The sequence below is a fragment of the Lissotriton helveticus genome, chromosome 3_1, assembly GCF_964261635.1.
Source record: "Lissotriton helveticus chromosome 3_1, aLisHel1.1, whole genome shotgun sequence".
Lineage (NCBI taxonomy): Eukaryota > Metazoa > Chordata > Amphibia > Caudata > Salamandridae > Lissotriton > Lissotriton helveticus.
The window spans coordinates 496,807,956-496,952,134 of record NC_136061.1 but is presented as its reverse complement, the minus strand read 5'-3'; positions in this window follow the sequence as shown (position 1 = coordinate 496,952,134).

Below are 144,179 nucleotides of genomic sequence, written 5' to 3'. Positions count from 1 at the left end.
TAGTTTTAAACTAAACAGGGCATTCTCCACCACCCAAGGCCTATACACTGTTGTTTCCATAGGGGCATCCTAAATTAACAGGGGATAAAAAGCGAAAAATTTCTGGGGAAAGGGCCAAGTCTCACACATCTCCCCCCCAGCCAAAAGCCAGGGTAGACCGATCATTCCCTTGACGGGCTTCCCTGCTTGGGGCGGAAAAAGGTGGACGCAGGCCCAATACCACCATAACATCCTCGCTAATCCAACCACCCCACTGGTGTTCCTAGTGGGATGCGGCCAGGACAGACCTCCAATCCGGATGTCTCTGGCCCTTACTCTCTCCCAGAGTGGGGGGCAGTCGCCCCAGGCCCGTGGTACCTTTTTCCACTCTCCTCCTCAACCTAGGGTCTAAACCCTTAAGTTGAATTGGTGACAGGGGTGAGACTTCCCTCTCCCTGCACCCCCTCCCAGGGTTCCGCACCCTCCCTCGTCGATGACACATCGGGACAGCCTAGTCTCCCAACCTGGTGTCCTCTTAAAGCACACGCCAGGCCCAGTGACCACGGCTGGGGCACCTCGGGACACCCCTGGGAGTCACAACCAGAGGAACTCTGAATACAGAGATTCCTCCCGCCAGGTCAGGCAACCCCTGAACCTGGCCACCCAACCCAGGATCTTAACCCCATGGCTGGACCGGTGCCAGAGGAGAGTCTTTCCTCCCTCTGCACCCCCCTTCCAGGGTTCCGCACCCTCCTCCCCGGATAGGTACCCCTAGAAGTCACAACCGGAGGAACTCTGAATACAGAGATTCCTCCCGCCAGGTCAGGCAACCCCTGAACCTGGCCACCCAACCCAGGATCTTAACCCCATGGCTGGACCGGTGCCAGAGGAGAGTCTTTCCTCCCTCTGCACCCCCTCCCAGGGTTCCGCACACCCTCCCACCTGGAGAGGTACCCCTGGGAGTCACACCGGTAGGGTCCATAGTTACTGGTACCCCACCCTCCAGGTCAGGCAATTCCTGATCCTGAAACCCCAGTCCAGGTCCTTCCCCCTGTGACTGGTCCAAACCCCGAACCTCGGGTACGCTGCCACCATGGAAGCACCTGGTACACATGATCTCAAGGTCTTCAGCTCTGTCTCTGTTAGCTGAAGCCTGTGCACCAGCTTCCTCTCATCCATTGCAAGGCTCTCACTCTCCCTCTCATGCTCTAACCTCTCTGACGACACACACCCCCTTCCAAGGTTCTCTGGTGTGCCCGCCTCCCTGGGTGTGACCTGCCCCTCCTGTCCCCATCCCCTCTCCCCTCTGGGTGGGCTCCTACCCGTGCCCTCAAAGCGGTACGGAGTTCCTTCCTCCCGGTTCTCCGCCCAACAGGCACCCCCATCCCCTGACAACACTCCAGTACGCCAGGTGGGGACTCAGATAATTCAGGAAAAAGGTTCTAGGATGTGGCGACAGAATGAGGTCCAACAGGCCCTGATACACTCTACAGGCTAGACAGTGGAGGGGTCAATTCCTAAGGCTTGCACACACAATAATTGTGCAGCCCAATTGCTGTGCACCCTGTCCCAATGGAGGGTGCTGCATGGTCACAGGTCCTGGATCCCACCGCTCGACACCAATATGTTGGAACTGGGGTCACCAGTCCCCTAGGGTAGCATGGCACGAGCGGGTAGGCATCAGAAAGCATTTGTGTTAAGCGACCATGCAGCACACGCAACCACAGAGTCAGAAACCTGGGCACGCAATTATTGACACCACTCCAGTGAGCTTGTATAAAAACTCAAGTCAACTTTATTAAGATAGAGCAGGATCAGGGTATTTAAGAATTCATCATAAACTTAGCTTCCTAACTCTCTTTTCAGGTACCTGTGTGTTAACACTTGGCATTACTTCAGTTGAATAAATATTAGATAATCCATAAATAATAAATATTGGATAAATAAATTTTCAGTAAAACACAGGCCTGACCTATGCCTTGCTCCTGGTCAGCACCTGCATCAAATACCTTAAGGAGTTATAACAGAAAGCATTTCAATAAATAACAGTAGGTTTCTACTTTTTACTCCCCAACCAAAGCTGAGCGTTTCAGAACAGCAACATGTGAATAAATCACTGTAGGTTTCTAATAAATATAGCACTATGTGGAAGTAAACGTTTCATAAGGAATAAACAACCTCGTGGGTAGGTAAACCATTTCCTTAATCACTCCTAGTAGGAATAAGCATTGAGCATGTTAACAGTTGAAGGAAAACTTCTCATTAGTTATGCATCAACCTTTCAATTAATATGCATTTCACCATATTATGCATCAGCACATTTCATTAGAGGCCAATCATTTCCTTAGCAGTAACCTCTTTATCCTACAGACTAAATTATCATCTAAGCGGGCATCAGCAGACCCCTAACTAGGGTAGAATAACCATCCTACTAGGTACGAACTAACATCTCACCACCCCCCCTGACTAAGCAGGCCATTAACACTGAGGCAGGAAGAACCCTCCCCTAAGCGTAGGTAAACATTTCCTTAGTCAGGATTAAACATTTCAGGGAATAGGAGTAACCCTTCCTCTGGAACAAAAATTGAGCTTTCGTTGACATTCAACAACTTCCCTATTTCACTAGATATACTCTTGTTTACAGGTGAGAATCAACATTCCATAGAGCCCACCTTTGCAAGAAATTCATGAGACTCATTTAGGCATGTTTCATGTAGAACTACACCTAACCACCTATAGGCATTCAGGGGGTGTAACATTGAACAGGAGCCACCCTATTTCACTAAAGGTAGAATATTCAATTTCCTGTTGTGAACATTTTCATAAGTGTATTATGCACATTTCCTTTAAATACAAAGCATTTCATTAAGCTATAAATACACTATGCGAAAGACCTATATTTCAATAATCCCAAACAAGCCATGCATAAGGCTACAGTAATTGGCATTTAACAGTACCCCAGACAGGGGTTAATTCTCACCCAATAATGCCCTTACAGTGTTTAGGGGTCCTGGCCCAGGTCAGGGGACTCTCCTGAGCTAACTAGGGCCAACAAGGACCAGTCACCAGTTTCCCCAGGGAGGGGCGAACTCAGGGCCTCCCTGGGAGTTTTCTGTCTCTTTGCCGTTAATCTGGGCCAACGGGGCCCAACAACATTCTTCCCCAGGGGAGGGGCGAACTCGAGGTCTCCTGCGACCTTCCGCTCTCCTCCCCGGGGGTTTACCTGCCTTCTTCGGCCCTTCCCGGGCCCTTGCGTAGGCTTCTGGTGGGTTTGAGGGCTCTCATTCCTCCATGAGCCCCTCCGATATGCCCCGCGCTTCAGTGGGACCGGTCCCGGCTCCTCAGGCCTCGGGACCGGTCAGGAACACCACAAGCAACAGGGGAAGCAGGATGGGCCCGGCCTCTTTCTCAGCAAGTAAGTGCCGGCCGCCAACCACATCGCGGCCGGCAAAGGGGCTTGACACTTGCAGCCAATAGCTGCGCGGCAATGGGCGGGGGTGCGGCCGATGACGCGGCGCACCTCCGTCACGTGAGGTGAGGTCGCGGCTTCACGGCCTGTAAGGCCCAACGCGACCTGACAGGAATTCCGGCGGCCCTCTCCTGACACCGGGGGCCGCCGTGGAGACTCCTTTTGCCCGGCCTGGGCTGCGGCGGTGATCGCAACACTCAGCAATGCTGCGGCGGCCCTCTCCAGGCACCGGGGGCTGCCGAGGACGACGACAGGCGAAGCCGGAACCCCAGGGCAACGCCGGCGATCTCCTCAAAGAGCGCCACGAAGTCACAGCAGCGCTCCGGCCACACAGCACCTCAGCAGGCGACAGGGGTGACAGCGCTGAACAGCGACAGGGGGCACAGCGCACCACACAGATTCTTCGTCCCCAGCGCGTCACAAGACCCAACAGGTGAGCGCTTCAGGAAACCTTCTAGCGCTTCTCAGGGGGCACAACACGCAGAGGCTTCAGTGCTTGGCAATTACGGCGCTATGAAGGCCACAGCAATTCTTGGCACCCGAGGGATGTAGCACTCTTCAGGGCTCAGCCATTCTGGTAGTTCACAGCGCTGGGCAGTTTCAGCAATAGCGCTTAGGGCAGTGAGCTAGATACAGCGCTTCACAGCAAGTTCCACAGCAGGCACTCGCCACAGCGCTGAGCAGGCACGAAAGTCTCCAGGACCACAGCGCTTCGCAAGGAGGCTCAACACAGCAGTCCAGACACAGGTCACAGTGCTTTATAGGCACAGGCGGTCTATAGCGCTTACACCAATAAACTATAGCGCTTTCAGGGGCACAGCAGATGACAGCCTTATCGCTGGGGCCAAATTCAGGCAGTTCTGGAGGCTAGCGCTTAAGCAGTAGCTGGTTTTAAATAAAGGCAGTTCACAGGTCAAGCCACACAGCAGTGGCAGGTTAGCGCCGGAACCCCAGGTGGCGTCAGGGGGGCACAGGGAGCGACACAGCGCCAATACCTGGGTAGTTCCTCAAAAGTCCTGTGGTAATTTAGTTTTCTTCTTGGCGTGATGTTTCTTGCGCCCTTAGTTTAGTTGCTTGGTTTCCTGTTACTTGATTTAGTTGCTTGGTTTCTTGTTCCTTGAAGGGGGAATAAATTGGTGGCTGGTGTTCCAAGCTCTTCTCAGCCAATCCCTTCAAGTGGTCCCTGGGGGTTCCCTTCCGCGGGGCTAGGTCAGTGGGGGGGGAACAGGATACCTCAACACTTGTAAAGCAGCACACTAGGCCCTGTCATTCCAGCATCATAAGACCCTGCCCTGACCCCCACTGCCTATCCTCCTGCGTAGGTACTTCCCCAGGTCTTCTCCTCAGGAAAGTTCCCTCCCTTTCCTTTTATAGAGCCAGTTGACAGTTGGTAGTGTCAGTTGGTGTCAGTTGGTGTCACCTCACCTCTCCCAGAAGGTTCCAGAGGCTTCCAGGAGGTTCCACCATTCTACCTGTGGACAGGCTGGCAGGCTAAGATGGATACATTGCCTGAGGGTTCCAGACTGCCCCTGGCTACTAGAATGCGCCCTCTAAACCACGCTGCTGCAGCAGTGGTCTGTGGCGGCCATGTTAGGTGTAGAAGGTACCTGCATTTTAACACTAGTTTTAAACTAAACAGGGCATTCTCCACCACCCAAGGCCTATACACTGTTGTTTCCATAGGGGCATCCTAAATTAACAGGGGATAAAAAGCGAAAAATTTCTGGGGAAAGGGCCAAGTCTCACAACAAGCTATCTGGAGATGCTTGTTTTGAAGTTTCAAGAATCTTGAGGAAAATGAAACTTCTTATCATTGACGAAGTAAGCATGGTTTCCAATGTCATGCTTGCCTTTGTGCATTTGAGAATGCAAGAAGTTCTCAAAACAGAGTATGATGTGTTATTTGGTGGCAAACACATCATTGTTTTCGGAGATCTTCTGCAGCTGACACCAGTGAAAGGGCAACCTGTGTTCAAAATGCTCACGCATGAAGATACCAGGAAGTGCCTAGGCAGCATTGGCAACGTCAATATATGGTTAAACTTCAATTATGCTGAACTGCATGAAAATATGCGTCAGGCGAAGGATTAAGTTTACAAGACTATTCTACAAGATGTTAGAATTGGAAAAGTGACCGAGCATGGGAAAGAAGCTTTACATGCACGATTACTGTCAAATTTATATCCAGAACAAGATGTTGTGCCTGAGAATATTTTTCAGAAAATTACTGAGAAGAAATCTGGAATATGTTTGATGCCAACTCTTGCAGAATGTGCCAAATTCAACAACAAAATGTTGCATTTAGAAAAGCAAGAGATTGTGAAACTGGAAGCTATTGACAGAGTAGAGCATATGGGATCAACAATTATTTTGTCTGAGAATCTGAAAACAAAATTGGATTCATTAGAGAAGAGTATATCTAAAACTGCAGGTTTTGAAAAGACTCTGAATGTGTGCTTGAACTGCCGTTTAATTTTAAGAAGGAATTTACATGTTGAAAGAGGTCTGGTAAATGGATCAATGGGTAATGTTGTTGATTTTGTAAAATACAGAAATAGAGATGGAATTGAATTTTTAAAAATTAAATTTGATGGCATTGAGGAAGTACAGCTAATTGGTCGTTGCTCTGCTAGATTTTTGCTTGTAAAAGACTTATATGTTCGCCGTAAGCAGTTTCCTGTTTGCTTGGCATATGCGGTGACAATCCATAAATCGCAAGGTTTAAGTGTAGACAGTGCATTGGTGAATATTGGCAGTTCTGTGTTCAAGGAGGGTATGGCATATGTGGCATTGTCACGAGTTAGAACTTTATCGGGATTGTACTTGATTGAGTGTGATGTCACAAGCATTTGTGCGGATCTAGATTGTGTTAAGGAATACAATAGGTTAAGAAGAGAGTATGCGCCACATTTGCCTCAATATCCTTTGTTTGAGAAACGTGTGGTAGGCCGGAAACGAAGAAATGTAACCAATACTGGGGAGGTTGTAGCAAAAAGACGAAAAGTCGATGAACCTGAAATTATAAGCAGAAACAAAAAGAATTCTGTTGAAGATGTTGTTGGTTTTCAATTTGAAAACAGTTCTGGTGTCAACTGCTATGCTAATGTAGTGGTTAATGTTTTGTTTTCTCTAGAAAATGTAAAAGAAGAGATTGTGGTCAATTCTGATCAAAGATTTTGCAGTTTGTTAAATTCTGTGTTAGAGAAATGTAGCACTGATAGAACAAACATAGAAAGTGTGTCTGAAATTCGAAATCTGTTAGACAGATGTTCAGGCCAAACACAATTCTCTCAAAATATTCAGCAAGATTGTCAGGAGTTTTTAATGTATATTCTTGATGTATTGCATGCTGAAGGTGTAGATGTAGATCAGCTGTTTGGGCTTTCTTATCAATGGCAGCATGACTGCGAGAACTGTATGGTATCAAGTACTACTAGTGTAGACTCAGAAAGATTTATATATTTAACTTTGCCAGACAGTAAATCAGTCTCCTTTAATAAGCTAGTAAAAGCAGCTGATCACAACATGGAGTGTAGCCAATGTAAATCTGAAATGATGTCCACATTATTTATACGAACATATGGCCAGTATGTCATTTTAATGTTCCAACGATGTAGGCCTGATGGAACAAAATTGACAACTTTAATTAAAAATGTTGTGGCTTCGCAGTTGTCAATATCAGGAAGGACTTTTGTAACTGCAGCAATTATATATCATGACGGTCCTTCAATAACATCAGGACATTACACAGCTTATTTAAAGTCTAGAAATGGCTGGTCATTTTGCAATGATTCTGTTTTAATTTTCAAAAAAAATTGCCGTATGACCTTAAAAACTCTTACCTGGTGTTTTTAAAACCAAAATTTTAGGGAAAGAATCTCGGGATGTGCTCTGTGGAATTTCAAGAAGTTCTAATGGCTCCTACACGATTTGGCCTTGAGGATAAGTGTAGTTCAGAGACATAACTTCTAACCATAAGACTGGACGTCATGGAGAAATAAGTGCACTTTGAATGAGTTCAGAAAAACTATTTCTTTTTATAAGCTAATTGAAGCAGCCAATCAAAACATAGAGTAGAGGGAATGTAAGTCTGCAATGCTGTCTACTGTTTTACATTGCTTTGTGATTAAAAGTGATGTAGAGAATTAAATAATTGTAGTAGTCATAGAGGTAGTGTAAGTCTGCTTCATAGTAAGCAGTATCAGTGTCATAGGAAATGTAGAACATGACTGAGCAAGAAGGGGAAGATATTACTATTCCAGGATTGTGAAAATGATCTTCAACATTTTAATTCTGAAAGTTGCAGAAATGCCAAATGACGGGATTGGCTTACAAGAAATCCAAGAGTTATAAATGGCTCTGACAAGATTTGGCTTTGTGGAAACTTGTGGTAGAGAGCAAGAAGTCATTTATTGCATGTAACATGTTTTTAAAAACGATGGAGGTTTTCTTTCAGAAAGTGGCGGGCTGAAAGTAATAACAGCACAACAGAGTGTAAGCTGTTCATAGGACATCCTTTGACGTCATGGAAAGTAAGTTAACTTTAAGGAGTTCTGAATTCTGATTTGCTATGTTGTATGGGTTTTTTAAACACAATCATTTTGATTGTGTTTTTTTTTCCCCGCTGTTATATGATGAATACCTTCAAGTCACTGTTTTTAGTGAATTTTGATACATTCTGAGAACAGCAAAAATAAACCATTTAACATGTATAATTAATTCTGTACTGTTTGCATTTATGATGTATATGTAGAACTGTGTAGGAGGCATGGAGAAGGTGAGGCTTCTGTAAGTGTCAAAGTTGTTGCATGCAGTGCTGCACTTCTGCGTACTCTTTCATATGCTGGACTACATCTGCACAATGAGATACCTAAGCAAAGGAAACACAAGTGATGTGATTGTGAAATGAGCAAAAGAAATTGCACGTATTTCAATTACATCACCTGTGTTTCCTATCATTACGAATCACATTGTGCAGATCAAGTTTAGGTCTGTCCAGGGAAACAGAGGAGGTTTGGCCTTTGTTCAAGAGTGCAGTGGACATGACTCACTTCATTGGTAGACCTTCACATGTATTATGTCCTCTATTCTCTTCAACAACTCGAAATTTCATCTGCAACCCTGAGTAGGCCTCACCTCAAACAAACCTCTGGATAGGACACATCTTATTGGCATCCTGAAGCAATCATTTAAAATTTTAGTGTCTTGCGACACTTTTCTGAGACAACAGCAATGCAAAAGATGCACCATGTTTTAAGATAGGCCTCACTTCATCTGCATCAAGATACTGTTAGTTTAAAATGTATATCTTTAGGACTGTGTAGGGGGCCTGGAGAAGCAGAAGCTTCTGTAAGTGTCAAAGTTGTTGAAAAACTGTTTGTCCTTCAATCTTTTCCCTTGTCTTTTGTAATTTTTAAATACATGTTTTAATATTTTTCAAATGTTTGTTCTCTCTTTCACAGATTGAAAGTATAAAAACAAAAAGTGAGTAATTTAACGACAATTATAAGGTAAATGTTTTGTACTCTTTTCGTTACATTTCTATCACATTTAACTTCTATTAGTTCCACTGCTTCATTTCTTTAACCCTCAGTTTCCTGCCTTTGCTACTTCCCTCATTCCTTTCTCTATTACCTACTTACTCAACTCCTTCCACTCTTTTTCTCAGTCCCTCTCTTCTCATAGTTCCTCACTCTTGTTCACTCACTCCGTCTCTATTACTCTTAGTGTCTTTGACTGATCACTCTATCACTATTTGTTCATAATGCTTTCTCTGTGTAGTTGAAGCACACTAAGGGGCATATTATGAACACAGCCAATAAAATTATTGCTGTTTTTATTGGCAGAAAACTGGTGCAAAAGTGGTTTTAGCGGCAGTTTTCTGCCGCTAAAGCGGCTTTAGCGACACATTTATGCCAATAAAAGCTGCAAAACTTTGATTGCCTATGTTGATGATATGGCTCTATGTTACTTACATTTCTTTGCTGTTTCAATTAATCTTTTTCTGTTATTTTTTGTTTTCTGTTTTCTATTTTTTCTCTCTGTTATTCCCCATGTTTTAATCTTATTTTGAACATTCACTCACATTCTCCAAGAAACTCTTCTTTGTTAATGTTATACTCTCTTTTTTTTTCTTTCACTTCCTTATCTATTTTGTTTTTCACAATTATACCCTCTTCCGTCTTTTCTTCGGTAAATAGATCTATTAAACAGTATCTCTTCTTTACTCCCTATAGCTGTCTTTCTTTTAACATCACTCTCTGTTTACTTTCCTTATACTTACTCTTTTTTTTTTTTTTTTTTTTTTTTGGTTAGCTCCCGGTCCGCGTACCGGGAAGCTAACCGGGAAGCGAACCAAAAGAAATAGAGCTTGCCAAAGTGCTAAACATTCTAGCAATTTTTTTTGAAAGGGGAGGTAGTTCTGAAAAGAACTCTTTTTTTTTTATATTTTTGTTGTTTTATATTTTTTTTTTTTTTTTGAACATTTTTTTTTTTTGTAGTTTTTGAACCATTTTATATTTTTTTGGGTTTTTTGGGGGGGGAAACAACAAAAAACAGGCATTGAAAAGGGCTCAACAGGAGCAAAAAAAAATTACTGGGGGCGGTTAGGGCAATTATGATGTTCATAAGCCAGGTTGATAGCATTTATACTCATATTACCACATGCTATCAACGCACCACAGTGCATACAAGTATGTTTCATGTGGCCAAAATTCTCTTGTATGTTTGGCACAGTTTCCCGTGCCTCTGCTGGTGTCAATGATATTGACGATCTTGATCTGGCCACAGGAGTTGATGTTGGATTTTCTTCCAAATCCCGTATTTCCGCCCGGCTGTAATTAAGTGGATGCTTCCTGGTCATGTGCCTATGCATCGTATAGTTCCCATAACTATACTTCTTATCAGTCCCTCTTGATAATTTATCTTTGCAGATGAGGCAGGTGACATACCTCGCATTCACTTTTTTTTGGCCTGGAGGGATTGAATAAAACTGCCAGATGAAACTGGCTTTCCTATGGGAAACCCGGGGCACCTCTTCCAAGAACTGTGGTTCTTCTCTCTCCTCTTCCTCCATTTCTTCCTCTTCCTCCTCTGTGTTGGTCATGACCTGGGGAGGTGGTCCTCTCTTCCCATGAGGAGGTGGAGGTGGTGGTGGGGGTGCACCAGCTGAAGCAACTACTGAAGCCATTTCTGAAGTATTAATAAAGGTCTTCCTCTCACAATGATGAAAGTCAGAGTGAGGAAAGAAGGAGGGGTTTTCATCATTTGGGAAAAACAATAGTTCTCAACCAATGAAAAGTGTTATTTTTAGGTCACCTGACCTAGCCTTACATGATTATGAAACCAAAAGTGAAATGAACCAATGAAAAGTGTTATTAACAAGTCACATGACCTGTTATGCTTACGTTACGCGCTCCGGTCCGCGCCCCGGATAGCTTCCGGGTCGCTGCGCTTCGCGCCTCGGTCCGCGCCCCGGGGCACTTCCGGGTGCGCTAACGCGGTACGTCATAAGACGCATTACGCGGCAACGCGATACGTCGCGCTTTCGCGACGCGCCGCGGATCGCTTCCGGGGAGCTGCGTTTCACGCCTCGGTCCGCGCCCCGGGGCACTTCCGGGTGCGCTAACGCGGTACGTCATAAGACGCATTACGCGGCAACGCGATACGTCGCGCTTTCGCTACGCGTCACGATGTTGATTTCTAAAGCGGCAGTTGCGCAAACGGAACGTTTACCGGTTCGCGGACTGGGTCGCGGCATCAAGATGAGCTAACGGGAAGCTTCCCGGTTCGCGGACCGGGAGCGAAACAAAAAAAATATTAAATATTTTTTTATTAATAAACATATAAAATATATTTTTGGATTTAAAGAAGAATACATTTTACAGCTATAGATATTAGCTTTTAAAAAACCAATGAAATTCACTGAAAAAACCATAGGTTATAAACCATATATAGTTAGGAATTAGCATTTACAAAACCTTGAAAATTCACTGAAAAAACCATAGGTTATAGACCATATATAGTTAGGAATTAGCATTTAAAAAACCTTATTTTACTCACACAAAACCATTGAAATTCCATATATAGTTAGTTGTACTAACTATATATCGCGCACCCGCAATCCACTGCTGATCATGTCACATATTACATCATTCATGACATGGTCAGTGACATCACTGATGACATCACTGATGACATCTCAAATGACATCACTGATGACATCACTGATGACAACATCCAGTGACTGTATGTTTCTGTAAAGTTAAAATATGTCTTACATATTGAAGAATGAGTGGATTTATAAGTGTCTGGATGAAGGATTTATTAGGTGCATGACTGACTGTATGAGTGACTGATTAAATGTGTCTCACTGAGTGCATGGGTTAGTGACTAAACTGTCTTAATTTGTGCATCATTATGTCTGTTGTTCTGTAAACTGCTGCATGTGTTGATCAGTAGCTGTATGAGTAACTATAAGGGTTATTGGTTGATTACCTAAGTATTTGTATGGGAGACTGAGTGTGTGTGTGGGTGGCTGGGAGGTGCATAACTCTGTGCACAGATGTGTGAGCAGTTGATTCACTAGATGTATGGGTTCAAAAGTGCATGTGGAAACAGCTGTATGGGCGGTTGACTGTGTGCATGAGTGTATTGGTGAGTGAATGGATATCTAAGTGCTACATGTCAAAGTAAGTACATATGTAAAACACAGTACATGTGAGAGTTGACATATATAAATAACTATGCATAAGAGCCAGTGAATGTGTGAGTGGTTGTATGGATCATTGTGAACTTGTATCAGGGATTGTATAAGAGAGTAAATATGTGTTAGTATATGTTTGAATAAGTAAGGTGTGTATAACTGTATAGTTGAGGAAATGGATGTGAGATTGATTCTTTGCATGACTGACTAGGTGTGTGAGTAACTCCATGGATGAGTGACAGTCTGTGAGTGTCTGTTTACACTGAGTGTATCTAAGTTTTTATTAGAGTCTGAAGAGATTCATCATATTATCACATGAATAATGTCATCAGTGATGTCATCAGTGATGTCTTTTGAGATGTGATCAGTGATGTCATCAGTGATGTCATCGGTGATGTCATTTGAGATGTCATCAATGATGTCATCAGTGATGTCATCAGTGATATCATCAATGATGTCATTTGAGATGTCATCAGTGATGTCATCAGTGATGTCATTTGAGATGTCATCAGTGATGTCATCAGTGATGTCATTTGAGATGTCATCAGTGATGTCATCAGTGATGTCACTGACCATGTCATGAATGATGTAATATGTGACATGATCAGCAGTGGATTGCGGGTGCGCGATATATAGTTAGTACAACTAACTATATATGGAATTTCAATGGTTTTGTGTGAGTAAAATAAGGTTTTTTAAATGCTAATTCCTAACTATATATGGTCTATAACCTATGGTTTTTTCAGTGAATATATATATATATATATATATATATATATATATATATATATATATATATAAAACTACAAAGATAACACCCAACATAAGACATTATACTTGGAAGGAGGGACCCTCCAAAAAAGATCATGGCAAAAACTACCAAACATTGAAAGACATATTACGAAACATATTAACAACAACAGGGAAAAGTGAGCATCGGAAGAGGGTTGCCCGCAGTATGTGGGTTGTGGCATGGCATATTAACAGCAGATCACTATTATTGATCCCCAGACCATATTCTGTAATACCGTCAATATTAGAAACAATACATTCATACATAATACTTCAGTTCCACGATTTAGAGCACATAATCTGCATTGTTAGTGCATATTCCATCAACATATCTCCTCATCAGATCAAATAAATAGGTATAGAGATAAACGAGAGTAAAAGCAGAGATGAGGAAACTGGGATGGTGATCAGTGGACATACAAGCAATATGTAATGTTTCACGTCATTTCAATATATGTAGAGGTCAGCATACATTATCATCTAAATATATGTCATTTTCATCACTCCACCACTTAATTAATAATATCATGCAATTCTACAGTAAAATAATAACATGCAATTCTCAAAAATATATACACCATACGATTTCCCCCACATCCAATCATGTACACTATTATATATCAATTACATACCAACAAGAGTTCAATATCCATAGACTGTTCATATCGTGTCTTGATTTCACCCGCCACCATAGAGAAGCGGGTCCTTCATACATGTGTGAGTTTCGTATCAACAATTGAACCCATTCCCAGAATAGCTTAGGAACAACATGTATAATTAAATAACACATGTGTATTGTATAGTAAAATAAAAATGAGATATAGACCAACAAATAAATACATAAAATACATCGCCCAAGGGCACCATGTGCCACAAGATTACAGTAGATTGAATTGAAGCAAGGGTCATAAACCGTTCACACGGTGTTCGCATTAACGGTATACCATACCTCACAGAAAAACAGGCAATCCTTGTTCTAATTATTGATGGCAATTCCCATCCCGGATCAAATATCCCAAGCCTGCATAGTTCTAATAATCATTAGGCCCCCCTTTACTTGTGCCTACATGAAGACAAACTGGGAAGATAATCAATTCGGGATCATACGTCATGTGCCCCTGATAATAGAGCACTCCCACACACCTACAATACTGATGGGGAAATGATTTCTATGAGGGTTTTAGTATGAACTTGGCCGCACGGTGTTAGATTAAGCAGCTTGTAACAATACGTCAAAGCAGATGTTAAGGACACATGTGATAAGCATAGGTGGCTTGCATCACTGTATCACTACACCAATGTAACCCCAACACCAACATCGATGGAAAATCCGAAAGAAAGCCTCAATTCAAACAAGGCCACATGTAAAAAGCAGTGGGCGGCCTGTAACAATGTATCTATGAAACAGTATGGCGGTAACTATCTCAAATGCATCATACCTCTAATTCTGTATGAATTTCTCCAGGTTCCTATTTGGATGTTCACTGGTACCCAGATCATATTTACGAAGCCTCACTATGAGGTGTATATTCAAAACCACCACTTGCCACCGATATTGAAGAAGTTACTCACCATACCTTGATAAGTGTCCCAGACCACACAATCACCGTGGCTCACAGCCTCAAATCCATGAAACGGCAATAGTCAAAGAAACCACCCGCACACATGGATACACTTAAATAATCATTTGTGATCGCATAGTCTTTTCTGGACGAGTCCATCATGTTAAAGGAATACCAGTTGGCACTCATACATACACGTGTCTGTCGTGTTGGTAAGTGTGTGTCGGCTCATTACCAAATATCACACACGTAAAAGAAACTGCCCACACACATGGACCCACTTCAATATTTATTAATGATCGCATAGCCCTTGTGGGTGGGTCCACTGTGCTTGTGTTGTTTCAAAAGTGTGAGTCGGCACATATCACAGCATTATTTGTAAATTATGTACATCCTTTTAGGCTTGGTCCATTGAATTTTTAACCTCGTCCATGGCCACCATGGTTTCAGTACCATTAATTGGTTGTTCTATTGGGTCAGCAGTCCTGGAAGTAGAAGTATTGTTCATAGATGGAGTATTCAATTGAATTTCTGCATTTTGTATTGGTTTTTTTTCATCTATTTCTAGATTGAACATTTGTAAGCATGTCTGAAATTCAGCTAATGGAATATAATTTTTATAAACATGAAATGCTTCTTCATTGCATTCATATTCATTTTCAAAATGCCTTTGCTTGTGTGATTAAAATGTGCAAGGTATTCAATTTCGGGTAGGCCTTTCAGAATTCTTTGATGACAGGTCTAAACTAAGCAACTTGATTGCCTTTGATTTACCATATAAGCTTGAGGAACTTAATTGGTCACATGCTTCATAGCTACAGACCTCACTCTGAGATAACATTTTTAGGTTAAATCTGTATAATCCTTTATTTAAGGATTGCCTAGCAGACTTTTCTCACCATCCTTCCTTCATATGTGTTATTTCTGCCTTTGTAATATTATATGCAACCCTTGTTGAGTTATGTGCAACAAATTGTATATCCATGTTAGCATCCCACATACATAGAGTTAAAGTGTTGCAGTCATTTATCCGTTGTGATACTTGTGGTTTTCTAATATTGTATGTGGTTTTGTCAGAGATTTGCCAGTAACCATGTGTCTTGCAGATGACATTATATTGTTGACTCTTCCTTTCTGTATAATTGATCTTGGGAATTCAAAGCAACATATTGAGTAATATTTACCTTTTTTTCTTATATTTTCTTAAGCAGTATTTTCTGTACTGGCGTAATTGAAAAAAGAAAACGTACCCAGATTATTTCTTGTTGGCCTCTTTTTTGAGATGTCACATGCCCTTCAATAAGGTCTAGTACTGAGTCATCAGAGTTGTATCCATAGTTAGTAGCATTTTTGAGCCAGAAAAGCATATGAATGTGTGGTGCACATCTTGTTTGATACTATGTAACCAAAAGTAATGAATTACTTCTCCAACAAGAATTTTCTTTTTGTTGTTTAAGTAATGAGGCATAGTTTGAAATTTGTGATTGAAATATATGCAACTGTTGGTAATATCCAAAGAACATATTTCAGCAGGTATTTTGCAGTTAATGTATGCATATTAGTATTAGCTTTGAGAAGAAATTGATTCAAACGGACCCATCCATATTCAGCACAGCTTAAAGTAATAAACTATGTAGGTTGTCCTAAATTTCTGAGCGTACATTTCAATTCTCTCTCTTTGAAACCAATATTCATTTGTCCCTCATTGGCATGCCATAATGTTGATTAAGTTATATTCTTGATTTTCATATTGTCATGGGACCTTTTCAACAACATCCTGTACTGTAATATTATTGAAGTCAGTTCCCGTGCACATAAAATGTGTAACAGTTTAAGAAGTGACGGAAAGTCCACTTTCATCTAGTGGTATGGAAATATAAGGAATATCTTGTCAAAAGCATGAATCCTCCTTCTAGTATTTTTCCCAGCCACTAATAGGTTCTCCTTTAGCTTACTTAATCTGAAACAGTTCTAAAGCATCACTCATTATGTCTTTTGGGTACAGTATAATGTTCCTGTTTGATTAACTTTTTATGAACTTTTTCCATGCTAAATAATTCTTGCTATTTTTTTGTCTTTTGCAGGTGCTCCATTGACTGAAACCACTAAACAATCCTCTATTTTGCTTTCAATTCTAGGAGTGGTTTGCGATTTTGTTGAAATTTAATGGTGGAAAAAAACCTTTCCTTTCAGTGCTCAATTTCGGATGTATTCTGACTATGGTTTAAAAAGAATGAAATGTTTGAATAAAAATTCTTTCATATGAATTCAGTTGCTGTATTTCTAAAGTGACTAGATATATTTCAAAATTGTTATGAGTTGCACGTTAAGGCTTGAAGTTATGATCTAGATAGGCAAGGCAATAGTTGAAGATTAAATGGTAATTGTTGTCTTGTGGTTTATTAGTAGGTGCAAGTAGGTACCTACGGCTACAAATAACACCACAATCACAAATAAGGTCCAGTCAAGTCATAATAAAATAATCCTTGCCCAACACTTGATAGCTTTAGAATAATTGCTGAAAATCACTGTAATCTCCTTCCTTTTCACGGCGAGGGCACCCATCCTCAACTAATTCTTGTATGTGATTATGAGCGGTGTGAATGTACAATTTATTTGCTAAAAGCCTATCTGCTTTATCCCCTTTTTCATAATATGCTTGATTAATATAAAGGACGCCAACTTAATCACAAGGTGTTCCAGCTCACCCCATAGTTGGGGCAAGTCTCGTAAGGTCCTGCGAGAGCCTCCCTCCCTGTGGCGTGCTTCCGTCTATCGTATCTGAGTCTCCAATCTTGATGATAGAACGTATTCGCCTGTTTGAAGGTCGCAGTGTGAGAGATGAGCTCTGCCGGAAATACCGCTTTTTGCCACATCCCAATTGGTCACAGGTGCCACGTCCTGGGTGTCATTTTCGGAGAAGTAGTGTTAAATGGTATCCCTAATATGATCATGAAGAAAGCGCAATTTCATTGAGGATCCATAATGGAGGAAACATGTGCTATGGGTGGGCAAAACTAAAGATCAACCATATTGGGGTGTGAAAGGTATAATAGTTTTAAACAGGTGGACAATCAGAAGAAACATTAAGGGTAAACTGTTTTCGTGTGGTATACAAGGTGATCTTGAAAATGATAGAAACGGTACTGCCTTGAATTTCAAATGTAGAGTTTATGGAGTTAGGACATTTTGCAAAATGCTGTAGAGCTCAAGGGAAGATGAGAAAAGTAAAAGAAATTGATGTTGACGATGAGTATGATGATGATGAATTGTGCTGTGGAGAGATTGTATTCCATGTAGGTGATTGGAACTAGCGAGGGCCTATTGATGATGTCAGTCTCAGTGTCTGTCTGATTGAGATTGAGATTGATTTGATTGGGGAACAATAATATCTTTAATTCCCAGGAACCTCTATCTGGAAAAACTGGTAGACAAGGTGAAACTGTTCAAACCTGATATGCGTCCACTGGCCTATAGTAGATAAGCATTTATACTAGATGGATATTTTTTGTGGTGAAATTGAGTATAAAGGTAGGATTACTGCAGGAAAGATTTATATTTCAACTAAAGGGGACAGCATCATTAGCTGGTACCACCAGAAAAATTGGGAGTGATGTTAGATCCAAATAGTGATCAGTCCAATTTTTTTGAAAGGGTTTGTTTCTCACACTAGTGATTTCAATCCTTATATTGTTAAGAAACTTGAATACGAGAGGGGTGTGTGTGATGATGAACCTAAAAGAGTTGTACGATTTGAATTTCCTGAATTATTAACAAACAAACTTGGGTGTTTAACTGCATACTCTCATAAAATAAGTTAAAAGGATATTAAAATTACAGAGTGGGTGGCTCCAGTTGTGTAGGCACGCACGGCTTTGTGAGATGTTAGACTTTGTGTGGATCTTAGAGGTTTAAACAAGGCTGTTGTAGTTGATAGACACCTACTTCCCAATATAACAGAAATGTTAACACAATTGCAACTTTGTTTTCCCACTCTTGATTTGTGCTCTGCCTACCATCAAATCAGATTTGAATCAAAGAACATAACATCATTTATCATGCCTCTAGGTTTGTTTAGTTATACCAGAATGCCGTTTGGTCTCATTTCAGCTACGGCTATTTTTCAAAAGGCCATGAAGAACATTCTGGATTGTGTTGATCATGTTAAAATTTATCAAAATGACGTGTTCATCTTTAAACATACACAAGAAGAACATGGCCAAGTGTTGAGGACCGTTTTGACAAGATTCAGTAAGAGAGGTTTCACGCTAACAGAAGAAAAGTGTAGAATTGGGTGCACAGAGATTACTTATCTAGGCCATATGTTATCTGGAAATGGAGTACAGCCTAATGAAGGTTTGTTTGGTATAGACCATTCATCATAATCAAATATACGATGTTACATCGCTGCATTCACACTGCGATACCTTTACAATGCAGGCATTACAACGCAGGTCGTTTCAACAACTTGCATTGGAGGACGCTGGACTTAGGAATAGTATGATTCACTATTCTAACTCCAGCCTACATTACAGTAGGGAATGTGTTGGAATAGTAAATCATACTATTCCTTAGCTTAGAGCAATGTGAACACCGCGATGTAACAGATGTTTCCCATCACTTACCCATTACTGAGAACAAAGATCAGTTAACAAGAGTTTCAGGAATGCCGCAATGCTATAATAAATTAACTCCTAGATTTGCCAACCGTACAAATAAATCCAGGTTGCCTTTAAAGAAAGGTGCACAGTTTGTGTGGAAGTCTGAATTAGCAGATGAATTTGAAGATATCAAGAGTGTGCTGTCAAACGCCCCGACTTTAGAAAACTTTGACTCCTCAAGAGAGATCTGTTCTGGTAATAGATGTCAGCTCAAAACGGTTGGGGGCAGTCTTAAAACAGGGGTCTGGTAAGAATGAAAGAACCATTATGTTTATCTCGAGGATGCTTACTGGTCCTGAGTATAGTAACTCAGTCAGAGGAAAAAGAAACCTTGTGCATTTTTTGGGCCATTTGAAAACTAAAAAATTCTTTTGGGGTACTCAGTTTGTTGTGAGCACAGATCCTTGAAAGATCTTTTTGAGAAAAAAGGATTGGATGCAATTTTGAGCAGAATTTGTCAGAATTGGTCATAGCATTGTAGGAGTATGACTTCAAAGTAGAGGATATTCCTGAGATTTTCTTGGGATTGAAAACTGTGCGGCTGATTGTTTATCTCGCTTGGTTACTGATTCTCAAGAAAAGATTGTGTAGGATGATGTGTGGGATTTACATGATTAGAATGTTTGTGAGGTTGCAAAGGAACAATAAGTGAGGAAGGTTGGAGAAAGTTAGTCAATGCTGATGAGTGCTCGATTGAAGTGATGAGTTTAATTGAGAATGATTAGTTGTCAAAAGAATGAGTTGGTGACTAGTGTTTGAAGTATTGGAATATCAGGGAAGAGTTACCAGTGAGTCACAGTTTGTTATGGAGAGGAACAAGACTCGTTCCATCCTGTGTCACATAGTTGCTGAGGGAATTGTCGACATCCTTAAGTAAGCATGATCCCGGTAGCCATGATGCTGCTTTTGCGCACATTACTACATGTCCTTATTTAAGCAAGACTCTGTTTACACCTTTCACATGAGAACTCTCTGCTGTGCTCGTTTTCTGGCTATTCTTGGAGTTTAGTCTAAACATTGTGAGCAAGGTCGATAAACACTGCCCCTTGTTATTCTGTTCTGGTCAGGCCCTAGCACCAGACAAAACATACCAATGCAGCTGTTTTTGCTGGAGACTCATACTTTGATATTATGGGGATGCTTGCTTAGGTAAAATACACTTGGAGAGGGACCTTTCCAGGGAGAAGAGCAACACGCACCCATAATGTAGAAATACGATCTATGTCCAAAGGTATGGAGTCTGCTGACAAAGCCCAAAGAGCTTCTTCTAATATATAATAATACTTCTTCTTGCCCGCGGGAGGGAGCATAGGCGCTAAAGACCTTTCTCCATAGTCTTTGTATAATGACGTCTCCCTTGACCATGTCCCCATTGGCCTTACCTCAATGCTAACGATATTGGTGTTATGCATCTTTATGCTTGTTGTGGCACGTATACTGCATCCCAGTCACAGGGTAGCTTCCAAAAGTCGGAGATCTGGTCCGGGAGAAGATAGGAAACAAAATAGAATTTGGTCCCTCCTACCGTGCACCAGTCCCGTTTTTTTAATTAAAAGGCACTCGAACTGTGATTTTGCCTCAACTGCCTGGACATAAGGAGAACCGATATATTTCAATATAACATGTCAAGTTGCACAATTTGTCCAATACTGAATAGTATGCCTAAAACCGTCCCACAGAGAGATGTCTCCCTTCATGCACTGTCATCTACGGTGGCTCCTGTGCTACAGGAGCGTGAAGTGGAAACCTCAATTGAAGTGCTGCCTGTTTTGTCTACAACTTCTAGGGATACACCTCAGGAACATGTGTCACCGCCTATGACGCTTACTGTGGACATTTCTGCACGGGCGCTCCAGTCATCTTTTTATGCTGACCGTCCACAGCTATATTGACTAGGAACTGTTGGTCATTACATCAACAGAGACAACTGTTCTTTGACTTCTTCGTCTTCTTCATCAAATCCTACTGTGGAGGAACACTCCAGTCATATTTTCAATTTCTTTACCTGGTTTCGCAGAACTTATCTGGTTTCTCCTTTGACCTACATTTGGATGGTGCTTACAATGGTATTTCTCTTCATGTAGTTTGGATTTGTGACTGTCTTTTAATTAATGGTCATTATTTGCCTGATTGCTCTGATGTACATTTGGATGATGGTGTTTTGACCCCACGCACTTCCTCACATATTATGAAAAGAGATCATGTGAACGTTAACATTTCAGCAGTTCCAGTAGTGGATGACATTGTTTGGAATAAAGTTCCATACGAAATATACAGCCCGACGGAAGTGGTTCGAATGCCATTTATCTTTTATGTCTTCTTAGGTGACGTCATCACACCAGTGATGCATTCGGACAACTGGGATGTTAATGCCGTAAATTCATTATTTTCAGATTTGAAATATTACACTGCTTTTGAAACTGAAGATTTGTATTTGAATTCTACCGGTAAGTAGACAAAATATTGAGTTTTAAATATCGTTCTGCAATAATACAGAGTTTTAAATGTCGAAAGTCAAAAATATCGTTGTATATAATATCGATATCAAGAATATCGATTTGTTGTGTTGTATAAAATATAATTGTTAGAAATATCCATTTTTAAACAATCTATTTTGTAAATGTAGTGATTTTTTAAATTTAGTATATGATTATAAATGTATTAATAATATTTATTAAAATGTATATGTTTTATATAAAAAATGTCTTAGGAGCGGGATGTTGGGTTTATAGGGGATAAGTGTGGGGAGATTTTTTTTATTTTTAAATATTAAAAATAAAAAAGAATATTAATGAAATTCTAAATTGTGTTTTAGGAGTGGGATGTTGGGTTTATAGGGGATAAGGGTGGGGAGTGTTTTAAAAAAGTTGAAATATTAAAAAAAAGATGAATTAAACTGTAAATCGTGTTTTAGGAGCGGGTTGGTGGGTTTATAGCGGATAAGGGTGGAGAGTGTATTAAAAGTATTTTTTTTATTGATTTTGTTTTCTAAATGAATGAATGTAGTTTGGACTGGGAATAGGAAATTATATGTGTTTAGTTTTCAACACCTTCCCTGAATTTTTCTAGTTTTGAGTGTTAATAGTAAATTATATATGTTTACTACCCAACGTCTTCCCTGGCTTTTTTCAGTTTGGAGTGGGAATAGTAAATTATATATGTATAGTGTCCAGTGCCTTTCCTGACTTAATGTGCAGGAGTCAAAAAGAGCACCCTCCTAAAACTGCAGAGCGTACTTCACACAGCCGCCCGTCTCGTCCTGGGCTTACCCCGCAGATCCTCCATCTCTGCAGCGCTTCATTCACTTCACTGGCTCCCCCTTCACAAAAGGATTCTCTTCAAAATCCTGATTATAGCCTTCCGTGCCTACAACAAGACAGGCCCTAAATACCTCACCAGGCGTTTTCCCCACTACGTGCCCAGCCGTCACCTTCGTTCAACCGATGACAACCTCATTCTTCTCCCGAAATACAAACTGAAAACGAAGGGTGAGAAGACCCTTAGCTTCCTTGCATCTTAAGCGTGGAACAAACTGCCCAAAACCCTCAGACAACAAAGGAAGGAAAAACCCTTTAGAAAGCTGCTAAAGACATGGATTTTTAATCTCCCGGACGATTACTCCAAAGCTTCCATCTAACCCCCTGGACTGGTTTCATTTAGGTTCCCAAGCGCCAAGATGCTCCCTCCGGAGAGAACGTCGCGCTCTAGAAATACCCCACAAATATCACAAATAAATGTAGTTTTCAGTGGGAATAGTCATTTATATATGTTTAGTGTCCAACACCTTCCCTGACTTAATGTAGTTTGGAGTGGGAATAGTAAATTATATATGTTTAGTGTCCAGCACCTTCCCTGACTTAATATAGTTTGGAGAGGGAATAGTAAATTATATATGTTTAGTGTCCAACACCCACCCTGAGTAGGTACTCTTTAGAGGGGGAATAGTAAATCATATGTGTTCAGTGTCCAGCATCTTACCTGAATGTTTCTAGTTTGGAATGTTAATAGTAAATTATATATGTTTACTATCCAAGGCCTTCTCTGACTTATTTTAAGTTTGGAGTAGGAATAGTATATTATATATGTTTAGTGTCCAGCGCCTTCCCTGATTTAATGTAGTTTGGAGTGGGAAAAGAAAATTATATATGTTCAGTATAGAGCCAATTCCCTGACTTAATGTAGTTTGGAGTGGGAATAGTAAATTATATATGTTTAGTGTCCATCACCTTCTCTGTCTTTTTCTAGTTTGGAGTGGGAATAGTAAATTATATATGTTTAGCATCCAGCACCTTCCCTGACTTAGGGGTCGATTACGATGGCGGACGGAAGGACGACCGCCGGCCTGGAGTAGGCGGAAAATGCCTTTTTACAGTCCGCCAGCCGCGGCCAGTCCGTCCGCCATATTAGGATGGGAAGCACTGTCAAATGTCCGTACGCCACGGAAGAACATGCACCGCCGCGTAAATACACCCGACCCCGCGGCGAACGTAACCAATCCAGAGACACCGCCGTACGGAATGACGTCTTCGACCGTCCTCCAAATCATGATGGCAGAAAAGACACAGCAAATCGCAGCGGAAAAACCACCAGCCTGAATACGGCGGATTCACCACAGCGGAGAGGCAAAACATTGCAGAGATACCCACCATAGGCAGATCGCCGTCATGGACCCAGCTCTACACGCATTTCCGATACTCTTCGTGCTCCACCACCAGCAAGTCATGGACCGACGACGACACAGGTACGAAAACACACCAATTGATGTCGGAAGGGGAGTACCTGCCGGGGCCGTGACGTGAGGAGGGGGAGGGGCATGTTGGGGAAACAGCATTTACGATAGCACCAATATATCAACAATGCAAGGAGACAACCAGGAATGACACAGAGAAACCACTACACACAAATAACTTGCTTTATTGCAGATAATAGGGGTTGACTCCTAGAGTAGCCAGGAGCATGGGCACTGGATAGAGCAGAACAGGTACATCAGAGGCAGCACATGAGAGGGCACAATGCAGTATCATAGCAGCAACAGGGAAGTGTTCATAACAGAACAGGGACATCTGAGGCAGCACATGAGAGGGCACAATGCAGTATCATAACAACAACAGGGAAGTGTTCATAACAGAACAGGGACATCTGAGGCAGTACAAGAGAGGGGCAGAGAGCATCAACAGTCCATGGCACAGAGCAGGTACATCTGAGGCAGCACATGAGAGGGGCTAAGTGCATCAACAGTCCATGGCACAGAGCCGGTACATCTGAGGCAGCACATGAGAGGGGATAAGTGCATCAACAGTCCATGGCACAGAGCAGGTACATCTGAGGCAGCACATGAGAGGGGCTAAGTGCATCAACAGTCCATGGCACAGAGCAGGTACATCTGATACAGCACATGAGAAGGGCTAAGTGCATCAACAGTCCATGGCACAGAGCAGGTACATCTGAGGCAGCACATGAGAAGGCACAATGCCGTATCATAACAGCAACAGGGAAGTGTTCATAACAGAACAGGGACATCTGAGGCAGCACATGAGAGGGGCACAGAGCATCAACAGTCCATGGCACAGAGCAGGTACATCTGAAGCAGAACATGAGAGGGCACAAAGCAGTATCATAACAGCAACAGGGAAGTGTTCAGAACAGAACAGGTACATCAGAGGCAGCACGTGAGAGGGGATAAGTGCATCAACAGTCCATGGCACAGAGCAGGTACATCTGAGGCAGCACATGAGAGGGGCTAAGTGCATCAAAAGTCCATGGCAAAGACCAGAGCAGGTACATCTGAGGCAGCACATGAGAGGGGCAACGAGCATCAACAGTCCATGGCACAGAGCAGGTACATCTGAGGCAGCACATGAGAGGGGCTAAGTGCATCAACAGTCCATGGCACAAAGCAGGTACATCTGAGGCAGCACATGAGAGGGCACAATGCAGTATCATAACAGCAACAGGGAAGTGTTCAGAACAGAACAGGTACATCAGGGGCAGCACATGAGAGGGGCTAAGTGCATCAACAGTCCATGGCACAGAGCAGGTACATCTGAGGCAGCACATGAGAGGGGCTAAGTGCATCAACAGTCCATGGCACAGAGCAGGTACATCTGAGGTAGCACATGAGAGGGGCTAAGTGCATCAACAGTTCATGGCACAGAGCAGGTACATCTGAGGCAGCACATGAGAGGGGCTAGGTACATCAACAGTCCATGGCACCGAGCAGGTACATATGAGGCAGCACATGAGAGGGCACAATGCAGTATCATAACAGCAACTGGGAAGTGTTCATAACAGAACAGGGACATCTGAGGCAGCATATGAGAGGGGCACAGAGCATCAACAGTCCATGGCACAGAGCAGGTACATCTGAGGCAGCACATGAGAGGGGCTAAGTGCATCAACAGTCCATGGCACAGAGCAGGTACATCTGAGGCAGCACATGAGAGGGGCTAAGTGCATCAACAGTCCATGGCACAGAGCAGGTACATCTGAGGCAGCACATGAGAGGGCACATGGGAGATCATCCCTTCTCAAGACCTCTGTCTCTCTCTTAATGACTTCTTCCTGGAGAAAATTGCCAACATCAAATCCAATATTCCCTCTGTCTCTTTGTCCCCTTCTTTCTCTGCCCTTCGTCTGTCCTCTATTTCCCTTAATCAGTTTCCCCCTATTTCTTTGGATGTGTTCTTGGCCCTACTCCAGAAAGTTAAGTCCGGTTCACCAGCTGACGGCGTGCCAGCCCGATTTCTGAAAGTACTCTTTACCCACTGCCCTGATCCTCCCCTCTCACTTCTTAATTTTTCCATTTCCTCTGGCTCTGTCCTCAAGTACTTTAAATCCGCCATAGTTCGTCCTATTTTAAAAAAACCTGGCCTAGATCCTTCCCTCCCTTCTAATTATAGGCTTATCTCCCTTCTTCCCTATCTCGGAAAGATCTTAGAGAGCTATATTACTTCTTGTCTCTCTTCCCACATTGAGGACAACCACCTTCTGACCTCCCACCAAGCGGGCTTTCGACCGGCTCACTCCACCGAGTCTGTTGTCCTGTCCGTCTTGGACGAGCTAAAGAGTAAGGCAGATTCTAACCTGGCCCAAGCTTTGGTGCTCCTCGATCTGTCCGCTGCGTTTGACACGGTCGACCATGCCATCCTTCTCGACCGTGTCAGCGCAGCGGGCGTTCGGGGTACTGCCCTCTCTTGGCTCGCCTCTTTTCTTAAAGATCGATCTCAGGCGGTCCATCTTTCTGGCTTTTCCGCCCCTTCACGCTTGGTCCCCTGTGGAGTTCCCCAAGGCTCCTCTTTGTCCCCTCTTCTCTTTAACCTTTATATCCGTCCCCTCATTCTTTCCCTCCTTGAGATGGGGGTCTCCGTGTATAATTACGCGGATGACCTCCAGCTTGTTTTTGATCTTTCCTCTCCCTTGCACTCCCCACCCAAATTCCACTCCACATTGGTTTTTATTTCAGACTGGATGAATCGGAATCAACTGAAGCTTAATCTGGACAAGACGGAGTTGGTACTGACTGGCTCTTCTCCTTCCCCTTGGTCGACTGCCTTTTGGCCCTCCATCTCTGGCCCTCCACCTCTACCAGTGGCCTCGGCAAAGACCTTGGGCATTAGAGTCAGTCGGGACCTCTCTATGCATGCCCAGATCAGCTCGGTTGTCTCCTCCTGTTTTCTTTCCCTCCGAATCATCCGTAAGGTATCCCGTTTCTTTTCTTCTGATGCTCTTAATCTTATTATTTTGGCCATGATTCTCTCCCGTCTCGATTACGGGAACAGCCTGTATGTGGGCATTCCAGCGTACGAACTTCGCCGCCTACAGGTTGTTCAGAACCAGGCCGCCCGCCTTATCCTCCACCTCCCCAAGTCCTCTCACATCACCCCCGTTTAAAAACATTGCATTGGCTCCCCATCTCTCAGAGATCTCTCTTTAAGATGGGCTGTCTGGTCTTCATGGCTCGAGCCCGCATCGGCCCAGTGTTTATTAACTCTCTCATCACTCCCTATACCCCTAACCGTTCCCTCCGTTCTTCTAATCAGTTCCTCTCCAATGTACCTCGGTTCCGTAGATCCAAAACTGGAGGCACCAGATTCTCTGTTTTGGGTCCCTCCTTTTGGAATACTCTCCCTCTATCAATCAGATCCATCCCCATCTATTCCCAATTTCGTAAGGCCTTAAAAACCCACCTGTTTTCCATTGCTTATTCCTGCTAAAACGGTTCTGGCTTCTCCCCATCTCCCTCAGCTTTACACCTCTAGCGCCAGGAAGCCGCTTGGTCACAGTGCGCTTTATTAAGTACCTTTTTCATTTCATTTTTCATTTTCATTTCATTTCATTTCATTTCACAATGCAGTATCATAACAGCAACAGAGAAATGTTCATAAAAGAACAGGGACATCTGAGGCAGCACATGAGAGGGGCACAGAGCATCAACAGTCCATGGCACAGAGCAGGTACATCTGAGGCAGCACATGAGAGGGGCTAAGTGCATCAACAGCCCATGGCACAGAGCAGGTACATCTGAGGCAGCACATGAGAGGGGATAAGTGCATCAACAGTCCATGGCACAGAGCAGGTACATCTGAGGCAGCACATGAGAGGAGATAAGTGCATCAACAGTCCATGGCACAGAGCAGGTACATCTGAGGCAGCACATGAGAGGGCACAATGCAGTATCATAACAGCAACAGGGAAGTGTTCATAACAGAACAGGGACATCTGAGGCAGCACATGAGAGGGGCACAGATCATCAACAGTCCATGGCACATAGCAGTTACATCTGAGGCAGCACATGAGAGGGCACAATGCAGTATCATAACAGCAACAGGGAAGTGTTCAGAACAGAACAGGTACATCATAGGCAGAACGTGAGAGGGGCTCAGTGCATCAACAGTCCATGGCAAAGAACAGGTACATCTGAAGCAGCACAGGACGTGTGTCATGCGCCCCGTCCCATTGACATTAATAATTCAAGGGTGGTTACAATGGACAATCCAGACACCAAGTACAATGACATGTGAGTGATGGGAACTGCACCTCACAGCACATAATCAGCTGGACTGATTGACCCAGCAGCTTCGGACACAGTGGCAGGATCTGATACTGGATTGGGAGATACAGCCACAGTGCCAGTGACTGACACATGAGCCATAGACCCAGACACACTGCCAGCACCAGATACAGGAATGTGAGACACAGCCATAGCTCTAGTGACTGACACATGAGCCATAGACCCAGACACACTGCCAGCACCAGATACAGGAGTGTGAGACATAGCCACAGATCTAGTGACTGACACATGAGCAATAGACCCAGACACACTGCCAGGACATGTACCTGTACAGTGACCAACAAATACCATGCCAGCATCTGAGACATGAGAGTGGTGGACACAACAGTGGCAGTACCTGAAACAGGAGAGGGCACAACAGACACAGTGCCACTATCTGACACATGAGAGTGAACTGCAGCTGACCCACTAGGACCACTGAAATGATGAGCCACAGGGCTGTATGGGCCAGGAGGCAGGGTTGCTCTGGGAGCTGGGGACAGCTGTACTGGAGCGACATTGGGGTGGTCAGGTGACACTGGTGTGTGTCTCCGTTTCTTTGGGATATGTAAGGGCACCCTGGACATGACTGGACTGGTAAGTGGTGCGGGCTCATCTGGAACATCACACATCAAAGGTGGATCATGTGCTGGTGGTGGTCTGCTCTCTGGGGACGTGCTGGACCCTGCTTGACGCTTGCTCTGGCCCTGCCTTCTGCCCTCTGTATAATGTGTAATGGGGGATGCTACAACAGTGTACTCCTTCCTCTGCTTCACCGGGGTGTGGATGGGAGTAGAGGTATGGGGGACTCCACCTCTGACACATGTGGTGTACGTTCCTTCACCAACACCAGCTTCAGGGGGTGCAGGGGTGATGTATGCCTGTCCTTGGTAGATGTCCTTTGAATGGGAGAAGCCTTGGCCCTGGGAGGTTCCTTGGCCGTGGGAGACGCCTTGGCCCTAGGAGGTGTCCTGTCTTTGGAATGTGCCTTATCCGTGGGCGGTGCTCTGTCCCTGGGAGTTGCCCTGTCCTTTGTAGTGTCCCTGTCCTTGGGAGTGTCCGTGGCCTTGGGAGGTACCCTGTCCTTGGGAGTGTCCGTGGCCTTGGGAGGGGCCCTGTCCTTGGGAGTGTCCCTGTCCTTGGGAGGTGCCCTGTCCTTTGTAGTGTCCTTGTCCTTGGGAGTGTCTCTGGCCTTGGGAGGTGCCCTGTCCTTGGGAGTGTCCCTGTCCTTGGGAGGTGCCCTGCACTTTGCAGTGTCCCTGTCCTTGGGAGTGTCCCTGGCCTTGGGAGGTGCCCTGTCCTTGGGAGTGTCCCTGTCCTTGGGAGGTGCCCTGTCCTTTGTAGTGTCCTTGTCCTTGGGAGTGTCCCTGGCCTTGGGAGGTGCCCTGTCCTTGGGAGTGTCCCTGTCCTTGGGAGGTGCCCTGTCCTTTGTAGTGTCCTTGTCCTTGGGAGTGTCCCTGGCCTTGGGAGGTACCCTGTCCTTGGGAGTATCCCTGGCCTTGGGAGGTGCCCTGTCCTTTGCAGTGTCCCTGTCCTTGGGAGGTGCCCTGTCCTTTGCAGTGTCCCTGTCCTTGGGAGGTGCCCTGTCCTTTGTAGTGTCCCTGTCCTTGGGAGGTATCCTGTCCTTTGTAGTGTCCCTGTCCTTGGGAGGTGACCTTGCCTTAGGAGTACCTTTTGAGGGGGATGCCTGTGTTCCATGTGACTCCCTGTCCCCCAACACCCCTTGAGGATCCTGTGTGTCAACTCTAGGGTAGCTGATGTCGTGTTCTGTGAAAGATTTCCCTGTCCTAGGGGATGGTGTCTGTTGCCTCCGTGCCCTGCCTTGCTGCCTGTGCCTGCATCTGGTGCAATACCCAGAAAATGAGGCCTGGTCAGAAATGTCACTCTCCCCAGAGACATCAAGTGGTGTGGATGGGGGAACTGAAGTAGAACCTTGTCCATGCGACTGTTGAATGGCTGCAGACACTGTGTTGGGTAATGACTGAACTGTTCTGTGGAGACCAGCAACATCGCCATGCATCCCCTCCATGAATGCTACCACCTACCCCAACTTCCTATCGTGGTCTAGGAATGCATTGATCATGTTGGTCTGCCCTACACACAGCTGTCACAGCAGATCAACCGCCTCAGCACAAAGGGCACTTTGTGTCACAGGGGCAGGGGCAGCGGTGCCTGCACCGAAGGCCACTCTGCTCCCCCTACTCTGGCAGCACGAGCAGTACTTGTTGCAGTTGGTGGCAGTGTGGGCCCTGTGTGCTGTGTACCGACTAAAGGTGTAGATTGCCCACTCCCTGTGTCTACCAACAGTGCTGACTCACCACCACTGTCTGAAGATGAGGACGATGGTGTCTCCACATGTGAGTCCTCAGGGACAGTTCTGTCCCCCTCTCCGGAGCTGCTCTCTTCATTCTCAGTCTGCGTGTGTATGATCTCTGATCCGGATGCATTGCCACCACTGAGCTCCGTCGTTTTTGGGTCAGTGCCCTCGGCCAAAGCAGAAAGAGAGAGAAAAGAGGTATACCTAAGTGCCACACTCACGTACTGCAAATTACAAATTCAAAACTTCCTTGACTGCTGACCAACATGTAGCACCCATCCTGCACACGAACCACCCCTACTAGACATCCTCATGTCAAAGAACCGGGGTTGCCTGTGAAACATGTACATCAAATAAACAGGGCAAGTGCATGCAGACCACCACACATGTGATGCCATGGGCCCACAGACCTCAACGGCATGTCCTGGGACCCTACACTACAATGCAACTGGTATGTCCACCTGGCTGACATGGATGCTACCGCTCACTCCGCTAATGGCACCAACATGCAACTGCAGCACAACATACACACCACGGATGTCACTACTGTGTCTGAGCAGCAATACATGCATACACTCACAAGTCACAAACACATTCAGTCTGCTTACCGCTAGTTTGCTGCTGCTCCCCTCTCAACCGGGCGGACAGGTCAGGATGCATCACACCTATGATACTGAGCATTAGAGGGGTCATGGTACATCGTGCAAGCCGGGATGATCTTGGAATCAGCCCCAGTGTCATCTCCGCCACATTCTTGCTGAGCCTGGAGATGTCGTCCCAGCGCTTGTGGCAGTGTGTGTGTCGCCTATTGCACACCCCCACTGCCCGTACATCACATGCTATGGTCCTCCACAAGGCCTTGCAAAGGTGCAGCTTGACCTACCATGATGGGAGACAAGAGGGGGCAAGTCAGTGGACAGTTGGCCATTCACACAGATAGGAGCAACACATATCTTTCAGCAGCCATGCACAGTACAACACATGTGAAGGTCCCACAGCACACCGCCAAGATTGCAGAAGACAGAAGTCAGCGACCACCTCATGCACACCAACATGTCCCCCACTGCACTTACCACCTGTCCGGGGGCACCGTAGAGCCGTTCATAGTGGCGGAGCACATTGTCCACAAGGACCTCCAGCTCCGCTGCGGTGAAGGGACGAGACCGGATCTCTCAAACTCTCGGCATGGCAAGGTCCAGGACTGTGGCACAACAGCAGCAGTTGTTGGAGGGCTCAGCAGCAACAGGTAGAGGTGATGGGTGCAGGCAGCAGTTGGTGGATTGCTCAGCAGCAGCAGGAAGAGGTGATGGGTGCAGGCGGCAGTTGGTGGATTGCTCAGCAGCAGCAGGTAGAGGTGATGGGTGCAGGCAGCAGTTGCTGGAAGCAGTGGATGTGTGCTGCTGAAATTCACACATTTATAGGGCCCTGAGCTGATAACAGTGGCACACGTCTGCAGCAATTGGTTTTCCAAATGAGCCAATGACTGGCCCTGCTGTGGCGGTGCACGGCTTCCGCTATTTTTTAAATTGCTTACGCGCCCCGCGTTACCTGTTTCCATTGGCTACATGTGCAAGGACCATCACGGTCACACCCCGCCAACCGCATGTGCGCGCTACCGCGATGGTGCATCTTTTGAAACTCATCACCCACTGGCATTGCAATGGCGGAGCCCGCATTCCGCGGGGGTGGGGCAGGCTAACACATACATTTGAATGGAAATGGCAGTTGGTATCCCCCTTTCAGTCACATAGCAGCACCCACCGCAGACCGCAGGGTGCGGGAGGTCACCCACCGCCGGGTGCGGTCGGTGGGAGACCGCCCTGTGTATTGATATTACCCTGGCATGGATGGCCATGGCCGGTCACCCACCGCCGGCCATGGGCTGTCACCCACTGCCGGGTGCAGGCGGTGGGTGACCGCCCTGTGTATTGATGTTACCCTGGCATGGATGCCCATGGCTGGCATTGTGGGGCAAGATAGTTCGCAGAGTGAATGCCAGGCTCAAGGAAGGGTGAAGTCAGTGGCGGCCCCTCTTCGAGCGGGTGGATGGTGCATTGCCACTGCTCTCTGCTGGATCCAGCCTCGGACGGCCCCTCCGTCTTGGAGCCGGAGTGGAGCCAGCTGTAGGGGCAGGTTGTTCAGGGACCACCTCCCTGTCAGTGGCCTCGGGTGATGGTGGCGGTGGTGTTGGTGCCCTGTCCCGCTGGCCACTTGGGGGAGGGGGAGGTGGTATGGCGCGGGATAACCATTCCCTCCAAAGAGCTGTTTGCTGCCCCATGAGGTCAACAATGTGTCCCATACGGGTGTCCATGGACCGCAACAGCTGGCAGGTCTGTAGCGAGTCTTGGTGTGCCCGATCCGCCTGTGCCTGCGACCGCTCATAGGAGGCTTGCACTCTGGCAATGGCATCCAGGGTCTCGGTCCCAGGATGAGCTGGGTCTTGTTCCCGACCTCGCCTTGCACCTGCACTCCTGTTTGTGAGCTGTTGCCTCACCTGTGTCCTCTCCCGTCCACTCTCCCTGCTAGCCTGAGATGTTGATGGCCCATCATCAGATGATGGGTCAGGCAGGGTGGCACTGGCAGGAGTGGTGGTGGTGGTGGTGGTGATGGTAGCTGCACAGCTCACAATGGCAAGTGTTGGTGTTGTTACACTGGCCATGGTGGTGGAGGCAGGGATGTCCCGGGAGCCTGATGGCCCTGAGAGTGTGCTTGGCCCAGCATTGTCCTCTGCACCCGAGGTGTCCATGGAATCTTCACCGGAGAGTCCTGGCTGTGAGGGGGGCGACTGGTGCTGGCGGTTCCTGGTTTCGCCTGTCAAGTTGCGATCACCTGAGGGAAAAGAATTTAAGCATCAATGCTGTGGACATGACAGGTTTGTTGTTGTTACATTACAAATTTCTAGGGAATCAGGACATGGTTGTTGGTGTCATCATGTTGGTGTGGTAGACAGTACTGGGCATTATGGTGGTGTGGAGGTGGGGAGACAATACTTGTATATGTGTGGTCCGGTCCTGCTATTTGATGGTGCCCCTGTGACGATGGCTACCTACCTGTAGGTTTGAAGGAGGAGATGCACTGGTCAGCAAATGGTGGGCGGACTCCATCTTGCTCTGGGATGGGACATGGGGGCCAGTTGGGAGTTGTAGTGCTGGACCCACCCCAACCCTCCCTGTAGACATGGGGGCCTGTTGGGATTTGTAGTGCTGGACCCACCCTCATCCTCCCTGTGGACATGGGGGCCTGTTGGGATTTGTAGTGCTGGACCCACCCCCACCCTCCCTGTAGAAATGGGGCCTGTTGGGATTTGTAGTGCTGGACCCACCCCCACCCTCCCTGTAGACATGGGGGCCTGTTAGGAGTTGTAGTGCTGGACTCTCACCCACCCACCCCCACCCTCCCTGTAGACATGGGGGGCTGTTGGTAGTTGTAGTGCTGGACCGACCCCCACCCTCCCTGTATACATGGGGGCCTGTTGGGATTTGTAGTGCTGGACCCACCCCCACCCTCCCTGTGGACATAATAATAATAATAATAATAATAAAGACATTTGTAGAGCGCATGGTTACGCCTTCTCGGCGTGTCCCCGCGCTGTGGAGAAAGTACTTTCAGATATGAGCCACCGCCAGAGGACGCCATCAAAACTAGTTGTTAAATAGATGGGTTTTAAGCAGTCGTCTGAACTTGGGTTCCGACCTCTCCAGCCTGAGGCCGACCGGGAGTTTATTCCAGTTTTGAGCGACTAAGAAGCGGAATGACCGACCGCCCATTCTAGCTTTCCTAATCTTGGGTACTGACAGCTGCCCGGTTCCCCCAGATCCCAGGGCCCTACCTGGTTGATATCTGGTAACCAGATTCCTCAGATATGCAGATGCCTTATCCCAGAGAATACGATGTGGACATGGGGGCCTGTTGGGAGTTGTAGTGCTGGGCCCACCCTCCCTGTAGACATGGGGGCCTGTTGGAGTTGTAGTGCTGGACCCACCCCCACCCTTCCTGTAGACATGGGCCTGTTGGGAGCTGTAGTCGGTGTGTGATAACAGAAATATCTTAATCGCAACCGCGAATTATCCGCGGTGCGGTCGGGAGTATTTTTGCCGCGACCATGGCGGACAGAACCCGTTTCCGTCCGCCATCCTAATAGGCCTCTTAATGTGGTTTGGAGTGGGAATAGTAAATTATATATGTTTATGTCTACCATCTTCACTGACTTAATGTAGTTTGGAGTGCATATGGTAAATTATATATGTTTCGTGTCCAGCACCTTCCCTGACTTAATGTAGTTTGGATTGGGAATAGTAAATTATATATGTTTAGTGTCCAGCACCTTCTCTGACTTTTTCTAGTTTGGTGTGGAAATAGTAAATTATATATGTTTAGCATCCAGCACCTTCCCTGACTTAATGTAGCTTGGAGTGCATATAGTAAATGATATATGTTTCGTGCCCAGCACCCAACCTAAGGGGCCGATTAGGATGGCGGACGGACCTGCATCCGTCCGCCACGCCCGAGGTGGAGGGACCGTCCGCAGGGGCAGCGGCGATCCCTCCGGTGCAATTAGGATGTGACCGTCACCCTGGCGGTCACATCCCGTATCTTTAACCTTGCGGCGCGTGCTGCTTGAAGCAGCACCCGCCGCAAGGTTAAAAATGCATGTTTTGCAGTTACATGCGCAAAGCGGCAGGCACCGCGCGGTGCCTGCCGCTTTGTGCTTGCAACTGCAGAAGGGTACCATAGGTACCCCCCATGTGCAACCTCACCCCCCTTTTCACTCTGGGGGCCCCTGCGGGCCCCCAGATGCAAAGGACCACATGCTTTTCCACGGCGGATAAGCATGTCTGAACACGCATCCTAATATGGCTGGCGGTGTCTGATAGACACCGCCACCATATTAGAGCTTTTCCACCACGGTCGGAAGGTGACCGTGTTGGAAAAGCGGCGGACGGTCTTCCTGTCTACCGATGACCCCCCAGCCATCCTAATCTGGCGGGGGTCTTTGAAGGCACCGCAGCGGTGAATTCGCATCCTCTGGGCCGGCGGTGGCTTCCGCCGACCCGGAGGATGCGGATTCACCGCAATCCTAATCGGCCCCTTAGTTGGTACAGTTTGGAATGGGAATAATACATTATATATGTTTAGTGTCTAGCCTCTTCCCTGACCTAATATAGGGCTCGACTACGATGGCGGACGGAAGGATGACCACCGTCCTGGAGTAGGCGGAAAATACCTTTTTTCTGTCCGCCTGCCTCGGGCACTCCGTCCGCCATATTAGGATGGGAAACACAGTCAAATGTCCGTACGCGGCGGCAGAGCACGCACCGCCGCGAAAGTACACCCGACCCCGCGGCGGACGGAACCAATCCAGACACATCGCCATACGGAATGACGTCTCCGACCGTCCTCTAAATCATGATGGTGGAAAACACACATAAAATCGCTGCGGAAAAACAACCTGCCTGAACACAGCGGAATCACCACAGCGGAGATACAACACATTGCAGATATACACACCACAAGCAGATCGCCGTCATGGACCCAGCGCTACACGCATTTCTGATACTCTTCGTGCTCCACCACCAGCAAGTCATGGCCCATCACCGACGACGACGCAGGTAGGCCAACACACCAATTGATGTCGGAAGGGGAATACCTGCCAGGGCTGTGACGTAGGGAGGGGGAGTGTCATGTTTGTGAAACTGCCTTTACGATCGCACCAATATATCAACAATTCAAGTACACAACCAGGAATGACAACGACAAACCACGACACATGATTGACTTGCTTTATTAAACATAATAGTGGTATAATCGTACACTACCCAAGAGTATGGGCACTGGGTACAACAGAGCAGGTACATCAGAGGCAGCACATGAGAGGGCACAATGCAGTATCAGAACAGCAACAGGGCAGTGTTTACAACAGAGCAGGTACATCAGAGTCAGCACATGAGAGGGCACAATGCAGTATCAGAACAGCAACAGGGCAGTGTTTACAACAGAGCAGGTACATCAGAGCCAGCACATGAGGGCACAATGCAGTATCAGAACAGCAACAGGGCAGTATCTACAACAGAGCAGGTACATCAGAGGCAGCACATGAGGGCACAATGCAGTATCAGAACAGCAACAGGGCAGTGTTTACAACAGAGCAGGTACATCAGAGCCAGCACAGGCAAAGTGCATCAAACAGTCCATGGCACAGAACAGGTACACATGAAGCAGCACATGAGAGGGGCAAAGTAAATCAACAGTCCATGGCACAGAACAGGTACATCTGAAGCAGCACATGAGAGGGCACAATACAGTATCAGAACAGCAACGGGGCAGTGTTTACAACAGAGCAGGTACATCAGAGCCAGCACATGAGGGCACAATGCAGTATCAGAACATCAAGAGGGCAGTGTTTACAACAGAGCAGGTACATCAGAGCCAGCACATGAGGGCACAATGCAGTATCAGAACAGCAACAGGGCAGTGTCTACAAAAGAGCAGGTACATCAGAGGCAGCACATGAGGGCACAATGCGATAATCAGTTGTTATGACACTGTATGTACGCTTACTGGCTTATCTGTGAATTTTAATAAAGTTTGGGACCATTGGTCTTAAAAAAACAAAATAAAAAAAAAATAAATGAGGGCACAATGCAGTATCAGAACATCAACTGGGCAGTGTTTACAACAGAGCAGGTACATCAGAGGCAGCACGTGAGAGGGGCAATGTGCATCAACAGTCCATGGCACAGAGCAGGTACATCAGAGGCAGCACGTGAGAGGGGCAATGTGCATCAACAGTCCATGGCACAGAACAGGTACATCAGAGGCAGCACGTGAGAGGGGCAATGTGCATCAACAGTCCATGCCACAGAACAGGTACATCAGAGGCAGCACGTGAGAAGGGCAAAGTGCATCAACAGTCCATGGCAGAGAACAGGTGCATCTGAAGCAGCACATGAGAGGGGCTAAGTGCATCAACAGTCCATGGCACAGAACAAGTACATCTGAAGCAGCACATGAGAGGGGCTAAGTTCATCAACAGTCCATGGCACAGAGCAGGTACATCAGAGGTAGCACGTGAGAGGGGCTAAGTGTATCAACAGTCTATGGCACAGTACAGGTATATCTAAAGCAGCCCGTGAGAGGGGCAAAGTGCATCAACAGTCCATGGCACAGAACAGGTACATCTGAAGCAGCACATGAGAGGGGCTAAGTGCATCAACAGTCCACGGCACAGAACAGGTATATCAGAGGCAGCACGTGACAGGGGCAAAGTGTAACAAACAGTCCATGGCACAGAACAGGTACACATGAAGCAGCACATGAGAGGGGCAAAGTAAATCAACAGTCCATGGCACAGAACAGGTACATCTGAAGCAGCACATGAGAGGGCACAATACAGTATCAGAACAGCAACGGGGCAGTGTTTACAACAGAGCAGGTACATCAGAGCCAGCACATGAGGGCACAATGCAGTATCAGAACATCAAGAGGGCAGTGTTTACAACAGAGCAGGTACATCAGAGACAGCACATGAGGGTACAATGCAGTATCAGAACATCAACAGGGCAGTGTTTACAACAGAGCAGGTACATCAGAGGCAGCATGTGAGAGGGGCAATGTGCATCAACAGTCCATGGGACAGAGCAGGTACATCAGAGGCAGCACGTGAGAGGGGCAATGTGCATCAACAGTCCATGGCACAGAACAGGTATATCTGAAGCAGCACATGAGAGCGGCAATGTGCATCAACAGTCCATGGCACAGAACAGGTACATCAGAGGCAGCACGTGAGAGGGGCAAAGTGCATCAACAGTCCATGGCACAGAACAGGTACATCTGAAGCAGCACATGAGAGGGGCTAAGTGCATCAACAGTCCATGGCACAGAACAGGTATATCTGAAGCAGCACATGAGAGCGGCAATGTGCATCAACAGTCCATGGCACAGAACAGGTTCATCTGAAGCAGCACATGAGAGGGGCTAAGTGCATCAACAGTCCATGGCACAGAGCAGGTACATCAGAGGCAGCACGTGAGAGGGGCAATGTGCATCAACAGTCCATGGCACAGAACAGGTACATCGGAGGTAGCACGTGAGAGGGGCAAAGTGCATCAACAGTCCATGGCAGAGAACAGGTACATCTGAAGCAGCACATGAGAGGGGCTAAGTGCATCAACAGTCCATGGCACAGAACAGGTATATCAGAGGCAGCACGTGAGAGGGGCAAAGTGCATCAACAGTCCATGGCACAGAACAGGTACATCTGAAGCAGCACATGAGAGGGGCTAAGTGCATCAACAGTCCATGGCACAGAGCAGGTACATCAGAGGCAGCATGTGAGAGGGGCAAAGTGCATCAACAGTCCGTGGCACAGAACAGGTACATCTGAAGCCGCACATGAGAGGGGCTAAGTGCATCAACAGTCCATGGCACAGAAGAGGCATATCTGAAGCAGCACATGAGAGGGGCTAAGTGCATCAACAGTCCATGGCACAGAACATGTACATCTGAAGCAGCACATGAGAGGGGCAATGTGCATCAACAGTCCATAGCAGAGAACAGGTACAACTGAGGCAGCACATGAGAGGGGCTAAGTGCATCAACAGTCCATGGCACAGAGCAGGTACATCAGAGGCAGCACGTGAGAGGGGTAAAGTGCATCAACAGTCCATGGCACAGAACAGGTACATCTGAAGCAGCACATGAGAGGGGCTAAGTGCATCAACAGTCCATGGCACAGAACAGGTACATCTGAAGCAGCACATGAGAGGGCACAATGCAGTATCAGAACAGCAACAGGGCAGTGTTTACAACAGAGCAGGTACATCAGAGCCAGCACAAGTACGTGGGTCAACCGCCCAGTCCCAAGGACAGGAACAATGCAAGGGTGGTTACAATGGGCAATCGAGACACAAAGTCCAATTACATGTGAGTGATGGGAGCTACACCTCACAGCACAGAATCTGGTGGACTGCTTGAACTAGTCGCCTCGGACACACTGCCAGCACCAGATACAGGAGTGTGAGACACAGCCACAGCTCTCGTGACTGACACATGAGCCATAGACCCAGACACACCGCTAGCACCAGACACAGGAGTGTGAGACACAGCCACAGCTCTAGTGACTGACACATGCGCAATAGACCCAGGCACACTGCCAGCACCAGGAACAGGAGTGTGAGACACAGCCACAGATGTAGTGACTGACACATGAGCCATAGACCCAGACACACTGCCAGCACCAGAAACAGGAGTGTGAGACACAGCCAAAGCTCTAGTGACTGACACATGAGCCATTGACCCAGGCACACTGCCAGCACCAGACACAGGAGTGTGAGACACAGCCACAGCTCTAGTGACTGACACATGAGCCATAGACCCAGGCACACTGCCAGCACCACAAACAGGAGTGTGAGACACAGCCACAGCTCTAGTGACTGACACATGAGCCATAGACCCAAACACACTGCCAGGACATGTCCCTGTACAGTCACCAACAAATAACATGCCAGCACCTGACACATGAGAGTGGCTGACGCACACAGTGCCAGTACCTGAAACAGGAGAGGGCACAACTGGCACAGTGCTACTACATGATGCATGACAGCGAACAACAGACACAGTGCCACTATCTGACACATGAGAGTGAACGGCAGCTGAGCCACTAGGTCTACTGAAATGATGAGCCACAGGGCTGTATGGGCCAGGAGGCAGGGTGGCTCTGGGAGCTGGGGACCGCTGGACTGGAGCGACATTGGGGTGCTCAGGTCTCACTGGTGTGTGTCTCCGTTTCTTTGTGAAATGTAGGGGCACCCTGGACATGACTGGACTGGTAAGTGTTGTGGCCTCATCAGACATCAAAGAAGGATCATGTGCTTGTGGTGGTCTGCTCTCTGGGGACGTGCTGGACACTGCTTGACCTTTGCTGTGGCCTTGCCGTCTGCCCTCTGCATCATGTGTAATGGGGGATGCAACAACAGTGTACTCCTTATTCTGCTTCTGCGGGGTGTGGATGGGAGTTGAGGTATGTGGGGACTCCACCGCTGACACATGTGTTGTACGTTCCTTCAACAACATCAGCCTCAGGGCAGCCAGGGGTGATGTATGCCTGTCCTTGATGGAGCTCGTGTCCATGGGAGAAGCCTTAGCCCTGGGATGTGCCTTGAACGTAGGAGGTGTCCTGTCTCTGGAATGTCCCTGATCCCTGGGCGGTGCCCTGTCCCTGGGAGCAGACTTGTCCATTGTAGTGTACCTGTCCTTTGAAGTGTCCTTGTCCTTGGCAGTGTCCCTGCTCTTGGGAGGTGCCCTTTCCTTTGTAGTGTCCTTGTCCTTGGGAGTGTCCCTGCTCTTGGGAGGGGCCCTTTCCTTTGAAGCAGCCTTGTCCTTGGGAGTGTCCCTGCTCTTGGGAGCTGCCCTTTCCTTTGAAGCGTCCTTGTCCTTGGGAGTGTCCCTGCTCTTGGGAGCTGCCCTTTCCTTTGTAGTGTCCTTGTCCTTGGGAGTGTCCTTGCTCTTGGGAGCTGCCCTTTCCTTTGTAGTGTCCTTGTCCTTGGGAGTGTCCCTGCTCTTGGGAGCTGCCCTTTCATTTGTAGTGTCCTTGTCCTTGGGAGTGCCCCTGCTCTTGGGAGGTGCCCTTTCCTTTGTAGTGTTCTTGTCCTTGGGAGTGTCCCTGCTCTTGGGAGGTGCCCTTTCCTTTGTAGTGTCCCTGTCCTTGGGACTGTCCCTGCTCTTTTGAGGTGCCCTTTCCTGTGTAGTGTCCCTGTCCTTGGGAGTGTCTCTGCTCTTTGGAGGTGCCCTTTCCTGTGTAGAGTCCTTGTCCTTGGGAGTGTCCCTGGACTTGGGAGGTGCCCTTGCCTTGGGAGTACCTTTTGAGGGGGATGCGTCTGTTACATGTGAATCTTTTTCCCCCAACACCCCTTGAGGATACTGTGTGTCAACTCCAGTGTAGCTCATGGCGTGATTGGTGAAAGATTTCCCTGTCCTAGGGGATGGTGTTTGTGCCCTCCGTGCCCTGCCTTGCTGTCTGTGGCTGCTTCTAGTGCAATACCCCGAAAATGACGCCTGGTCTGAAAATTCACTCTCCCCTGAGACATCTAATGGTGTGGATGGGGGAACAGAAGCAGCACCCTGTCCATGCGACTGAAGAATGGCTGACGACACAGTGTTTGCTAATGACTGAACTGTTCTGTGGAGACCAGCAACATCGCCATGCATCCCCTCCATGAATGCTACCACCTGCCCCAACTTCCTATCGTGGTCTTGGAATGCATTGATCATGTTGGTCTGCCCTACACACAGCTGTGGCAGCAGATCAACAGCCTCAGCACAAAGTGCACTTTGTGGCACAGGGGCAGGGGCAGCGGTGCCTGCGCCAAAGGCAACTCTGCTCCCCCTACTCTGGCGAGCACGAGCTGTACTTGTTGCAGTTGGTGGCAGTGTGGGCCCTGTGTGCTGTGTACTGACTGAAGGTGTTGATTGCCCACTCCCTGTCTGTGACAACAGTGCTGACTCACCACCACTGTCTGAGGTTGAGGACGATGGTGTCTCCACATGTGAGTCCTCAGGGACGGTTCTGTCCCCCTCTCCGTGGCTGCCCTCTTCAGTGTCAGTCTGCGTGTGTGTCATCTCGGATCCAGATGCATTGCCACCACTCATCTCCGTCGTCTGTGTGCCAGTGCCCTCGGCCAAAGCTGGAAGAGAGGGAAGAGATGTTAACCTAAGTGCCACACTCACGTACTGAAGGTTACAAAGTCACAATTTTCCTTACAGTCGATTGACATGTAGCACCCATCCTGCACACGAACCACCCCTACCAGACATCCTCACATCATAGAACCGTGGGTGTCTGTGAAACATGTACATCATACAAACAGGGCAAGTGCATGCAGACCACCACACATGTCATGCCATGGGACCACAGACCTCAACGGCATGTCCTGGAACCCTCAACTACAAATCAACTGGTATGTCCACCTGGCGGACATGGGTGCTAACGCTCACTCCGCTAATGGCACCAACATGCAATTAATGCAAAACATATGCACCACGGATGTCACTACTGTGTCTGAGCACGAATACACGCATGCACTCACAAGTTACAGACACATACAGTCTGCTTACCGCTAGTTTGCTGTTGATCCCCTCTCAGCCGGGCGGACAGGTCAGGATGCGTCACAGCAATTATACGGTGCATTAGAGGGGTCATGGTGCGTCGGGCAAGGCGGCTTGATCTTGTAATAATCCCCAGTGTCATCTCTGCAACATTCTTGCTGAGCCTGGATATGTCGTCCCAGCGCTTGTGGCAGTGTGTGTGTCGTCTATTGCACACCCCCAATGCCCGTATATCACATGCTATGGTCCTCCACACGGCCTTGCGAAGGTGCAGCCTGACCTACCAGGATGGGAGACAAGAGGGGAACGTTAGTGGACAGTTTGACATACATAAACATCGTAGAAACACGTATCTTCATGCAGCCCATGCTCAGTACAACACATGTGAAGGTCCCACAGCACACCTCCAAGCTTGCAGAAGCCAGGAGTCAGTGACCACCTCATGCCCACCAACATGTTACCCACTGCACTTACCACCTGTCCGGGGGCACCGTAGAGCCGTTCATAGTGGCTGAGCACACCGTCCACAAGGACATCCAGCTCCGCTGCAGTGAAGGGACGAGACCGGATCTCTGGCACTCTCTGCATGGCAAGGTCCAGGACTGTGGCACAACAGAAGCAGTTGTTGGATAGCTCCGTAGCAGCAGGTCGAGGTGACGGTCGCAGGCAGCAGTTGTTGGATAGCTCTGTAGCAGCAGGTCGAGGTGACGGTCGCAGGCAGCAGTTGTTGGATAGCTCTGGAGCAGCAAGTCGAGGTGAAGGTCGCAGGCAGCAGTGGCTGGAAGCAGTGAATGTGTGCAGAAAATCTTCATACATATATAGGGCCCTGAGATCATATCAGTGGCACACGTCTGCAGCAATTGGTTTTCCCTGGATGCATCAATCAAAAAGAGCCAATGACTTGCCCTGGTGTGGTGGTGCACGGCTTCCGCTATTTTTGAATGCGCTTACGCGCCCGCGTAACCTGTTCCCATTGGCTACATGTGCACGGACCGTCACATTCATACACCGGCAACCACATGTGCGCGCTACCGCGACTGTGCATCATTTGAAAATAATCTCTCACTGGCACCGCTATGGCGGTGCACGCATTCCGCGGGGGCGGTGCAGGCTAACACATACATTTGAGTATGCAATTTGAAATGGAAGTTGATAACCCCCCTTACAGTCACATTGCGTCACCCACCGCCAGTCCTGACGGGTCACCCACCACCAGTCCTGGCGGGTCACCCACCGCCAGGTGCAGGCCGGTCACCCACTGCCAGGTGCAGGTCGGTCACCCACCGCCAGTCCTGGTGGGTCACCCACTGCCGGGTGCAGGCCGGTCACCCACCGCCAGTCCTGGTGGGTCACCCACCGCCAGTCCTGGCCAGTCACCCACCGCCAGTCCTGGCCGGTTACCCACAGCCAGTCCTGGCCGGTCATCCACCGCCAGTCCTGGCCGGTCACCCACCGCCGGGTGCAGGCCGGTCACCCACTGCCAGTCCTGGCCGGTCACCCACCGCCGGGTGCAGGCCGGTCGCGGTGGTTGACCAGCCAGGACTGGCGGTGGGTGACAGACCAGGACTGGCGGTGGGTGACCGGCCTGCACCCGGAGGTGGATGACCGGCCAGGACTGGCGGTGGGTGACCGGCCTGCACCCGGTGGTGGGTGACCGGCCAAGACCGACGGGCAGCGGTGGGTGCAGCAATGTGACTGTAAGGGGGGTATCAACTGTCATTTCGAATTGCATTTCAAATGTATGTGTTAACCTGCAGCGCCCCCGCGGAATGCGTGCACCGCCATAGCGACGCCAGTGTGTGCTTGGTTTCAAATGATGCACCGTCGCGGTAGTGCGCACATGCGTTTTGCGGGGTGTGACCGGGATGATCCTTGACCATACAGCATATGTCATGCTTTATTGCTGTGTAAACTATCATCTTCTGTGTTGGTGGAAGGCGTCCCCAGATGGCGTATGTACACACACTGCATGTCTCCACACACATGTAATGTTCATAGTTGTACATGTGTGTCAGGACATGTCCTGAATACTGCAAGAATAATGATGTCAAGTCAATGGACCGTGTCCACGTGTGACATTCATGTCCATTTGTTGCATGTGTGCTCATACTGTTGACCTTGCCAGTGGTTAACAAAGGCTAGTGATGTGCACCCAAGTTGCGTCAGATGAGCCTGGTGACTTCTTGACGTCTTGGTTTTGCGGACACACGTTTCCATTTGTACACATCTACACAGTACATCAAGGGTGTGTACCCACATTCATAAGCTGTTGTGAGTGTGTGGTTTGTGTGTGCAAGTAACAATGATGTGGGTGTACATGCATTCTGTGTATGCGTGTCTGTTGTTGTGTGCCCGTGCATGTCATGTGAGGAGGCCCAGCATTGTAGGTGTGGTCATGGGTGCATGAAGACAAGGAGGGTGTGTTCCATGTTCATGTTGTGTGTGCACGTACATGTGTGTCTGGGGGGACGCTTGTCCACATATGGGCCCTCAGTCATGTGTTGTTGCAAGATATTTCAACATGTGTGCACGTTACATTGGACATGTTTGCACACAGGATGTTGTTTGTGGTTGAACATTGTGTGTGTAGTTAGCTGTATTGCCTTATATATTGGTCACGTCACAAATATTATCACTGTCTGCAACATGTATTATTTGCATTGTGTTGGTCAAGATGTGATAGTGTGGCACAGCTATTCGTTGTTGGTCAATTGACATCTGCTACCATCTACTCCCACACAGAAGGGCTCCAAATGTGCATCAACCATACACTGTGCTGGAGGACATGGTTAACGAGGAGGTGATCCGCAAATTCCGGCTTGATCGACGTAGATTGCAGGAGCTTGTAACACAATTGTCACCTCATCTGCAGCCACGCAGGACATATCCAGGAGCTATCACACCCACAGCAAAGGTGATGGCGGCACTTCACTTCTTTGCAACTGGCACTTTCCAGTACACAGTTGGTCATGCCGGGGGGATGTCGCAATCCATGTTCAGCATGGTACTGCGGGATGTTCTGAATGCCATGATGCTATACAAGGATGATTACATCCATGTTCCACGTCCGGCAGAGTTGGCAGCAGTCAAAGGGGACTTCTATGCCCTGGCCCAGATACCACACGTAGTGGGTTCCATTGATGGAACACATATTGGTCTCATACCACCCCAGGCACGTGAACCTTTATATAGGAATCTGAAGCACTACCATTCGATCAACATGCAAGTGGTGTGCCTGGCTGACAACATCATCTCCCATGTGTGTGCCAGATTTCCCGGTTCCGCACATGACTCCCACATCCTGCGGAGCAGTATTGTCCCCCAACTGATGGCTAATCTGCGTCCAGAACGTGCGTGGCTTGTAGGTGAGTGTGCTGAGAGGACAATTGTGTTGTCAGTGTGTTATGAGGACAATTGTGTTGTATGTGTGGCATGGTGTTCCCACCAATCCTCGTAATGATATTTGTGTCTGTCATCCCCCACCTAGGCGACTCTGCGTACCCAAACCGGCCGTGGCTGCTGAGCCCCATACGGAATCCTACTACCCCTGGTGAAATGCATTATAATGATGCCCATGGGAGGACACGTCGAGTGATAGAACGTACTTTTGGACTGCTGAAGTCTAGATTTCGCTGCCTTTATAAAACCGGAGGGGCCCTGCCATACTCACCAGGCAAAGTCTGCAAAATCGTGAAGACCAACAGGTTGCTCCGCATCCCATACCACCCATGTCCACTGATGAGGATAGTGGGGAGGAAGAAGGTGTGGGCCAGAGGCGTCAGCTCATTGATCGATATTTTCCTTGAATGTAAGTAGCTACCTCTTGTGCAGCTAGACAATGCTTGATGGATGTTTGCTGGTGATGTGTGGGTGTGGTGTGTCTATGCTGCCTGTTCTGGTATGTTCTGTTAGCAGATGTGTGTGTGAGATGTTGTACATGCAATGCTCCCTGATGTGTGTCCTGTGATCCACTTAGTTGGTGATGAGTGTGGTTTGTGGGATGTTGCAGTACATTGTGTTGTGATGGGTGTGAATCACTTCCCTGACCTGTGCTTGTTGTTCTGTCATTTTCCCTAGGTCACTCCCACAGTGGCATGATTCTCATGATCGGCATGATCCCTGCACCTGGTAATGACAATGTATTAGACAAACATGTGATTAAAACATGGAGGTCACACAGCATAGAGTGTTAACGTGGTGTTTATTTACAGGTTGTGGATTGATGTTGGTGCATATTTACAAGTAGGTGTTGGGGGGAAGTGAGAGTTGAAGGTCATGGCAGATGACAACACCGTGGGGACACCACATTGTGTGATGTCCACCTAGTCCAACAGACGTGTGCCAAAGCTTGGCATTGTGGGGCAGGATAGTTGACAGGGTGAATGGCAGGCTCAAGGAAGGGTGAAGTCACTGGCAGCCCCTCTTCGAGCGAGTAGATGGTGCACTTCCACTGCTCTCAGCTGTATCCAGCCTCGGACGGCCCCTCCGTCTTGGAACCGGAGTGGAGACAGCTGTGGGGGCAGGTTGGTCAGGGTCCACCTACCTGTCCGTGGCCTTAGATGATGGTGGCGGTGGTGTTGGTGACCTGTCCCGCTGAGCACTTGGGTGCGGGGGTGGTGGTGTGGCGCCGCGCGGGATAACCAATCCCTCCACAGAGCAGTTTTCTGACCCATGAGGTCCACAATTTGGCCAATCCGTGTGTCAATGGACCGCAACAGCTGGCTGTTCTCTTGCGAGTCTTGGTGGGCCCGATCGGACTGGGCCTGCGACCGCTCATAGGAGGCATTGACTCTGGTGATGGCTTCCAGGGTCTCGGCCCCAGGATGGGGTGGGTGTCCTTCCCGACCTCGCCGAGCAACTACACTCCTGGTTGTGAGCTGTGGCCTCACCTGTGTCCTCTCCCGCCCACTCTCCCTGCTAGCCTGGGATGTCGATGGACCATCATCGGGCAATGGGTCAGGCAAGGTGGCACAGGCAGGAGTGGTGGTGGTGGTGGTGGTGGTGGTAGCTGCACAGCTCACAATGGCAGGTGTTGGTGTAGTGACACAGGCCAAGGTGGTGGAGGCCGGGATGTCCTGGGAGCCTGATGGCCCTGGGAGTTTGCTTGCGCCAGCTTCGTCCTCTGTACCCGAGCTGTCAATGGGTTCATCCCCGGAGAGTCCTCACTGTGAGGGGGCGACTGGTGCTGGCGGTTGCTGCTTTCGCCGGTTAAGTTGCGATCACCTGAGGGACAAGAGTTACAAAATTAATGCTGTGGACATGACATGTTTTTTGTAGCAACATTACAAATCACTATGGAATCAGGACATGGTTGTTGTTGTCATCATGTTGTTGTGGTTGACAGTACAGGTCAATATGGTGGCGTGGAGTTGGGACGGCAATACTTGGATATGTGTGGTCCTGTCCTGCTATTGGATGTTCCCCCTGAGAAGATGTCTATCTACCTGTCAGTTTGCAGGATGAGATGCAATGGTCACCTAATGGTGGGCGGACTCAATCTTGATCTGAGGTCAGACATGGGTGCTAGTCTCTAACACACCCCACCCACCTCTCTCACACACCCCACCCACCACCACCCTCCCTGTAGACATGGGGGCCTGTTGGGAGTTGTATTGCTGGTCTCTAACACACCCCACCCACCTCTCTCACACACCCCACCCACCACCACCCTCCCTGGAGACATGGGGGCCTGTTGGTAGTTGTAGTGCTGGTCTCTCATGCCCCCCACCCACCACCACCCTCCCTGTAGACATGGGGGCCTGTTGGGAGTTGTAGTGCTGGTCTCTCACACCCCCACCCACCATCACCCTCCCTGTAGACATGGGGGCCTGTTGGGAGGTGTAGTGCTGGTCTCTAACACACCCCACCCACCTCTCTCACATACCCCACCCACCTCTCTCACACACCCCACCCACCACCACCCTCACTGTAGACATGGGGGCCTGTTGGGAGTTGTAGTGCTGGTCTCTCACACCCCCCACCCACCACCACCCTCCCTGTAGACATGGGGGCCTGTTGGGAGTTGTAGTGCTGATCTCTCACACCCCCCACCCACCACAACCCTCCCTGTAGACATGGAGGCCCGTTGGGAGTTGTAGTGCTGGTCTCTAACACACCCCACCCACCTCTCTCACACACCCCACCCACCACCACCCTCCCTGTAGACATGGTGGCCTGTTGGGAGTTGTTGTGCTGGTCTCTAACACCCCCTACCCACCACCACCCTCCCTGTACACATGGGGGCCTGTTGGGAGTTGTAGTGCTGGTCTCTTACACACCCCACCCACCTCTCTCACACACTCCACCCACCTCTCTCACACACCCCACCCACCACCACCCTCCCTGTAGCCATGGGGGCCTGTTGGGAGTTGTGGTGCTGGCTGCTTTGACAACATGCAGGGCTGGGAACGTAGGGGGCAACATTTGTGTTTGGTCATGGTGGGTGCATTTTGGGCCGGGGCTTCACATTTGGGTGACTATGTGGCACACATGCATTGTTTTGAGCCAGGGAGATGTGTGTTGGTAGTTGTGCAAGGCAGACCATGGCAGTGTGATAGTGGTAATTGGTTTGTCTGGATCTCGTGTTTGGTGCGTGACATGGCCCCTGACGCATTCCCTCTGGTCACTATCCTGTCCCACATGTTGTTTTTGGTTGCCAAGGTGGTCTGCTGGACTAGGGTGCCGAAAAGATGTGGTTCGACACGGATGATTTCATCCACCATGACCTTCAACTCACTGTCTGTGAACTTGGGATTTTTCTTAGGTGCCATGGTGTGTGATGTGCAAGGTGTTGGTGGGGTGGGTTGGGGTGTGCAGGTGTGTGGTGTGTAGGGATGGTGTTGTGGGTGTTTGTGTGGTGGGTGTGTTTGTGTGCAGGTTGTATGTGTGTTTGTGTGTGACCGCTGTTAGTGGTTTTGTGGCTCTTGCTTGCAGCTATGCTGTGATGCAAAGGACTGTGGTAGTGGGAGGGATTCATTTTATACTCTGTGTGGTGGTGGTGTCCCAATGGTTGTTGGCAATCAGGTGTTCTGTGGGTGTGGTGATTTTGGTGCATTTTTCAGTGCTTGGGGGGTGTCATTGGGGCGTGTAGTTGCTGGGGTTGGGTGTTTTAGGTGGTTGGGTGTCCTGTTTAGTGTGTTTTCTATTTACTTCCGTCTGCCATTTTGTAATCGGTTTGACGGCAGGGATGGTGTTTGTGGGGTCCTTCCGCAGTCATGGTCCGTTTGGCGATGCATTGTTTCCGCGGCGGTCGAGGACGGTGGTGAGTTCCGTTGGAATGGCGGCGTTATCCTAATCGCGAGGCCGGACCCTCCGCAGGTATGGCGGCGGTTGAGCCTGTTCCCGCGGTCATGAGGGTGTTTCTTTGGAACAGTCCGCTTACGGTGGTCTTTGGTGTGCTCCGTCCGCCACGGACGGTGTTTGTTAGGATTCGTCCGCCGCGGTCGGAGTTTCTTGACATAAATATCCTAATCGCAACCGTGGATTCTCCGCGGTGCGGTCGGGAGTGATTTTGCCGCGACCATGGCGGACGGAACACATTTCCGTCCGCCATCCTAATAGGCCCCATAGTTAGGAGTGGGAATTGTAAATTATATATTTTTAGTGTCCAGCACCTTCTCTGACTGTTTCTAATTTGGAGTGGGAATAGTAAATTATATATGTTTAGTGTCCAGCACCTTCCCTGCCTTAATGTAGTTTGGAGTGGGAATAGTAAATTATATATTTTAGTGTCCAGCCCCTTCTCTGACTTAATGTAGTTTGGAGTGGGAATAGTAAAGTATATATGTGTAGTGTCCAGGACATTTTCTGACTTTTTCTAGTTTGGTGTGGGAATAGTAAATTATACATGTTTAGTGTCCAGCACCTTATCGGACATAATGTAGTTTGGAGTGAGAATAGTAAATTATATATGTTTAGTGTCCAGCACCTTCCCTGACTAAGGGGTCTATTCTGAACTCGGTCGGTAGTGTCAGGGATTGACTCTCTACAGCGCCTACATCGCGCAGTACAAGCCCCGAACTACGTATCCCAGAAGGCCTTCTGGTAGGAAGTACGAACACATAAACCAGCGTGTGGCGCTATTTACGAGTAGTGTGTGTGCAGTAGCAGTCTGTTCGTTTTTACTCTCCCGTTTTTGTATTTGAGTTTATTTTAATTTTGGGCACTTATTCCTTGATTTTAAAATTGCCTGGCCCACATACCCTCATCTCTGTCATCTCTACTTGCACCCTAATTGGTACAACTCACCGCTCTTTGCGGGTCCTTCGCCCTGTCTCGAGGCGGCCATCTTTGGTGAGTGGGAGCAGCGTGCATCAGTCCTTTCTCTACCTTGCTGGTTGAGTATATAGGTAGGCAACCTCGGTCAGCGCGGTCCTTGACCAGCGTGTGGCGCTATTTACGAGTAGTGTGTGTGCAGTAGCAGTCTGTTCGTTTTTACTCTCCCGTTTTTGTATTTGAGTTTATTTTAATTTTGGGCACTTATTCCTTGATTTTAAAATTGCCTGGCCCACATACCCTCATCTCTGTCATCTCTACTTGCACCCTAATTGGTACAACTCACCGCTCTTTGCGGGTCCTTCGCCCTGTCTCGAGGCGGCCATCTTTGGTGAGTGGGAGCAGCGTGCATCAGTCCTTTCTCTACCTTGCTGGTTCAGTATATAGGTAGCCATGTCAACGCGCAGCGGTCACGCGCAGCGGGGACGCCGAATTGACGCCGGAGTTACGCCAGAGTTCAGCCCGTCTGTGCCCGTCCGGGCCCAGACGGGCCTAGGGCCTGTCATCATGCCCGTTCCTCTGGCGCCTCCTACCAACAGGTTACGATATGGGAGGGATGTTCTTATCTCCTATCGTTCGCCCCACCCTACCAGTTGTTGTTTTGCACAGGAGGGAACCTTTCCTTTCCTACCGTGTAGAGCCTGTCTGTCCGGCCAGAATTTAGTGGCGGGGAAATCCGCCCTTTCCATGGCTCTATTAAACTGCCGGTCCTTGCCGAGTCATGCCATTGAAATTAATTCACTCATCTTGGATCACGAGCTCGATGTGTTGTTTCTTACCGAGACTTGGCTCTCATCCAGCTCCGGCCCTGATATGGTCAGAGCACTCCCTCCAGGTTTTCTTATATCCCACCTTGATAGACCTATAGGGAGGGGAGGAGGCATTGCTATCCTTTTCAGAGACACGCTGGCTTGTAAGATTCAGATCGGAGGGGTGACTGATTGTGAGAGCTGTCAGTTTTCCCTTCGTCTTTCACCTACAGTGTCCTTGGTAGGCTTGCTGATTTATCGCCCTCCTGGACCCTTGGGAAATTTCCCTAACTCTCTCCTAGAAACTACCGCACTTCTTGCTTCCTCATCTGCCAATTTTGTCCTTCTCGGGGACCTCAATATCCATCTTGATGACCCCACCAATGTCGTGGGTGTAGATCTTCTCGAGGACCTCAAATCTTTTGGAATCAATTTGGCCAACTCGGGCGCGACCCATGAGAAGGGCCACTTGCTAGATCCCATACTTTCAAATCTGGACTATCTCAATTCATCTCCGGCTCTTGCCCTGCCTTGGACAGACCATTTTTTGGTGTCCGCAAAGTGGCAATTTGATAGTCCAGTAGCGGTGGCCCCAAGGGTTCAAATCTTGGAAAGAGCCTGGTCGAGGCTCATAGTTGATTCCTGGGCGGCACACCTGGAGGCTACGCTACCCCCTCGGGGAGTCAACCCGATCAGTGCTGATGCCAATTTTTACATCTGGCTCTCGGACTCGTTGGACACCCTCCTTCCAAAAAAGAAACAACTTACGAGGGGGAAGAGAGTGGGTTCGGCGCCTTGGTATTCGTCTGAATTGAGGACCCTGAGGAAGGGATGCAAAAGGCTAGAGCGGTCCTGGAGAAGAGACTGGAGTGAAACGAGCCGGAAACAATATCGTGCGGCTCTGAGCAGTTATAAATCTGCTATTCGGGTGGCAAAATCGGGATTCTTTGAAGAGAGAATAGGCTCTGCGGCCAACTCTTCCAAAGAGTCGTTCAGGGTCATAAAGGAACTACTGAATATCCCCGAACCTCAGGTCATCCACGAGGACCCACGCAAAAAATGCATAGAATTGACCTCCTTTTTTAAATCCAAAATCGACAACATACTGGCTTCCCTTCCCCGCCAGGGGGAGGCTTCTTCCTTGGATGATAACTTCAGTTCCCAACTTAGGATGCGATCAGTGGAGCTGGCCTCTCTCGGTCCGGTCACTACGGAGGAAGCTCTCTCGGTTTTGAGGACCATGAAGAGTGGTTCCCCGAAAGACCCAGCACCTATTAAATATCTTAAACAGGTGGCTTCTACCATCGGCGGCCCAGTGACGGACCCTATAAACTTGTCCCTCACTCAAGGGATAGTCCCCCCCAGTTGGAAAGGGGCGGTGGTTAAGGCTCTTTTGAAAAAGCCTAATCTGGATCCCGCCGACCTCGCCAACTTTAGGCCGATCTCCTTGCTGCCGGGTATTAGTAAGGTGGCTGAGAAGTTGGTAAACAGTCGCCTGTCGGACTTCCTGGAAGCTAACTCCCTCCTGGGCGATTCCCAAACGGGTTTTCGTCCCGGTCAGGGGACTGACACCGCCCTGTTGGCGGTCGTGGAGAATGCAAGGAGCATTTTGGATTCGGGGGGATCAGTGGCAGTGATCCTCCTGGACCTCAGTGCTGCTTTTGACACCGTGGACCATCAGGTGCTTCTCCAACGGCTGTCGGGGGTGGGGGTCACCGGTGTGGCTCTCAAATGGTTTGCTTCCTTCTTGGAAGGTCGGACATTTGAGGTGTGGGAAGGCCATGAAAAATCATCTACAATCCCTCTCCAGTGTGGGGTGCCACAGGGCTCTTCATTGAGCCCTACCTTATTCAACATTTACATGACCCCCCTGGAGAGTGTGGTACTGCCGCTGGGTATTAAAATCATCAGCTACGCTGATGATACTCAGCTGGTGGTTGGCCTTTCCCAGTCGGCGCATCATCCCGACCGGCTGCACTCGTGTCTGGAGAAGATCTACACGTGGATGTGCAGCTCAGCGCTAAAGTTGAACGGCTCCAAGACGGAACTCATGCTGCTGGGGAACTCCTCTCCATCTTTGTCCCCCAGCAGCTGGCCTGACTGTCTGGGACCGGTACCCACCCCCAAGCAGGAGTTCAAGAGCTTGGGGGTGTGGCTGGAGCGGGGCCTTTCGTTTAAAACGCATGCTAAAAAGACTGCTGGCGTGTGTTTTGGCCTGCTCCGCTCAGCCCGGAAGATCTTACCTTTGCTCCCAGCGTCCACTAGGAGGCTTCTCATCCAGGGATTGATCATCTCGCGGCTGGATTTCAGCAACGCGTTATTCCTGGGTGCACCTGAATCTACCCTGAACAAACTGCAGCAAGTGCAGAATGCTGCCGCCAGGCTCTTGACGGGTCTCCCCAGGCGTCAGTCTGCTCGCCCGGCGCTGAGGGCTCTGCATTGGCTCCCTGTTAGGGACAGGGTGAAATTCAAATCACTCTGTATAGCCCATAAAGTTCTGCATGGGGTAGGCCCACCTATTCTGGGGGAGATGGTCCAGCCTTACAAGGCTCCTCGCTCTCTTCGCTCCGACCATCAACATCTTCTTCAGGTCGGGAGGGTGAAGAGGGATAGAACTGGTGGCAGAAGGTTTTCGATAAATGTGGCCACTTTGTGGAATTCACTGCCCCTACAACTTCGTTCGGAAGCTAGTCTTCTCCGGTTCCGCAAACTTTTAAAGACGTTTCTGTTTTCTGCTTAAACCCTGCATTATTCTTTGGTAGTGTTATTATCTAGCGAGCGCTGGGATGCCTATTTGGTAACCAGGCGCTATACAAAACTCAGAATAATAATAATAATAATAATAAATCATGTACCAACGCGGTGAGCGGTGTACTTGATTCTGCATGTTACCGGCACAGAGCGGCTGCTCTGATTATCCTTGGTGTACTTCAGCGGAGCCCCGCGATCCGGTCTCTTATTAGAGACGAACTCTGTGAGGATTTGGAGGCTAGGCTGAGACCTACATTATTGACGCATCTCACCTTCGGTGAGGACGCAATCCGAAATCTGTAAACTCGCCCGCTTGTGGCTGCGGTGGGCGTCCCTGTTTGTTCCGCTCGGCTGAGCGAGAACGTTCCCTGCCTTGCCTGCTCGCGGCTGCGGCGGGATCCACCTTCTCTATCTGTTGAAATTCGGCAGCGGTGGCATAGAAAAACCGCCGAGACTTTGAATTGCGGTGAATCTTACATAAGGCAGCAACTGAAGGCTGTTTTCCCTCGGAGGAATCCCTGAACTGATACAGTCTCTTGAAAAGTACTTTGTTGTTTATATCCTCACTTGAAGAATCATATTCTTTGAATTCCTAACTTTGTTCTGGCCAGGAGGAGCTTGTGGTTGTTTTAGGCATTATTTTTGGTTGCTGGCTCACTGGGAAAACCCGGAGTGGAGTTCTTTCACATTCCTGATGGATATTGTTTACGGCCTTCTGGAATCTATGATTTTTTGGCTACTTTGCATTTTTGCTTTCTTCTGGGATACTAGGGGGTGTGGAGGAGTGAGTATAAATGTGTAAACAAATGCTTATATCCAAATCTATGTATGGCCGCCACTGACGCTGCGTTCCCGTGTCTTGCAAATACAGCCATTGTGCCTATACCATGTCGAACTGAGCGATCGCGCTAACATTTTGACTGAACGGAGAGATTCTTCTCAGCCAGACACACTCCTTTATGAAACACTAATGAAGCCATGAAATTTGTACGCAGTAATTAGACCGCGAGGAAACCACGCACTAATGTGACAAAAGGCATAGTGTAAATAATTCATGCTTAAGACAACAATGATGTTATTCCTTGTCCTGATGATGATGCCCCACATGTAAAACAGCATCGAAACGTCATTGACCAAAAAAACCCCATATGCAATATATGAATGAAATATTGAAAAATGCAGTGGTGTGTTGTAAACAATTTAAGTCTGTAAAACTGACTGAAAGTACACAGACGTATTTTTGCTTTGCCCTTTTGGCCACCAGCTCCGTTGTTTTGTCTTGAATGTTAAGGGTCACGGCTGTGCCCGCTTGGCATCTAATGGTTCTTACATTTCTTAATACTCCTTTGAACAAAAAATAAATTTCTTGTCCGGCTGGACAAAAGACATATCACTTATTAAGTGTGTGATTATTGTTTTTTCATATTATTGTGTCCGTTAATAGGGACCACTGTTCTGTGTAACATGATACTGTCCAAGGTCCCTATGGCATACCTTTTGGGTTCCCTTGTTTTTTTGTAAAAATATATCCAAATGTATGGCATCATGGTTGAAAACTAATGTGTGTATTTTGGTTTCTAGGTGGCATTATTATCCTATCAGCAAGAGAGGTATCTTACAGGAGCACTCAGGAAGACATATCAGGGAGGAACTTAACAAGGTATTGTGTGGGCTCTAGTGAGATAATAATGAGTGTAGATAGGATATTTGTACAGTATTAATGGTATGCTTTTTTGTTACAGGTAATCCCTTTCCACTGCTGCTCCTACCCTATCCCTATCCCTCGCTTGATCGCCTCTATACTCTGAGTACTGTTACTAGTCAGAGTGTGGTGAAGTCAGGAGGTGGACCCTGTCGAGCATCACCCTGATCCTCAGGAGCAAGGTGGACGTTACAGGTAGGGCATCGAATCGGGTTCGGCATTAGCGGATCCGATTTGGAGGCTGAATTTCCATCTGAGTCGTACATGGGTTCGGACGTCGAAGTACGATGCGAACAAGTGCAAAATCTCCGTCCGAAACGTTTCCGGGTCCGAACCGCTCCGTACGACTCGGTCACAAGCAAACCGTGATGCGCAATGGAGACGTTTCACGACCGAGCTTGTACAATGCTCGATTCGGACAGCCGGATTGAGTCGAGCATCCGGCTCGCAATAGCTCCTGTATTTGGACTTCGGGGGTCTGAGTTGGACCCCCTGTTAACCGCAGCCTTACGTCTCGACACATGGGGAAACCCACGGGTCTCCCCAACACAGGCATGTACAGTGCGGATGGCACCGATGAGTACCCACTGTAGAGGGCACACTTGTCCACGACGTACCCATTCAGTCAATGGGAGCCCATGTATGCGTCGTACGACCGGCTCCCATTGACTTCTATGGGAGTCCGACCGAACCGAGTCCGACAGCATACGGCCGCATCGTTCTGGCTTGGTCTGACTGCAGGATCCCAGATTGGTAAGAAAACACCCCGGATCCAACTCGGTCGGAGTGCTCTCCGACCCAGATCGGGATCAGCCCTTTAATGTAGTTTGGTGTGGGAATAGTAAATTATATATTTTTAGTGTCCTGCTTTTTCCCTGAGTTGATATAGTGTAGAGTGGGAATAGCAAAAAAATAGTTCTTTAAATTGGGGTAATGTTAATGATACAAATCTATCTTTATATGGTGATAGTATTTTATCTATGTGTTTAAAAAAATACATATTTGTATGATATATAATATAAGATAATTATATGATTGTTAATACAGAAAACAATAATTAATATAAAACATAAATACAACATAATATTTATATTTCATTAAAATGTTTATTTTCATTCAAAGAGTCAAGCAAATAAATAATATCCATTTTGTTTTAATAAATGTTTTAAACATATATAAAGAAGTAATAATACATTTGTTATTTTTGGATACATTACATATTTAAACATAAACATATCATGTTTATGTATAGTCAGTATGAAACATAAGGGTCTGTCTCTAAAAATCTAATCAACCAAGATCAAAAGGGCTTCATGAGAGGGAAACAGTTACACAAGTTAACGCACCAACTCATAGGAGCCATTGATATTGCAACTCAGGAAAAAGTCCCCCTTGCAGTGATCTAGGGAGAAATTTCTTAAGGGTCATTGCAAATATATCAAAAGGTTTTCAAATTAGACGAGGCACTAGGCAGGGTTGCCCACTCTCCCCACCTCTTTTCAACCTATACATAGAACCCTTAGCCAACATGATAAGGTCTTCCGAAGATAATATTCCTTTTAGTTTTAATGGTTGGGTCTTGAAAGTGGCATTATACGCCGATGATTTAATGATTTATACGAGTAGCCTGAATGAATCTCTTGATAGCATAAACAGTTTATTATCAGAATTTGGGAGGATTTCCGGCTACCAGATTAGCCATAAAAAAACTGAAGTTATGCACTGGAATATAACGACCCCTCTGATAGAAACTAAAAATAAAATAAAATACTTGGGGTCAGAAATCCTAAGAAACATTGAAAATAATTGCTCAAGTAAATCTCGACCTTAAATCTAAAGAAATGAGGAAATTGTTAGAATCATGGAGCTGCCAACATCTCACTTTCATGGGGAGAGCAAATGTCATCCTAAAGTCCATTCTACCAAAATTCACATTCATATTAAAAGCTATTCCCCTAGAGTTAAATGTAATGGGTATAAGGAAGATACAGATTGAAATCAATACCTTTATTTGGGCATCTAAAGGGGTAAGAATAGCTTGGAGTCCCGTAACTTTTTTTCTATATAAGGTATTAACCCACATTTGTGTCCTTTTCTTCTAACATCTTGAGGTTTCTAAAAGGAACCAGGGTGTGTGGATTCGCATGGAGGGGACCGAGAATTTAGCCAAAATAAATCTAAATTTGGAGATTTGGGTAAAAAATAGCCAAAAAAGGCTTAGCACAGGGGGGGCCTAGCAGTGAAGGGTTTAACTATATCTTGCCTTGCTCCCATGCACAGTATTCTCATAAATGATGTAATTTGAGATGACATGAGTGTTGATATGAATGCAATGATTTAACCTAGTATAAGAGATGCAATATGCAAGGGTAGAAGCTGTTAACAGGGAAGGCACGAGATATAGTTCATGTAGTCTTGCTAGCTTGTTCACAATACAGTGTAAAGAGGTGCTTGAGCTGTGGTAAGTTTTGGGTGGGGCGGAAATTAAAACTTTAAGTTTGTGTAGTTTAGGTTGGTTTTTAGTATGGAAATAATAAAGTAGGTTTTCCTACCTGTAACTAATCTTAAACCTTTGTTTTTTCATTGAATTTGTATAGGTTTTTTTTCCAAAAATTATTTTTGTAATCTATGTTGTTGTTTATTATGCTAATAATTCTTTTTTATTGTTCTTTTGGTACCGCAGTACGTTTGAGGTAGGTGAAAGTTCATTTTAAAGGTCAGTGTCATATGCATGATTGTTTTGCTTACAGTAGCGATTCCTCTGTAGACTGCGGTACATCTTTAAAATTGATACTAACATTTACACAATAGAAGTATTTCATATTGAAAATATGGATCCAAGGTTTGATTGCTAGTTTTGTTTTTTAATGGTATATTGTAACTGTAGGTTGTGTTTTTAAACTACTGCAATAGTATTGAGATACTAAATTGGTACTTTTGCTTTTGTAAAACAACATATCTTTGGATTTAAACTATGTCAACCATAGGAAATAGGAAGTGTATACCCCTTATCTCCCTAAAATTGATTCCTTTACAGGAGAAGGTTTTGCAGCTTGGAAGAGTGAATATATTTTCTTTAGAAGCCAACGTGTAAATGTTCAACATCTGCAATGGCTGAAGAAGATCATCCTGTGGACTTCCAGCAGGTGGAAGAAGAGGTGCAGTTGCAACAGGAGGAAGTAACTAAAAGAGTCAATCTTGTGGAATATTCTCTCAGTGTCACATGGAGGGCAAAAGGTGAACTCCAAGCTGGTAACCTGCAACCTTCGCAACAAAGTAATTTCACCAGGGAACGAGAAGCAGTACTCATTTGGTACCACTGTAAGGATTACACAGCTGCAGGCAAACCATTCCACCAGGTTGGCGTGTGCTTAAAAAGGCATCAGAAGGCGATCACAGAGGATTAAGCTGTAACAGCAGCTGCAGCCCCTCCTTCAGCTACTGTGGCATCTTCAATTTCTTCTGCTTCATTAGCCCCTCTAACACCATCACCCGGTGCATCTGTCCCTCCAGTAGCACCTTTGACTTCTTCTGCTACATCTACCCCATCCACCACCAGCCAGTGCATCTGTCCCTGCATCTGCCTCTGCATCTGTCCCTGCATCAGTCCCTACTCCTGGTAACACCATGTCAATCCATCTGTTGAGGCAGAGCAGAGAAATTATCGAGCAGTATCACAGTATTGCGATAAACTGTCTCCTTTGCCATACTGTCATTTTTGTGGGAGAAAGGGATATGAGCATTCATCGGGAGCTGGCCATGGTTCCCCAGTGTCTTCCCCAATGGGCTTAGCTTTTTTTCTTTTGTTGCTCGCCTATTAGTTATTGAAACTATTGTTTTGTTTGGTTATGTTAAACTTCTGAAAAAAAACTTCCAGAAAAAAATCAGAAAGCAAAGATTTTTTTCAGAACTAGCCAAATATCTCCAAAGATTCAGGGCCTGATTACGATCTAGACGGACAGGTTACTCCATCACAAACGTGACGGATATCTCATTCGCGAAATTACAATTCTATTATATCCTATGGAACTTGTAATATGGTGGACGAGATATCCATCACGTTTGTAAGCCCTAAGACCTTGTACCAGTATTAACCATATTTTTTTAGATATGAGAAACAGAACATTGTCATTAACATAAAGATTAAAGGTAAGTGTATGGTAAGTAAAACGGGCTGTATGGTGGCTTCATAGTGGAAGGTAAATATATAATTAACTACTACAGTGATATCTCATTGTAATTAATACTTATAACACAATGGAAAGCCATCATTGTTTTCAGGCAGAATTACCATTACTATTACACCAGTATGCCATCATTGAGATATTTTACAGTTTAAGATGATCATATGGTAGTCATCATAACACACTGGGGAAAACAAACTAATTGGATTGTGCGTAAACCCAATGGATGCTGTGCATATCCAACTGTTTATATATCTAAGTAATTTTATATATGTGAAAACATAGAAGACAGCAATACTTACAGCATATTTTTACAAATGTTACCGCATAATGACATATTTCCTGAATTATGTAACTAGAACTCATAAGTAGCATTTCAGCTTGTTAACAATCATAACTTAGAACTTTTGATGCAAAATAGGAAGGTAACTTTCTTGAAAATGCTTAAAAGTAAGAGTAGTATCATTACATTCTGACCAATGTGTGTTGTTCTTTAGGATTATTATGTAGTGTTCTGATGCTGCAGTCTCTCCTTGATGAAAATTATGGCTTTAGTTTTATAAGTATGCCCTGAAATAGAAATGTGTACAGCAGTAAAGCTAGAAATAGAAGTATTTCTTTTTCTGTTTTTGAGAGCACATCTTTGAATCATGAAAATGACATATTTGGTTACCATTTTGCAATTAAGTTTTCAGACTAGTTCTGATGTACAGTTTGGATATACACGTTTTTCTGCACAGCTTTACATATTAAATTCTTAAATGGAATTGATTTCAAATCAGGTATTGGAAGATAGACAAATCTTTCAAAGTTTATAACAGTGGAGATAGAATGTAGACAATTGAAGTAATTATGCTCCTGAGAGTAGCTTATAACAAACAATTAATAACTCAGGTGTGTTTCGGTAGCTAGTATTTTTAGGACAGCAATACAGAAGTCTTGAGCATCTTGTTAATTTATAGAAAGTTGAATACCACCTCTACACATATCTACTGTATCTCTTATAGAACTTATAGAGTGGCATATGTGGTTGTGTAATCAAATCTTTTCATGAAGATCCATCAATGTTTTGCAGAAGTGTTAATGTACATGTTGGTGGATCAATTACATTGCTGTAGCAATTAATACCATTCCGATTTTGAAACTGATGTACTATTGTTTCCATGCGTTTGGTTTCTGTTTTTTTTTGGTACTTCTAATTCGTCTTTGTCATTGTAATTTCTTTAAATTTTATGTTTAAAAAGACATTGAAGGTTTAACCACAATAGGATATTTACCAAGATGAGGAGCGCATCTATTTTGTAAATTATTATATTATTTTACATAGCTACTGTTTGTAATAATTATTGTCTTGTCAAAATCAGTAATATACAATCCTGTCCGTTATTTTGTCAAGATAGAGTAACGCATTCCATCTCCCAGTTTGAATACTGTTGACCCAATGTCAATGAGTGCATAATCTAAGATTAGTCCTTGCGATTTGTGTCTTGTTAACACATAAGCCAAATCAAGCAGGAGCTGTCCTCTACGAACATATAAATGTTTCAGAAGTAAGAACCTTGCTGCACATCAGGAGGTATGTTTTTGCTGTTTAATGTAGTACATTTTGACCACACTGTCTATGTATTGATTTTTTCAAGATGTAATGATTTTTACGTAGTGGTAAATCCTTCTCCAATCCTGCTGTACATGAAACTAATTTATCCATAGTTTGTAATGTAGTAGCTTAGTTTTGCTTACAGGTATGTTTAGTCTGTGAATCTCACTTTATCTTTAGAATTGTTTCTTGTTCCAAATGTAGCATTTAATTGTTTAAATGTGCACATTGTGCACATTCTTTTACCGTTGGCATAAAACAAACAACAGGTTGTGATTTTGTAAGAAGGTAATGCACAACCTCAGCGGGTGAATGGAGGTTAGGAAAGACTTTTTGTGTATTTCCTATTCTCAGCATAATCTTTGCATCATTTGCTAGAATGCCAAGGTGAATATTTCTCATTGTCTGACATACTGTTTCCCATTAGCTTCGCTCATATTTTGTATTAATTCTGTATATGTGAAATGCAGCCAAATGTTGACAATGCTATACTTCCCAAAGAATTCTGAGTTTGGTCTTGCAAAAGATGTTTTGATTACCCCCTGCATACTAAGATGAACAAACGCCATTATTAAGTTAGAAATTAAACTAACTTTTTCTATATTCAAAACTTTCACATTTTTAAATACACTAACAAGTTCTTCGTATGTATCATCATGTAATTTGAAGTATTCAAGATTGTTATCATGCTCCAGAGGTAGTAAGATTAGACAATGTAAAGTAACTACACAAGATAAATTAGAGCAAGTAACTTTAGTGACATAAGCAGCAATACCTTAAATAAGAAAACATTTTCTCTGCCTGTCTGTCACAGCCCTGTACACAGGGCAAACAGGGGTTACTGGGCCCAACTAAGGTGGTTGTGGCCTTTTACACCTGATGTCCCAGGGCACACCCTACTATGAATCCCGCTCAACTGGGTCAAGCACCCTCTTCTGCACCTGACTCTCAGTTCGGTAGCATCATACAAGCATTCAAAGCTCCCTCTGAGGGAAGTGTAGATTCAGATCAGTGAACATGACTTTATAACTCAACGTGCAAGCAGAGCACACAATAAATCTATGGCCATTCAAATACTTCTTTTGTATAAAATTAATTCTAATTCTATACACACAGAGGTAAACAACATAAAAGAATCAATAACACAGTCCCCCTTGAGGTACTCACCCTAGTAGTTGTCAGGCCACCCCACCCCCTAGGCTACTAAGTTCCCATGTAACCGGTGTGCTGTTATTCCCCATTCACATGCAGCAATATCCAGGGAATGTAAACTACTAGACCCTGTATCACAGGGTTTCCCCCTGTTGGACTCACTCAATAAGATGCAGTCGTTTAGAGTCAAGTAGGGTTGCCAAAACCAAAGGCGGTACATCCTCCGGGGCCTTCTCATCACCCTCTTCTGCACCTGACTCTCAGTTAGGTAGTGTTGCATAAGCAGTCAATGCTCCCTTAGAGGGAAGTGTAGATTCAGATCAGTTAGAATGACTTATAACTCTACGTGCAGGCAGTGCACACAATAAATCCATGTCCTGTCACATACTTATTTTATATAAAAGAAGTCATGTAATTCTAATTCAACAAATGCAAAGGTAAGCGACATTCAAAAATTAATGACACTGTCCCCCTAGAGGGAGGCATTCTAGTAGTTGTCAGACCACACCCACCCCCGGGCTACTAAGTTCCAATGTAACGGGTGTGCTGTTATTCCCCATTCACATGCAGCAATATCCAGGGAATGTAAACTACTAGGCCTTGTATCATGGGATTTCCCTCTCTTGGACTCAGTCAATATGGTATAGTCTTTAAGAGTCAAGTAGGGTTTCAAAAACCAAAGGCGGTATATCCTCTGGGGCCTTCTCAGCTTACCAGATCCAGCGGTACAAAATCTGGTGGCGGACCAGATCAGCAGAGTCAGGCTGTACACGTCCACACATGCAGCTACTCAGTAGATGCCAGCTCTCCATCACGAGCCACGTTTACCAGCATCCTGATGATCGGAGTTGCTCCGGCTCCAACCACACTCAGTAAGTTTTTTGTTTATCCTTGCTCTGGGATGGGGCATTCTCCTTGCGCCGGCAGGGGCTCTGTCGGTGTCTCCTCTGTCTCGGGCCTAATCAGAGGCAAAGCATCTCTCGTCTTGGTTGTTCCAGCAGTTTCAGGCCGCTGGCAATGAACCAAACCTCTGGCCTCAGCGTTTTGGGCAGCCCCTCCTGGCATGTAGAGACACTCTGTCACACTTCACTATTGGCTCACGCTGGCCTCAGGTTGCCTTTTCTGCAGCCCCTCTGGCATAGTAGGTTACACCAACTTCCCGCACATGAGCGACAGCCGGATTGATGCAACACAGTTTCTTGGCACAGAGCAGCCCCTCCTGCCACACGGTGTCACCAAATTCACAATGCTGCGCATGGGCAATGGCCCGATCAATACAGCACTTGTCTTCGGTGCACGGTGATCCCACTCACCATATGGGATCCCCAAACTCACAATGCTGCACACGGGCAATGTCCTGATCAATGCAGCACTGCTCCTCAAACCTTCCTCAGAGGCCCCAAACTTCTGGGCTCCCCTCTGGATTGCGCTCCCTCCAACACGCTCCTCTCCATCACAGGCATACCAGCCTTGGAGAGCAGGAAGGCAATGGTGCTTCAGACTCGACAGCAGGTGGTCTTGGTTTCCCCGGGTGATGTCCCCTCACCCAGCCTGGGAACTAGCAGGCTAGACCCCTAATCCTGGTCACAGGCAGATGTCTTGCAGAGCTTCCCCTCCTCATGTATCCCAGCTGGCTACTCAGCAGATGACAAAGTATGGGGTCTCAGACTCCCCTACTTATAGTTCTTTTCCAGACACATTTGATTTAGGGTCTGGACCTTTGAAGTTTTCTGTTAGGGTTCTGCTTCTTTGATATGGACATCCCGTGCCCTTCATCATTCCTTCAGTAGGATGTCTGTCACAGCAGGTAGGAATCGGTAACTGATCAACTGAGAACAAAATTCATGGGAGTGACCAGTGTTCACACTTGGATGTCAGCCACATTGATATGTGCAACAAAGGTTAATCCTGAGCCCTCAGCCCTACCCTTTATGATTCTCTTTTCAGCCCAATCTCCCTCTTTCTGAGATGTGTCCAGGCCCCTTCCTTGTGATCTGTCACTAAATCAAAGAGCACTTTGAAATGCGCAGGGGGAGTCTGGACCCCCCTCACCCGGCACTTGTCCCACTCAGCTTACATGAAACTCAGCAATATACTATTTTGTGTAGGGGTGATTCCTATACTCCTCATGTTTTCATCATGGAGGCCTGGAATTCCCAAAATGGAATCCAAGGTCATCCATGTAATGTACCAGTGCAGGCACTTCTGCACTCAGTTTACACTGTCAGCACACTCCACTCTCTAGTACTGTTGTGCTCATGTACCATGCTACCACCAGCTTTTCCACGTGCAGCATACTCAATCAGTCTGCATATACTGTTCAATGCTACACTCTCTCTGTACTGCCCCAGAATGTGTCACTTTAAACACCCTCTGCCAGCGCACACATATTTACCATGTGCACACTGTTCCACACTGCACGCTCTGTGTAATGTATGCATTGCATGCTCACATGCATCAGAACATGTTTTCATCAAGCACACACTTGCACATCAATCCGATGCAGGCCAAGGGTAAGGGAAACTCAAAGCAGGGGAGCTTCTAAAAAAAGTGAGTGAGCCTGTAGGCCTCACTTAAATGACGCAGGGTAAAACAGGATCTGTTCAGTGCTACTGATCATTACATAGTATGCTGCCACCACCGCGCTTGTGCTGATCACTAAGAGGGTAGCGCATTGGGTATCCCTGATGGTTCAAAAAGACTACAATCCGTGAGACAGGTCAATGTCATGGCACACGTGCATGATTCATGTTCATCTATGAGAAAAAAAATCAGCTTTAGCAATCCAGGCAATAAAACAGTTGGGCACTCAGGGCAGCGGTACATGTCTTTACCATGCAGAGGATTTTTCCGGCCCACACTGCTTGTCCAATTACATACTGTTATGTAGTTCATAAGTCCTACATTCACATAATCCACTTTCATGCTGAAGTTCCTGATCTACTGATTCTTTTATATTTTTGTAAATTTCAACTTATTCGCAATTTAATTAAGGTAGTTAGTTATCCAAGTTTATTTAAAGTCCAATTACAAATTGGAAGTAATGCTTTTCCTTCACTGCATATGAACATCCTGAAGGCTGTAAAAAGATATATAATACCTACCTGAACTTGGGGGCCGCAGCGGACCGAGGGGATCCAAGGAGGGGTGGATGGACATTGACATTCCCCTGCGCACAGCCTCATCTCCCACCTGCACCACCCGGACTTTGCTCCAGCCTATTTTCCAGCTTCCCCCACACCGCCAGCCGAGAAGCACATACACCGTGCATTCTGGGAGTTGGAGTCTGACACTCGTTTGCGGAAGCCATCAGGTGAGCTTCATCTGCTTGGGGGAGGAGCCTTCGGACCTACAACTGAAGGGGTGCAGTAGCGGGACTATTCAGAGAAGCTGGCCACGCAATGCAGGGAGCTGAGGAAGGCTACTCGCCGAAATGCATACGCCTGAATGCTGCGTTGCTTTGTTTGCCAATTAAAGCTGCTTTTCTCCTTGAAAACCCCTCTGGCCTCTGTCCGTCCTTTTGTGGAGGGGAGTTATTTCATATATATATATATATATATATATATATATATATATATGTTTTCTGGGATTGGTAGTCTGTGACAATGGACTACGCAGCGGAAACTCTGTGTTGCCAATTGGGGCCAGCTGTACTCCAACACTTTGGGAGGAGCCATGAAGGTATAAACTTAGGTGCTGCCTTGTTTCCAACTGCGAAGGCATCTGATGAAGACTCACGTCGAAATGCATTATGCCGCATTTAATCAGCAAATAAAGCGATTTTCCCTGTACTCCCCGTTGTGTCCTTCTGGGTTTCTTGAAGAGGAGTTACCTATTGGAAATAATTTTAACGCGTCAGCCAGTCACGCGTGGAAGGACCCGCTCGCAAAAGTCTGAGGTATGCCTGGCAACTTGTGCTTCCCAATGAACTTGGTTTTTAACCTCGGACTGCCTCTCAGAATATTCCAGCAAAAGGTTATTTGCAAAGGAGCAACCCGAATTTGACGGGGGAGCACGGGCACTGATCTGCTGTTCCGCGACCCTGCTGGTGTAAACACTTTGAGGCTGAGTGTTAGGGGACACAGGGGAGACCGACTTTTTAAAAATGAACATTATTTGGCAAGACACCTTACCTCGAAAAGGGCACGAACAGCGCGAACACGCTACAGAGCTCCACAGAATAACAGTTACCATCTGATGTTTTCTGGGATTGGTAGTCTGTGACAATGGACTACGCAGCGGAAACTCTGTGTTGCCAATTGGGGCCAGCTGTACTCCAACACTTTGGGAGGAGCCATGAAGGTATAAACTTAGGTGCTGCCTTGTTTCCAACTGCGAAGGCATCTGATGAAGACTCACGTCGAAATGCATTATGCCGCATTTAATCAGCAAATAAAGCGATTTTCCCTGTACTCCCAGTTGTGTCCTTCTGGGTTTCTTGAAGAGGAGTTACCTATTGGAAATAATTTTTATGCGTCAGCCAGTCACGCGTGGAAGGACCCGCTCGCAAAAGTCTGAGGTATGCCTGGCATCTTGTGCTTCCCAATGAACTTGGTTTTTAACCTCGGACTGCCTCTCAGAATATTCCAGCAAAAGGTTATTTGCAAAGGAGCAACCCGAATTTGACGGGGGAGCACGGGCACTGATCTGCTGTTCCGCGACCCTGCTGGTGTAAACACTTTGAGGCTGAGTGTTAGGGGACACAGGGGAGACCGACTTTTTAATAATGAACATTATTTGGCAAGACACCTTACCTCGAAAAGGGCACGAACAGCGCGAACACGCTACAGAGCTCCACAGAATAACAGTTACCATCTGATGTTTTCTGGGATTGGTAGTCTGTGACAATGGACTACGCAGCGGAAACTCTGTGTTGCCAATTGGGGCCAGCTGTACTCCAACACTTTGGGAGGAGCCATGAAGGTATAAACTTAGGTGCTGCCTTGTTTCCAACTGCGAAGGCATCTGATGAAGACTCACGTCGAAATGCATTATGCCGCATTTAATCAGCAAATAAAGCGATTTTCCCTGTACTCCCCGTTGTGTCCTTCTGGGTTTCTTGAAGAGGAGTTACCTATTGGAAATATATATATATATATATATATATATATATATATATATATATATATATATATATATATATTACCTACTGGCGGTCGCCAGTAGGTATATATAGTTAGGATTTTTTCTCTATGGGTTTTTTGAAAATTCTATGTCTAATAACTTTGGCGTTTGTGGACGGAATCGGCTGAAATTTTCAGGAAAATGGCACATTTTGTTTCTGAGCAGCCCTTGAAAATTTGGGGGGGGTTCGTCCAGTGGGGGCCGAGAAAAAAGGGGGGTCCCAAAACGTGTTTTTAACATTGAGTTTTCCATAGGGCGGTTGGCCTCACTTTTAGCCCGAACGGCTGAATGGATTTGCACGAAACTTGGCAAAATTGTAGGGACTGGTAGCCCGATGTGCCTTTTGTAGGTCTCAATATATGTGCTCCAGTGGATTTTGAGAAATTAACGTTTAAAAAAAGATATATATCTGTAACAGCGGACCGGTTAGCGCTCTGGTTCGCGGACTTTTCGCGCAACGGAGCTTTGTGAAGCGAAGCTGATTGGTTCTCCGGCGTCTGTCAACATTCCAAACAGTCCGTAGCGGCCGCCATCTTGTCTCTCGGTAGGATCGAGAGACAAGAGGAGGTCAAAACAAAGGGGGAAATAACTATAAGGGGGCATAGTAGATCCTCGCTGACCCCCTAGGTTTGATGTGGAGGTTTTAAAAGGGCCCCGCGGGGCAAAAAAAAATAATAATAATAATAATCGAACGGCTGAATGGATTTGCACGAAACTTGGCAAAATTGTAGGGACTGGTAGCCCGATGTGCCTTTGCTAGGTCTCAATATATGTGCTTCAGTGGATTTTGAGAAATTAACGTTCAAAAAAAGATATATATCTGTAACAGCGCACCGCTTCGCGTACTTTTCGCGTTACGGAGCTTTGCGAAGCGAAGCTGATTGGCTCTCCGGTGTCTGTAAACATTCCAAACAGTACGTAGCGGCCGCCATCTTGTCTCTCGGTAGGATCGAGAGACAAGAGGAGGCCAAAGCGAAGGGGCAAATGACCATAAGGGGGCATAGTAGATCCTCGCTGACCCCCTAGGTTTGATGTGGAGGTTTTAAAAGGGCCCCGCGGGGCAAAAAAAAAAATAATAATAATAATCGAACGGCTGATGACCATAAGGGGGCATAGTAGATCCTCGCTGACCCCCTAGGTTTGATGTGGAGGTTTTAAAAGGGCCCCGCGGGGCAAAAAAAAATAATAATAATAATAATCGAACGGCTGAATGGATTTGCACGAAACTTGGTAAAATATTAGGGACTGGTAGCCCGATGTGCCTTTGCTATGTCTCAATATATGTGCTTCAGTGCATTTTGAGAAATTAACGTTCAAAAACAAGATATATATCTGTAACAGCGCTCCGCTTCGCGGAGATAAAATTATATGTGTATTACCTAGCTGTTGCTAACACCAGTTAGCGACGGCTAGTAGGAGATAGCGACCATCTTGGGTCCCACTTTGCATGTGAGTGATATTTATCACTAATGACATGCAAAGTGGGCATGCCAAGATGTTAGCGACTGGAAACAGTCGCTAACATCGCTATCTCCTATTATCAACTTTTGGAAATATTCGAGATAAGCGCGAATATCTCCAAAAAGTAACAGCTGCCCTGAGCAGTTCTTAGCCATGTTATCCAATGGGAGGTGGATAACATGGCTAAGAGCATTAGCTCGGTAATGCATGAATATCGCGGAGTTTTCAGCGACATTAATGCATTGCGCTCGTTTTTTATCGTATTTGCGATAAACCTTGATAATAGCAAGGTTTATCTGCGATAATTTCTGACGGTAAAAAAATCTTTGCAATGCATCGTTAGGGATAAATATCGCTTAACTTTGGTAATATGCCCCAACGTCTGTTAACGTTCGATTCGAAGGAAATCAGGAATTGTTGAAAAACATTGTGTGCGCCATCTTGTCTTTTTTCAAATGCCACACTTTTGTCGTGCACGGCAGCCATTTTAGATGCCTTGACCAGATCCACTCTGTGAACGCTGTCGATCCTTAGCATGGCTCCCCACCCTCGCAAGCATCTCCCCCAGGCAGTGGTCACCCCCGCTCTCTGTTTTATGCATGGGTAATAAACCTCCCCCCATCTGCGCTGTTCTTCCCTGAGAATCACACCCTGTGCCCGCCCGACACCTCCCTTTCGCCCTATTCACTACCGCACCCTCTGACACTCCTTTTCCTCTGTGTCCGATTGTCCAGGCCGGTCCTAGGCTATCAGCTAGCCCTGCAGATGTAGTTTATGGCCACAGCTGTAAAGAATCACCCGTCTTCAAAGGAGTTATAGTAGATCAAGGCCCACACTCGATGAGATCCGTCACAGCAGAAGCGTTGCTATTATCTGAAAACCATTCTGTATTGTGATTGGGGAGGGGACCGAGCGTGAAGCGGAAGATTCCAGGGATGACTCTTTGTACATCAAAGTTTTTACAATTATGTGTCACATTAAAAATATATAGCACTCCGACAAAGTAGTAAGATTATAAAACTTTAATAATTTATAAATATATACAAGAAAACAAAAATAGTAATAACATATAAACATTTTTAGAGAAAAACAACGAAGTAGCGGTCGGCTGTGCGAATAGTCCCAACGCAGCACAACGTCCAGATTTCCGGCGTGGGGCGTCGCGGGGGGTGGGTGATCAGTAGCAAACTGTTGTGCGAATAGTTCCAAGGCAGCAGAACGCGCCGAAATCTAGATGACACAAAAGTGATGTCTAGTAAGTTGCCACCCAGCAAATAACGGCGTGGGGCGTCGCGGGGGGTGGGTCATCAGTAGCAAACTGTTGTGCGAATAGTTCCAAGGCAGCAGAACGATGGCACCAAGGTGATGTCCAGTAAGTTGCCGCACTGGTTTTGGTATCCTACAATGCTGCTCCGAATAACGGCGTGGAGCGCCCCGGGGGAGGCGGCGTGAACGGGCCTCTCCAGGTGGAGTCTCGTCTGTTGTAGTGGGGCGCCCCTTTACCGTTTCAGTTGCCATTCCGTCCGCTTTTGGTCCACTGTGTCAAAATCCGCCATTCAGCTGAGTTGCGCCCACTCTTGCGGTGCAGCGATAGGCGGCTGTCACAGGACTCTCAAAATGGCGGCAGGCTGTTTCCTTTTTGGGCCTGGTCCACTGAAATGGCCCTGGGACACCTTGGAAATCGGACGCTTGTCTGCTAGGTCTTGGACCCCATTCTCGAAAGCGTCCCCTCCGCCTTGAGAATTCATCAAAAGTTTTGGGGGCCCCGACTCCTGCAGGCTTCTGGTGGGGAGCGGCTGCCATGATTGCTCGCGGAATGACCACGACGGAGCTACGAGATGGTGGTGCTCTCATGGTGACGCCAGCTTCAGTCTGAAACATCCAGAAACAAGGTGGGGCTTTCATCGTTTGGGGGAAAAAAAAAGTTTTCATCCAATGAAAAGTGTTATTTTTAGGTCATATGATCAAGCCTTCCATCATTAGGAAACCAAAAGTAAAATGAACCAATGAAAAGTTTTATAAACAAGTCACATGACCTGTTATGCTGCATAGGGTATAAAATGCGGAGAAAATACGTTGGCACGTGAGGCGGCGTCAGTAGCGGACCGATGTGCGAATAGGCCGAAGGCAATACAACGCGCCAAGATCCGGATGGCATCGAGGTGGTGTCATAGTTGAGAGTTCTGAGCAGCGGTTGTAACACTGTCTGAAGCTTATTTGCAGCTGCTGCAGCTTCACTACGCGCCAAGATCCGGATGGCACCGAGGTGGTGTGTAGGAAGTTGCCGCACTGGTGTGGCCATCCTACAATGCTGAAAGTCGGCGTGGGGCGCCCCGTTGGCCTGTGAGTTTGCGTCAGTAGCGGACCGATGTGCGAATAGGCCGAAGGCAGCACAACGCGCCAAGATCCGGATGGCACCGAGGTGGTGTCTAGTAAGTTGTCGCACTTCTGTGGCCATCCTACAATGTTGAAAGTCGGCGTGGGGCGCCCCGTTGGCCTGTGAGATGGTGTCAGTAGCGGACTGATGTGTGAATGGGGCCAAAGGCAGCGCAACAATATTTTCTACTATATTTCCGGTGTAGAAGAGACCACAAGGCGCTGAGATGCCAAGATCCGGATGGCACCGAGGTGGTGTGTAGCAAGTTGCCGCACTGGTGTGGCCATCCTACAATGCTGAAAGTCGGCGTGGGGCGCCCCGTTGGCCTGTGAGATGGCGTCAGTAGCGGACCGATGTGCGAATAGGCCGAAGGCAGCACAACAATATTTTCTGACTGACACCACAAGGCGCTGAGATGCCAAGATCCGGATGGCACCGAGGTGATGTCTAAGTTGCGGACTGATGTGCGAATGGGGCCAAAGGCAGCGTAACAATATTTTTTGTATGGAAGATACCACTAGGCGTTGAGATGCCAAGATTCGGATGGCACTGAGGTGATGTCTAGCAAGTTGGTGTGGTCATCCTACAATGCTGAAACTCGGCGTGGGTCACCCCATTAGCCTGTGAGATGGCGTCAGTAGCGGACCGATGTGCGAATAGGCCGAAGGCAGCACAACGCGCCAAGATCCGGATGTCACCGTGGTGGTTTCATAGTTGAGAGGCACTTCATCTGCAGTGGGGCGCCGAGATCCGGATGGCACCGAGGTGATGTCTAGCAAGTTGCTGTACTGGTGTGGTCATCCTACAATGCTGAAACTCGGCGTGGGTCGCCCCATTAGCCTGTGAGATGGCGTCAGTAGCGGACCGATGTGCGAATAGGCCGAAGGCAGCACAACGCGCCAAGATCCGGATGTCACCGTGGTGGTTTCATAGTTGAGAGGCACTTCATCTGCAGTGGGGCGCCGAGATCCGGATGGCACCGAGGTGATGTCTAGCAAGTTGCTGTACTGGTGTGGTCATCCTACAATGCTGAAACTCGGCGTGGGTCGCCCCATTAGCCTGTGAGATGGCGTCAGTAGCGGACCGATGTGCGAATAGGCCGAAGGCAGCACAACGCGCCAAGATCCGGATGTCACCGTGGTGGTTTCATAGTTGAGAGGCACTTCATCTGCAGTGGGGCGCCGAGATCCGGATGGCACCGAGGTGATGTCTAGCAAGTTGCTGTACTTGTGTGGTCATCCTACAATGCTGAAACTCGGCGTGGGTCGCCCCATTAGCCTGTGAGATAGCAGTTCTTTGGATTTGGGCCTGGCTCGTCTGCTGTAGTGGGGCGCCCCTTTACCGTTTCAGTTGCCATTCAGCTGAGTTTCGGCTGCTCTTGATGCTACAGCGACAGGCGGCTGCAACAGGACTCTCAAAATGGCGGCCTGTTCTTTGGATTTGGGCCTGGTCCACTAAAATGGCCCTGGGACACCTTAGAACTCGGACGCTCGATTTTTTTTTCCTTTCCTGTACATGCAAAAAAAGGTAAATGCCCGGTACGTTACACGCTTCATCTGCCACGATGAACTCTCTAGAGGAACCGAAAAAAAATATAGTTGTGGTAACTATACCATGCATCGTCATATGGAGAGGTGGCACCAATTAATTATAGTGCTGCATAAAAGAGAGATTTGGAGGAGAACCCCTGACCTGCTAGTACATTCATCAAAGAAGTGGCACTGAGAGCTTCAGAGGCAAGGGAAACGGTCCCAAATATTTAGAAGAACTTTGGAAAGATTAAAATGACATGTTTAGATTGTGGCAAATTTATTTCATGTGGACATCTGAGTGTTACTCTAATAAATACAGCATATGAACATCATCATAGTCGATGGTTGGTAGAGACATTTTGACTATATCCTGGACCTGCCCGTCCTCGCCCAAAATGGCGCCAGAATAAATGGGACTCGTAACTCCTTGTTGTGTACTGGTTGCAGAACCTTGAAATCACGAGATACGTATGCAGTTTTGAAGCACATGGCGGGCGGGGACGAGAATTGATTGAATATTTCGACATCCCTATTGATATTAAGTTCTGATGTGTTATTGATTACTGTACTGTTGAAAGTTCGAATTAACGTCACCCATGGTACTTGCCCGCAAATGTATATCTAGATAATTTTATTGTAACTGGCCCTGTCGTATTTTAATTATAAAATGTACGTCCACCGATTCCGTAACTGTTAGACACCTTAGTTCTTGCAACCTAATGGCCCGCCCGTTACGTTCCTCTACAGTGTAAATGTCTATTCATCATATACGATTACAGTTTGCTCCGTGGCCGGCCCACGTGGTTATAGGCTCGTATTTGTATAATGAAATTTTCACAATAAAGGTTTTTAAAAGAAAACATGGTAGTAGTATATACATTGGTAAAGTTTTTAATAATAGTCACTGTTTTAGAATCATTAAAAGGCAAGTGAAATAAAGCAGACCAATTACATGAAGGGTAAAAGGTATAATACGAAGGAACGCAGTAAAGATAAATGGTCAAGGGCTGTTGTGTTTTCTATTCCTGCAACATAAAGTGATCGATAAGAATCTCATATTCAGGCGTATCGGCGACTAAGACAGCAGGTCGACCCTCTTTTGCTCAACGGCTCCGTCATGGGACGAAGAAACGCTCTTTTTCTCGAAAAAAGAATATATTTTACTTGCAGGACAGTTGTAAAATTTCCGGGAAAGTACATTAGCCTGGAACATTATAACATATATTTAAGAAAAAATAATGTTCGGAAGTAATGAAAAGCGTAATTTTTAGGTCATATGACCAAGCCTTTCATCATTACAATAAGAAAAGTAAAATGAACCAATGAAAAGTTTTATTAACAAGTCACATGACTTGTTATGCTTACGTTACGCGCTGCGCGCCCCGGATGACTTCCGGATGCGCTAACGCGGCGCGTCATATGACGCATTACGCGACAACGCAGGTACAGAATATAGTCAAAATGTCTCCACCAACCAGCGGTCGGAACACAACCCCTTTCAGCAGGCTAAATAGTTCTGTTAAATGACAACAGAAGGGACAGGCAACAAGAACCATCAGTCAAAGAGGGGAGGGCTAGTTCTTCTCTACCGGGTTACATTGGGGCGCTACCGGAACTGATCGAATTGGTAGTCTACAGTGTTTCTGGATGTTTCAGACTGAAGCTGGGGTTAGCATGAGAGCAGCACCATTTCGTAGCTCCGTCGTGGTCATTCCGCAACCAATCATGGCAGCCGTTCTTTATCGTTATTTTGGGCGGGGTGGGTGGCGGAGCAGAGCTGTTTTGCAGCCATCATTGTGTGGAGTTCAGTTCATCTCACTAGTTTTGTATTTGTCATGAGGGGTTGTTCCTAATGTTTCTATTTTAGCGAGGTCAAAAAGAGATCCCATTAGTGGCCTACTGATTTTGCTCGATTCCTTTTCTTTTTTTTTACACGATTTTTCGTTATCTGCAAAGACTAAACAGAGTATTGCGACTCTGTGTTTGTTTGTAAATAGAGAATGAACCAAAGAGAACTAATTCTAAAACAGTAAATACTTGGATAACAAAGAATCAAATGGAGAGAGAAGCAGGCACGACGGATTACAATGGGGGCAAAGACCTGCGTTAACTACCTTTCACTATCTGCAAAGAGAGAGTACTCCTAATAGAAATGAGGGGGGGGGGCACCATTCAAAGCAGATCAGTGTGCATAAACACGAAAATGTTTTCACTTACCACGTACTTGACATTCGACAGCTTATGATATTTGCTATTAAAAAACCATTGAAATTCACTGAAAAAACCATAGGTTATAGACCATATATAGTTAGGAATTAGCATTTACAAAACCTTGAAAATTCACTGAAAAAACCATAGGTTATAGACCATATATAGTTAGGAATTAGCATTTAAAAAACCTTATTTTACTCACACAAAACCATTGAAATTCCATATATAGTTAGTTGCACTAACTATATATCGCGCACCTGCAATCCACTGCTGATGATGTCACATATTACATCATTCATGACATGGTCAGTGACATCACTGATGACATCACTGATGACATCTCAAATGACATCACTGATGACATCACTGATGACAACATCCAGTGACTGTATGTTTCTGTAAAGTTAAAATGTGTCTTACATATTGAAGAATGAGTGGAAGTATAAGTGTCTGGACAAAGGATTTAGTAGGTGCATGACTGAATGCATGAGTGAGTGATTAAATGTGTCTCACTGAGTGCATGGGTTAGTGACTAAAGTGTCTTAATTTGTGCATCATTATGTCTGTTGTTCTGTAAACTGCTGCATGTTTTGATCAGTAGCTATATGATTAACTATATGGGTTACTGATTGATTGTCCAAGTATTTGTATGGGAGACTGAGTGTGTGTGTGGCTGGCTGGGAGGTGTGTGACTCTGTGCAGATCAATGTGTACTTGTATCAATGATTGTATAACAAGGTAAGTATGTGTTAGTATATGTTTGAAAATGTAAGGTGCTCTATGTTTAACTGTATAGACAAGAAAATGGAAGTGTCATTGATTCTTTACAGGACTGACTAGGTGTGTGAGTAACTCCATGGATGAGTGGCAGACTGTGAGTGTCTGTATAGGTGTATGAGTGCATATGATAGTGTTGTAAAGATGAGTGATTGTATGTATGAATGATAGTATGGGTGAATGAGTGAAGGTGTGTGTAGACGTAGGAATCAGTGAGTGCGTATGTAGTAACTAGTATTGGTGTGTCAATGGTTTCAAAAATTATATTCTGTATTTAACACTGGGTGAAACAGAGGTTATATTAAAATGTGAGGAGATGCATTGTATTGTCACATGAATGATATCATCAGTGATGTGGTCATTGATGTCAAATGAGATGTCATCAGTGATGTCATCAGTGATGTCATTTGAGATGTCATCAGTGATGTCATCAGTGATGTCACTGACCATGTCATGAATGATGTAATATGTGACATCATCAGCAGTGGATTGCAGGTGCGCGATATATAGTTAGTGCAACTAACTATATATGGAATTTCAATGGTTTTGTGTGAGTAAAATAAGGTTTTTTAAATGCTAATTCCTAACTATATATGGTCTATAACCTATGGTTTTTTCAGTGAATTTTCAAGGTTTTGTAAATGCTAATTCCTAACTATATATGGTCTATAACCTATGGTTTTTTCAGTGAATATATATATATATATATATTCACTGAAAAAACCATAGGTTATAGACCATATATAGTTAGGAATTAGCATTTACAAAACCTTGAAAATTCACAGAAAAAACCATAGGTTAGAGACCATATATAGTTAGGAATTAGCATTTAAGAAACCTTTTTTTACTCACACAAAACCATTGAAATTCCATATATAGTTAGTTGTACTAACTATATATCGCGCACCCGCAATCCACTGCTGATCATGTCACATATTACATCATTCATGACATGGTCAGTGACATCACTGATGACATCACTGATGACATCTCAAATGACATCACTGATGACATCACTGATGACATCTCAAATGACATCACTGATGACATCACTGATGACATCTCAAATTACATCACTGATGACATCACTGATGACATCTCATTTGACATTACTGATCACATCACTGATGATATCATTCATGTGATAATACGATGAACCTCTTCAGACTCTAATATAACCTTAGATACACTCAGTGTAAACAGACACTCACAGACTGTCACTCATCCATAGAGTTACTCACACACCTAGTCACTCATGCAAAGAATCAATCACACCTCCATTTCCTCAACTATACAGTTATACACACCTTACTTATTCAAACATATACTTACATATATTTACTCTCTTATACAATCCGTGATACAAGTTCACAATGATCCATACAGCCACTCACACATTCACTGGCTGTTATGCACAGTTATTTATATATGTCAACTCTCACATGTACTGTGTTTTACATATGTACTTACTTTGACATGTAGCACTGAGATATCCATTCACTCACCAATACACTCATGCACACAGTCAACCGCCCATACAGCTGTTTCCATATGCACTTTTGAACCCATACATCTAGTGAATCAACTGCTCACACATCTATGCACAGAGTCATACACCTCCCAGCCACCCACACACACACTCAGTCTCCCTTACAAATACTTGGGCAAACAATCAATAATCCATATAGTTACTCATATAGCTAATGATCAACACATGCAGCAGATTACAGAACAACAGACACAATGATGCACAAATTAAGACAGTTTAGTCACTAACCCATGCACTCAGTAAGACACATTTAATCACTCACTCATACAGTCAGTCATGCACCTACTAAATCCTTCATCCAGACACTTATAAATCCACTCATTATTCAATTTGTAAGACATATTTTAACTTTACAGAAAAATACAGTCACTGGATGTTGTCATCAGTGATGTCATCAGTGATGTCATTTGAGATGTCATCAGTGATGTCATCAGTGATGTCATTTGAGATGTCATCAGTGATGTCATCAGTGATGTCACTGACCATGTCATGAATGATGTAATATGTGACATGATCAGCAGTGGATTGCGGGTGCGCGATATATAGTTAGTACAACTAACTATATATGGAATTTCAATGGTTTTGTGTGAGTAAAATAAGGTTTTGTAAATGCTAATTCCTAACTATATATGGTCTATAACCTATGGTTTTTTCAGTGAATTTTCAAGGTTTTGTAAATGCTAATTCCTAACTATATATGGTCTATAACCTATGGTTTTTTCAGTGAATTTCAATGGTTTTTTAATAGCAAATATCAAAAGGTTTAAAATGTATTCTTCTTTAAATCAAAAAATATATTTTATATGTTTTTAATACAATTTTTTTATGTATATATATTTTTTAGAAATTTTTTTTTTGTTTCGCTCCCGGTCCGCGAACCGGTTAGCTTGCTGTTAGCTCAATGTATTGCCGCGATCCGGTCCGCGAACCAGTAAACGTTCCGTTTGCGCAACTGTCGCATTAGAAAACAACATCGTGACCACCTCCAAGGAAGAGAGGACCACCTGCTGAAGTTATCATTCAGCAAGAGGAGGAAGAAGAGGAAGAAGAGGAAGAGCAGGAGAGGAGGCAGTTTTTGCCTGAGGAGCTCAGGAGGTCTTATGTGAAAGAAAATTATATTTGGCAATTTTTTTAATTTCCCCGGGGCCAAAAGAAAGTGAATGCCCGGTATGTAACTTGCCTTATTTGTAAGAAAGTCTTGTCCAGAGGGACAGATAAAAAATATAGTTATGGCAATTATACAATGCATCGCTTTGGAGAGGTGGCACCCTATCAACTACAGTGCTGTGCCGTTACGTGACCAGCAAGATAATCCCCCTTCTGTGGCCAGAAGATCAGTTGTAGAGGAAGTGACGGGACCAGAGGCGAGGGAGACGGTCCCAAATATACAGATGAGGTTCAGGGAAGTCAAACAAGTGTGCGTGCGTTGCGGCCAGTTGACTCTGTGCATAGATGTGTGAGCAGTTGATTCACTAGATGTATGGGTTCAAAAGTGCATATGGAAACAGCTGTATGGGCGGTTGACTGTGTGCATGAGTGTATTGGTGAGTGAATGGATATCTCAGTGCTACATGTCAAAGTAAGTACATATGTAAAACACAGTACATGTGAGAGTTGACATATATAAATAACTGTGCATAACAGCCAGTGAATGTGTGAGTGGCTGTATGGATCATTGTGAACTTGTATCACGGATTGTATAAGAGAGTAAATATATGTAAGTATATGTTTGAATAAGTAAGGTGTGTATAACTGTATAGTTGAGGAAATGGAGGTGTGATTGATTCTTTGCATGAGTGACTAGGTGTGTGAGTAACTCTATGGATGAGTGACAGTCTGTGAGTGTCTGTTTACACTGAGTGTATCTAAGGTTATATTAGAGTCTGAAGAGGTTCATCGTATTATCACATGAATGATATCATCAGTGATGTGATCAGTAATGTCAAATGAGATGTCATCAGTGATGTAATTTGAGATGTCATCAGTGATGTCATCAGTGATGTCATTTGAGATGTCATCAGTGATGTCATCAGTGATGTCATTTGAGATGTCATCAGTGATGTCATCAGTGATGTCACTGACCATGTCATGAATGATGTAATATGTGACATGATCAGCAGTGGATTGCGGGTGCGCGATATATAGTTAGTACAACTAACTATATATGGAATTTCAATGGTTTTGTGTGAGTAAAAAAAGGTTTCTTAAATGCTAATTCCTAACTATATATGGTCTCTAACCTATGTTTTTTTCTGTGAATTTTCAAGGTTTTGTAAATGCTAATTCCTAACTATATTTGGTCTATAACCTATGGTTTTTTCAGTGAATTTCAATGGTTTTTTAATAGCAAATATCAAAAGGTTTAAAATGTATTCTTCTTTAAATCAAAAAATATATTTTATATGTTTTTAATAAAAAAATTTTATGTATATATATTTTTTAGAATTTTTTTTTTTGTTTCGCTCCCGGTCCGCGAACCGGTTAGCTTGCTGTTAGCTCAATGTATTGCCGCGATCCGGTCCGCGAACCAGTAAACGTTCCGTTTGCGCAACTGTCGCATTAGAAAACAACATCGTGACCACCTCCAAGGAAGAGAGGACCACCTGCTGAAGTTATCATTCAGCAAGAGGAGGAAGAAGAGGAAGAAGAGGAAGAGCAGGAGAGGAGGCAGTTTTTGCCTGAGGAGCTCAGGAGGTCTTATGTGAAAGAAAATTATATTTGGCAATTTTTTTAATTTCCCCGGGGCCAAAAGAAAGTGAATGCCCGGTATGTAACTTGCCTTATTTGTAAGAAAGTCTTGTCCAGAGGAACAGATAAAAAATATAGTTATGGCAATTATACAATGCATCGCTTTGGAGAGGTGGCACCCTATCAACTACAGTGCTGTGCCGTTACGTGACCAGCAAGATAATCCCCCTTCTGTGGCCAGAAGATCAGTTGTAGAGGAAGTGATGGGACCAGAGGCGAGGGAGACGGTCCCAAATATACAGATGAGGTTCAGGGAAGTCAAACAAGTGTGCGTGCGTTGCGGCCAGTTGATTTGCTACAGAGAAAGTAGCATCAATTTAATCAACAGAGCTATCGACAATCATGATTGTCCAAAACGCCCCAGAAAATAAATTATCTTTTTTTGTTGTTGCTCCTGTTGAGCCCTTTACAATGAATCGTTTTCGTTTCCCACCTCCAAAAAACCCCCAAAAAATATAAAACCGTTCAAAAAATACAAAAAAAGTAAAAAAAGTTCAGAAAAATAATAAAAAAATATAAAACAACAAAAATAATTTTAAAAAAAGTTCTTTTCAGAACTACCTCCCCTTTATAAAAAAATTGCTAGAATGTTTAGCACTCTAGTAACCTCTATTTCTTTTGGTTCGCTTCCCGTTTCGCTCGCCGGTACGCGAACCGGGAGCGAACCCAAAAAAAAAAAAAAGAAGAGTAAGTATAAGGGAAGGAAACAGAGAGTAATGTTAAAAGAAAGACAGCTATAGGGACTACACCAAAGATACTGTTTAATAGATATATTTACCGAAGAAAAGATGGAAGAGGGTATAATTGTGAAAAACAAAATAGATAAGGAAGTGAAAGAAAAAAGGAGAGTAGAAGAATAACAAACAAGAGTTTCTTAGAGAATGTGACTGAATGATCAAATTAAGATTAAAACATTGGAATAACAGAGAGAAAAAACAGAATGCAGAAAAGAAGAAGTAACAGAAAAGGAATGATTGAAACAGCAAGAAATGTAAATAACATAGGGGCATATTATCAACATAGGCGATAAAAGTTTCGCTGCTTTTAGCCGCTTTTGCGGCAGTTTTCTGCCGATAATGAATGCTTTTATCGGCAGAAAACTGCTGCTAAAGCCGCTTTTGCGGAAGAAAACTGCCGCTAAAGCCACTTTTGCAGCAGTTTTCTGCCGATAAAAGCAGCGATAATTTTATTGCCTGTGTTGATAATATGCCCCTTAGTGTGCTTGAACTACAGAGAGAAAGCATAATGAACAAGTAGTGAAAGAGTGAACAGTCAGAGACAGTGAGAGTAATAGAGACGGAGTGAGTGAACAGGAGTGAGGAAGTATGAGAAGAGAGGGACTGAGAAAAAGAGTGGAAGGAGTAGAGTAAGTAAGTAATAGAGAAAGGAATGAGGGAAGTAGCAAAGGCAGGAAAGTGAGGGTTAAAGAAATGAAGTGGTGGAACTAATAGAAGTTAAATGTGATAGAAATGTAACGAAAAGAGTACAATACATTTACCTTATAATTGTCGTTAACTTAGTCACTTGTTATTTTTATACTTTCAATCTGTGAAAGAGAGAACAAACATTTGAAAAATATTAAAACATGTATTTAAAAATTAGAAAAGACAAGGGAAAAGATTGAAGGACAAACAGTTTTTCAACAACTTTGACACTTACAGAAGCCTCTGCTTCTCCATGCCCCCTACACAGTCCTAAAAATATACATTTTAAACTAACAGTATCTTGATGCAGATGAAGTGAGGCCTATCTTGCAACATGGTTCATCTTTTGCACTGCTGCTGTCTCACAAAAGTGACGCAACGGCAGAGCAAAAGAGGTGCACAGCCATCATAAAACTGTCCCTAACATTTTAAATGATTGTTTCAGGATGCCAATAAGGTGTGTCCTATCCAGAGGTTTGTTTGAGGTGAGGCCTACTCAGGGTTGCAGATGAAATTTATAGTTGTTGAAGAGTACAGAGGAGATAATACATGTGCAGGCCTACCAATGAAGTGAGTCATGTCCACAGCACTCTTGAACAAAGGCCAGACCTCCTCTGTTTCCCTGGACAGGCCTAAACTTGATCTGCACAATGTGATTCGTAATATTAGGAAATACAGGTGATGTAATTGAAAAACGTGCAATTTCTTTTGCTCATTTCACAATCACATCACTTGTGTTTCCTTTGCTTAGGTATCTCATTGTGCAGATGTAGTCCAGCATATGAAAGAGTACGCAGAAGTGCAGCACTGCATGCAACAACTTTGACACTTACTGAAGCCTCAGCTTCTGCATGCCCCCTACACAGTCCTAATTATATACATTTTAAACTGACGGTATCTTGCTGGAGATGAACTGAGGCCTATCTTGCAACATGGTGCATCTTTTACACTGCTGCTGCGTCACAAAAGTGACGGAACAGCGGCGCAAAAGAGGCGCACGGCCATCATAAATCTGCCCTTAACATTTTAAATGATTGTTTCTAGATGCTGATAAGGTGTGGCCTATCCACAGATGTGTTTCAGGTGAGTCCTACTCAGGGGTGCAGATGAAATTTAGGCTTGTTGAAGAGTACAGAGGAGATAATACATGTGCAGGCCTACCAACAAAGTGAGTCATGTCCACTGCACTCTTGAACAAATGTCAGACCTCCTCTGTCTCCTGGAACAGGTTTAAACCTCATCTACACAATGTGATGTGTAATGTTAGGAAACACAGGTAATGTAATTGAAAAACGTGCAATTTTTTTTGCTCATTCCACAATCACATCACCTGTGTTTCCTTTGCTTAGGTATCTCATTGTGCAGATGTAGTCTATCATATGAAAGACTACGTAGAATGTGAGCACTGTATGCAACAACTTTGACACTTACAGAAGCCTCAGCTTCTCCATGCCTACTACACAGTTCTAAATGTATATCATAAATACAAAAAGTACAGAATTAATTATACATGTTAAATGGTTTATTTTTGCTGTTCTCAGAATTTATCAAATTTCACTAAAAACAGTGAGTTGAAGGTATTCATCATATAACAGCGGGGAAAAAAAACACAATCAAAATGATTGTGTTTAAAAAACCCATATAACAAAACCAATCAGAAATCCTGAAAAGTAACTTACTTTCCATGACGTCGAAGGATATCCTATGAACAGCTTACACTCTGTTGTGCTGTTATTATTTTCAGCCCTCCACTTTCTGAAAGAAAAGCTCCATCGTTTTGACAAATATGTTACATACAATAAATGACTTCTCGCTCTCTACCGCACTTTTCCACAAGGCCAAATTGTGTAAAAGCCATTTATAACTCTTGGAATTCTTCTAAGGAAATCCCGTCATTTTGTATTTCCGAAACTTTCAGAAAGAAAACGTTCAAGATCACTTTCACAATCCTGTACTAGTAATATCTCACCCTTCTTGCTCACTCATGTTCCACATTTCCTATGACACTGATACTGCTTACTATGAAGCAGACTTACACTACCTCTATGACTACTACAATTATTTAATTCTCTACATCACTTTTAATCACAAAGCAATTTAAAACAGTAGATAAAATTATATCAACCCCTAGAATCATTATAGGCCAGTTACCTACCCTAAATTCTCTTTTCTGAAAACAGAAAGTAAGAATATTTTTAAGTAAAAAGGCAACATTGTATCGTAGTCAAATGGGAATCATTTCCGAAACAGCAGCTTTTTTTACATTTTCAATAAGCTGTGTAATAAGCGGATCTTGTCAAAGGACCATCATGTCATATAATAGCTGCAGTTACAAATGTTCTTCCTAAAATCAACGACTGTGTAGCCACAACATTTGTAATTAAAGTTGAAGACTTACTTTCATCAGGTTTATATAGTTGGAATTTTAAAATGACATTATAACCAAAAGTTTGGTCAAATAATCTAGACAGCATTGTAGACTTACATTACCTCTACTCCATGTTTTGATTGGCTGCTTGAATTAGCTTATAAAAAGAAACAGTTTTTCTGAACTCATTCAAAGTGCAGTTATTTTTCAATGACGTTAAGTGTTATGGTAAGAACACCGTTTGCTTTGGGAAATACTCTGTTGTCCTTTAACTAATCCGTGCCCACCACTTTCTGTAAGAAAACCTTCTTTTTTTCCAGGAACTATTTAAAACTCAAAAATAACTTTTGACTCTGTACTACACTTATCCTCAAGGCCAAATAGTGTAGGAGCCATTAGAACCTCTTGAAATTCCAAAGAGCAAATCCCGAGATTCCTTGACTAAATTTTGGTTTTAAAAACACCAGGTAAGAATTTTTAAGGTCAAAAGGCAATTTTTTTTTGAAAGTTAAAACAGAATCATTGCAGAATGACCAGCCGTTTCTAGACTTTAAATAAGCTGTGTAATGTCCTGATGTTGTTGAAGGACCGTCATGATATATAATTGCTGCAGTTACAAAAGTCCTTCCTGATATTGACAACTGCGAAGCCACAACATTTTTAATTAAAGTTGTAAATTTTGTTCCATCAGGCCTACATCGTTGGAACATTAAAATGACATACTGGCCATATGTTTGTATAAATAATGTTGACAACATTTCAGACTTACATTGGCTACACTCCATATTGTGATCAGCTGCTTTTACTAGCTTATTAAAGGACACTGATTTACTGTCTGGCAAAGTTAAATATATACATTTTTCTGAGTCTACACTAGTAGTACTTGATACCCTACAGTTCTCGCAGTCATGCTGCCATTGATAATAAAGCCCAAACAGGTGTTCTACATCTACACCTTCATCATGCAATACATCAAGCATATACATTAAAAACTCCTGACAATCTTGCTGAATATTTTGAGAGAATTGTGTTTGACCTGAACATCTGTCTAACAGATTTCGAATTTCAGACACACTTCCTATTTTTGTTCTATCAGTGCTACATTTCTCTAACACAGAATTCAACAAACTGCAAAATCTTTGATCCGAATTGACCACAATCTCTTCTTTTACATTTTCTAGAGAAAACAAAACATTAACCACTACATTAGCATAGCAGTTGACACCAGAACTGTTTTCAAATTGAAAACCAACAACATCTTCAACAAAATCCTTTTTCTTTCTGCTTATAATTTCTGGTTCATCGACTTTTCGTCTTTTTGCTACAACCTCCCTACTATTGGTCACATTTCTTCGTTTCCGGCCTACCACACGTTTCTCAAACAAAGGATATTGAGGCAAATGTGGCGCATACTCTCTTCTTAACCTATTGTATTCCTTAACACAATCTAGATCCGCACAAATGTTTGTGACATCACACTCAATCAAGTACAATCCCGATAAAGTTCTAACTCGTGACAATGCCACATATGCCATACCCTCCTTGAACACAGAACTGCCAATATTCACCAATGCACTGTCTACACTTAAACCTTGCGATTTATGGATTGTCACCGCATATGCCAAGCAAACAGGAAACTGCTTACGGCGAACATATAAGTCTTTTACAAGCAAAAATCTAGCAGAACAACGACCAATTAGCTGTACTTCCTCAATGCCATCAAATTTAATTTTTAAAAATTCAATTCCATCTCTATTTCTGTATTTCACAAAATCAACAACATTACCCATTGATCCATTTACCAGACCTCTTTCAACATGTAAATTCCTTCTTAAAATTATACGGCAGTTCAAGCACACATTCAGAGTCTTTTCAAAACCTGCAGTTTTAGATATAGTCTTCTCTAATGAATCCAATTTTGTTTTCAGATTCTCAGACAAAATAATTGTTGATCCCATATGCTCTACTCTATCAATAGCTTCCAGTTTCACAATCTCTTGCTTTTCTAAATGCAACATTTTGTTGTTAAATTTGGCACATTCTGCAAGAGTTGGCATCAAACATATTCCAGATTTCTTCTCAGTAATTTTCTGAAAAATATTCTCAGGCACAACATCTTGTTCTGGATACAAATTTGACAGTAATCGTGCATGTAAAGCTTCTTTCCCATGCTCGGTCACTTTTCCGATTCTAACATCTTGTAGAATATTCTTGTAATCTTCATCCTTCGCCTGACGCATATTTTCACGCAGTTCAGCATAATTGAAGTTTAACCATATATTAACGTTGCCAATGCTCCCTAGGCACTTCCTGGTATCTTCATGCGTGAGCATTTTGAACACAGGTTGTCCTTTCACTGGTGTCAGCTGCAGAAGATCACCGAAAACAATGATGTGTTTGCCACCAAATAATACATCATACTCCGTTTTGAGAACTTCTTGCATTCTCAAATGCACAAAGGCAAGCATGACATTGGAAACCATGCTTACTTCGTCAATGATAAGAAGTTTCATTTTCCTCAAGACTCTTGAAACTTCACAACAAGCATCGCAAGATAACTTGTGGTATTGTAATTTGTTATCATGCTCCACTGGCAGCATCAGTAGACGATGCAAAGTAATACCTTTAATGTTATGTGCTGCCAGTCCAGTTGGAGCGGTGACAACACAAGACAGCGATGACTCAGTCCTTTTCTGCAAATAACATGAAATTGCTTTAATGAGGAAACTTTTTCCAGTTCCCGCTTCTCCACTCACGTACAGTCGGACAGGCTTCAACGACGTACATGAGCACTCTTTCTTCTCGTGACTTAATCCATGATCAATTTGGTTGGTAACTTCGTCATATATTTTCCTCTGCTCAACGTTGAGTTGTCTTTCCAAGTCTTCTAAGTTAACCGCATCCTCCTGAGCATGTGCCATGGCTCTTTCCACTTCAATCATGGCAGTGGCAGCTTCATTTTCGATAACTGGTCCTCCTAGTGGATCCTGACTCAATGAAACAGAACTCTGACTGTCCTGAGAACTGTCTCTAGCAATCTCGGCTGCAATCGTTGCTTCCTGCTCGATTTCCGCATTCAACATTTCTAGATATTTGGGAAAAACAGGACATTCTATGGTCTCCTTGGCGGCATTGAAAGAGTCTTCGTAACAGAGGAAATCTCCAAGCAGTTCCTCTTCTGCACGCCAAGGCTTGAAAAGTTGCAAAAGTGCTAAATAGAAAAACTCTTTTTTTTCAGGAGATTCGCCACTCAATTTTCGATGGTTTACCAAGTGGCATTTTCTTTGCTTGACCAGACATCCCTCACTTCCAATCACAGCATACATTCCTTTATCAATATCTTCTTTGATGTTCCTCTTGAATATGTAATTTTGTAGAACCTCATACAGACAAACATTCTCGAGGTGACTGCTTCTATTTGGATAATATGTATCCAACATGTTGGTCTTCAAAATATCGATACTGTTTGGCTCCTTTTCCGCCAAATACTCAATTTCCCGCACAGGTTTCAGAACTCGATTACGCGTTGCAGCAAGACCAAGACTCGCCCAAACGATACTCCTGGATTTGGCATAGAGACTTGCTGAAGACAACCGGTCAGAACATTCGTAAGCTCCGATTTCTCGATGTGACAACATCTTCAGACTGAAACTGTACAACTTCTTACTGAGGCTCTTTTCATGGGAAATGTCCTCCCACATATCCTTCAATTCTGTCTTTTCTTTTTTGGTGATGTAAGATGTCACATACCGAGCCACAGCCATACAGTTATCAGCCACAAACTGTATATCCATGTTAGCATTCCACATGGACAAAATCACTGGGTTGTAGTCGTTGATGTACTTGGACTCTTCGTTCCTTTTCAAATTGTATGTGTTTTTAGGTGATTTCTTCATCACATTATGTTGCAGTGAAGACATCAAACTGTTCACTCTTCCTTTAGAAATCACCGGTCGTAGAAAGGCAAAACGACATTTGGTGTAGAACTTGTCCTTGTTTCTGAATTTACGACGACAGTACTTTCCACAACGATGGCTTTGGAAGCGTAAAACTTGTTCTCTTAGGCTTTTGTCTTCCTTTGCGTTTGGAACAGCACATGTAGAATACTGTTCTATGAAACTCATCACTAAGTCTCCTGGATCTGTTCCAAATTTAGGTGCATCCTTGATCCACAGCAGCATATGTATATGAGGAGCACCTCTTGCTTGGTACTCCTTTCTCCAGAAGAAATCCAACACCTCTCCAAGAGGCGGATTTTTCTTGTTCATGATGAAAGACATCATAGCTTCAAATCTATGATTGAAGTACCTGCATACATTCCCTGGATCCAAAGAGCACAGTTCTCCGGGTGTCTTGAATTCGATATTTTCAATGTTTCCATTTGCCTCTCATAGAAATTCAAGTAAGTCTTCCCAGCCATACTCGGCACAGCTGAGAGTGAGGAACCATGTGGGAGTTCCTAATTTCCTCAACATACATTTTAAATCACCATGACGACGGTACCAGCACTCATTAGTACCACGCTGACACGCCATGAGATTAATCAGGTGAGAATCCAAAATACTGTCTTGCACATTGACTTTATCCATAAAGTCACTTGCCGAGATGTTTTGCATCTGTATACCACTTTTCAAGATGTGGTTCACTGCATATGATAGTCCAGACAGATCGCTTTCAAACAGGAGATGAAACAAATACGAAATGCATTGTCGAAACCTAGGATCTTCTGCATACAATCGTAAAGTCCGGTATTCAGAAGCAGGAATTTGATGAGGTCGCTCATCATATCTTCCTCCTTGACCTGTTGGAAATAGCTGTGGGAAACACCGAGCTTCCAAACTTTCCTCCCAAACACTAATCGGACTCCCTTTGGCTTGTTTCATTTGAAACAACTCAATAGCATTCCCCATGACTTCCTTGGAATGCAAAGGATGAACACTATAATGTTCATATATTTCTTCACTTTTAGAGGGTTCTACTTTCTCAATTTGACCAGCACACAAATCGCTATCCTCTTCTTCACTTACTTCCTCTTCTGCAACATATACATTCTTATAGTACTTATTGCTTTTTTTCAAATACAAAGTTGCCTTTTTGACTTTCCTAACATCCACTAAATCTTGCCATATTTTCTTACTCTTTGTCGGAACCCCATTAACTAAGATAACCAGAGGTTCCTCTTTCACTTTTTCTACTCCAATTGTATTAATGTTTTTCTTCAAATCTAGAGGCAAATAAACAACTCTTCCCTTTAATCCTCTCTGTAAATCTGATGGAGGCAATTTCCCTGTCTTTGGCTCCATTCTTACAATAGCCTGAAAGGGATGGATACTTTGAATCAAAATAGATTCATAAGTATTTAAATCCTTCAATTCAGAAGGAATCTCAACCAATTCCAGATTATTATGAACCGCTCTAGCAGGCATCCGGTTTTGATTTAATTTGTTACAACAAGTACACACACGTTGATCCAATCCCAAATCAAAACAATTTTCTACCATCAAGTATGTTGCGAAATCCTTCCATTCACTATTATTTTCCCTTTCACTTTTCGCATATAAATCCACTAACTTAGTCTGATTCTTATAATACGTGCGTCGACAACACACACAAGTGAAATTAGGCCTCTCACTTGATTTCACCTGAAACGTGGCAATTTCCTTCTGAAAATTATCTGTACTGGAAACCTGTACACTATCTTCCACATTACCGTCTTCTTCTGGGTCAATTTCAACATTCTCCTCTTTACTTCCAAAGTAACAAAACTCAATTTCTTCAAAAATATTCTTCACATCTATTTCAGAACCATGCAAAAGACCAGTGCATAATTGTTTAAGCATAATTGCTGGACTCTTAGCATAATACAACATTCTAACTAATTTCCTCACTTTATTATGATGCACTGCTAGCATCCTGAAATGATGAAAAACACTCTGGCATACTCTCCTGGAAAGACAAGCCAGTGAATGACCATGCAAACCTGTCACTTCTCTCACTCTGCAAGGATCTAATTCTTGCAACAACATCATTTTCTGCTTCAAACTTTTCTTATTAAATGTCCGTACAAAATCACAAAGCAAATTGATGGAATCCTGTCGCACACTGCAAATACTACTACACTTCCAGGTGTACACAGGTCCCTTAGGACGTCTTCCTAAAACCTCATTACCTAACACCTCTTCTGCCTCTGTTGTCACAAGTTTTTCTTTTTCAACTGGACAACCATCTTTCACCTCATAAGCTCGACCACTGGTGTCAACTGCATGCACCAAATCATTATCCTGGAAATAACTCTCCTCATTAAAAAATGCCTCACAACTTGAACTATGCAACCATTCTCCTGAAAAAACTTCACAAAAATTACTACGATTAACTGTTCTCTTGCATCTACTATTTCTTTTGAAATCATAAATTGCCTTGTTTAGCTTCCTAATTCTATTGATTATCAAAATAAATAACTTTCGCTTAATTTCAAATGCCTGATCAATAACTTTCTAATTTTTTTTTTCTCTTATAAAAAACCACTTTCTGTCGACCTTTCTTAATATTTTTTAACAAATTGCCAATTATCCTGTTGCGGAACATTCGTCTACGAATGTCCCTAAACTGATTTTTCCTTCTACTACCATGCACAGAGTTATCTCCTGCTCTAGCAGTAACATTTTTGATTGGCCTTTCCTTTCCATTTAAATTGCTTCTCTTTTTCTGGACTAAAACATTTTCTGTAGTACTACTTTTTTTTCTACAAATGTTTCTTATGAATGATTTCGTTGTCTTACCCGGAGCTTTCTTGGTGACTTGACGAGTTTTTATTGTAGAGGACTGCTGCAAGAATTTATTAAGCTGCTGTCTATGACGTTTTGTAGCCTTTCGGTTTTGTTCTTTAGACGGCATTCTCTAATTTTGAAATGATCTGCAGTTGAATCTGTGGTAAAATATAATAAAAAATGTTATTAACCACTATTAGCAAACAGTAAATCAATAACAGTCGTCAAAAATTTAACACACTACTTGTCATTTTTACATAGAATAATTTTTAGTGCATTGGCAAATTTAGTATTCACAAATAGTAGCAAAGAAATGGAATGCTTCTACATTGACCTGTGCTGTTTTATATGTGAATCTGAACTAATTTTATGAGCATATTTGACTATTTTATTAAAGACACTACACACAACCTGTTTTTGAAGTTGTGTTTAATTTTAAATGAAACGGTTTACATTTTTACTTTTCATTTCCAGTAACTTTTAAAAATAAATGCTTATAGTTCCATAGGCTCAAGCAGGTCAGCTTCCCACCCTATGTCAGACAATTCTGACAAATCGGCATCCTCATCATGTTCTTCATCATCCTCAGGATTTAAATCATCCAAGGGATCTACTTCCACTGACGTTTCAATGACAAGTTCAATGATAAGATCGAGATCAACAGATTGCTCATTATCACTCATGCTTGATGTTGTTGTTATCTTTAAAGAAAGAGAACAACAATGAGATGTTGCAGAGTAAGAGACAAATCTCAGAGACTATAATTGTACAATTTTTTAACAAGAGTAACATTTTGCAGATATTATTTAACCATGTCCAGCGATGCTGCGGAGACACACGGCTATTATAAGTCTGTCCCTAACATTTTAAATGATTGATTCAGGATGACAATAAGGTGTGGCCTATCCAGAGGTTTGTTTGAGGTGAGGCCTACTCAGGGTTGCAGATGAAATTTAGACTTGTTGAAGACTACAGAGGAGATAATACATGTGCAGGCCTACCAATGAAGTGAGTCATGTCCACTGCACTCTTGAACAAAGGTCAAATCTCTTCTGTGTCCGTGAACAGGCATAAACCTCATCTGCACAATGTGATTCGTAAAGTTAGGAAACACAGGTGATGTAATTGAAAAATGTGGAATTTCTTTTGCTCATTTCACAATCACATCACCTGTGTTTCCTTTGCTTAGATATCTCATTGTGCAGATGGAGTCTAGCATATCAAAGACTACGCAGAAGGTGAGCACTGTATGGAACATGGCTATGTCACTCAAAGAATCAAAATCTAAATTTGACAAGCACACATGGGGGTGTATTTACAAGGACCTTCCACCACGGGGAAATGTCTTTAATTAAAATGGGAAAAATAACATCAAAGGGACTCAAATGCCTTTTAATATACCCCAAGCAACCTATGAAACTCTAGCACTACATATCAAGAAACCTAATTGATTTCAAAAAACGTTTTTAAACACATCATGTAAATCAATGATATACCTACATTCAAGGGGAAATGACTTAAAATGCCCTAAGACACATGAAAGTGTTTTTTTAAGGCCCTTGCACCAGTTTTGGGTCACTTTTAACATGGCTATGTAACATGGCTATGTAACTCAAAGAAACAAAATCTAAATTTGCCAAGCACAGATGGGGGCGTATTTACAAGGACCTTGCACCACGGGGAAAGGTCTTAAATTAAAATGGGAAAAATAACATCAGAGAGACTCAAAGGCCTTATAAATATGCCCCAAGCAACCTATGAAACTCTAGCAGTACATATCCATAAATCTAATTGATTTCAAAAAACGTTTTTAAACACATAATGTAAAGCAATTATATACCTACATTCATCAGGAAGTGACTCAAAATGCCCTAAGACACATGAAATCGTTGTTTTTAAGGCCCTTGCATCATTTTTGCGTTACTTTTAACATGGCTATGTAACTCAAAAAATCAAAATCTAAATTTGCCAAGCACACATGGGGGCGTATTTACAAGGACCTTGCACCACAAGGAAATGTCTTAAAATAAAATGGGAAAAATTACATCAAAGGTACTCAAAAGCCTTTTAAATATACCCCAAGCAACCTATGAAACTCTAGCACTACATATCAAGAAAACTAATTGATTTCAAAAAACGTTTTTAAACACATCATGTAAATCAATTATATACATACATTCAAGGGGAAATGACTTAAAATGCCCTAAGACACATGAAAGCGTTTTTTTAAGGCCCTTGCACCATTTTTGGGTCATTTATAACATGGCTATGTAACTCAAATAATCAAAATCTAAATTTGCCAAGCCCAGATGGGGGCCTATTTACAAGGACCTTGCACCACAGGGAAAGGTCTTAAATTAAAATGGGAAAAATAACATCAGAGAGACTCAAAGGCCTTATAAATATGCCCCAAGCAACCTATGAAACTCTAGCAGTACATATCCAGAAATCTAATTGATTTCAAAAAACGTTTTTAAACACATCATATAAATCAAATATATACCTACATTCAAGGGGAAATGACTTAAAATGCCCTAAGACACATGAAAGCGTTTTTTTAAGACCCTTGCACCATTTTTGGGTCACTTTTAACATGGCTATGTAACTCAAAGAATTAAAATCTAAATTTGGCAAGCACACATGGGGGCGTATTTACAAGGACCTTACACCACAAGGAAATGTCTTAAAATAAAATGGGAAAAATTACATCAAAGGAACTCAAAAGCCTTGTAAATATGCCCCAAGCAACCTATGAAACTCTAGCAGTACATATCAAGAAACCTAATTGATTTCAAAAAACATTTTTAAACACATCTTGTAAAGCAATTATATTCATACATTCATGGGGAAGTGAGTTAAAATGCCCTAAGACACATGAAAGCATTTTTGTAAGACCCTTGCACTATTTTTGCGTCACTTTTAACATGGCTATGTAACTCAAAGAAACAAAATCTATTTGTAAAACACTTGACACAGAGCAACATTTTAAATACACAACTTTCTTCATAATTTTCTCCCTAAAGCATACTATTCTCTATCTAAATTAAATGAATCTTTTCTCACCTTAGCAAATACTTTATGAGTTTCAAAACAGTCTCAGACACACACCAATTTGTCTTTAGCAGAGCAAAATGTATGCACTCCAGAGTCTGCAAGCAACAATGCCACAGAAATGCTGTAATTCATCACACATATCTCTCATGTCACCCAATCAAAACTCTTCCCTCTCTTTTTTCAAATCAACACCCTTCCCCCCTCTGCCCTTTCTGCCTTTTTTCCATAGCAACCACCTCCTGAAAGACCTCTGATGTTTGCAAGTTCACACAACAATGTTTCAATTGAACTCTGAACTCTCAGTACACCTGCATATCCAGTGCAATCGTTCATAAAATGATTTTTTCTTGACCATTCAAATTACATCTTTCAAAGAACTCATCCATGCACCCTAACTTTCTGTTTTCAGCAATCAAAATCCACCAATCACTGCTACTGCTTCATTAACACAGAAACTCCACAGTTTTTTTCATTTTAAACTCTTATTTTTTCAACTGCCATTTCATTGCCACTCTTCATCTGACTGCAGCAGAACCTTCTCTCACCATGTTTACTGTCTGGATTGTTGGACATAGTTACATCTACTGGGCTCAAAGGTATGCTGATAACAGAAATTTACCTAACCTCAATTTACAAAATGTGGAAATTAAGTGGATTGGCCACAGAGGATTAAAATGTCACCAATTGATACCATTGGTGAAAACCTTTATGCATTTGCCAAAACCTGACCTGTTAATTGTGCACTGTGGAGGAAATGACTTGGGCACTTTGACTGGTGTAGGTCTGGAAATGTTTTTAAAAGACACCTTTGACCAATTGATAGCACTTTTTCCTCAAACTGCCTTGGTATATTCAAATATATGCCAAAGACAGAAATGGAGGTGGTCGAACCAATTTTGTCCACAAATTGAGAAATCGAGGAAGCATGTAAATAAGTCTGTTTCAGCTTACATGAGAGACCATGGAATGGGCTCCATGTACAACAATAACTTGCGTTACTACATGCAAGATATCTACAGAGGAGATGGAGTTCACTTCTCAGATGAGGCGAACAGAATTTTCATTCTGAATTTAAGACTGTGCATTGGTACCTACTTATAAGTACCTAAATCTACCATAAACCCAAAAGCTCTTCTCAGAGCTACCCTAACTATGATCACCATAAACAAATTTTTCAATGTAACATTTTTTTTACAAATTTTCACAATTTACGCTTTCTGGAGCGCTACCCGGTACGCGCACCAGACGCTAACCGTGCGAAACTTTTAAAAAAAATGTATTTTTTTTCGCACATATGGACCTCCTCAGCCACCCTCAGAAAACCTAGGGGGTCAGGATACGTCTACCGTGCCCCCTTCTACCCATTCTGAACATTATTTGCCCTCCATCTTGTATCTCAATTCTACAGAAACACAAAATGGAGGACTCCCGTAACGCTGCCGGTTCGCGTACCGGGGCGCTCACCGGGAAGCGCTCGATTAAAAAAGGTGGGAAAGTAATTTACAGAAAAACCACTGGAGACAATTTCACCAAATATAGATTAGCTCATACTACATACCAATCCCTACCATTTTCACAAATTTGATTGGAATACCATTTAGCCATTTAGCCTGTAGACCTCTCTAAATACCGTGAGGTAAATTACTTCACAAAACACATCTGAAGTGTTGGAATTGACAACCAATTAAAATGTTACTTTCATTTTCTACTTTTTTTACCTGACATTTGATTGGTTATGTACCTGAATATATATAAAAAAAGAGAGAGAAACACAGCCATTTTGACTACTACTTCCTGAACTACATTGCAAGATCATTTTCACTCACAACTTAAAATTGTTTTTAAAAGGTAAGATATTATTTTATAAATTTGAAAACATTTTCAGATAGTTATATACTATCCCTCTGTAAGAGTTACACATTGAGAAAGGCTTGTTTATTATAATTATGGATTGATTTAGGTTTCTGTGGTATAATTATGAATTTAATTAGGCTTTTTCACAGGCACTTTTTAATAGTACTACTTCACGCCTCAAAAGTACCTGTCTGAACTTAAACCCAACAGTGCCCTATCGCTACTGATATATTTATTTTTTATTCAAATTTCAGCACAAAAATGCAAGGAGAACAGAACGTTTCCTTTGAAATTGTCCTAGACATGAACAATGAGGAAATCATTGAACCCATTGACTTGGAATTCATGGATAATTCACGAGACCATGAACTTCTACAATGTGTAGAATCTGTGGATTTCTTACTTCAATATGAGAACGGTCAAATGTGGGAAGTTATGTTCAGTCAAAAAGAAGACATATCGGACAGTCAAATGTTAGACGTTCTATTAAATTTTGAAAAAGAATCAGAAAAATAAAATTATATTTAATATTAAAAAATTGTTTGAGTCTTTAATAATTTTTATATGTAATTCATAAACTAGTACCAAATTGATTATAATGTAAAGTCAGACTTATAGTATACTGTGCACAATCCCAAAAATAAATTTATATTTAATAATGATAAATACTGCTACTTAAATAAAAAAACAAAAAAAACCACAAAAAGAACATTCAATAAACATACAATATTTCAAAATATCATAGTCTATCATTCTTTTTTCCTTATAGTACGCTCCCCAGACCGCTTCCCGGTGCGCGTACCGGGCGCTCCCCACGCAAAAAAAACAAAAAAATATTTATTTATTTTTTGCCCCGTGGGGCCCTTTTAAAGCCTCCACATCAAACCTAGGGGGTCAGGGAGGATCTACTATGCCCCCTTATGGTCATTTCCCCCTTTGTTTTGGCCTCCTCTTGTCTCTCGATCCTACCGAGAGACAAGATGGCGGCCGCTCCGGACTGTTTAGAATGTTGACAGCCACCGGAGAGCCAATCAGGTTCGCTTCGCGAAGTTCCGTTACGCGTCAGGTACGCGAACCGGGGCGCTGCCCAGAGCGCGCTTACAGATATATATATTTTTTTGAACGTTAATTTCTCAAAATCCACTGGAGCACATATATTGAGACCTAGCAAAGGCACATCGGACTAACAGTCCCTACAATTTTGCCAAGTTTTGTGCAAATCCATTCAGCCGTTCAGGCTAAAAGTGAGGCCAACCGCCCTATGGAAATTAACATGGGAAAAACGCGTTTTGGGACCCCCCTTTTTTCTCGGCCCCCCCTTGACGAACCCCCCCCAAATTTTCAGGGGCTGCTCAGAAACAAAATGTTCCATTTTCCTGAAGATTTCAGCCAATTCCGTCCACAAACGCCAAAGTTATTAGACATAGAATTTTCAAAAATCCCATAGAGAAAAAATCCTAACTATATATACCTACTGGCGACCGCCAGTAGGTAATATTAATATATATATGATATATATATATATATATATATATATATATATATATATATATATATATATATATATATTCACTGAAAAAACCATAGGTTATAGACCATATATAGTTAGGAATTAGCATTTACAAAACCTTGAAAATTCACTGAAAAAACCATAGGTTATAGACCATATATAGTTAGGAATTAGCATTTACAAAACCTTAATTTACTCACACAAAACCATTGACATTCCATATATAGTTAGTTGTACTAACTATATATCGCGCACCCGCAATCCACTGCTGATCATGTCACATATTACATCATTCATGACATGGTCAGTGACATCACTGATGACATCACTGATGACATCACTGATGACATCTCAAATGACATCACTGATGACATCACTGATGACATCTCATTTGACATTACTGATCACATCACTGATGACATCATTCATGTGATAATACGATGAAGCTCTTCAGACTCTAATATAACCTTAGATACACTCAGTGTAAACAGACACTCACAGACTGTCACTCATCCATGGAGTTACTCACACACCTAGTCAGTCATGCAAAGAATCAATCACACCTCCATTTCCTCAACTATACAGTTATACACACCTTACTTATTCAAACATATACTAACACATATTTACTCTCTTATACAATCCCTGATACAAGTTCACAATGATCCATACAGCCACTCACACATTCACTGGCTCTTTTGCACAGTTATTTATATATGTCAACTCTCACATGTACTGTGTTTTACATATGTACTTACTTTGACATGTAGCACTGAGATATCCATTCACTCACCAATACACTCATGCACACAGTCAACCGCCCATACAGCTGTTTCCACATGCACTTTTGAACCCATACATCTAGTGAATCAACTGCTCACACATCTATGCACAGAGTCATACACCTCCCAGCCACCCATACACACTCTCAGTCTCCCATACAAATACTTGGGCAACCACTCAATAACCCATATAGTTAATCATATAGCTAATGATCAACACATGCAGCAGTTTATAGAACAACAGACATAATGATGCACAAATTGAGACAGTTTAGTCACTAACCCATGCACTCAGTGAGACACATTTAATCACTCACTCATACAGTCAGTCATGCACCTACTAAATCCTTCATCCAGACATTTATACATCCACTCATTCTTAAATATGTAAGACATATTTTAACTTTACAGAAAAATACAGTCACTGGATGTTGTCATCAGTGATGTCATCAGTGATGTCATTTGAGATGTCATCAGTGATGTCATCAGTGATGTCATTTGAGATGTCATCAGTGATGTCATCAGTGATGTCACTGACCATGTCATGAATGATGTAATATGTGACATGATCAGCAGTGGATTGCGGGTGCGCGATATATAGTTAGTACAACTAACTATATATGGAATTTCAATGGTTTTGTGTGAGTAAAATAAGGTTTTGTAAATGCTAATTCCTAACTATATATGGTCTATAACCTATGGTTTTTTCAGTGAATTTTCAAGGTTTTGTAAATGCTAATTCCTAACTATATATGGTCTATAACCTATGGTTTTTTCAGTGAATTTCATTGGTTTTTTAAAAGCTAATATCTATAGCTGTAAAATGTATTCTTCTTTAAATCCCCAAAATATATTTTATATGTTTATGAATAATTTTTTTTTAATATTTTTTTTGTTTCGCTCCCGGTCCGCTAACCGGGAAGCTTTCCGTTAGCTCAAATAGATGCCGCGACCCGGTCCGCGAACCGGTAAGAAATCAACATAGTGACGGTATCGCGTTGCCGCGTAATGCGTCTTATGACGTACTGCGTTAGCGCACCCGGAAGTGCCCCGGGGCGCGGACCGAGGCGCGAAACGCAGCTCCCCGGAAGCGATCCGCGGCGCGAAAGCGCGATGTATCGCGTTGCCGCGAAATGCGTCTTGTGACGTATCGCGTTAGCGCACCCGGAAGTGTCCCGGGGCGCGTACCGAGGCGCGAAACGGAGCGACCCGGAAGCTAACCGGGGAGCGTTCCGCAGCGCGTAACATGAGCGTGAGAGGTCATGTGACTTGTTAATAAAACTTTTCATTGGTTCATTTCACTTTTGGTTTTATAATGATGGAAGGCTAGGTCAGGTGACTTAAAAATAACACTTTTCATTGGTTGAGAAGTATTGTTTTTTCCCAAATGATGAAAACCCCTCCTTCTTTCCTCACTCTGACTTTCATCATTGTGAGAGGAAGACCTATTTTGCTTCTTGGAAAATGGCTTCATTGGTAGCTTCAGCTGGTGGACCCCCACCACCACCACCACCTCCTCATGGGAAGAAAGGACCACCTCCCCAGGTCCTTACCAACACTGAGGAGGAAGAGGAAGAAATGGATGAGGAGGGAGAAGAACCACAATTTTTAGAAGAGTTGCCCCGGGTTTCCAGAAAGAAAGCCAGTTTCATCTGGCAGTTTTTTTCAATACCTCGTGGCCAAAAAAAAGTCAACGCGAGGTATGTCACCTGCCTGATATGCAAGGAACAATTGTCCAGAGGGACGGACAAAAAATATAGCTTTGTCAATCACACAATGCACAGGCACATGACGAGGAAACATCCCCTAAATTACAGCCGGGCGGAATTAAGGGATATGCACGACAATCCCAGACCAACTCCTGTGGCCAGACCAACAATACCGGTTTCTCTAACACCAGAAGAGGCATGGGAAACTGTGCCAAATATTCAACAAAATTTTGGGCACATGATCCACTTATGTATGCACTGTCGTGCATTATTAGCTTGTGGCAACATGAGCATCAATGCACTGAACCTGGCGTATGAACACCATGATTGCCCTAACCGCCCCCAGTAATTTTTTTTTGCTCCTGTTGAGCCCTTTTCAACGCCTGTTTTTTGTTGTTTCCCCCCCCAAAAAAACCCAAAAAAATATAAAATCGTTCAAAAAATACAAAAAAAACAAAAAATGTTCAAAAAATAAAAAAAAAATATAAAACAACAAAAATATAAAAAAAAAGTTCTTTTCAGAACTACCTTCCCTTTCCAAAAAAATTGCTAGAATGTTTAGCACTCTGGCAAGCTCTATTTCTTTTGGTTCGCTTTCGGGTTAGCTTCCCGGTACGCGGACCGGGAGCTAACCAAAAAAAATGTTTTAAAAAAAAAAGTGTAAGTATAAGGAAAGGAAACAGAGAGTGATGTTAAAAGAAAGACAGCTATAGGGAGTAAAGAAGAGATACTGTTTAATAGATCTATTTACCGAAGAAAAGACAGAAGAGGGTATAATTGTGAAAAACAAAATAGATAACGAAGTGAAAGAAAAAAAAAGAGAGTATAACATTAACAAAGAAGAGTTTCTTGGAGAATGTGAATGAATGTTCAAAATAAGATTAAAACATGAGGAATAACAGAGAGAAAAAATAGAAAACATAAAACAAAAAATAACAGAAAAAGATTAATTGAAACAGCAAAGAAATGTAATTAACATAGAGCCATATCATCAACATAGGCAATAAAAGTTTTGCAGCTTTTATTGGCAGAAATGTGTCGCTAAAGCTGCTTTTGTGGCAGAAAACTGCCACTAAAACCACTTTTGCACCAGTTTTCTGCCAATAAAAAGAGCAATAATTTTATTGGCTGTGTTCATAATATTCCCCTTAGTGTGCTTCAACTACACAGAGAAAGCATTATGAACAAGTAGTGATAGAGTGATCAGTCAAAGACACTAAGAGTAATAGAGACGCAGTGAGTGAACAAGAGTGAGGAACTATGAGAAGAGAGGGACTGAGAAAAAGAGTGGAAGGAGTTGAGTAAGTAGGTAATAGAGAAAGGAATGAGGGAAGTAGCAAAGGCAGGAAACTGAGGGTTAAAGAAATGAAGCAGTGGAACTAATAGTAGTTAAATGTGATAGAAATGTAACGAAAACAGTACAAAATATTTACCTTATAATTGTCGTTAAATTACTCACTTTTTGTTTTTATACTTTCAATCTGTGAAAGAGAGAACAAACATTTGAAAAATATTAAAAAATGTATTTAAAAATTAGAAAAGACAAGGGAAAAGATTGAAGGACAAACAGTTTTTCAACAACTTTGACACTTACAGAAGCTTCTGCTTCTCCAGGCCCCCTACACAGTCCTAAAGATATACATTTTAAACTAACAGTATCTTGATGCAGATGAAGTGAGGCCTATCTTAAAACATGGTGCATCTTTTGCATTGCTGTTGTTTCAGAAAAGTGTCGCAAGACACTAAAATTTTAAATAATTGCTTCAGGATGCCAATAAGATGTCTACTATCCAGAGGTTTGTTTCAGGTGAGGCCTACTCAGGGTTGCAGATGAGATTTACACTTGTTGAAGAGTACAGAGGAGATAATACATGTGAAGGTCTACCAATGAAGTGAGTCATGTCCACTGCACTCTTCAACAAAGTCCAAATCTCCTATGTTTCCCTGGACAGACCTAAACTTGATCTGCACAATGTGATTCATAATGATAGGACACACAGGTGATGTAATTGAAATACGTGCAATTTATTTTGCTCATTTCACAATCACATCACTTGTGTTTCCTTTGCTTAGGTATCTCATTGTGCAGATGTAGTCTAGCATATGAAAGAATACGCAGAAGTGCAGCACTGCATGCAACAACTTTGACACTTACAGAAGCCTCACCTTCTCCATGCCTCCTACACAGTTCTACATATACATCATAAATGCAAACAGTACAGAATTAATTATACATGTTAAATGGTTTATTTTTGCTGTTCTCAGAATGTATCAAATTTCACTAAAAACAGTGACTTGAAGGTATTCATCATGTAACAGCGGGGAAAAAAAACACAATCAAAATGATTGTGTTTAAAAAACCCATACAACATCAGAAATCAAAATTCAGAACTCGTTAAAGTTAACTTACTTTCCATGACGTCCAAGGATGTCCTATGAACAGCTTACACTCTTTTGTGCTGTTATTACTTTCAGCCCGCCACTTTCTGAAAGAAAATCTCCATCGTTTTTAAAAACACGTTACATGCAATAAATGACTTCTTGCTCTCTACCACAATTTTCCACAAGGCCAAATCTGGTCAGAGCCATTTATAACTCTTGGATTTCTTGTAAGCCAATCCCGTCATTTGGCATTTCCGCAACTTTCAGAATTAAAATGTTGAAGATCATTTTCACAATCCTGGAATAGTAATATCTTCCCCTTCTTGCTCAGTCATGTTCTACATTTCCTATGACACTGATACTGCTTACTATGAAGCAGACTTACACTACCTCTATGACTACTACAATTATTTAATTCTCTACATCACTTTTAATCACAAAGCAATGTAAAACAGTAGACAGCATTGCAGACTTACATTCCCTCTACTCCATGTTTTGATTGGCTGCTTCAATTAGCTTATAAAAAGAAACAGTTTTTCTGAACTCATTGAAAGTGCACGTATTTCTTCATGACGTCCAGTCCTATGGTTAGAAGTTATGTCTCTGAACTACACTTATCCTCAAGGCCAAATTGTGTAGGAGCCATTAGAACTTCTTGAAATTCCACAGAGCACATCCCGAGATTATTTCCCTAAAATGTTGGTTTTAAAAACACCAGGTAAGAGTTTTTAAGGTCATACGGCAATTTTTTTTTGAAAATTAAAACAGAATCATTGCAGAATGACCAGCCATTTCTAGACTTTAAATAAGCTGTGTAATGTCCTGATGTTATTGAAGGGCCATCATGATATATAATTGCTGCAGTTACAAAAGTCCTTCCTGATATTGACAACTGCGAAGCTACAAAATTTTTAATTAAAGTTGTCAATTTTGTTCCATCAGGCCTACATCGTTGGAACATTAAAATGACATACTGGCCATATGTTCGTATAAATAATGTGGACATCATTTCAGATTTACATTGGCTACACTCCATGTTGTGATCAGCTGCTTTTACTAGCTTATTAAAGGAGACTGATTTACTGTCTGGCAAAGTTAAATATATAAATCTTTCTGAGTCTACACTAGTAGTACTTGATACCATACAGTTCTCGCAGTCATGCTGCCATTGATAAGAAAGCCCAAACAGGTGATCTACATCTACACCTTCAGCATGCAATACATCAAGCATATACATTAAAAACTCCTGACAATCTTGCTGAATATTTTGAGAGAATTGTGTTTGGCCTGAACATCTGTCTAACAGATTTCGAATTTCAGACACACTTTCTATGTTTCTTCTATCAGTGCTACATTTCTCTAACACAGAATTTAACAAACTGCAAAATCTTTGATCAGAATTGATCACAATCTCTTCTTTTACATTTTTTAGAGAAAACAAAACATTAACCACTACATTAGCATAGCAGTTGACACCAGAACTGTTTTCAAACTGAAAACCAACAACATCTTCAACAGAATCCTTTTTGTTTCTGCTTGTAATTTTAGGTTCATTGACTTTTTGTCTTTTTGCTACAACCTCCCCAGTATTGTTCTCATTTCTTCGTTTCCGGCCTACCACACGTTTCTCAAACAAAGGATACTGAGGCAAATGTGGCGCATACTCTCTTCTTAACCTATTGTATTCCTTAACACAATCTAGATCCGCACAAATGTTTGTGACATCACACTCAATCAAGTACAATCCCGATAAAGTTCTAACTCGTGACAATGCCACATATGCCATACCCTCCTTGAACACAGAACTGCCAATATTCACCAATGCACTGTCTACACTTAAACCTTGCGATTTATGGATTGTCACCGCATATGCCAAGCAAACAGGAAACTGCTTACGGCGAACATATAAGTCTTTTACAAGCAAAAATCTAGCAGAACAACGACCAATTAGCTGTACTTCCTCAATGCCATCAAATTTAATTTTTAAAAATTCAATTCCATCTCTATTTCTGTATTTCACAAAATCAACAACATTACCCATTGATCCATTTACCAGACCTCTTTCAACATGTAAATTCCTTCTTAAAATTATACGGCAGTTCAAGCACACATTCAGAGTCTTTTCAAAACCTGCAGTTTTAGATATACTCTTCTCTAATGAATCCAATTTTGTTTTCAGATTCTCAGACAAAATAATTGTTGATCCCATATGCTCTACTCTATCAATAGCTTCCAGTTTCACAATCTCTTGCTTTTCTAAATGCAACATTTTGTTGTTAAATTTGGCACATTCTGCAAGAGTTGGCATCAAACATATTCCAGATTTCTTCTCAGTAATTTTCTGAAAAATATTCTCAGGCACAACATCTTGTTCTGGATATAAATTTGACAGTAATCGTGCATGTAAAGCTTCTTTCCCATGCTCGGTCACTTTTCCAATTCTAACATCTTGTAGAATAGTCTTGTAAACTTCATCCTTCGCCTGACGCATATTTTCATGCAGTTCAGCATAATTGAAGTTTAACCATATATTGACGTTGCCAATGCTGCCTAGGCACTTCCTGGTATCTTCATGCGTGAGCATTTTGAACACAGGTTGCCCTTTCACTGGTGTCAGCTGCAGAAGATCTCCGAAAACAATGATGTGTTTGCCACCAAATAACACATCATACTCTGTTTTGAGAACTTCTTGCATCCTCAAATGCACAAAGGCAAGCATGACATTGGAAACCATGCTTACTTCGTCAATGATAAGAAGTTTCATTTTCCTCAAGATTCTTGAAACTTCAAAACAAGCATCTCCAGATAGCTTGTGATATTGTAATTTGTTGTCATGCTCCACTGGCAGCATCAGTAAACGATGTAAAGTAATCCCTTTAATATTATGTGCTGCCAGTCCAGTTGGAGCAGTGACAACACAAGACAGCGATGACTCTGTCCTTTCCTGCAAATAGCATGAAATTGCTTTAATGAGGAAACTTTTTCCAGTTCCCGCTTCTCCACTCACATACAGTCGGACAGGCTTCAACAACGTACATGAGCACTCTTTCTTATCATGACTTAATCCATGATCAATTTGCATGGTAACTTCATCATATATTTTCCTCTGCTCAACGTTGAGTTGTCTTTCCAACTCTTCTAAGTTAACCGCATCCTCTTGAGCATGTGCCATGGCTCTTTCCACTTCATTCATAGCAGTGGCAGCTTCATTTTCAATAACAGGTCCTCCTAGTGGATCCTGACTCAATGAAGCAGAACTCTGACTGTCCTGAGAACTGTCTCTGGCAATCTCGGCTGCAATCGTTGCTTCCTGCTCAATTTCCGCATTCAACATTTCTACATATTTGGGAAAAGCAGGACATTCTATGGTCTCCTTGGCGGCATTGAAAGAGTCTTCGTAACAGAGAAAATCTCCAAGCAGTTCCTCTTCTGCACGCCAAGGCTTGAAAAGTTGCAAAAGTGCTAAATAGAAAAACTCCTTTTTTTCAGGAGATTCGCCACTCAATTTTCGATGGTTTACCAAGTGGCATTTTCTTTGCTTGACCAGACATCCCTCACTTCCTATTACAGCATACACTCCTTTCTCAGTATCTTCTTTGATGTTCCTCTTGAATATGTAATTTTGCAGAACCTCATACAGACAAACATTCTCGAGGTGACTGCTTCGATTTGGATAATATGTATCCAACATGTTTGTCTTCAAAATGTCGGTACTGTTTGGCTCCTTTTCCGCCAAATACTCAATTTCTCGCACAGGTTTGAGAACTCGATTACGCGTTGCTGCAAGACCAAGACTCGCCCAAACGATACTCCTGGACTTGGCATAGAGACTTGCTGAAGACAACCGGTCAGAACATTCGTACGCTCCGATTTCTCGATGCGACAACATCTTCAGACTGAAACTGTACAACTTCTTGCTGAGGCTCTTTTCATGGGAAATGTCCTCCCACATATCCTTCAATTCTGTCTTCTCTTTTTTGGTGATGTAAGACGTCACATACCGAGCCACAGCCATACAGTTATCAGCCACAAACTGTATATCCATGTTAGCATTCCACATGGACAAAATCACCGGGTTGTAGTCGTTGATGTACTTGGACTCTTCGTTCCTCTTCAAATTGTAAGTGTTTTTAGGTGATTTCTTCATGACATTGTGTCGCAGCGAAGACATCAAACTGTTTACTCTTCCTTTAGAAATCACCGGTCGTGGAAAGTCGAAACGACATTTAGTGTAGAACTTGTCCTTGTTTCGGAATTTACGACGGCAGTACTTTCCACATCGATGGCTTTGGAAACGCAGAACTTTTTCTCTTAGGCTTTTCTTCTCCTTTGCGTTTGGAACAGCACACGTAGAATACTGTTGGATGAAACTCATCACTGAGTCTTCTGGATCCGTTCCAAATTTAGGTGCATCCTTGATCCACAGCAACATATGTATATGAGGAGCACCTCTTGCTTGGTACTCCTTTCTCCAGAAGAAATCCAACACCTCTCCAAGAGGTGGATTCTTCTTATTCATGATGAAAGACATCATAGCTTCAAATCTATGATTGAAGTACCTACATACATTGACTGGATCCAAAGAACACAGTTCTCCGGGTGTCTTGAATTCGATGTTATCTACGTTAGCATTTGCCTCTCGTAGAAATTCAAGTAAGTCTTCCCAGCCATACTCGGCACAGCTCAGAGTGAGGAACCATGTGGGAGTACCTAAGTTCCTCAACATACATTTTAAATCACCATGACGACGGTACCAGTACTCATTAGTACCACGCTGACACGCCATGAGATTAATCAGGTGAGAATCCAAAATACTGTCTTGGACATTGACTTTATCCATAAAGTCACTTGCCGAGATGTTTTGCATATGTATACCACTTTTCAAGATGTGGTTCACTGCATATGACAGTCCAGACAGATCGCTTTCAAACAGGAGATGAAACAAATAAGGAATGCATTGTCGAAACCTAGCATCTCCTGCATACAATCGCAAAGTCCGGTATTCAAAAGCAGGAATTTGATGAGGTCGCTCATCATATCTTCCTCCCTGACCTGTTGGAAAAAGCTGTGGGAAACACTGAGCTTCCAAACTTTCCTCCCAAACACTAATGGGACTCCCTTTGGCTTGTTTCATTTGAAACAACTCAATAGCATTCCCCATGACTTCCTTGGAATGCAAAGGATGAACACTATAATGTTCATATATTTCTTCACTAGTAGAGGGTTCTACTTTCTCAATTTGACCAGCACACAAATCGCTATCCTCTTCCTCACTTACTTCCTCTTCTGCAACATATACATTCTTATAGTATTTATTATTTTTTTTCAAATACAATGTTGCCTTTTTAACTTTCCTAACATCTACTAAATCTTGCCATATTTTCTTATTCTTTGTCGGAACCCCATTAACTAAGATAACCAGAGGTTCCTCTTCCACTTTTTCTACTCCAATTGTGTTAATGTTTTTCTTCAAATCTAGAGGCAAATAAACAACTCTTCCCTTTAATCCTCTCTGTAAATCTGATGGAGGCAATTTCCCTGTCTTTGGCTCCATTCTTACAATAGCCTGAAAGGGATGGATACTTTGAATCAAAATAGATTCATAAGTATTTAAATCCTTCAATTCAGAAGGAATCTCAACCAATTCCAGATTATTATGAACTGCTCAAGCAGGCATCTGGTTTTGATTCAATTTGTTACAACAATAAGTACACACACGTTGATCCAATCCCAAATCAAAACAATTTTCTACCATCAAGTATGTTGTGAAATCCTTCCATTCACTATTATTTTCCCTTTCACTTTTTGCATATAAATCCACTAACTTAGTCTGATTCTTATAATAAGTACGTCGACAACACACACAAGTGAAATTAGGCCTCTCACTTGATTTCACCTCAAACGTCGCAATTTCCCTCTGGAAATTATCTGTACTGGAAACCTGTACACTATCTTCCACATGACCCTCTTCTTCTTGCTCAATTTCAACATTCTCCTCTTTACTTCCAAAGTAACAAAACTCAATTTCTTCACATATATTCTTCACATCTATTTCAGAACCATGCAAAAGAGCAGCGCATAATTGTTTAAGCATAATTGCTGGACTCTTAGCATAATACAACATTCTAACTAATTTCCTCACTTTATTATGATGCACTGCTAGCATCCTGAAATGATGAAAAACACTCTGGCATACTCTCCTGGAAAGACAAGCCAGTGAATGACCATGCAAACCTGTCACTTCTCTCACTCTGCAAGGATCTAATTCTTGCAACAACCTTATTTTCTGCTTCAAACTTTTCTTATTAAATGACCGTACAAAATCACAAAGCAAATTGATGGAATCCTGTCGCACACTGCAAATACTACTACACTTCCAGGTGTACACAGGACCCTTAGCACGTCTTCCTAAAACCTCATTACCTAACACCTCTTCTGCCTCTGTTGTCACAAGTTTTTCTTTTTCAACTGGACAACCATCTTTCACTTCATAAGCACGACCACTGGTGTCAACTGCATGCACCAAATCATTATCCTGGAAATAACTCTCCTCATTAAAAAATGCCTCACAGCTTGAACTATGCATCCATTCTCCAGAAAAAACTTCACAAAAATTACTACGATTAACTATTCTCTTCCATCTACTATTTCTTTTGAAATCATAAATTGCCTTGTTTAGCTTCCTAATTCTATTGATTATCAAAATAAATAACTTATGTTTAATTTCAAATGCCTGATCAATAACTTTCTCAATTTTTTTTTTCTCTTATAAAAAACCAGTTTCTGTTGACCTTTCTTAATATTTTTTAACAAATTGCCAATTATCCTGTTGCGGAACATTCGTTTACGAATCTCCCTAAACTGTTGTTTCCTTCTACTATCATGCACAGAGTTATCTCTTGCTCTAGCAGTAACATTTTTCATTGGCCTTTCCTTTCCATTTGAATTCCTTCTCGTTTTATGGACTGAAACATTTTCTGTAGTAATATTTTTTTTACTACACATACTTCTTATGAAATATTTTGTGGTCTTACCCGGTGCTTTCTTCGTGACTTGACAAATCTTTTTGTTAGAGGACTGCTGCTCATTTTTTTCACCTGCTGTCTTTGACGTTTTGCAGCCTTTCTCTGTCTTTCTATTGTAGGCATGGTGAAATCTTGAAATGATCTGCAGTTGAATCTGTGGTAAAATATAATAAAAAATGTTATTAACCAGTATTACCAAACAGTAAAACAATAACAGTGATCAAAAACTTAACACACTACTTGACATTTTAAATAGAAGATTTTTTAGTCCTTGCAAATTTACAATACAGAAATACCAGAAAAGAAATGACATTTATATTTATGTTACCTATGCTATTTTATATGTGAATCTGATCTAATTTTATGAGCATATTTTAATATTTTATTGAAGACACTACACATAACCTGTTTTTGAAGGTGTCTTTATTTTTAAATTAAACGGTTTACATTTTTACTTTTTATTAATTATAAATTTTAAAAATAAATGTTTATAGTTCCATAGGCTCAAGCAGGTCAGCTTCCCACCCTATGTCATATAATTCGGACAAATCTGCATCCTCATCACGCTCTTCTTCATCCTCAGGATTTAAATCATCCAAGGGATCAACATCCACTGATGTTTCAATTACGAGTTCAATGATGAGGTCAAAATCAACTGATTGCAGATTGTCGCTCATGTTGATGTTGTCTTTATCTTTAAAGAAAGATATCAACAATGAGATGTTGCAGAGTAAGAGACAAATCTCAGAGATTATAATAGTAAAATTGTTTAACAAGAGTAACATTTTGCAGCTATTATTTAGCCATGTCCAGCGATGCTGAGCAGGTGAAGCCTATGTCTAATATTTCAGTGAACAGGACTCATCTCTTCTTAACCTTGGATAAGCCTCACCAACTCTGTGTCCCCCGCACATACTTAAATGTAAAGGGGCAGATTTATGTTAAATGGCACATCCCCAGGCATGCACCAGTTAACGTGCACCACTGCTCTGCCACCCATGGTGTGCCGCATTTACAATCAGATAGGAGAAACCTGCGTCAAAACCCTGCGCCTGCTTGAAGCAGGCATAGGTCTTGACGCAACATTGTGGAGATGGTGCACCCCTGAGCGTTGCTGGAGCTGCATCGCACTTGCGATACAACTCCAGCAATGCGCCACCTTAACGGCACAGATGCGTCACGTATCTGTGCTATTTTTGCCCCATGCTGCGCCGCATTGTAAATGCAGCACACCATGGGTGGCGGAACAGCGGCGCAGGATGACTGGCACATCCCTAGTGATGCGCCAGTCATCATAAATCTATCCCTAAGCTTCTTATCTTGTTAGAGATGAACTGCCATATGTATCATCAAAATATTTTGCATTTACTAAATAGCGAATTTTAAGGAATAAATAGCGATTCTTTACCATTCCTAATTTGCGATGAGCAAATTGCTAATTGCAAGTTACCCATTCATTTCCATGGGCTAGGAGGCTCATAGGAATGAAGGTTTAATTTGCGATTAGCAATTTGCTCATCACATATTAGGAATTTTTCCAAGGGTGCAGGGGTGTCTCAAGAACACCCTGCTGCACCCCTGAAAAAGAAATTTGGGGGCATATGGCACACATACATGCCCTAAGGGCATGTGTTGGCGTCATATGGGACCTTTTGTTTTTTTAAAAAAAAGCTTTTTGAAAAGAATTCACAAATTACCACCAATTTACCACAATAGTTTCCAAATCCTTAATGTCATTTTTACATATTTTTGTTTGATACATTGCATTTAAGTAGTCACAAAATTTGCAAATCCTTCAGTGCAATTGCAAAATAAGGAATAGCAAATTTTGCTACTCCTTATTTTGCATCAAACTTGTTTGATACATACCATTTGTCTAATTTACATTTGCAAAGGCCGAAATTCGTAGAATTTTGATCTTTGCGAATGCTAATTAGCTTGATACATATGGCCCCAAGTGAGGCCTGTCTTGCGACATGGTGCATCTTTTGCATCACTGCTGCATTGGTTTCATGTGGTACGTTTTTTTTACACCATGACACATCTGCCTAAATGCATCAATTTGTAATTTTGTCGCCTATTAGCAAATCTTTTGCACCGCCGCTGCATCATAAAAGTGACGCACAGTGGGACACAAGAGGCATACACCTATCATAAATCTGTCCCTAGCATTTTAAATGATTAATCCAGGATGACGATAAGGTGTGGCCTATCCAGAGGTTTGTTTAAGGTGAGGCCTACTCAGGATTGCAGATTAAAGTTACGCTTGATGAAGAATACAGAGGAGATAATACATGTAAAGGCCTACCAATGAAGTAAGTAATGTCCACTTTATTGCGCCAGTCATCATAAATGTATCCCTAAGCTTCTTATCTTGTTACAGATGAACCACCATATGTACCATCAAACTATTTTGCATTTCCTAAATAGCAAATTTTAAGGAATAAATAGCAATTCTTTTCCATTCCTAATTTGCAATGAGCAAATTGCTAATTGCAAATTACCCATTCATTTCCATGGCCTAGGAGGCTCATAGGAATGAAGGTTGCAATTTGCGATTAGCAATTAGCTCATCACAAAATAAGAATTTTTTCAAGCGTGCAGGGGTATCTCAAGAACACCCTACTGCACCCCTGAAAAAGAAATTTGGGGGCATATGGCACACATACATGCCCTAAGGGCATGTATGGGCGTCATATGGGACCTTTTGTTTTTTAGAAAAAAATGCTTTTTGAAAAGAATTCGCAAATTACCACAAACTAGAAGTTGGTGGTAGTTTCCAAATCCTTAATATCATTTTTTAAATATTTTTTGTTTGATACATTGCATTTAAGGAATCGCAAAATTTGCAAATCCTTCAGTGCAATTGCAAAATAAGGAATAGCAAATTTTGAATTAAGGACATTTTAAGTCATTTCCACATGTGCAGTGTTTTCAAATTATGATTTGAAAATCGTTTTTGGGGAAAAGTAATGGTTTGCAAATTTATGACAAGGACATAATGGTGTATGCTTCTCTATAAGGCATTTCAGTGTCTCTGATGTCATTTTTCCCATATTACATTATAAGACCTTTCCCCATGGAGCACATTCCTTGTAAATATGCTCCCACCTGTGCATGGCGAATTTAGATTTTGACTGTTTGAGTCACATAGCCATGTTAAAAGTGACCCAAAAAAATTGCAAACGTTTTAAAAAAACACATTCATGTGTCTTAAGGACATTTTAAGTCATTTCCCCATGGACAGTGTTTTCTAAGTGGCGCAAAAGAGGCATACACCTATCATAAATCTGTCCCTAGCATTTTAAATGATTAATTCAGGATGACAATAAGATGTGGCCTATCCAGAGGTTTGTTTAAGGTGAGGCCTACTCAGGATTGCAGATTAAAGTTACGCTTGATGAAGAATACAGAGGAGATAATACATGTAAAGCTCTACCAATGAAGTAAGTGATGTCCACTTCATTGCGCCAGTCATCATAAATGTATCCCTAAGCTTCTTATCTTGTTAGACATCAACCGCCATATGTATCATATAACTATTTTGCATTTCCAAAATAGCGAATTTTAAGGAATAAATAGCGATTCTTTACCATTCCAAATTTGCGATGAGCAAATTGCTAATTGCAAATTACCCATTCATTTCCATGGGCTAGGACGCTCATAGGAATGAAGGTTGCAATTTGCGATTAGCAATTAGCTCATCACAAAATAGGAATTTTTCCAAAGGTGCAGGGGTGTCTCAATAACACCCTGCTGCACCGCTGAAAAAGAAATTTGGGGGCATATGGCGCACATAAATTTTAACAACATTCCTTTACCTCAAAAACGATTTTCAAATCATAATTTCTAAACACTGCACATGGGAAAATTACTTAAAATGTCCTTAAGACACATAAAAGCGTTTTTTAATTGCCTTTGCTGCATTTTTGTATCACTTTTAACATGGCTATGTAACACAAACATTCAAAATCTAAATTTGCCATGCACAGATGGGAGCATATTTACAAGCAATTTGCGCCACAGAGAAAGGTCTTACATTAAAATGGGAAAAATACCATCAGGGACAGTCAATTGCCTTATAAAGAAGCATACACCATTATGTCCTTCTCATAAATTTAAAAACAATTCATTTTCCCCAAAAACGATTTTCAAATCATAATTTCAAAACGCTGCACATGGGAAAAATGACTTAAAATGTCCTTAAGACACATGAAAGCGTTTTTTGATTACCTTTCCAGCATGGTTGGGTCACTTTTAACATGGCTATGTAACACAAACATTTAAAATCTAAATTTACCATGCACAGGTGGGAGCATATTTACAAGCAATTTGCGCCACAGAGAAAGGTCTTACATTAAAATGGGAAAAATAACATCAGGGACAGTCAATTGCCTTATAAAGAAGCATACACCATTATGTCCTTGTCATAAATTTAAAAACAATTCCTTTTCCCCAAAAACGATTTTCAAATCATAATTTCAAAACACTGCACATGGGAAAATGACTTAAAATGTCCTTAAGACACATGAAAGCGTTTTTTGATTGCCTTTGCAGCATGTTTGTATCACTTTTAACATGGCTATGTAACACAAACATTCAAAATCTAAATTTTCCATGCACAGGTGGGAGCATATTTACAAGCAATTTGCGCCACATAATTCATAATTTTCTCCTTAAAGCACACTATTCTCTATGTAAATTAAAGAAATATTTTCTCACCTTAGCAAATACTTTGAGTTTGAAAACAGTCTCAGAAACACACCAATTTGTCTTCAGCAGAGCAAAAGGTATGCACTCCAGAGTCTGCAGCTATCAAAAGCACAGAAATGCTGTAATTCTTCACACATATCTCTCATGTCACCCAATCAAAAGTCTTCCCTCACTTTTTTTCAAATGAAAACCCATCCCCCCTCTGCCATTTCTGGCTTATCTGCATGGCAACCACCTCTTGGAAGACCTCTGTTGTTTGCAAGTTCACACAACAATGTTGCAATTGAACTCTGAACTCTCAGTGCACCTGCATATCCAGTGCATTCTTTCATTTAATGATTTTTTATTGACCACTCAAAATACATCTTTCAAAGAACACATCTGTGCACCCTAACTTTCTGTTTTCAGCAATCAAAATCCACCAATCACTGTTACTGCTTCATGAACACAGAAACTCCACAGTTTTTTTTTCATTTTACACTCTCATTTTTTCAACTGCCATTTCATTGCCACACTTCATCTGACTGCAGGAGAACCTTCTCTCACCATGTTTTCTGTCTGGATTGTTGGACATAGTTATATTCACTGGGCTCAAAGGTACGTTGAAAACAGGAAATTACCTAACCTCAATTTACAAGATGTGGAAATTAAGTGGTTTGGCCACAGAGGATTAAAATGTCACCAATTGATACCATTGGTGAAAACCTTTATGCATTTGCCCAAACCTGACCTGTTAATTGTGCACTGTGGAGGTAATGACTTGGGCACTTTGACTGGTGTAGGTCTGGAAATGCTTTTAAAGGACACCTTTGAGCAATTAATGGCACTTTTTCCTCAGACTGCCTTGGTATATTCAAATATATGCCAAAGACAGAAATGGAGGTGGTCCAAGCAATTTTGTCCACAAATTGAGAAGTCGAGGAAGCATGTAAACAAATCTGTTTCAGCTTACATGAGAGACCATGGAATGGGCTCCCTGTACAACAATAACTTGCGTTACTACATGCAAGATATCTACAGAGGAGATGGAGTTCACTTCTCAGATGAGGGCAACAGAATTTTCACTCTGAATTTAAGAATGTGCATTGGTACCTACTTATAAGTACCTAAATGTACCATAAACCCAAAAGCTCTTCTCAGAGCTACCCTACATGTAATCACTCACAATTATTATTTTACTCTAACATTTTTCACTAATTTTCAACAAAGTACGCTCCCTGGGGCGCTACCCGGTACGCGAACCGGGAGCTAACCTCGCGAAATTTTTAAAAAAAATGTTTTTTTTTTGCACATATAAGCCTCCTCAGCCACCCTCACAAAACCTAGGGGGTCAAGATAACTCTACCATGCCCCCTTCTACCCATTCTGAACATTATTTGCCCTCCATCTTGTATCTTAATTCGACCGAAACACAAAATGGTGGACTCCCGGAACGCTTAAGGTCCGCGAACCGAGGCGCTCAACGGTTCGCGTACCGGGTCGCTCCCTGGGAAGCGCACCATCAAAAAAGGTGGGAAAGTAGTTCACAGAAAAGCCACTGGAGACAATTTCACCAAATATAGATTAGCTCATACTACATACCAATCCCTATCATTTTCACAAATTTGATTGGAATTCCATTTAGCCATTTAGCCTGTAGACCTCTCTAAATACCGTGAGGTAAATTACTTCACAAAACACATCTGAAGTGTTGGAATTGACAACCAATTAAAATGTTACTTTCATTTTCTACTTTTTTTACCTGACATTTGATTGGTTATGTACCTGAATATATATAAAGGAAGAGAGAGAAACACAGCCATTTTGACTACTACTTCCTGAACTACATTGCAAGATCATTTTCACTCACAACTTAAACTTGTTTTTAGAAGGTGAGATATTATTTTATAAATTTGAAAACATTTTCAGATAGTTATATACTATCCCTCTGTAAGAGTTAGACATTGAGAAAGGCTTCTTTATTATAATTATGGATTGATTTAGGTTTCTGTGGTATAATTATGAATTTACTTAGGCTTCTTCACAGGCACTTTTTAATAGTACTACTTCACGCCTGAAACCATACAGTGCCCATAGATTACTTCTCTGTTATAAACTCACAAGTACCTGTCTGAACTTAAACCCAACAGTGCCCTATCTCTAATGATATATTTATTTTTTATGCAAATTACAGCAATAAAATGGAAGGTGAGCAGAATGTTTCCTTCGAAATTGTTCTGGAGAACAACACAGAAAAAGATATTGAGGACAATGATGACTAAGATTTCATGGATGATTCACGGGACCATGAATTAGTTCAATGTGTAGAATCTGTGGATCATTTACTTCATTATGATGACGGTCAAATGTGGGAACTTATGTTCACTCAACAAGAGGACATATCGTACAGTCAAATGCTAGACGTTCTATTAAATTTTGAAAAACAATCCGAAAAATAAAATTGTATGTAATATTAAAAAATTGTTTGAGTCTTTAATCATTTTTATATGTAATTAATAAACTAGTTAAATGTTAGAAATGTTATTAAATTTTCAACCACAATCACAATAATAAATAATTGCTTAAAAAATAAAAAAAATTAAAAATAATCAACAAAACCAACAATCAATTAACATACTGCATTTGAAAAGTCTCTCATTCATTTTTCATTGCAGTACGCTGCCCAGAACGCTTCCCGGTTCGCGGACCGGGCGCTACCCACGAAAAAAACCAAAAAAAAAAAATTTTTTTTTTTGCCCCGCGGGGCCCTTTTAAAGCCTTCACATTAAACCTAGGGGGTCAGGGAGGATCTACTATGCCCCCTTATGGTTATTTCCCCCTTTGTTTTGTCCTCCTCTTGTCTCTCAATCCTACTGAGAGACAAGATGGCGGCCGCTCCGGACTGTTTAGAATGTTGACAGACACCGGAGAGCCAATCAGCTTCGCTACGCGAAGTTCTGGTACGCGCCCCGGTCCGCGAACCGGGGAGCTGCCCGGTCCGCTGTTACAGATATATATCTTTTTTTAAACGTTAATTTCTCAAAATCCACTGGAGCACATATATTGAGACCTACAAAAGGCACATCGGGCTACCAGTCCCTACAATTTTGCCAAGTTTCGTTGAAATCCATTCAGCCGTTCGGCCTAAAAGTGAGGCCAACCGCCCTATGGAAAACTCAATGTTAAAAACACGTTTTGGGACCCCCCTTTTTTCCCGGCCCCCCCTGGACGAACCCCCCCCAAATTTCCAGGGGCTGCTCAGAAACAAAATGTTCCATTTTCCAGAAAATTTCAGCCAATTCCGTCCACAAACGCCAAAGTTATTAGACATAGAATTTTCAAAAAACCCATAGGGAAAAAATCCTAACTATATATACCTACTGGCGACCGCCAGTAGGTAATATATATATATATATATATATATATATTCACGCTCCAAGGTTGTCCACCATGTGAGTAGCACGCGAGCAGCAGCTTTATTTATGTGTAGGTGAGGACGGGGATCGGCTTGTAGACGCCGCTCCGTAATGGATCTGCCCGACGCGTTTCGAAGCTCCATCTGCTTCTCTTCAGGGGCTTTAACGGAAGCGGTGTGCGCACCCGCTACAGCTAGGAGTGGCTAGGAGTGGGAACCTCTTCTGATATATATATATATATTCACTGAAAAAACCATAGGTTATAGACCATATATAGTTAGGAATTAGCATTTAAAAAACCTTATTTTACTCACACAAAACCATTGAAATTCCATATATAGTTAGTTGCACTAACTATATATCGCGCACCTGCAATCCACTGCTGATGATGTCACATATTACATCATTCATGACATGGTCAGTGACATCACTGATGACATCACTGATGACATCTCAAATGACATCACTGATGACATCACTGATGACATCTCATTTGACATCAATGACCACATCACTGATGATATCATTCATGTGACAATACAATGCATCTCCTCACATTTTAATATAACCTCTGTTTCACCCAGTGTTAAATACAGAATATAATTTTTGAAACCATTGACACACCAATACTAGTTACTACATACGCACTCACTGATTCCTACGTCTACACACACCTTCACTCATTCACCCATACTATCATTCATACATACAATCACTCATCTTTACAACACTATCATATGCACTCATACACCTATACAGACACTCACAGTCTGCCACTCATCCATGGAGTTACTCACACACCTAGTCAGTCCTGTAAAGAATCAATGACACTTCCATTTTCTTGTCTATACAGTTAAACATAGAGCACCTTACATTTTCAAACATATACTAACACATACTTACCTTGTTATACAATCATTGATACAAGTACACATTGATCTGCACAGAGTCACACACCTCCCAGCCAGCCACACACACACTCAGTCTCCCATACAAATACTTGGACAATCAATCAGTAACCCATATAGTTAATCATATAGCTACTGATCAAAACATGCAGCAGTTTACAGAACAACAGACATAATGATGCACAAATTAAGACACTTTAGTCACTAACCCATGCACTCAGTGAGACACATTTAATCACTCACTCATGCATTCAGTCATGCACCTACTAAATCCTTTGTCCAGACACTTATACTTCCACTCATTCTTCAATATGTAAGACACATTTTAACTTTACAGAAACATACAGTCACTGGATGTTGTCATCAGTGATGTCATCAGTGATGTCATTTGAGATGTCATCAGTGATGTCATCAGTGATGTCACTGACCATGTCATGAATGATGTAATATGTGACATCATCAGCAGTGGATTGCAGGTGCGCGATATATAGTTAGTGCAACTAACTATATATGGAATTTCAATGGTTTTGTGTGAGTAAAATAAGGTTTTTTAAATGCTAATTCCTAACTATATATGGTCTATAACCTATGGTTTTTTCAGTGAATTTTCAAGGTTTTGTAAATGCTAATTCCTAACTATATATGGTCTATAACCTATGGTTTTTTCAGTGAATTTCAATGGTTTTTTAATAGCAAATATCATAAGCTGTCGAATGTCAAGTACGTGGTAAGTGAAAACATTTTCGTGTTTATGCACACTGATCTGCTTTGAATGGTGCCCCCCCCCCTCATTTCTATTAGGAGTACTCTCTCTTTGCAGATAGTGAAAGGTAGTTAACGCAGGTCTTTGCCCCCATTGTAATCCGTCGTGCCTGCTTCTCTCTCCATTTGATTCATTGTTATCCAAGTATTTACTGTTTTAGAATTAGTTCTCTTTGGTTCATTCTCTATTTACAAACAAACACAGAGTCGCAATACTCTGTTTAGTCTTTGCAGATAACGAAAAATCGTGTAAAAAAAAAGAAAAGGAATCGAGCAAAATCAGTAGGCCACTAATGGGATCTCTTTTTGACCTCGCTAAAATAGAAACATTAGGAACAACCCCTCATGACAAATACAAAACTAGTGAGATGAACTGAACTCCACACAATGATGGCTGCAAAACAGCTCTGCTCCGCCACCCACCCCGCCCAAAATAACGATAAAGAACGGCTGCCATGATTGGTTGCGGAATGACCACGACGGAGCTACGAAATGGTGCTGCTCTCATGCTAACCCCAGCTTCAGTCTGAAACATCCAGAAACACTGTAGACTACCAATTCGATCAGTTCCGGTAGCGCCCCAATGTAACCCGGTAGAGAAGAACTAGCCCTCCCCTCTTTGACTGATGGTTCTTGTTGCCTGTCCCTTCTGTTGTCATTTAACAGAACTATTTAGCCTGCTGAAAGGGGTTGTGTTCCGACCGCTGGTTGGTGGAGACATTTTGACTATATTCTGTACCTGCGTTGTCGCGTAATGCGTCATATGACGCGCCGCGTTAGCGCATCCGGAAGTCATCCGGGGCGCGCAGCGCGTAACGTAAGCATAACAAGTCATGTGACTTGTTAATAAAACTTTTCATTGGTTCATTTTACTTTTCTTATTGTAATGATGAAAGGCTTGGTCATATGACCTAAAAATTACGCTTTTCATTACTTCCGAACATTATTTTTTCTTAAATATATGTTATAATGTTCCAGGCTAATGTACTTTCCCGGAAATTTTACAACTGTCCTGCAAGTAAAATATATTCTTTTTTCGAGAAAAAGAGCGTTTCTTCGTCCCATGACGGAGCCGTTGAGCAAAAGAGGGTCGACCTGCTGTCTTAGTCGCCGATACGCCTGAATATGAGATTCTTATCGATCACTTTATGTTGCAGGAATAGAAAACACAACAGCCCTTGACCATTTATCTTTACTGCGTTCCTTCGTATTATACCTTTTACCCTTCATGTAATTGGTCTGCTTTATTTCACTTGCCTTTTAATGATTCTAAAACAGTGACTATTATTAAAAACTTTACCAATGTATATACTACTACCATGTTTTCTTTTAAAAACCTTTATTGTGAAAATTTCATTATACAAATACGAGCCTATAACCACGTGGGCCGGCCACGGAGCAAACTGTAATCGTATATGATGAATAGACATTTACACTGTAGAGGAACGTAACGGGCGGGCCATTAGGTTGCAAGAACTAAGGTGTCTAACAGTTACGGAATCGGTGGACGTACATTTTATAATTAAAATACGACAGGGCCAGTTACAATAAAATTATCTAGATATACATTTGCGGGCAAGTACCATGGGTGACGTTAATTCGAACTTTCAACAGTACAGTAATCAATAACACATCAGAACTTAATATCAATAGGGATGTCGAAATATTCAATCAATTCTCGTCCCCGCCCGCCATGTGCTTCAAAACTGCATACGTATCTCGTGATTTCAAGGTTCTGCAACCAGTACACAACAAGGAGTTACGAGTCCCATTTATTCTGGCGCCATTTTGGGCGAGGACGGGCAGGTCCAGGATATAGTCAAAATGTCTCTACCAACCATCGACTATGATGATGTTCATATGCTGTATTTATTAGAGTAACACTCAGATGTCCACATGAAATTAATTTGCCACAATCTAAACATGTCATTTTAATCTTTCCAAAGTTCTTCTAAATATTTGGGACCGTTTCCCTTGCCTCTGAAGCTCTCAGTGCCACTTCTTTGATGAATGTACTAGCAGGTCAGGGGTTCTCCTCCAAATCTCTCTTTTATGCAGCACTATAATTAATTGGTGCCACCTCTCCATATGACGATGCATGGTATAGTTACCACAACTATATTTTTTTTCGGTTCCTCTAGAGAGTTCATCGTGGCAGATGAAGCGTGTAACGTACCGGGCATTTACCTTTTTTTGCATGTACAGGAAAGGAAAAAAAAATCGAGCGTCCGAGTTCTAAGGTGTCCCAGGGCCATTTTAGTGGACCAGGCCCAAATCCAAAGAACAGGCCGCCATTTTGAGAGTCCTGTTGCAGCCGCCTGTCGCTGTAGCATCAAGAGCAGCCGAAACTCAGCTGAATGGCAACTGAAACGGTAAAGGGGCGCCCCACTACAGCAGACGAGCCAGGCCCAAATCCAAAGAACTGCTATCTCACAGGCTAATGGGGCGACCCACGCCGAGTTTCAGCATTGTAGGATGACCACACAAGTACAGCAACTTGCTAGACATCACCTCGGTGCCATCCGGATCTCGGCGCCCCACTGCAGATGAAGTGCCTCTCAACTATGAAACCACCACGGTGACATCCGGATCTTGGCGCGTTGTGCTGCCTTCGGCCTATTCGCACATCGGTCCGCTACTGACGCCATCTCACAGGCTAATGGGGCGACCCACGCCGAGTTTCAGCATTGTAGGATGACCACACCAGTACAGCAACTTGCTAGACATCACCTCGGTGCCATCCGGATCTCGGCGCCCCACTGCAGATGAAGTGCCTCTCAACTATGAAACCACCACGGTGACATCCGGATCTTGGCGCGTTGTGCTGCCTTCGGCCTATTCGCACATCGGTCCGCTACTGACGCCATCTCACAGGCTAATGGGGCGACCCACGCCGAGTTTCAGCATTGTAGGATGACCACACCAGTACAGCAACTTGCTAGACATCACCTCGGTGCCATCCGGATCTCGGCGCCCCACTGCAGATGAAGTGCCTCTCAACTATGAAACCACCACGGTGACATCCGGATCTTGGCGCGTTGTGCTGCCTTCGGCCTATTCGCACATCGGTCCGCTACTGACGCCATCTCACAGGCTAATGGGGTGACCCACGCCGAGTTTCAGCATTGTAGGATGACCACACCAACTTGCTAGACATCACCTCAGTGCCATCCGAATCTTGGCATCTCAACGCCTAGTGGTATCTTCCATACAAAAAATATTGTTACGCTGCCTTTGGCCCCATTCGCACATCAGTCCGCAACTTAGACATCACCTCGGTGCCATCCGGATCTTGGCATCTCAGCGCCTTGTGGTGTCAGTCAGAAAATATTGTTGTGCTGCCTTCGGCCTATTCGCACATCGGTCCGCTACTGACGCCATCTCACAGGCCAACGGGGCGCCCCACGCCGACTTTCAGCATTGTAGGATGGCCACACCAGTGCGGCAACTTGCTACACACCACCTCGGTGCCATCCGGATCTTGGCATCTCAGCGCCTTGTGGTCTCTTCTACACCGGAAATATAGTAGAAAATATTGTTGCGCTGCCTTTGGCCCCATTCACACATCAGTCCGCTACTGACACCATCTCACAGGCCAACGGGGCGCCCCACGCCGACTTTCAACATTGTAGGATGGCCACAGAAGTGCGACAACTTACTAGACACCACCTCGGTGCCATCCGGATCTTGGCGCGTTGTGCTGCCTTCGGCCTATTCGCACATCGGTCCGCTACTGACGCAAACTCACAGGCCAACGGGGCGCCCCACGCCGACTTTCAGCATTGTAGGATGGCCACACCAGTGCGGCAACTTCCTACACACCACCTCGGTGCCATCCGGATCTTGGCGCGTAGTGAAGCTGCAGCAGCTGCAAATAAGCTTCAGACAGTGTTACAACCGCTGCTCAGAACTCTCAACTATGACACCACCTCGATGCCATCCGGATCTTGGCGCGTTGTATTGCCTTCGGCCTATTCGCACATCGGTCCGCTACTGACGCCGCCTCACGTGCCAACGTATTTTCTCCGCATTTTATACCCTATGCCGCATAACAGGTCATGTGACTTGTTTATAAAACTTTTCATTGGTTCATTTTACTTTTGGTTTCCTAATGATGGAAGGCTTGATCATATGACCTAAAAACAACACTTTTCATTGGATGAAAACTTTTTTTTCCCCCCAAACGATGAAAGCCCCACCTTGTTTCTGGATGTTTCAGACTGAAGCTGGCGTCACCATGAGAGCACCACCATCTCGTAGCTCCGTCGTGGTCATTCCGCGAGCAATCATGGCAGCCGCTCCCCACCAGAAGCCTGCAGGAGTCGGGGCCCCCAAAACTTTTGATGAATTCTCAAGGCGGAGGGGACGCTTTCGAGAATGGGGTCCAAGACCTAGCAGACAAGCGTCCGATTTCCAAGGTGTCCCAGGGCCATTTCAGTGGACCAGGCCCAAAAAGGAAACAGCCTGCCGCCATTTTGAGAGTCCTGTGACAGCCGCCTATCGCTGCACCGCAAGAGTGGGCGCAACTCAGCTGAATGGCGGATTTTGACACAGTGGACCAAAAGCGGACGGAATGGCAACTGAAACGGTAAAGGGGCGCCCCACTACAACAGACGAGACTCCACCTGGAGAGGCCCGTTCACGCCGCCTCCCCCGGGGCGCTCCACGCTGTTATTCGGAGCAGCATTGTAGGATACCAAAACCAGTGCGGCAACTTACTGGACATCACCTTGGTGCCATCGTTCTGCTGCCTTGGAACTATTCGCACAACAGTTTGCTACTGATGACCCACCCCCCGCGACGCCCCACGCCGTTATTTGCTGGGTGGCAACTTACTAGACATCACTTTTGTGTCATCTAGATTTCGGCGCGTTCTGCTGCCTTGGAACTATTCGCACAACAGTTTGCTACTGATCACCCACCCCCCGCGACGCCCCACGCCGGAAATCTGGACGTTGTGCTGCGTTGGGACTATTCGCACAGCCGACCGCTACTTCGTTGTTTTTCTCTAAAAATGTTTATATGTTATTACTATTTTTGTTTTCTTGTATATATTTATAAATTATTAAAGTTTTATAATCTTACTACTTTGTCGGAGTGCTATATATTTTTAATGTGACACATAATTGTAAAAACTTTGATGTACAAAGAGTCATCCCTGGAATCTTCCGCTTCACGCTCGGTCCCCTCCCCAATCACAATACAGAATGGTTTTCAGATAATAGCAACGCTTCTGCTGTGACGGATCTCATCGAGTGTGGGCCTTGATCTACTATAACTCCTTTGAAGACGGGTGATTCTTTACAGCTGTGGCCATAAACTACATCTGCAGGGCTAGCTGATAGCCTAGGACCGGCCTGGACAATCGGACACAGAGGAAAAGGAGTGTCAGAGGGTGCGGTAGTGAATAGGGCGAAAGGGAGGTGTCGGGCGGGCACAGGGTGTGATTCTCAGGGAAGAACAGCGCAGATGGGGGGAGGTTTATTACCCATGCATAAAACAGAGAGCGGGGGTGACCACTGCCTGGGGGAGATGCTTGCGAGGGTGGGGAGCCATGCTAAGGATCGACAGCGTTCACAGAGTGGATCTGGTCAAGGCATCTAAAATGGCTGCCGTGCACGACAAAAGTGTGGCATTTGAAAAAAGACAAGATGGCGCACACAATGTTTTTCAACAATTCCTGATTTCCTTCGAATCGAACGTTAACAGACGTTGGGGCATATTACCAAAGTTAAGCGATATTTATCCCTAACGATGCATTGCAAAGATTTTTTTACCGTCAGAAATTATCGCAGATAAACCTTGCTATTATCAAGGTTTATCGCAAATACGATAAAAAACGAGCGCAATGCATTAATGTCGCTGAAAACTCCGCGATATTCATGCATTACCGAGCTAATGCTCTTAGCCATGTTATCCACCTCCCATTGGATAACATGGCTAAGAACTGCTCAGGGCAGCTGTTACTTTTTGGAGATATTCGCGCTTATCTCGAATATTTCCAAAAGTTGATAATAGGAGATAGCGATGTTAGCGACTGTTTCCAGTCGCTAACATCTTGGCATGCCCACTTTGCATGTCATTAGTGATAAATATCACTCACATGCAAAGTGGGACCCAAGATGGTCGCTATCTCCTACTAGCCGTCGCTAACTGGTGTTAGCAACAGCTAGGTAATACACATATAATTTTATCTCCGCGAAGCGGAGCGCTGTTACAGATATATATCTTGTTTTTGAACGTTAATTTCTCAAAATGCACTGAAGCACATATATTGAGACATAGCAAAGGCACATCGGGCTACCAGTCCCTAATATTTTACCAAGTTTCGTGCAAATCCATTCAGCCGTTCGATTATTATTATTATTATTTTTTTTTGCCCCGCGGGGCCCTTTTAAAACCTCCACATCAAACCTAGGGGGTCAGCGAGGATCTACTATGCCCCCTTATGGTCATCAGCCGTTCGATTATTATTATTATTTTTTTTTTTGCCCCGCGGGGCCCTTTTAAAACCTCCACATCAAACCTAGGGGGTCAGCGAGGATCTACTATGCCCCCTTATGGTCATTTGCCCCTTCGCTTTGGCCTCCTCTTGTCTCTCGATCCTACCGAGAGACAAGATGGCGGCCGCTACGTACTGTTTGGAATGTTTACAGACACCGGAGAGCCAATCAGCTTCGCTTCGCAAAGCTCCGTAACGCGAAAAGTACGCGAAGCGGTGCGCTGTTACAGATATATATCTTTTTTTGAACGTTAATTTCTCAAAATCCACTGAAGCACATATATTGAGACCTAGCAAAGGCACATCGGGCTACCAGTCCCTACAATTTTGCCAAGTTTCGTGCAAATCCATTCAGCCGTTCGATTATTATTATTATTATTTTTTTTTGCCCCGCGGGGCCCTTTTAAAACCTCCACATCAAACCTAGGGGGTCAGCGAGGATCTACTATGCCCCCTTATAGTTATTTCCCCCTTTGTTTTGACCTCCTCTTGTCTCTCGATCCTACCGAGAGACAAGATGGCGGCCGCTACGGACTGTTTGGAATGTTGACAGACGCCGGAGAGCCAATCAGCTTCGCTTCACAAAGCTCCGTTGCGCGAAAAGTCCGCGAACCAGAGCGCTAACCGGTCCGCTGTTACAGATATATATCTTTTTTTAAACGTTAATTTCTCAAAATCCACTGGAGCACATATATTGAGACCTACAAAAGGCACATCGGGCTACCAGTCCCTACAATTTTGCCAAGTTTCGTGCAAATCCATTCAGCCGTTCGGGCTAAAAGTGAGGCCAACCGCCCTATGGAAAACTCAATGTTAAAAACACGTTTTGGGACCCCCCTTTTTTCTCGGCCCCCACTGGACGAACCCCCCCCAAATTTTCAAGGGCTGCTCAGAAACAAAATGTGCCATTTTCCTGAAAATTTCAGCCGATTCCGTCCACAAACGCCAAAGTTATTAGACATAGAATGTTCAAAAAACCCATAGAGAAAAAATCCTAACTATATATACCTACTGGCGACCGCCAGTAGGTAATATATATATATATATATATATATATATATATATATATATATGTCAGAAGAGGTTCCCACTCCTAGCTTAGGAAACACAAAAGACTCGCACTCCAGGGTCCGAGTGTAAGTTGTTTATTGGCGACGCGTTTCGACCTAGCGGTCTTCTTCGATAGCCAACCAAGCAAACAATACAATCACCATTTTAAAGTGCACCAGGGGATCAGTGAACATAGACATAGAACCATATCCCAAGGTTCGAACTACAGGGCCTGTGTGGACTACAAATTATATAGAAGAAAGACTCATTGATGTCACCATTTCATGATGTCGTTTTTAGAAGGGAAATTAAATACATTTCACGTAAACATATTTGCATAGTATCTATTACTTGTGTATTACTAGATTGCATTTTACATTTTGATATGGTTTTAATTAACCAGCTTCATCAGATTAATTAAATGGGTAAATTAAATAGACAAATTAAGTTAAATTAACTTAAAATAAACTAGACATACTGGCCCAATGGCCAATCGCACATTTCAACATATTAGATTTGATTTTCCTTAGATTTATACATCAATATCAAGTCAAAATAGTCACACAGTTTTAGGCCAAGTGGCCTCGTTGCATTATTAGACCATTTCACATTTTAAGTGAACATGGCCGAGAGAGACACATGCCTACGCCTGGCCAGGTGGCCTGTATCCGGTTAGGGCATTCCCCATAACTGTAACTATCCAACAAAATGAGGGGGAGTTTGGAACAGGGAGTTGTGTCTCATCCTGCCAGTTGACGTCCCCAAAGTTAATCAAATAAATTGGGAGGTCGGGCTATGTCAAGGGGGGAGTGAGGGATGGCTTAGGGGGGTGTGGGGAATGAGGCCTATCCTGATATAAGGATTAAGTTGGACCTAAAGAATAGATAAAAAATAGGAATTTGTTTAATTATATTAGTGCTAAAATTACGTCTTTTAGCACTGTGATTGGTGCAAGGTGTGAACCCTATACTGGCTATGGGCGGCATGAGGTACAGTTGTGGGTGTGATTGTGTGGTTAAAAATTGGTGGAAATATGGTGTGTGCCCCAAGGGAAAGAATAAACAGTACCGCAAGTGAGATGGTGACATATTTTGAAAAGTGCAAACTATCTTGCATGCATGAGCAAGTGTGGACTGCCAAAGTCAAAGTCTATGCTAGATTGTGAAGCTCATAACTCAGCAACTATCATTGGAGAGAGCCCTCTCCAATGGGATAGTGTGTGTTGATGGTAGCATACACAATAGCTGGATAGGGAGGTGGCGAGAGATCCACGTGCAGAGATAATATAAAGTCATTCAGCCAATGTGCACGTGTAACTCCTCATCCTCGTTCATACCAAAGGGGTTCCTTGAATCTAGACGGATGATGTACTCGGATTCAAGTATGCGTAGCTGCTTGAGTCTGTTGCCCCCCTCTCGGATTCGCAGGAATTCTGTCAATACCAAAGAAAGACAATTGGTTAACATTGCTATTATGAAAACGTAACCAGTGGCGTGCAGTGGCATAATTCATGTCAACATTTTTGATGGCCCTCATGTGCTCCAATATGCGTTTCTTGATTGGAAAGATGGTACTACCAACATAGAACTTCGCCCATGGGCAAGCAATCACGTACACACAAAAGTCAGTGTTACAGTTCATAAACTTTCCAATTCGTTCGTTCTTGCCAGTAGGGAGAGAATACATTTTGACATTCTTGCTATTGGCACAGGCTTTACATTTGCCACATTTGTAGAAGCCTTTTTGTTCTTTTAGCCAATCTTTTGTTTTTTTGGGGGTCTTGAAGTAACTCTTCACTAGCATGTCTTTCAAAGAGTGAGCCTTCCTGTATGTTATCTGGGGTTGTTTATTGATTGTTTTGCCAATCACCGGGTCACTCCTGACAATGTGCCAGTGCCTCTTCAGGATCTCATGTACACTACCTGCCTCTACATTGTAGGATGTTATCAGCCTGACATTATTGGATTCCTGGCTCTCTGTAGTTCTGGGTCCCTTTTTGGTCAAGAGTGTCTTCCTGTCTCTGGCTCTAGCTTTCTCTCTTGCTGCTGAAAGTACCTGGTTCGAGTCACCCCTGGCCCTGAACCTTTGTCTCATAGAGGCTTGTTCCATCTCATACGTGGTTTCTGAGCTACTGTTCCGTTTTGCCCTTAAGAATTCCCCATACGGGATACTCTCTTTGAGAATGTTGGGATGGTGGCTTTTGGCATGTAGAATGCTGTTGCCTGAGGTCGGTTTCCTGAACAGACTGGTTTGTATGGCCCCTTCCTCAATGCTCACTTTTATGTCAAGGAAGTCCATTTCTGTCTGATCTGCCTTGCTGGTAAATTTCAGATTTACATCATTACTGTTAAGGGAGGCGAGGAATTTATTCAGTTCTCTTTTGGAGCCATCCCAAATCAGAAAAATGTCATCAATGAACCTCGTATAAAAGGCAATGTGACGGGTGTGATTGACATTTGCATCTGACCATAGTACTTGTTCCTCCCACCACCCCATCAGCATGCAAGCAAAGCTAGGAGCAAAGCAACTTCCCATAGCCGTGCCCACCTCCTGTTTATACCATAGATCGTCAAACAAAAAGAAATTGTTTAGTAAACAAAACTCCAACATTTCGAGTAACATTTCTGTTTATATATGTATGTATGTATGTATATATGTATATATATATATATATATATCTATATATATATATATATATATATATATATATATATATATATATATATATATAGATATATATATATATATATAGATATATATATATATATATATTGCGCTCGTCAAATCCAGGCAAATCCCCAGGAATGAAAGACAGCACTCGGGAGGTTCCTTCTCACAGAGTAGTTTATTTAACTACAAGCTATACCACAGACGCGTTTCGGCGATTTGCCTTCGTCAGTGTGTGTGTCCACACGCACAACCCGGTACATTTATCGCAATCAACATTGACATCGTGCAGGGGTTACACCTCTTAATTGGCATCAACAGAGGACTAGAAACCTCCCAACAAACGCGGGCTCCATTTTGTAATGGTAAAATAATTGCCATTTACATTGCTCAGTGCTCAAAACAAATGTAGTAAGCATTATGAAACCTACAGATAGGTGAGCGCGCTGTAGTGGGAGGTGCAAAAATTAATTAATTGTGCTACAGTTGCACTCTTTGATACAGCTGTGGATCGGCAACAGTCCCCCGGAAATATACAAGACCATTAGAGGTGGGTCCCACTCTTACACTAAAGTTTAACATCAAGATTGATAAAAAAGTCTATATCATCCTGTATAAACTAAAAGAAATCAAGAAAGAAAGGAAAAGGTGCCATAAGTACATCATATTTTAAATATAGATGTCATATTCTACTAGGAATCAAAGAGCCCTTTGAACCTATAAGTGATTATAACAAATAATATGAACCATAGATTGGCATACAAGTGCAAAAATTTGTATACGACAAATGGATATTTGATCCAAAATTCATCCGAACTTTCGGTTTAGCCATCGTCCTTAGCACCTGAAGTGGGTATATATAGTTCATGAAGTAGTCCACAAAAATTCATAAAAATTCAACAGACAGAGATACACTCTATACAGTAAGATTTACAGGCAACACCTACATCATTTACCTGGATGAAATACCATCTCCTCACCACTATTCATCCCTCTAGGCCATTTCGTGGAGAGGTCTATTATATAGCGTGATTCCAACCTGCGTAATCGTCGCAGGTGGTCTCCTCCCCTGATGGTCTTCTTGATGGTATCGAGGCCAAAATATTGCAGCTGACTACGGTCTCTATTGTGTTACTCGGCAAAATGCCGGGCGACTGGATAAGATGGGTCTGCTTTATCAATCGCTCTTAGATGTTCTAGGATCCGTAGTTTGAGCATATTGATTGTGCTCCCTATGTAGCGGAGGCCACACGGGCAGGTCAAACAATAAACCGCTAAAGGTGTGCTGCATGTAATAAACTGCTTAATTTGCAGTTTCTTACCAGTGTCAGGTACCTCAATGGAGAGCACCCTTCTACTCCCGGCACACGCCTTGCATTTACCACATGGGTAAAACCCACTCATGGTTTTTAAGGTGTTACTCTTTGGAAGTGGTTTCTCCAAGTGACTAGCTACCAGATAGTCCCTTAGAGATCTGGCTTTGTTGAAGGTTATAAGTGGGTGGGTAGGTAGGTCATCTTTGAGTGTGTTATCTGTTTTGAGAATGTGCCCATTTTTTCGAAGCATGGCACTTAGATCATCAGCTCCAGCGGAAAAGGGAGTTATTAGTCTGAACTTTCCTTTACCAGCTAATGCTGTTTTGGGGTCGTTCCTTTTGGTCGATTTAGTTGTCAACAAGGAATCTCTAGGGATAGCCCTTACTCTTTTCAAGGTCTTATTCAAAAGGACTTCTCCATACCCCCTGGCCATAAATCTGCTCACACACTCCCTCGCTGCCACCTCAAAATCCTCTAGTCTCGAGCAGTTCCTCCGGAGTCGGAGTAACTCTCCGTATGGAATACTCTTAATGAGTTGCGGGGGGTGGCTACTGCTGGAGAAGAGTGTGGAATTACCAGCAGTAGTTTTTCTGTGTAGGGCTGTGTGAATCTGATGGTTATATTCAATCAGAACAGGTAGCCTTTTGCGAAGCACTGCCACACGAAGTTTTTCAATAAGCACGTTTATTTGAATCCATTTCACTTGCTCGATCCCCAGCAGATTTCAGAGTCTCCTTCGAACATAAAAGCCTGACGCGTTTCAGGGATGACCCTTTCCTCAGAGGCAATGTTCATGAAGGTCAATCAAACAGTTTCTGGTAGTGTCCACTCAAATAGCTCTCACCTGCCTCTATGGGCGTGTCTCAGGCGCACTGCATCCTGGGATTTGTAGTGCACTATCCTTTAACCCACAGTGGGGCTGCTTCTTCAACCTTGCAATTGGAACCAATATTCTCCCAGTGGAGCGAGGAGAGCACTGGAACCTGTCAGGAAGCGCACTTGTAGCAGCGAAAACGTGTCCAAGGCAGCACCACCTGTGTTGGCGCTGCGCCTGCCTTCGTTCCAGCTATATATGTTTACTATGCTGGCTGTGATCACAAAAGAATAAAAGGATTGGGATAGATACTCTGTGAGTGCCTACTCATTCTTCTTTTTTCAAAGAGGATTTGTGCAATATATACAAGCGGGGCTCTGCTTGGGAGCCGTGCACCGATATCAGAGCGCCATTGGACTGGGCAATTGAGCCGATTTTGTGGATATATATATATATATATATATATATATATATATATTCACTGAAAAAACCATAGGTTATAGACCATATATAGTTAGGAATTAGCATTTAAAAAACCTTATTTTACTCACACAAAACCATTGAAATTCCATATATAGTTAGTTGCACTAACTATATATCGCGCACCTGCAATCCACTGCTGATCATGTCACATATTACATCATTCATGACATGGTCAGTGACATCACTGATGACATCACTGATGACATCTCAAATGACATCACTGATGACATCACTGATGACAACATCCAGTGACTGTATGTTTCTGTAAAGTTAAAATATGTCTTACATATTGAAGAATGAGTGGATGTATAAGTGTCTGGATGAAGGATTTAGTAGGTGCGTGACTGACTGTATGAGTGAGTGATTAAATGTGTCTCACTGAATGCATGGGTTAGTGACTAAACTGTCTTAATTTGTGCATCATTATGTCTGTTGTTCTGTAAACTGCTGCATGTGTTGATCATTAGCTATACGAGAGGCTATATGTGTTATTAATTGGTTGCCCAAGTATTTCTATGGGAGATTGAGTTTGTGTGGGGGTGGCTGGAAGGTGTGTGACTCTATGCATAGATGTGTGAACAGTTTATTCACTAGGTGTATGAGTTCAAGAGTGCATGTGGAAACAGCTACATGGGCAGTTGACTGTGTGCATGAGTGTATTGATGAGTGAATGGATATCTCAATGCTACATGTCATAGTAAGTACATATGTAAAACACAGTACATGTGAGAGTTGGCATATATAAATAACTGTGCATGAGAGCCACCGAATGAGTGAGTGGTTGTATCGATCATTGTGAACTTGTATCAGGGATTGTATAAGAGAGTAAATATGTGTTAGTATATGTTTCAATAAGTAAGGTGTGTTTAACTGTATAGTTGAAGAAATGGAGATGAGATTGTTTCTTTGCATGACTGACTGGGTGTGTGAGTAACTCCATGGATGAGTGGCAGTGTGTGAGTGTCTGTATACACTGAGTGTATCTAAGGTTATATTAGAGTCTGAAGAGGTTTATCGTATTAGCACAAGAATGATGTCAAATGAGATGTCATCAGTGATGTCATCAGTGATGTCATTTGAGATGTCATCAGTGATGTCATCAGTGATGTCACTGACCATGTCATGAATGATGTAATATGTGACATGATCAGCAGTGGATTGCAGGTGCGCGATATATAGTTAGTGCAACTAACTATATATGGAATTTCAATGGTTTTGTGTGAGTAAAATAAGGTTTTTTAAATGCTAATTCCTAACTATATATGGTCTATAACCTATGGTTTTTTCAGTGAATTTTCAAGGTTTTGTAAATGCTAATTCCTAACTATATATGGTCTATAACCTATGGTTTTTTCAGTGAATTTCAATGGTTTTTTAATAGCAAATATCATAAGCTGTCGAATGTCAAGTACGTGGTAAGTGAAAACATTTTCGTGTTTATGCACACTGATCTGCTTTGAATGGTGCCCCCCCCCCTCATTTCTATTAGGAGTACTCTCTCTTTGCAGATAGTGAAAGGTAGTTAACGCAGGTCTTTGCCCCCATTGTAATCCGTCGTGCCTGCTTCTCTCTCCATTTGATTGATTGTTATCCAAGTATTTACTGTTTTAGAATTAGTTCTCTTTGGTTCATTCTCTATTAACAAACAAACACAGAGTCGCAATACTCTGTTTAGTCTTTGCAGATAACGAAAAATCGTGTAAAAAAAAAAGAAAAGGAATCGAGCAAAATCAGTAGGCCACTAATGGGATCTCTTTTTGACCTCGCTAAAATAGAAACATTAGGAACAACCCCTCATGACAAATACAAAACTAGTGAGATGAACTGAACTCCACACAATGATGGCTGCAAAACAGCTCGGCTCCGCCACCCACCCCGCCCAAAATAACGATAAAGAACGGCTGCCATGATTGGTTGCGGAATGACCACGACGGAGCTACGAAATGGTGCTGCTCTCATGCTAACCCCAGCTTCAGTCTGAAACATCCAGAAACACTGTAGACTACCAATTCGATCAGTTCCGGTAGCGCCCCAATGTAACCCGGTAGAGAAGAACTAGCTCTCCCCTCTTTGACTGATGGTTCTTGTTGCCTGTCCCTTCTGTTGTCATTTAACAGAACTATTTAGCCTGCTGAAAGGGGTTGTGTTCCGACCGCTGGTTGGTGGAGACATTTTGACTATATTCTGTACCTGCGTTGTCGCGTAATGCGTCATATGACGCGCCGCGTTAGCGCATCCGGAAGTCATCCGGGGCGCGCAGCGCGTAACGTAAGCATAACAAGTCATGTGACTTGTTAATAAAACTTTTCATTGGTTCATTTTACTTTTCTTATTGTAATGATGAAAGGCTTGGTCATATGACCTAAAAATTACGCTTTTCATTACTTCCGAACATTATTTTTTCTTAAATATATGTTATAATGTTCCAGGCTAATGTACTTTCCCGGAAATTTTACAACTGTCCTGCAAGTAAAATATATTCTTTTTTCGAGAAAAAGAGCGTTTCTTCGTCCCATGACGGAGCCGTTGAGCAAAAGATGGTCGACCTGCTGTCTTAGTCGCCGATACGCCTGAATATGAGATTCTTATCGATCACTTTATGTTGCAGGAATAGAAAACACAACAGCCCTTGACCATTTATCTTTACTGCGTTCCTTCGTATTATACCTTTTACCCTTCATGTAATTGGTCTGCTTTATTTCACTTGCCTTTTAATGATTCTAAAACAGTCACTATTATTAAAAACTTTACCAATGTATATACTACTACCATGTTTTCTTTTAAAAACCTTTATTGTGAAAATTTCATTATACAAATACGAGCCTATAACCACGTGGGCCTGCCACAGAGCAAACTGTAATCGTATATGATGAATAGACATTTACACTGTAGAGGAACGTAACGGGCGGGCCATTAGGTTGCAAGAACTAAGGTGTCTAACAGTTACGGAATCGGTGGACGTACATTTTATAATTAAAATACGACAGGGCCAGTTACAATAAAATTATCTAGATATACATTTGCGGGCAAGTACCATGGGTGACGTTAATTCGAACTTTCAACAGTACAGTAATCAATAACACATCAGAACTTAATATCAATAGGGATGTCGAAATATTCAATCAATTCTCGTCCCCGCCCGCCATGTGCTTCAAAACTGCATACGTATCTCGTGATTTCAAGGTTCTGCAACCAGTACACAACAAGGAGTTACGAGTCCCATTTATTCCGGCGCCATTTTGGGCGAGGACGGGCAGGTCCAGGATATAGTCAAAATGTCTCTACCAACCATCGACTATGATGATGTTCATATGCTGTATTTATTAGAGTAACACTCATCTGTCCACATGAAATTAATTTGCCACAATCTAAACATGTCATTTTAATCTTTCCAAAGTTCTTCTAAATATTTGGGACCGTTTCCCTTGCCTCTGAAGCTCTCAGTGCCACTTCTTTGATGAATGTACTAGCAGGTCAGGGGTTCTCCTCCAAATCTCTCTTTTATGCAGCACTATAATTAATTGGTGCCACCTCTCCATATGACGATGCATGGTATAGTTACCACAACTATATTTTTTTTCGGTTCCTCTGGAGAGTTCATCGTGGCAGATGAAGCGTGTAACGTACCGGGCATTTACCTTTTTTTGCATGTACAGGAAAGGAAAAAAAAATCGAGCGTCCGAGTTCTAAGGTGTCCCAGGGCCATTTTGGTGGACCAGGCCCAAATCCAAAGAACAGGCCGCCATTTTGAGAGTCCTGTTGCAGCCGCCTGTCGCATCAAGAGCAGCCGAAACTCAGCTGAATGGCAACTGAAACGGTAAATGGGCGCCCCACTACATTTCAGCATTGTAGGATGACCACACCAGTACAGCAACTTGCTAGACATCACCTCGGTGCCATCCGGATCTCGGCGCCCCACTGCAGATGAAGTGCCTCTCAACTATGAAACCACCACGGTGACATCCGGATCTTGGCGCGTTGTGCTGCCTTCGGCCTATTCGCACATCGGTCCGCTACTGACGCCATCTCACAGGCTAATGGGGCGACCCACGCCGAGTTTCAGCATTGTAGGATGACCACACAAGTACAGCAACTTGCTAGACATCACCTCGGTGCCATCCGGATCTCGGCGCCCCACTGCAGATGAAGTGCCTCTCAACTATGAAACCACCACGGTGACATCCGGATCTTGGCGCGTTGTGCTGCCTTCGGCCTATTCGCACATCGGTCCGCTACTGACGCCATCTCACAGGCTAATGGGGCGACCCACGCCGAGTTTCAGCATTGTAGGATGACCACACCAACTTGCTAGACATCACCTCAGTGCCATCCGAATCTTGGCATCTCAACGCCTAGTGGTATCTTCCATACAAAAAATATTGTTACGCTGCCTTTGGCCCCATTCGCACATCAGTCCGCAACTTAGACATCACCTCGGTGCCATCCGGATCTTGGCATCTCAGCGCCTTGTGGTGTCAGTCAGAAAATATTGTTGCGCTGCCTTTGGCCCCATTCGCACATCGGTCCGCTACTGACGCCATCTCACAGGCCAACGGGGCGCCCCACGCCGACTTTCAACATTGTAGGATGGCCACAGAAGTGCGACAACTTACTAGACACCACCTCGGTGCCATCCGGATCTTGGCGCGTTGTGCTGCCTTCGGGCTATTCGCACATCGGTCCGCTACTAACGCAAACTCACAGGCCAACGGGGCGCCCCACGCCGACTTTCAGCATTGTAGGATGGCCACACCAGTGCTGCAACTTGCTGGACACCACCTCGGTGCCATCCGGATCTTGGCGCGTTGTATTGCCTTCGGCCTATTCGCACATCGGTCCGCTACTGACGCCGCCTCACGTGCCAACGTATTTTCTCCGCATTTTATACCCTATGCCGCATAACAGGTCATGTGACTTGTTTATAAAACTTTTCATTGGTTCATTTTACTTTTGGTTTCCGAATGATGGAAGGCTTGATCATATGACCTAAAAACAACACTTTTCATTGGATGAAAACTTTTTTTTTCCCCCAAACGATGAAAACCCCACCTTGTTTCTGGATGTTTCAGACTAAACTGGCGTCAGCATGAGAGCACCACCATCTCGTAGCTCCGTCGTGGTCATTCCGCGAGCAATCATGGCAGCCGCTCCCCACCAGAAGCCTGCAGGAGTCGGGGCCCCCAAAACTTTTGATGAATTCTCAAGGCGGAGGGGACGCTTTCGAGAATGGGGTCCAAGACCTAGCAGACAAGCGTCCGATTTCCAAGGTGTCCCAGGGCCATTTCAGTGGACCACGCCCAAAAAGGAAAGAGCCTGCCGCCATTTTGAGAGTCCTGTGGCAGCCGCCTATCGCTGCACCGCAAGAGTGGGCGCAACTCAGCTGAATGGCGGATTTTGACACAGTGGACCAAAAGCGGACGGAATGGCAACTGAAACGGTAAAGGGGCGCCCCACTAAAACAGATGAGACTCCACCTGGAGAGGCCCGTTCACGCCGCCTCCCCCGGGGCGCTCCACGCCGTTATTCGGAGCAGCATTGTAGGATACCAAAACCAGTGCGGCAACTTACTGGACATCACCTTGGTGCCATCGTTCTGCTGCCTTGGAACTATTCGCACAACAGTTTGCTACTGATGACCCACCCCCCGCGACGCCCCACGCCGTTATTTGCTGGGTGGCAACTTACTAGACATCACTTTCGTGTCATCTAGATTTCGGCGCGTTCTGCTGCCTTGGAACTATTCGCACAACAGTTTGCTACTGATGACCCACCCCCCGCGACGCCCCACGCCGGAAATCTGGACGTTGTGCTGCGTTGGGACTATTCGCACAGCCGACCGCTACTTCGTTGTTTTTCCCTAAAAATGTTTATATGTTATTACTATTTTTGTTTTCTTGTATATATTTATAAATTATTAAAGTTTTATAATCTTACTACTTTGTCGGAGTGCTATATATTTTTAATGTGACACATAATTGTAAAAACTTTGATGTACAAAGAGTCATCCCTGGAATCTTCCGCTTCACGCTCGGTCCCCTCCCCAATCACAATACAGGATGGTTTTCAGATAATAGCAACGCTTCTGCTGTGACGGATCTCATCGAGTGTGGGCCTTGATCTACTATAACTCCTTTGAAGAGGGGTGATTCTTTACAGCTGTGGCCATAAACTACATCTGCAGGGCTAGCTGATAGCCTAGGACCGGCCTGGACAATCGGACACAGAGGAAAAGGAGTGTCCGAGGGTGCGGTAGTGAATAGGGCGAAAGGGAGGTGTCGGGCGGGCACAGGGTGTGATTCTCAGGGAAGAGCAGCGCAGATGGGGGGAGGTTTATTACCCATGCATAAGACAGAGAGCGGGGGTGACCACTGCCTGGGTGAGATGCTTGCAAGGGTGGGGAGCCATGCTAAGGATCGACAGCGTGCACAGAGTGGGTCTGGTCAAGGCATCTAAAATGGCTGCCGTGCACGACAAAAGTGTGGCATTTGAAAAAAGACAAGATGGCGCACACAATGTTTTTCAACAATTCCTGATTTCCTTCGAATCGAACGTTAACAGACGTTGGGGCATATTACCAAAGTTAAGCGATATTTATCCCTAACGATGCTTAGCAACAAATTTTTTACCGCTAAGCATCGTCAGAAATTATCGCAGATAAACCTTGCTAGTATCAAGGTTTATCGCAAATGCGATAAAAAACGTCCGCAATGCATTAATATCGCTGAAAAGTCCGCGATATTCATGCATTACCGAGCTAATGCTCTTAGCCATGTTATCCACCTCCCATTGGATAACATGGCTAAGAACTGCTCAGGGCAGCTGTTACTTTTTGGAGATATTCGCGCTTATCTCGAATATTTCCAAAAGTTGATAATAGGAGATAGCGATGTTAGAGACTGTTTCCAGTCGCTAACATCTTGGCATGCCCACTTTGCATGTCATTAGTGATAAATATCACTCACATGCAAAGTGGGACCCAAGATGGTCGCTATCTCCTACTAGCCGTCGCTAACTGGTGTTAGCAACAGCTAGGTAATACAGATATAATTTTATCTCCGCGAAGCGGAGCGCTGTTACAGATATATATCTTGTTTTTGAACGTTAATTTCTCAAAATGCACTGAAGCACATATATTGAGACATAGCAAAGGCACATCGGGCTACCAGTCCCTAATATTTTACCAAGTTTCGTGCAAATCCATTCAGCCGTTCGATTATTGTTATTATTTTTTTTTTTTGCCCCGCGGGGCCCTTTTAAAACCTCCACATCAAACCTAGGGGGTCAGCGAGGATCTACTATGCCCCCTTATGGTCATTTGCCCCTTCGCTTTGGCCTCCTCTTGTCTCTCGATCCTACCGAGAGACAAGATGGCGGCCGCTACGGACTGTTTGGAATGTTGACAGACGCCGGAGAACCAATCAGCTTCGCTTCACAAAGCTCCGTTGCGCGAAAAGTCCGCGAACCAGAGCGCTGCCCGGTCCGCTGTTACAGATATATATCTTTTTTTAAACGTTAATTTCTCAAAATCCACTGGAGCACATATATTGAGACCTACAAAAGGCACATCGGGCTACCAGTCCCTACAATTTTGCCAAGTTTCGTGCAAATCCATTCAGCCGTTCGGGCTAAAAGTGAGGCCAACCGCCCTATGGAAAACTCAATGTTAAAAACACGTTTTGGGACCCCCCTTTTTTCTCGGCCCCCACTGGACGAACCCCCCCCAAATTTTCAAGGGCTGCTCAGAAACAAAATGTGCCATTTTCCTGAAAATTTCAGCCAATTCCGTCCACAAACGCCAAAGTTATTAGACATAGAATTTTCAAAAAACCCATAGAGAAAAAATCCTAACTATATATACCTACTGGCGACCGCCAGTAGGTAATATATATATATATATATATAGCTGCACAGATAACACCCAACATAAGACATTAAAAAGATCATGGCAAAAACTACCTAACATTGAAAGACATATAACAAAACATATTAAAAACAGGGAAAAGTGAGCATCGGAAGAGAGTTGCCCTCAGTATGTGGGTTATGGTATGGCATATTAACAGCAGATCACCATTATTGATCCCTAGACCATATTCTGTAATACCGTCAATATTATAAACAATACATTCATACATAATACTTCAGTTCCACGATTTGGAGCACATAATCTGCATTGTTAGTGCATATTCCATCAACATATCTCCTCATCAGATCAAATAAATAGGCCAAGTATAGAGATAAACGAGAGTAAAAGCAGAGATGAGGAAACCGGGATGGTGATCAGTGGACATACAAGCAATATGTAATGTTTCACATCATTTCAATATATGTAGAGGTCAGCATACATTATCATCTAAATATATGTCGTTTTCATCATTCCACCACTTAATTAATAATAACATGCAATTCTACAATAAAATAATAACATGAAATTCTCAAAAACATATGCGCCATACGACTTCCCTCACATCCAATCATGTACACTATTGTAAATCAATTACATACCAAGAAGAGTTCAATAACCATAGACTGTTCATATCATGTCTTGATTTCACTGGTCACCATATAGAAGCGGGTCCTTCATCCATGTGTGGGTTTCGTATCAACAATTGAACCCATTCCCACAATAGCTTAGGAACAACATGTATAATTAAATAATACATGTGTATTGTATAGTAAAATGAAAATGAGATATAGACCAACAAATAAATCCATAAAATACATCTCCCAAGGGCACCATGTGCCACAAGATTACACTAGATTGAATTGAAGCAAGGGTCATAAACCGTTCACACGGCGTTTGCATTAACGGTATGCCATACCTCACAGGAAAACAGCCAATCCGTGTTCTAATTATTAATGGCAATTCCCATCCCGGATCAAATATCCCAAGCCTGCATAGTTCTAATAATCATTAGGCCCCCCCCCTATAATTGTGCCTACAGGAAGACAAACGGGGAAGATAATCAATTCGGGATCATACGTCATGTTGCCCCTGATAATAGAGCACTCCCACACACCTACAAAACTGATGGGGAAATGATTTCTATGAGGGTTCTAGTATGAACTTGGCCGCACGGTGTTAGATTAAGCAGTTTGTAACAAAAACTCAAAGCAGATGTTAATAACACATGTGATAAGCATAGTTGACTTGCATCACTGTATCACTACACCAATGTAACCCCAACTCCAACATCGATGGAAAATTCGAAAGAAAGCCTCAATTCAAACAAGGCCACATGTAAAAAGCAGTGGGTGGCCTGTAACAATGTATCTATGAAACACTATGGCGGTAACTATCTCAAATGCATCATACCTCTAATTCTGTATGAATTTCCCCAGGTTCCTATTTGGAAGGTCACTGGTACCCAGACCATATTTACGAAGCCTCACTATCAGGTGTATATTCAAAACCGCCACTAGCCACCGATATTGAAGAAGTTACTCACCATACCGTGATAAGTATCTCAGACCACACAACCACTGTGGCTCACAGCCTCGAATCCATGAAACGGCAAAACTCAAAGAAACCACCCGCACACATGGACACACTTAAATAATCGTTTGTGATCGCATAGTCCTTGTGGACGAGTCCATCATGTTAAAGGAATACCAGTAGGCACTCATACATATACGTGTGGTAAGTGTGTGTCGGCTCATTTCCAAATATCACACGCGTAAAAGAAACTGCCCACACACGCAGTGACTCACTTCAATATTTATTAATGATCGCATAGCCCTTGTGGGTGGGTCCACTGTGCTTGTTGTGTTGGAAAAGTGTGAGTCGGCACATATCACGGCGTTATATGTAAATTACGTATATCCTTTTTGGCTTGGTCCATTGCATTTTGAACCTCGTCCATTGCAACCATGGCTTCAGTACCATTAATTGGTTGTTCAAGTGGGTCAGCAGTCCTGGAAGTAGAAGTATTGTTCATAGATGGAGTATTCAATTGAATTTCTGCATTTATATTGTTGTTTTCATCTATTTCTTGATTGAACATTTGTAAGCATGTCTGAAATTCAGCTAATGAAATATCATTTTCATAAACATTAAATGCTTCTTCATTGCATTCATATTCATTTTCAAAATGTCTTTGTGGGATCAAAATGTGCAAGGTATTCAATTTCGGGTAGGCCTTTCAGAATTCTTTGATGACAGGTCTAAACTAAGCAACTTGATTGCCTTTGATTTACCATATAAGCTTGAGGAACTTAAGTGGTCACATGCTTCATAGCTACAGACCTCACTGTGAGATAACATTTTAGGCTAAATCTGTAGAATCCTTTACTTAAGGATTGCTCAGCAGACTTTTCTCTCTATCCTTACTTCATATGTGTTATTTCTGTCTTTGTAATGTAGGAAGTAATATTATATGCAACCCTTGTTGAGATATCTGCAACAAATTGTATATCCATGTTAGCATCCCACATACATAGAATTAAAGGGTTGCAGTCATTTATCCGTTGTGATGCTTGTGGTTTACTAATATTGTATGTGGTTTTGTCAGAGATTTGCCAGTACCCATGTGTCTTGCAGATGACATTATATTGTTGACTCTTCCTTTCTGTATAATTGATCTTGGTAATTCAAAGCAACATATTGAGCAATATTTACCTGTTTTATGCTGTTTTCTTAAGCAGTATTTTCCGTACTGGCGTAATTTAAAAAAGTAAAACTTACCCAGATTATTTCTTGTTGGTCTCTTTTTTGAGATGTCGCATGCCCTTCAATAAGTTTAATACTGAGTCATCAGAGTTGTATCCATAGTTAGTAGCATTTTTGAGCCACAAAAGCATATGAATGTGTGGTGCACATCTTGTTTGATACTATTTTAACAAAACGTAATGAATTACTTCTCCAACAAGAATTTTCTTTTTGTTGTTTAAGTAATGAGGCATAGTTTGAAATTTGTGATTGAAATATATGCAAATATTGGTAATATCCAAAGAACATATTTCAGCAGGTATTTTGCAGTTAATGTATGCATATTAGTATTAGCTTTGAGAAGAAATTGATTCAACCCGACCCATCCATATTCAGCACATCTTAAAGTAATAAACCAAGTAGGTTGTCCTAAATTTCTTAGCGTACTTTTCAATTCTCTCTCTTTGAAACGAATATTCATTTGTCCCTCATTGACATGCCATAATGTTGATTAAGTTATATTCTTGATTTTCATATTGTCATGGGACCTTTTCAACAACATCCCGTACTGTAATATTATTGAAGCCAGTTCCCGTGCACATAAAATGTGCAACAGTTTAAGAAGTGACGGAAAGTCCACTTTTATTTAGTGGTATGGAAATATAAGGAATATCTTGTCAAAAGCATGAATCCTCTGAATATAATCTTGTAGGTCAGTACTCACATACTGGAATTATGGATGATTATCATATCCTCCACCTTTTCCAGTGGGTAATAAAGGTGGATAATATATTGCTACTAGTATTTTCCCAGACACTAATAGGTTCTCCTTTAGCTTACTTCATCTGAAACAGTTGTAAAGCATCACTCATTATGTCTTTAGGGTATAGTATAATGTTCCTGTTTGATTAGCTTTTCCAAGTGGCAAGCATGTAGAGGCTATGTAGTTTGCAATGTCAACATCTTTATAGTATATGTTGTTTTTCTATGCTAATTAATTCTTGCTATTTTTTTGTGTTTTGCAGGTGCTCCATTGACTGAAACCACTAACCGATCCTCTATTTTACTTTAGACTCCAGGAGTGGTTTGTGATTTTGTTAAAATTAAATGGTGGAAAAAAACATTTCCTTTCAGTGCTCGTGCTAACTCATATGTAAGAAATTTCCCCAATTTTGGTTGTATTCTTACAATGGTTTAAAAATAATGAAATGTTTGAATAAAAATGC